The 140,479-nt window shown below is 38.3% G+C and overlaps 13 protein-coding genes and 1 long non-coding RNA gene across 20 annotated transcripts in view; 7 read left to right on the top strand and 7 right to left on the bottom strand.

The window, feature by feature from the left end:
* Window positions 1–12,551: 12,551 nt before the first annotated feature.
* LOC144653928 (uncharacterized) lies at window positions 12,552–23,047 on the bottom strand. Of its 4 annotated transcripts, none has more exons than XR_013570839.1 (8): window positions 22,643–23,047; window positions 17,582–17,724; window positions 15,158–15,273; window positions 14,836–14,983; window positions 13,740–14,469; window positions 13,346–13,434; window positions 12,810–12,919; window positions 12,552–12,684 (listed from the first exon to the last, which is right to left on the bottom strand). It is a non-coding gene; the product is annotated as an uncharacterized LOC144653928 (long non-coding RNA). The 4 variants fall into 4 exon arrangements; XR_013570841.1 differs by lacking the exon at window positions 12,552–12,684 and having other exon boundaries at window positions 12,773–12,919; window positions 13,740–13,816; window positions 14,202–14,469; XR_013570840.1 differs by lacking the exon at window positions 12,810–12,919.
* Window positions 23,048–23,662: 615 nt separating this feature from the next.
* LOC144653861 (major facilitator superfamily domain-containing protein 8-like) lies at window positions 23,663–39,565 on the bottom strand. Of its 2 annotated transcripts, XM_078513978.1 has the most exons (14): window positions 39,410–39,565; window positions 33,916–34,104; window positions 32,869–32,931; window positions 31,285–31,404; window positions 30,765–30,844; window positions 29,629–29,725; window positions 29,356–29,412; window positions 28,352–28,425; window positions 27,668–27,751; window positions 27,456–27,508; window positions 26,370–26,449; window positions 26,070–26,189; window positions 25,724–25,854; window positions 23,663–25,143 (listed from the first exon to the last, which is right to left on the bottom strand). In XM_078513978.1, the coding sequence occupies exons 1-14, from the start codon at window positions 39,483–39,485 to the stop codon at window positions 25,036–25,038; spliced, it is 1,332 nt and encodes a 443-aa protein (XP_078370104.1). In that variant the 5' UTR covers window positions 39,486–39,565; the 3' UTR covers window positions 23,663–25,035. The 2 variants fall into 2 exon arrangements, with proteins under 2 accessions (XP_078370104.1, XP_078370101.1); XM_078513975.1 differs by having other exon boundaries at window positions 29,356–29,725.
* A 125-nt stretch (window positions 39,566–39,690) lies between these two features.
* On the top strand, window positions 39,691–46,252 carry LOC144654898 (uncharacterized). Its single transcript, XM_078515136.1, has 2 exons — window positions 39,691–44,543; window positions 45,838–46,252. The coding sequence occupies exons 1-2, from the start codon at window positions 39,899–39,901 to the stop codon at window positions 45,861–45,863; spliced, it is 4,671 nt and encodes a 1,556-aa protein (XP_078371262.1). The 5' UTR covers window positions 39,691–39,898; the 3' UTR covers window positions 45,864–46,252.
* A 2,290-nt stretch (window positions 46,253–48,542) lies between these two features.
* On the bottom strand, window positions 48,543–54,887 carry LOC144654899 (uncharacterized). Its single transcript, XM_078515137.1, has 7 exons — window positions 54,521–54,887; window positions 53,309–53,453; window positions 52,784–52,867; window positions 51,660–51,781; window positions 51,283–51,329; window positions 49,783–49,888; window positions 48,543–49,667 (listed from the first exon to the last, which is right to left on the bottom strand). The coding sequence occupies exons 1-7, from the start codon at window positions 54,830–54,832 to the stop codon at window positions 49,575–49,577; spliced, it is 909 nt and encodes a 302-aa protein (XP_078371263.1). The 5' UTR covers window positions 54,833–54,887; the 3' UTR covers window positions 48,543–49,574.
* Window positions 54,888–59,912: 5,025 nt separating this feature from the next.
* LOC144654900 (uncharacterized) lies at window positions 59,913–63,637 on the top strand. The gene is made up of 2 exons (XM_078515138.1): window positions 59,913–60,065; window positions 60,188–63,637. Exon 2 carries the CDS (start codon window positions 60,198–60,200, stop codon window positions 60,900–60,902), a length of 705 nt encoding a protein of 234 aa, XP_078371264.1. The 5' UTR covers window positions 59,913–60,065; window positions 60,188–60,197; the 3' UTR covers window positions 60,903–63,637.
* A 2,520-nt stretch (window positions 63,638–66,157) lies between these two features.
* Window positions 66,158–73,419, bottom strand: LOC144654901 (kelch-like protein 5). 2 transcript variants are annotated; one of them, XM_078515139.1, is made up of 4 exons: window positions 72,411–73,419; window positions 71,066–71,405; window positions 68,511–68,710; window positions 66,158–67,721 (listed from the first exon to the last, which is right to left on the bottom strand). In XM_078515139.1, the coding sequence occupies exons 1-4, from the start codon at window positions 73,270–73,272 to the stop codon at window positions 67,378–67,380; spliced, it is 1,746 nt and encodes a 581-aa protein (XP_078371265.1). In that variant the 5' UTR covers window positions 73,273–73,419; the 3' UTR covers window positions 66,158–67,377. The 2 variants fall into 2 exon arrangements, with proteins under 2 accessions (XP_078371265.1, XP_078371266.1); XM_078515140.1 differs by having other exon boundaries at window positions 71,066–71,384; window positions 72,411–73,417.
* A 40-nt stretch (window positions 73,420–73,459) lies between these two features.
* Window positions 73,460–76,641, top strand: LOC144654902 (methylmalonic aciduria type A protein, mitochondrial-like). Its single transcript, XM_078515142.1, has 3 exons — window positions 73,460–74,132; window positions 74,827–75,143; window positions 75,940–76,641. Exons 1-3 carry the CDS (start codon window positions 73,607–73,609, stop codon window positions 76,231–76,233), a joined length of 1,137 nt encoding a protein of 378 aa, XP_078371268.1. The 5' UTR covers window positions 73,460–73,606; the 3' UTR covers window positions 76,234–76,641.
* A 1,966-nt stretch (window positions 76,642–78,607) lies between these two features.
* Window positions 78,608–90,061, top strand: LOC144653871 (scaffold protein ILK-like). Its single transcript, XM_078513991.1, has 13 exons — window positions 78,608–78,864; window positions 79,206–79,371; window positions 80,916–81,011; window positions 81,351–81,447; window positions 83,280–83,327; window positions 83,578–83,607; window positions 84,119–84,207; window positions 84,719–84,828; window positions 85,382–85,503; window positions 85,840–85,961; window positions 86,810–86,909; window positions 87,208–87,338; window positions 88,295–90,061. Exons 1-13 carry the CDS (start codon window positions 78,776–78,778, stop codon window positions 88,439–88,441), a joined length of 1,347 nt encoding a protein of 448 aa, XP_078370117.1. The 5' UTR covers window positions 78,608–78,775; the 3' UTR covers window positions 88,442–90,061.
* A 1,981-nt stretch (window positions 90,062–92,042) lies between these two features.
* Window positions 92,043–99,490, top strand: LOC144653882 (uncharacterized). 2 transcript variants are annotated; one of them, XM_078514008.1, is made up of 6 exons: window positions 92,043–92,146; window positions 95,239–95,324; window positions 96,230–96,305; window positions 97,184–97,278; window positions 97,514–98,458; window positions 99,268–99,490. In XM_078514008.1, exons 4-6 carry the CDS (start codon window positions 97,203–97,205, stop codon window positions 99,411–99,413), a joined length of 1,167 nt encoding a protein of 388 aa, XP_078370134.1. In that variant the 5' UTR covers window positions 92,043–92,146; window positions 95,239–95,324; window positions 96,230–96,305; window positions 97,184–97,202; the 3' UTR covers window positions 99,414–99,490. The 2 variants fall into 2 exon arrangements, with proteins under 2 accessions (XP_078370134.1, XP_078370133.1); XM_078514007.1 differs by lacking the exon at window positions 92,043–92,146 and adding an exon at window positions 93,241–93,331.
* A 795-nt stretch (window positions 99,491–100,285) lies between these two features.
* Window positions 100,286–103,339, top strand: LOC144653908 (uncharacterized). The gene is made up of 3 exons (XM_078514050.1): window positions 100,286–100,680; window positions 101,233–101,346; window positions 102,263–103,339. Exons 1-3 carry the CDS (start codon window positions 100,378–100,380, stop codon window positions 102,368–102,370), a joined length of 525 nt encoding a protein of 174 aa, XP_078370176.1. The 5' UTR covers window positions 100,286–100,377; the 3' UTR covers window positions 102,371–103,339.
* Window positions 103,340–103,456: 117 nt separating this feature from the next.
* On the bottom strand, window positions 103,457–115,225 carry LOC144653877 (DNA-directed RNA polymerase I subunit RPA49-like). The gene is made up of 12 exons (XM_078513997.1): window positions 115,131–115,225; window positions 113,154–113,266; window positions 112,970–113,043; window positions 112,371–112,456; window positions 111,107–111,177; window positions 109,886–110,033; window positions 109,291–109,374; window positions 108,115–108,211; window positions 106,348–106,487; window positions 106,080–106,155; window positions 105,365–105,487; window positions 103,457–103,792 (listed from the first exon to the last, which is right to left on the bottom strand). Exons 1-12 carry the CDS (start codon window positions 115,192–115,194, stop codon window positions 103,636–103,638), a joined length of 1,233 nt encoding a protein of 410 aa, XP_078370123.1. The 5' UTR covers window positions 115,195–115,225; the 3' UTR covers window positions 103,457–103,635.
* A 74-nt stretch (window positions 115,226–115,299) lies between these two features.
* On the top strand, window positions 115,300–121,441 carry LOC144653909 (uncharacterized). Its single transcript, XM_078514051.1, has 7 exons — window positions 115,300–115,574; window positions 115,853–115,879; window positions 117,365–117,561; window positions 118,349–118,433; window positions 119,056–119,121; window positions 119,506–119,651; window positions 120,816–121,441. Exons 1-7 carry the CDS (start codon window positions 115,500–115,502, stop codon window positions 120,913–120,915), a joined length of 696 nt encoding a protein of 231 aa, XP_078370177.1. The 5' UTR covers window positions 115,300–115,499; the 3' UTR covers window positions 120,916–121,441.
* A 4,138-nt stretch (window positions 121,442–125,579) lies between these two features.
* On the bottom strand, window positions 125,580–129,255 carry LOC144653843 (PC3-like endoprotease variant B). The gene is made up of 2 exons (XM_078513950.1): window positions 128,207–129,255; window positions 125,580–126,786 (listed from the first exon to the last, which is right to left on the bottom strand). The coding sequence occupies exons 1-2, from the start codon at window positions 129,192–129,194 to the stop codon at window positions 125,645–125,647; spliced, it is 2,130 nt and encodes a 709-aa protein (XP_078370076.1). The 5' UTR covers window positions 129,195–129,255; the 3' UTR covers window positions 125,580–125,644.
* An 8,975-nt stretch (window positions 129,256–138,230) lies between these two features.
* The window catches only part of LOC144653919 (furin-1-like), a 3,329-nt gene continuing 1,080 nt past the window's right edge, over window positions 138,231–140,479 (bottom strand). The window contains exon 2 of the mRNA XM_078514062.1: window positions 138,231–140,048. Within this exon, the coding sequence (XP_078370188.1) occupies window positions 139,692–140,048 (357 nt within the window). The 3' untranslated portion in view covers window positions 138,231–139,691. The remainder of the gene's footprint in view (window positions 140,049–140,479) is intronic.

The following is a 140,479-nucleotide window of genomic DNA, read 5'->3' on the forward strand; positions in this document are numbered from 1 at the left end:
GTGAAATGGCAGACCCATAATTTTGCTGTTGGTCCGTTGAAGTACGAACTGTGCCGGAGGCGAACGACGAACTTCTTCCTCCATGTGCTTCATTCAGATAAGTCTACGGTTTCTATCTTTCTTTGTGACAGTGTTATTCGTAAAATTACTATGTATATACCTTTAGTTGTTAAAATTTCGCTGGCCTTTCGCTTTTGGCCTTAAAACGGTCTAATACTAACAGTAGCGTCGCGAAGTTTATCCGAGTTGTTCTTCGGCCACGCTACGAAAAACGTTTCAGTTAACAAGTTGTTGAAAATACCTTATTGTTACTTATTTTCGCGGGAACTTAATTTCGCGAAAATGGAACTGGCATATTTCGCGGGACTTAAATTTCGCGATTTGCCCAAAAATATATGTTTAGAGGAACTAAATTTCGCGAAAATTGTCAAAATACTGGTCTGCATTAACAAACAGTAAGTCTCAAAATTGGCACAACTGATTTAAATTTTCCACTAGCAATGGTTTCTAATGACACTGAATAAAACCATATAACAAAACAAAACTTAAAACAGTTTGACATGTTCTTTTGTAACAAAGTAGAGCTAGTTTGACGACTGTTAGTGTACCAAGATAATTATGTAGTAAACTGACGGCGACGTTGACTAATCACAAAGAATTTTATAGTAAGGTATTAAAGTTCGCGTCGTTATTTTTCGCGAGAACCTTCCGGGCCCGCGGAAAAGGAGGGAAGTACAATTACTGAATGAATCTGTTCAGTTGGCCAAGCGCTCTGTTGACGTTTATCCTCTTTCGGTTGATTCGCAATTTGTAGCGTTCCCTTCGGAGCGCTGCCGTGAACATTCAGTGTACATTTCACAAATAGAAACTCCATTCAGTTAACAGTCGTTCTAAAAGAATATTTCACAGGCTGAGAGAGTTATTACGAAAAAGCCGGGCGAGCGAGCACGAATAGAATTTGTTAATTGCAGTTTGCTGATGTTGGTGAATTTTTTGTTGTTTGTTTTTCACAGGGTATGGGGTTTAAAGAAATCAGTGATGTACAGCCATTCTGGTTCTTGGCTTCAGGAGCGACTGATCATTTCTTTGTGGATTTTACGCTGTCAAGTCACAAGTCTCACAACGCCAAAGTCTTCGTGTCAGAAAGACGAGGTTTGTTTGAGAACTTTTTAAGCTTTTGAAGTCCAAAACTAAGTGAGGTTAACAGAACTTTCATCATCTTCTCACATTTGCATAGAACATGTTTGTACTTTAAAGTATACTTTGTACTTTAAATGGAGCAATTGCAGAATACCCCGCATCTCTAGCTACACGGTGCAGCTGGCTACTGGTCTACGCGTCTACACCGTCGAAATTTATTCCAAGTCCTGGAAGTTTACTCGTGAAGTGGCTACGCGTCTACGCGTCTACACCGTCGAAATTTATTCCAAGTCCTGGAAGTTTACTCGTGAAGTGGCTACGCGTCTACGCGTCTACACCATCATAATTTATTCCAAGTCCTGGAAGTTTTGTGGCAAAGTGGCTACGCGTCTACGCGTCTACACCGTCGAAATTTATTCATAACACTCGAAATTCACTCACGAACGTTTGTCTATGCCATCAAGCAAATAAAACTATTTGTGTTTCAAAAGTGTGACGAACAACGAGAAACTACAAAGTTAATAACACAGTGAATCGATAATTGTCAAAATCTTACATCGTCCTGTTTCGTGTAAAATGAATGTTGTTGAACGGCAATAGCTTTCGACCTTCGAACAAACGGCTTTAGTTAGTTTTAGTGTGCTTCCCTTACAAACAAATAAGAGCTAACCGCAAGCAAACCGGAGTGGAACTAACCGCAAGCAAACTGGAGTGGAACTAACCGCAAGCAAACCAGAGTGGAACTAACCGCAAGCAAACCGGAGTGTAACTTAAACCGCAAGCAAACTGGAGTGGAACTAACCGCAAGCAAACCAGAGTGGAACTAACCGCAAGCAAACCGGACTGGAACTAACCGCAAGCAAACAACAGTAGAAATAACCGCAAGCAAACCGAAGTGGAACTAACCGCAAGCAAACTAAAGTGGAACTCACCGCGAAACACACCCGACAAAAATTTAGTCAGCGATTAAAAACACGTTGACGAGTGAGAAAATTATTATTAGCGTTTGATCGGACGGTTCGCGTAGCCATTTTCGGTGGCTACGCGGAACAGCTTTAGTTGCGGGGTATTCTGCAGTTTAGCCCTTTAAATTTTGCTTTTTTTGAGTTAAAAAGTTACTTCAAAATTTCCATCAGTGTTTGCAATTACTGCACTGAAAGATATACATAGTAACTTATGGCGTTTTCTCCGTTTTCTCCAGGCTGAACAGAGACCAGTGCTAAAAAATAGTGCTTGGATTCCTGAGTAATCCGGCGCCGACACGTGTAATCCATCGAAGTCTGGCCTGAGCTCTTCGCCTTTGGCTCCGATTGACTAATGGAAGCATCAGTCTTCTTTAAGATAAGTCCATAATAACTTTCTTGTTTGTTTTTCGCTATGTTGATGCTTAACAGTTTTAGTACTAGAGCGTACAAGGTCGATAAATTGTCGAGTGTCTTTCAATACAGCAAATCATTATTGTCTTGATGTAACACCAACTCAGTTGAATTTGGTGATCAGTGATGGAGGGTAATTATTCGATTCGTTAGCACTGGGCCTAAAAGGTCAACAATTGAATGGGAAAATGATCTGATTGGCAGAGAAATCAGGAGGAAAAGAAATGAAAATAAGATAAAGCAAGTTAACCTTATGGAAACCTGATTACCTAAAAGACTACATCTCTACGAATCTAGATCTAATAGACTATTGTAATTTATAACTGTGTTGAACTAATGAAGGAAACGCAAGTTATATTGACATTTCATCCGTTTATTCCAGGTTAAACAGAGATGTGCGAAAAGAAAGTACATGTGCTCCTGAATGCAATCCGGATTAAGATTTTGGATCGAAGCGTGTAGCTTTTAGACTCTGACGCAAGTTGACAAGTGGAAGCAGCCTTATTTCAGATAAGTATATCATGGTTTTCTTATTTGTTCTTGACATTTAGACTGAAAAGTGAACATAATGTCTCTGTTGTCTATCAATATTAAAAAAGATCAACTATTTTGTCGAAAAAAAAAAAACAATAAGAAAGAAAATATTGACAAAGGAATCAAAAGGCGCGAAAACAACAAAATTTCAAATATGAATTACATTACCCAACTGGTCAGAGCACTGACGTTCGTTCAAGCTATGCAAAACGACGTTTTCAAATCACTGCATTTATAAGGAGCTGTGTCACGGTGCATTAACTCATTTTTCGGATTACTTTCAAATCTAACTGAGAGACCTCAAAATAATAGTTTTGTAATGAAGTGATAAAAACCTGAAAATTGACAAGGATGGTTGCGACTGTTTCGACAGATTACGATCAACAAACTTGAATAAAGTTGCCATTTTTTAAGATGCGTTGTTGTAATTGTGACATACAAATTTCAGTTAGTGAACAAGTTGAATGACAACAAAAGATGGGCTTGTTATTCTTACGTTTCCCTTGTTTACTCCAGGTTGAATATAGATGTATCCAATAAAGTGTATGGTCTCCTGCGTGCAAATATTTTGGATTAAAGTGACGGTCTAGCTATAGATCTTGGACACTGGCGCAAGTTGATAGTTAGAAACATCTTATTTCAGATAAGTATATCATAGTTTTCTAAAATTTACTCTGTTAAGTTACCATTTCAGACTCGAGTTATCAAAATTGAAAGTGCTTCTTTTTAAACAATATTGATAAATTGTCAAATTATTACCAAATTCTACGAACTCAGTCACATTATACCAAATGTAGGCAAGACGGATCAGCAATAGGAATAATAATTATTTTGAGCCTATGGCAGTTAAGGTTAAACTTTAGTTCTTTATTTTCGGAGGTCAAGTAAAACTGTCAAATATCGTTGTATTAAATTGTCAGTGCTAAGTCAGAGTCTTGATCGAAAACGAAAAACTTGTTTGAATAAGTTACGAAAAATAGGTTTTTCAACCAAACAAGAAGTTTAAAAAATGGCATTGATGGTTGTTCAGTGTCCATAAAATTTGGTGAAATTCAATTGAAAGCATAGTTATTACAGATAGTTGCCGTTTTTTGTAAAATGTTAATTTCGATAATTTTTTCTTCGAAGTATTCAGGTGATGCAGTATTTGATAAAGAAATAGAGGATAACATATGGTTGCTTGGAGATATGAAATTTATTTCCTCTTGTTTAAATCGATATCTCACTTCTGAGCGTAGTTTTGTTTATTTTATAAACTTACTAATAACGAGGTTTTTGACGATTTCCGACTATTTTCCGAAGATTTCCGAAGATTTTTTAGGTGGTGTCCGGTCATACGAATGTTTCCGAAGATTGCCGAAGATTGACGCGAAAGATGCGAAGATGCTTCGACTTAATATCGATAAACGTAAGCTCATTCACCTTTGAATTTATGATTTTCTTCAGCGAGAGAGATCCTAGTAATTAACTCTAGAAAATATAATAAAAAAATCTCATAAAAGATAGTCTCGTTGAACTACCAAATTCCCAGAAATAACATTAAAAGGAATGTACAGCAATTAAAAAAATTAACAATTTGAGACTAGATTCGAATACTTAAAATCCAGTTCGAAATATTGAACTAAAGTTTCGACCAAACAAGAATTTAAGAAAGTCGGAGATGGCATGCACGTGCTAGTATTCGTTTTGTTTATATAGGTAATCACATGATTTCGAGTGCAATTAAGGACAAAAAAAAAGCACGAGTAAATTTCCCAAAGGCTTACAAAAAATGGGGAAAGCAATTTTTCTGCGCTAAAATAACTTATTTCTACATCGAATTTACTAAAAACTGCATTTCTCTAAGCCCATCAGATTCAAGATGCGCAGATTCAAAGATGTACTGAAAAAAGGATGCTACCTTTTTGCATACTGTCACAATTTTCCAAAAAACAAGTTCAAGAAAAAACTTCCGACAAAAAAGAGATTATTGTAATTTTATTCAAAACCCTTTTCTGTGGATCTCTTTTGGAGGGGGTTGGGTGCTTTCATCTGGGGCACTTTTTTGTCTGAAGGATTTGCAAGCTTTAAAAGGGATAATGCTTTTACATAACGAAGTCAAACTCAAAACAAAACGTCAACTGAACATCAAAAGATTCTGAAAGTACCTTATGACGGATGCAAACATTTTCCGCGATACAGTGAAAGCACAGATTAAATTTATACTAGGGAGCAATTCAGTACTCAAGTCAGTGTTTTTCTGGAGCTAAATTTGAATAGATGTATGGCCTTTATACATTCGTTGGGAGAGACGAGCAATGGCTGATTATCCTATTCTAATTGTCTTTTATCTGAGGTTTTGGGGACTTAAATTTTCGGGGTAGGGGCAGGGTGTTTAATTTTTGATATATTCTAATTTCTCTTTGAAGGTAAAATTTCTAAGCATTTTCATGCAATTTAACTGCAACAGAAATATCTGAATACCATTTTAAGGCCAAAATGTACTGAATTACAAGGATTTCTTTCACTAAGAACAATCGTGAAACTTTCTTGGAAATCTTCGGCAAATTTTGTCAATCTTCGGATAAGTTCGAAAAAAATGCTCGGGAACTTTTGTATGACCTTCGTACAATATTCGGAAAAAATCTTCGGTCTAGAAATTGCAAAATGTTGTTCGAAAGTTGCTCGAAAGGAAAAAAAGTTGCTCAAAAGATGAAAAGTTTCTTAAAAGTAAGTTGCAGAACATCTTTGGGACAGCCCCAGTTGAAATGCATTTTATCGCAAATTGTCAAATCTGTCATTTACAGTTTGCTAGCTCCACTCAATTGCCTTGCGATTTTTCAAATTAAGACACAAAACATATTTCATCGTTTTCATCATCATATCGATTCATGTTGACACTCATGTTCAAATTACTTGTATATTTCTTTACTTCCAGTTTTCAATCTTACCTCTTTGCATTTGAAATCCAAAACTTTCCGTTTGAGTTTAGTGAAATAAATATTTGTCGAAAGTGATAAGTACATTTATTAAGTGACCAGGCCAAAAAATTTTTTCTGGACTCCCGGTGAATATCTGGTGAAAAATAAGTATTTTTTGCCTTTGTATTTAGTGTTATTTGAAGACCTTCTGAATTCAAACATAGGCCAATTTCGGCACCAACTCTCGAACACAAAATAGTGTTTTTCCTCAACTTTGAAGGTGAAGAGAGATATCTTTCGTTTTCTTGAAAAAATTTTAATTTAAGATTTATTTATCAAGCAAGATAACTGTGTAGTAAAGTTAAACGCTCTCGCTTTTGGATACTACACCTATAGAACGAGATAAGGAATGAAAGTGAATAAATACAACATAGGTCAGTTAACAATGAACCTTTATATTCTCAATATCGGTGACCAACATACAATTTCTCCTCACAATATCAATACATTTTCAAACAGAAAGGTGATGAGAATATTGAAAAATACCAAGTAGGGCACATTGTCGCAATATATCATTCAGATCATTAAATAATGGTAATAGGACTGAGTGAGCAATTTCTAATCATACGAGTGATATGGAGAGCGAGGGGAGCGATTTTTAATCGAGTATAGTAAGACAAAACGACAAAGTCATTAATCAAAACATGACAAAATTTGAGAGACAAACTACCAGTGGAACCCATAAAAACTGAAAAACATACAGTTTACAACAAAATGCACAACAAAGCGCGGATGGCGACGCCAATGGATGACGGTACACTTCCTATGGCCATGGGCGCGATAACCAATCACCGAGGAGATTTGTGATTAGTTCTTTGATTTATCAGAAACATGACAATTAGTAAAAATAATTATGATATCACAGGATTAATACTTAAAAGATACCAAATGACGCTTAGTTATTTTCACTCGTTATTGGCTGAGAAATGAATCCACAAAATAACCAGTAATTGTTTCTTTGTAGTCATGTGGTAAAAGTCGACGAAAGCTGTTTGAGGCATTATTTCACTAGAGAAAATCTGTACAACTTGCTCAACCTGTATCTCAACTCGCGGATGATAGGGGAGGACACCAGAGGTCGCCCAGCAACGGAACAAATGTTTTGTAACACCTGCAAATTTAATGTGAATGCGGTGTTCCTGATAGCGTTAAAAATAACTTGTTTTCAAATTTGTTTGTGGTAGCCTCGTTCATTTCTAAAGTGCCAAAGTGTTCAGTGACCGTGCTGCAGGACCAGATTGTTTTCAAGCAGGTTAACGCTGAAAATTCAAGTTATCTTAGTTTTATTCATCTTGTTTTAAAATGTTTATCGTTGCTAATTTACTTTCCAGTTTTACACTGTTCCAATTAAACAATGTGTTTTTAAAATAATTCAGATAAACAATTAACTGACCGAATTGAATTCAAAGTGAACTAATCCTGGATTAGCTTATCCTGTTTTGTACAACAAGGCCCAATTATGGTGGCAATTCACGAGCACAATCACTGTTGCAATTTGTTGTAGTTTTACAATCACCCAATTAGGCTGAAATCACAACAACACATGAACACTTCTGCCATACTTTATAGTTGTTGTACTATACTTATTAATACTTATACTAATTAAAGCTGATAAAAGTGGTAGGGCTGTAGTTTCTTGAACTATTACTGAATATCAGTAATAACAGTTGACATAAATACTGAGCAGCGATATTAAAGTTATGAGAAAAAGAAGGAAGTGCGAACAAATCCACGAAAAATACAACTTTCACAGCATGTTTGAAGTTTTCGACTAGACTTTGTTTGTAGGTTAAATAAATTTTAAAATGCCTTTGCAATATCAGTAGTGGTGTATCTTTCTCATCTATTTAAAAACTCACTTGGCTTTGGTTAAAAATCTAAACAGAAAAGAATCACGCAGCCACCTGCTAAATTGTCAATAAGAAAATTGAAAAATAATCTGATCAGGTCAAACCGCCAGGACTTCGAGTTTATTTACTGGACAAAATTATACTACAACTATTTACATCGTATTGCAAAATTCTTTGTTATTGTTTCAAATATCTAATAAAAAAATCCAATGAATTCCACTGAATCGTTTAAAAGGCAATAGCTACGCGTGAAATTTTACCTTTAGTTTATATCGCTCTTGTGAACTTTGAAATTCATTTTTTTCAGACTCATAAGAAATTGTTGTTGGTGTTATCACAGATAATTACTCACATCTTTAGCTTTTAAAAGGATAGAAAGTAACAAATTATTCTGGTATTTTTTTGTACTCGATTTTTGTCTAACTTAAACAAATATTACTCGATTTCCTGATGCGTTCCATCTTAATTTGTACGTATCTGTTTATCCCACAGAAATGCACGTAGAAATCACGAGAATCCGTTTGCAAAAAACTGCATAACTTCTTGCCTACAAGAAACGTCGGTCACATGGTAAGTGCTTTATTTTGAAGCAGAATAAAGTACAGCACATTACCGATTAACATGAGATTGTTGGTAACTTTTCGGAAAAATCATTACGTTATTAATTTTTCTTAGGTAGTTAGTCATACACGACCCCACAAGGATGTATTTGCTTATTCAAAAACAGATCGTGTTTAAATTAAGGTTTTGTTATTATTATTACGTTTTACATCTTTGGCCTTATGAATATGCCTTCCAATGTATCGGTTCTCTTTCTGCTTGTTGACAGGTACAAAGCTTGAGACGAGAGGGCAAATGAAAGGATATGAACAGTAAAAGATCGCAACAGTACTTTCAACTTTCAAAAACACATCCAAAAAACATCACGACGTTAGCTCAATTACACTATTAAAAATAAACATTTTCCAACAAGAAAATACTATTATGATATTCAATCTTTAGTATACTAGAATATTGAGATAACACGATTTGTCTTAAAGATAACCCAAAGATACATTTTAAAAACCTACCTTATGTAAAGAAGGTGAAAAGAGCAAAATAAAGGGTTTGTCAATAAAATGCTCTATTAAACCTTCTACTAAAAAATACTTTAGCAACTAAACATAAAAGAAAAAAGTAGCCGCTTAGCCAAAAAGGCTTCGCACGGTAAAAACTTGTGTCCGTGTCACTTACTTTAATATTTAAAACGGACGGGCATAGAAAGAAGAAATGAAAGGGTGACTCCCACTCACCCTTCTCCCCCTCCACTCGGAGAAGGAGAGAGCGAGGGGGAGGTACTCCCACTCACCCTTCTCCCCCTCCACTCGGAGAAGGAGAGAGCGAGGGGGAGGTACTCCCACTCACCCTTCTCCCCCTCCACTCGGAGAAGGAGAGAGCGAGGGGGAGGTACTCCCACTCACCCTTCTCCCCCTCCACTCGGAGAAGGAGAGAGCGAGGGGGAGGTACTCCCACTCACCCTTCTCCCCCTCCACTCGGAGAAGGAGAGAGCGAGGGGGAGGTACTCCCACTCACCCTTCTCCCCCTCCACTCGGAGAAGGAGAGAGCGAGGGGGAGGTACTCCCACTCACCCTTCTCCCCCTCCACTCGGAGAAGGAGAGAGCGAGGGGGAGGTACTCCCACTCACCCTTCTCCCCCTCCACTCGGAGAAGGAGAGAGCGAGGGGGAGGTACTCCCACTCACCCTTCTCCCCCTCCACTCGGAGAAGGAGAGAGCGAGGGGGAGGTACTCCCACTCACCCTTCTCCCCCTCCACTCGGAGAAGGAGAGAGCGAGGGGGAGGTACTCCCACTCACCCTTCTCCCCCCTCCACTCGGAGAAGGAGAGAGCGAGGGGGAGGTACTCCCACTCACCCTTCTCCCCCTCCACTCGGAGAAGGAGAGAGCGAGGGGGAGGTACTCCCACTCACCCTTCTCCCCCCTCCACTCGGAGAAGGAGAGAGCGAGGGGGAGGTACTCCCACTCACCCTTCTCCCCCTCCACTCGGAGAAGGAGAGAGCGGGGGGAGGTACTCCCACTCACCCTTCTCCCCCTCCACTCGGAGAAGGAGAGAGCGAGGGGGAGGTACTCCCACTCACCCTTCTCCCCCCTCCACTCGGAGAAGGAGAGAGCGAGGGGGAGGTACTCCCACTCACCCTTCTCCCCCCTCCACTCGGAGAAGGAGAGAGCGAGGGGGAGGTACTCCCACTCACCCTTCTCCCCCTCCACTCGGAGAAGGAGAGAGCGAGGGGGAGGTACTCCCACTCACCCTTTTCCCCCTCCACTCGGAGAAGGAGAGAGCGAGGGGGAGGTACTCCCACTCACCCTTCTCCCCCTCCACTCGGAGAAGGAGAGAGCGAGGGGGAGGTACTCCCCACTCACCCTTCTCCCCCTCCACTCGGAGAAGGAGAGAGCGAGGGGGAGGTACTCCCACTCACCCTTCTCCCCCTCCACTCGGAGAAGGAGAGAGCGAGGGGGAGGTACTCCCACTCACCCTTCTCCCCCTCCACTCGGAGAAGGAGAGAGCGAGGGGGAGGTACTCCCACTCACCCTTCCTCGGGTTAATTTATTCATATATTCCGGTCTTTTTTTACAGGAATTTTATTGCACAAGAACAGGTGTACCGTTTTATTGATCTCTCTGTAATTGTTTACTTTTCCATATAAATTTGGTTTACCGTCGTATGCAATTCTTCCTTTTCAAATAAAGTCAATTCACATTTTACCCAGTTCCGAGGGAATGGTAACTTTCATCCCAAAATATTAATTTTCTTTGGGGTTTAAGGGGGAGTTTCTGGAGTTTAACTATTCCCAACCTCTAGATAATAATGGTTGGCTTAAATTTAACGCTATTGGACAATCATCTTGCCGTTCTGTAGTGAGGATATTCATCCGTAATCCTCCACTCTCCTACATGAAAGAGTTCAGGGAGTGAGACAGCAGGCCAACCGGAGTACGTAGTATCAAATCGTCCCTTGTTAGCCGGTTCATGACGGTAACGGACAGCACCATTAGAAAAGTGATTGCGGGAGGGACAGATAAATTCATGCAAGGAAAAAGTCCAAGAATTAATTCATGAACCGTATTAGTGTATAGGTTGAAGAAACAATCAGTATAAAATAACAATACATAACATTTGATTTTAGCCATTCGTAATATTTTTTTAAAACAATACAGTGACCCTTTTTGGGAGTGAAGGACTGTGGATGAGAGTTAACATTCTCCAACAATCTCCTCCTCAGAAACTCCCACTCACCCTTGTAGATTGTCGATGGAATTTACACTTTCTCACATAGTCTTCTCTTGTGGGAGAGTGGAGGATTGTCAACGGAGAAAAGGGGGGGGGAGAAAAGTCCCCCTATAAGATACTCACGTTTATAGGGCTGGAGGTCGAGTCTTACAAATGTGCAAGGGAGCGAGGCGTGCAAGGCAAAATTCCTTACTCCAAATAAAAAGGCGAACCGCGTAAGCTACCTTAGCTAACTGTTGCCTAACCGGAGTACAATGAAGGCTAACCGAAGTGCTATTTAGGTTAACTGGAATAGATCGCACGCCTCGCTGCCTTGCACTTTGTGACTATCCGGTGGAAGATTGCGGCTGAGAGTTACTCTAAGAGGTTGGGTGATTATGGTTCAGAGTTATGTTATTTCCCTTTCATAATATTCCGACCTTTTCCCTTATGAAAGACAAGAATTTGAGATAAGAGCACACTTTTCCCCACAATGGCCGTTGATATCACTGGCAATATCCCATTCTTTGGATTAGAAAGATATGTTCATAGGAGTAAACCAAATTTAAGTGGAAAAGTAAAGGACAACCACACAAGTTTCACCGCATTCACTTTTCTAGTGGTGCGGTATATTTTTTATCCTTCTACTCTTAAATCACTAAGTAAAGTTATATTATAAACAGTTTTTAAGAGCATTTGGATCAGGCCTTTATTCTGCTCTTAGCATACTCTTAAAGTCAGTGAAGTGAACTTAACTTAACGTTGATTGCTGATAACATGAAGATTAAGAATGACTCTGTCTCAGTGTACAGCAAAACGTTCTTTTAGTAAGCCACATATATCAGTTGCCTACACGATAACGACCTCTGTTTTGACAGTTTCCTTTACACATTTGAACGAAAAATAAACATCTAAGTGAAATAGCTATTGCAAAGAACAAATTGGCTGACTTTTTTTAACGTTTATTAACGTTTTTTAACTTTTTTTTTTTTGAATTTTTTCTTATTTTTTTTTTTTTTTTATTTTTCTTTTTTTTATTTTTTTGGTTTCCTTATAATAATTTTTTTATAAGTAAGAGTAAACTGAGCAATCCATGTTTAAAACGATTTTTTTCTTTTTACATGTCAAACATTTATAACGTTTGTTTATTTTCAATAAGGCATCCAATAAAATGTTTGTTTCCCTCGCCCGCCGCCCATTTTTTTCGAAAAGTAAAAAAAATAAATAATTTTTTTTTTTTTTTTTTTTAAAATTTTTTTTTTTTTTTTTTAAAAAATTTTAATTTTTTTAAATATTTTAAAAAAAAAAATTTTTTTTTTTTTTTTTTTTTCCCCCTTTTTTTTTTTTTTTTTTTTTTTTTTTTTTTTTTCCCCCCCCCCCCCCACCAAAAGGGGGGGGGAAGGAAAAAAAAACTAAGTATTTGTCATTACTATTGTTGTAACGAAGTGCTGTAAACCGTCTTTATGAATAAAAAAAGTTTGCAAATGTTCTTGGCTTGTCTTTAATTCACCCAGACTCTGTGACTCGTTGCTCATTTTCTTGACTTTTCAATCTTCATGTATCTGTTGAGAGGATCAAAAATGGACAATTTTCAGAATACATAACCATAAAATAAAGTTAGTAGAAATAAATAAAAAGAATCACCGGCGGTACAAAGCAACAAAAATTGATAGGAAAATTAATGGACTTATCTGAAAATAAAAAGGTGTTTCCAAAAGTCAACATGCGTCAGAGTCCAAGAGCTATACACTGCGATCCAAAATAGCTGTACTCCCTTTCAACACACCTGTGTTTAACCTCGAGAAAAAAAGAGAAGACTCAATTAAATTAAGCTATTCTCATGTGTCAAGTCAAATTTCTATGAACAAGTTTAGTTCTTGTATACTAAACATTAATTTGAATGAAAATAATACAATGCAGTATTTGACAGTTTGACGTTGATCAATGAAATGATCTCGATGTAAACCTTTTCAGTCCTTCCATATTTGAAGTATATATTCTCCTAACGGTTTGCCTTAGTTTTCCTTTAAGTCGAGTTGGGAGAAATTGGTTTTATATCAAGACAATTGCCCTTTGATCGACCTTTGAGAACGACTTTCATTATGACATATACTTGACAACGTATCAATATTGTAAGTAACGAGAAATGATTTTGAACATTCTTGGGCTAAAATCAATAAAAAGCGAATGACAGTAAAAAATAAGAAAACTGCATGGAATTACCTGAAATAAGATATTTTCAGTTGTAAACTTGCACCAGAGCCCAAGAGCTCACACTGCGATTCAAAATGGCTGCACGCTCTTGCCTTGACCTACAGAAAAGAGAAACAGCAATTATTTTGATAAAAATTTTTCTTTGTTTAGTCGACTTTTGCTATCAAGTTCGTTTCTGGTTTTCTGATCACTGTCATTTGAGGTTAGGGCGCTTCGGTGAATCAAGTTTTGGCCTGGAAAATTCTGAACATCAGTTTACCAAAGTTCAGCTAAATTCGTCTATTTCTCTCTGTGACTATCAGAAGCTAACGCATTCTCTTTAAAACTAAATTACTTAGAAGTTCCTGATCATGAACAAGCAAAATGCAAAGGCATGCAGGAATTTTTGGAGCCAAAAACTTACCTTTTTGTAGACAAGGCGATCTTGTTTGCGTCAATAGTCGTCGATCGATCGAGTTCCAGATTCTCCAACAAACATTCCTGGAACATTGAAACAAAAACACGCCAGTGAGAATACTGCGTCGTTTTATACTTGTTTTTCAGGCAACATAAGAAAATGAAAATAAATTTTCATCACAAATACAGTGCTGCATCACTGGAATTAAAGAAACTTCTCTGCCTTGAAACAGTGGCCGAGAAAATATACACATAAAAGAAATTTCAAGCAAGATTACTCTCAGGCACATATTCAGCGTATGCTGGACATTTTGGCCTGGCTGTTCAAATTCGATTCAAATCAAAGATTAAAAGTTAATTAAGTTTTTTAACTTCTCGTGTTTAAAACTTCTCTCTCGTTCCCAATGTTTTGTGGTGTTTAATGTTAGTCATAGTTAACAGTGAGGGAAAAAACTGAAACAAAACTCACGCTAGTAATGGCTTTTCCTGGGGACTTTTACTTTGAACAGAACCGGATGCTGTGCAACAGACTTCTCAAACAGTAAAAAAAAGCAAATTATTTAAAAGTAAGCAATAGTGGGGAAAATTTATTTGACTTATCTGTAACTGAAGTTGTTTCCAACATGATGAGGCCGCCGGTCAGGATTGGAATAACAACGTTGCAATAGCTTTAAATGGCACCAAAGCTGAACTTGACTGCTCCAAAATGGCTACACTGAACTTCTTTGGACGAACAACTGTTCGTATCGTGGAAAGGAGAGAGAGAAAAAACAGGTTAAGCATTTTTTTTAAAGTGGCCTTATCATTAGGTTGATAAGTTTGGTAGTCACGTCATAGTTACATAAACCATAGCAATTTGCGAACGTAAAAGAAAGTAGTTTTGTTGACCTCTCTTTAAAGTTTATTCATGCATAACAAACTCCAGCTATGTTCTTGGCTACATTTTGTTTCATAAGTAAAAGTAAACTATTATCAAAAGAACGACGACTAAATAAACGTTTAACAGCAGAAAGTGGTTTGTAATGTAACAGTTGCCACAAATCACGGAAATTTCAGTTCTAATTTTTCATTTTTATATTGTGAGTAGATCAAACAAACTTCACCTGTAGGTCAACCAAACAAGATGTTGTCGGGTGTTGTTGTATTTGTCTTGCTCTTCAGCGTCAACAACAGGAATCTATCATGAAACCAAGCCTTCGTCAGCCAATTGAAACACCTCGCTCGATCTTAGATAAGTCCCTCAACCTGCGAGTTATGGAAATTATTGGTGTTTTGTTAAAATTTTTGAAAGAAGTTAAACAACTAAAATCTCTTCGGCTAACTCTGAATTTGAAAACGGTCTTCCAGGCGAGAGAAAATATACACGGCAGCACTCCGAACATTACAGTTACAAATATACAAAGAAAAAACTGTGTTCAACTGTAGGTCAACCAATTTAATTGTAGAGACTTGTTGTATTTGTCTTGTTCTCCAGCGTCAACAACAGGAATTTATCATGAATCCAGCCAATTGCAACACCTCGCTCGCGTAAGTCCCTCAGCCTGCGAAATAAAGTTTGTAAAAGTTATGGAAATTACTAGTGTTATGTTTAGACTTTTAAGAAGTTAAACAACTATAATCTCTTTAACTCTTTACTGATTGTTGCGCGGTATTTTTGGGAGTCCTGGCTGCTTTCCAAGCGCCCGAAGCTTTGGACGGGATTTCTACTTTACCAAGTATTACATTGTTGACGCTTCGTCCAGATTTCATCCCTCACTCTGCTCTATCTGCTCTCTTTTCTCTGTCTTACACCCTAAACACGCTATATAAACCACGCTCTAGATCCACACTCTCAGTGATGGAACATGAATACGTAAGGAGGACTGAATGTTGGAATGGTACAGGCAACGGGGCGATCTGCGCCCGGCACTTTTGCGTACAACACGAACTAGCAAATAGATCAGCTAATGAAACGGCAACGCGGAACAAATGAGTCCCAAATATCAATCACGGGCCGCGGGTCCCCGACACCTCACAAACACAAAAGGACAGATGAAATTTGTGTGAGCGACATGAAGTGAGGAAGAGCGGGCGGAGAGGGCCGCAGGGCAAATAGTTGTGCAGTTCAAATCGACTGGGGGGGAGTCCGGAGCTCGCTGCTGCAAGCCTGGTTTTGCGAATGTAGAAGCTGTCTAAGATGTTGATCACTCGACGCCTAGAATAAGAATGTAAAGCTAATGATTAAAATGGTGCCAACTGATTTAAAATGGCATTCCAGACGAGAGCGAAAATGTACACGGCATGCAGCACTTCGAACGGCGTTTAACACAGTTATTTTCCCTTTTTCACTATTTTTCCTTTTTCACTTTTTTTTTTAGTATTTCACTTTTTTTTTTTTACTTAGCGCCATAGCCATGGATATGGCGCTATACAAATCTTTTATTATTATTATTATTATTATTATTATTAAAAATTATGAAGTAAAAAGTGTAGTGGTAGCGGGATTAAACATTCTAACCTACATTTCCGTGCTTGCCGCCAAACGGATAAAAGAATGAAGACCAAATTTGTTCGATGAAATCCGTCAGTTCTTCAGAAACTTGACTTGAACAGCGATTTATATTAATGGCCTCACCCGATGAGCACGCTTGACTTTTCACATTCATAGCTTAGGAAACCAGCCGCTAAACGACCATCCATAATTGAAACGGAAACCTAAACGCAACGAAAAGCTTGATTAAGCTACAACAACCAGACGAACAAACAACAAAGACAAGAAAGAAAACGTGGACTTACTGACCCAAAGACGGAGCACATGCATGGAAGAAGACGACGGCTCGCACACAACTGTGACCAACATCAAAAAGATCGGCGTGTCCTTTGAGACTTCTTAATGTACGCGATTAAAATTCATTCCAGCTGCGATAAATGCGCTTTGCTCAATCTGAATATTTCGCGAAGATTTTTGTGCACTGATTAATGAGTATTCGGCGAATGTCGCGAGAAAGAAGTTGAAATACACCGAATTGTTCCTAAAACAATAAACAGCTAATTGTTGTATAAATTTGGGGTACTGAAAAAAATGCGCCTTGACTTGGAACATGACGGTGTATTTCTACTGTCGTGTAATGTTAAGGGCCGATAAAATAAAATAAAAACATCGACGTTTGCGAAAGAATTGCAACGCCAGCCGTCCATGCATTTTCCGGCTGCATCTTTACACTCTTACAAGATTTACGAACTTCAAAAGAACGGTTGGAAATCCACAGTGGGTTGTCGGCGGAATATTATCACTAGGAATGTTGTTGTTTATTATATTATAAAGTGTTTGAGTTACTTCAGCATCAAGTTTATTAATTTTTCGAGCAAAAATGGCGACATAAATAACATTTTTCTTCCTAAAATTTTAATAAAATATGATATAGTTTACGATAACTAATTTTATACTGTTTGTCATAGTACTTATTTTGATCCTTGCTTCAGAAAAACTCTTTAATACATGCACTTTTGACACGGATCAGCCGCAGCTAATATTTCTTCCCCTTGTTTCATAGCCCAGAATAGTCCATTCTCTGAACTCTCTCTTCCGCGCGCCCTTTATAGGGGTTAAACTAAGGCGCGAGATCGGTGCGAGAGAAGAGAGTCCAGGGACGATTCTCGACTCCAGAGCACTTCTCTTTTGCGCATGGGGTCGAGAATGGGACCCTCTCTTCTCGCGCGTGGATTGAACTCCTATAAAGGGTGCGCAGAAGAGAGAGAGTTCAGGGACTGGATTAAGCCTTTAATGCCGTTCGTCCTCGCTCTTTTCGGAATTTCTAGACAGGGTTCCAGCCATACAGCCGTATTTGACAATTCAAGCTACATGATTACCAGCTCAGTATCCTTCGATTCTCCACAAGCATCCCTGTGTTCGTCAAATAACTCCTTTAGTTTTCTTGTATACTCGGAATGCAGTTCAGTTATTTGTTCCTCGCTTGGGTTTTCCACTTTTTCCATCGGGATAGGAGATCCAACTAAAAATAAAAACAGATTTTTAGAAGAATGTAAGGCTGATTTCTAATATTGCAGTACAGTACATCTTTTGATTGCAGTACATCTTGGGTCCGTGTCACCCCTCCCCCTCCCAGGTGGCTGGGGGGAGGGGTACAGTACATCTTTTGATTGCAGTACATCTTGGGTCGGGGTGCTTACCATTTGTAAGAAAAATCCGGTTGGTGCGACCTTTGCATAATGGTAAGCGATTTTCCGAATACAGCGACCAACCGGATAAGATTTCGCTTATCATTATTCTACCAGGCGTTCCTTCCTGCTCACTTGATCTAGCGCCAAATTCCGTGTTGTTTTCTGTCGATATAGCTGAATATTTTGAGGTAGAAAACAAACTTTTTGACGAAGAAGATAGGGTGATACTGTTTACTGCTGTCAGCTGTTCCATGAGACGCGATTTAAATAGAATACAAGGTTAATTTGAGGTAACTGTTCCCACTTTAATACGCACCGAGTGAATTTCGCAGCCGAGTGTCACTTGGCACGTTCGAGCTAGATCCTGTCCCAAGAAAAATATGAACACATGAACAATTCAAACGTAGAATACCAGAGGCAGACAGCTTATTTCTCCTGTCAAACAAGTGCTGGCATTTCTCAATGGTCGAGGTGAACATTCACGTTCTATATTGTAAACACGACTAAAACCGCGCGGAGGTCCCAATCAAAGGCTCTTCGAGCAACCTCATGGTAATTCGATGGATGAAGTGTCGACCTCCGCATTTTTTCTAAATAAGTGTCCAATAAAGTAAAGCAATCTCACTTTGCTTTATTTTTCCACGTGAGTTGCGACATTGATGGCTCGTGCTTTCAGGGGTCGTAGCGCTATTCAGTTTTCACAACCAAAATATTTACCGGTTAGTATATTACCTTTGATCCTTTTAAGCATTAAGTAAATTTGTTTTGTGAATATGTTTACTTTTCTGTCAGCACGTATAGCGTTATTTTTGAGCAGCGAAAAAAAATTGAGAGAAAAGATACGCCCGAGCACTTCGTGTATCTGCTCGAGTCAAAAAGATGAAAAACGGATGACGTGACACGAGGTGACGTGACGCGAAACAAAAACGTGCCGTGGATGTTGTGTTGACTAAAACACGTCACAAGGCGAGCGTAATAATTTTAACAGTTTTTAAGCGTAACTATATGTAGTTCATTGGTGCTATCAGTAATGTCACAATCTCACTTAATTTGCCTTCGAATGTTTTCTTGCGTGAATGGGTCGTTGATAGTTTTTTTCTTCAAATAAGGCCTAGTTCAGACATCGTGCTCCTGCCGTGCCGAACTAAATTCAGGAATTAAGTTCGACAAAAGCACGGCAGAAGCACGGCGTCTGAATCAAACTTTTGAATTGAGTTCGGCAAAGTAATTTAGTTCGACACGGCATGTCGTGCCGCACGACTCTGGCACGGCAGCGGTTCAAACGTCGTGCTTTTGCCGCACCAAACCCATCCTCGGAGACCCAGGGGCAGTTAGTGGGGGCGACGGGCAGCTTATCGGGACAACGGGATTTTCGGGCGAAAGTTTACAACATAGAGCGTAACAGCCCCTGGGCACTTTGTCTTACCGAACCAGTTCCAGAAGCGTTTGAACTCCTTCCCCCTGATTGGCCACAAAAATATTTTTGTGGCCAATCAGCGACGAAGACCGGCCAGGAGACTCTGATGTCTTCTTACACGAAGTTGTTTTCCTCATAGACTCGTCGTGGATGCTCTGCCCATCAATCGGATGCTATTACATGGAGAGTCTCAGAAAAAAATAAGCCTTAGACGACTGCCAGTTCTACACTGTTAGTTGCGCGCTTTTTAATAGTTATTCGAGTAAACAACAATTCTTATTATTTTTCTCGGTCGTTGCCCGACTTCTGGAACTTGCAGGTCTGGGTACTTCACTGCACGGGCCACGCGTTAGCGAGGATATCGCTGTCGTCACCTATTGTTATTTTGTTGCCAGCTTGACAGTTAAAACAAAGGGTTTTTGTTTAATTTGTTGGATATTTAAATAACAAAAACAAAACTTATAAACCAGAGGTGCTCGCCTATATCTTTAAAAACTTTTGGTTTCCTTGCGCTATGCTACATTTAACATATTCCCAGGCCTCGTTGTTTTGTTTTTGTTTTGCTTTTTTAACTGAGACCCACGTAGTATCATCCGATAGACGGGCTTAACAACAACGACGAGTCTATGAGGAAAACAACTTCGTGTAAGAAGACGTCAGAGTCGCTCTTCTGGTCAACCTCGCTGATTGGCCACAAAAATATTTTTGTGGCCAATCAAGAGGAAGGAGTTCAAACGCTTCTGGAACTGGTTCGGTAAGACAAAGTGCCCAGGGGCTGTTACGCTCTATGTTGTAAACTTTCGCCCGAAAATCTCGTTGTCCCGATAAGCTGCCCGTCGCCCCCACTAACTGCCCCTGGGTCTCCGAGGATGCACCAAACCAAATTCATAAATTATATTAATGTATTTTGGCGGAATTACGTTCACGCGAGGAGTTACGAGGAGACCCGAGAATATTTCTCCTATACGGAGTATGCGCACAACCTCGTCCCCGGGATCCTCTCCGCTTTCAGCCGCCATTTTGAAAACGGAAAAGACCCTGGGGACGAGGTTAAGTATGCGCATTGAATTTTTTCTTGCCAGACGGCAAAAAACATGGCGGCCAGCCAAATGAATACAAATGAAATTTTCTCTGCTAAAAAGCACGTCGAGGATGTTTCATTCAACGAAGTAGATGATACTAATGACAGGGAGCAGGGCGAAGAAGAAGCTAGCGGGGCTGAATCTTAAAATAAGCAAGTTTTCGGAAACTAGTCGGGCAAAGAAACAAACATTCGCAGTACTTGCAAAAGGAAAAGTTTTTTCTGATGCTTTTCTTTGCGTCTTGTTCTTGAGTCTTGCAATGATTTCGCCATTTTTGTTGGATTACCGCTGAATAATTGTTACGTAGCTTCAGTACTCCTGAATTTGGTACGACTCTGGCACGACGTCTGAATCAAAGTCGTGCTTCTGCCGTGCTACAGTCGAACCTAATTGCTATTTAGTTCGGCACGGCAGAAGCACGATGTCTGAACTAGGCCTAAGCGTCCAATAATGTAACACAATCTCACTTTATTTCCCTGTGAATTTCCATGGGAATTGCGTCATTGATGGTTCGTGCTCTCAGGCTTCGTAGCGCGAATTCTATTTTATCACAAAAAATATTTAAGTGTAACCTTTGATCCTTTTTAGCATTAAGTAAATTTGTTTTGTGAATATGTTTACTTTTCTGCCAGCACGTATAGCGTTATTTTAAGCAGCCATTAAAATTTGAGAGAAAGATGCGCGTTTCTGCACGACTCAAAAAGATGAAGAACGGATGACGTGACACGAAGATGATGTGACGCGAAAAAAAAAACGTGCATGAATGTTGTGTTTACTAAAACGCGTCTTTGAATGTTTTCTTACGTGAATGGGTAATTGATAGCCTATGCTCTGAGGCTAAATTAATTGCGGTTTGATATCAGAATCGAGTGAGTGAGTGTTCGAGTGAGAAAATGCGGCCCATAACATAACCTCATTACCATTCGGTAAAAAGGGCCTGGAAACGGAAAATTCGTTCAAATGGTAAGCAAATTTCCGACGTTCTGTTTCATCTAGAATCCAAGATGGCGGAACATGCCTGACAAGGCTGAGTTTTCAGCGAAATTTTTTGCAGTAAACAAAGATATTTTTTAATTTTTTAATATTTAAACTCCAAAATCGTGCGTTCAAAGAATAGAAAAGACAAAGAATGTCAAAAAACTACCGAAGGTTATATTTTTAGTTTAGAGTTTAAACTACACTCATGCGGTAGATTGTTTGTTGGGTGAAAATTCCTACGGAGATAACGCTAGCATTGAAGTGGAACAAGCATTCCATTCATTTCAAAAGATCGGCTTTAAAAATAGCCTGCATTGCAGCCGGACTTGTCACCAAATCTACTTTCAGAAGATCGAATGTAATTATATGTAAGATTTAAATCCTCCGGCGCGTTTCCAGGTATGAATTACAAGAATTTCTTGTCTTTTGCCTTAAAAGAAAAAGCAAAAACATGTCAAAAGCGAGTTGGCAAGTAAAGTTTCTTTGATTTGTCAAACATGAAAGCGAATGTTTCCAAATTTATATTTTAAGCAACATGACCTTTTCCCTGCATCAACAATCCGTCACGCAAATTGAACATTTCCTAAGTATTTCCATCTATGAATGAAACTTTTGTTTGAGAGCGGAATATTTCCTCAGAAGAAAGCTTTCAGACCGTCAGACATTATAAGAAGAGTGCCGTGTGAAATCTTCGCAGTGCAAAAAACAATACCTCTGATACTTTCACTGCTGATACCATCTTTTGAAATAACCGGCACGCATACATGCATGCACAGGCGATGACGCTTTACAATGATCCCAGAAATTGCATTTTTCTTATTCATTTTAATTTTTATTTGCCTTGACTACAAAACGAACCTCCAATGCAATACATTACAAACTTACAGTATGATAAGATAAATACATTATCGTCATTTAGCAACAGAAAGGCCCAGGATTGATTTCCACACCTAGTCGATACTGAAGATTGTGTGACACTACCGTATTGAAATGGTCTGAAATGTAATGAAGTCAACACCGCTTACTAGAAATAGGGTAGAAGTTCTTTCTTAATTTCTTAATTCTGGCTTCTCGTACAAATAGGAATACGGATACCGTCACTGTTTTGTTTTTAATGGCTTGAGATAAATACCCGAATAAATATTATCAAAAGCAGTAAAATGAAGATGGCGAGTCGCGAAGGGAAAAGAAAAGAAAATTAACTTAAACTTAAATATTATCGACAACAATGCACGTCAAAGGTTAAGCAAACAAAGATTTCAGATAGCTCACCTTTGCAATCTAATCAAGATACTGCTGCCATCGGTCTCCCTTTTGGAAAGGTTTCAAAAGTTATGACACATAACCGGCCTTCACTCGTCAAATTCAACATCAGTCAAGTTAGTCTGCCATCACGTATGCCGACTTCGGTAGAAAAGTTCTTTAAGCGAGCTCACAATTATCCAGTACATCATTCTCCCTTGAACCCAAAACTCTGTTTAACTGTACGTTAGAAATCAAACGCGTTTTGCCGATGGATGCTCTTAAAGTTGATTCAGTACTCATGACAATCAAAGATGGCGTACCAAAACTGAGTAAACAACAAAGTGCCTAGTTCCCAGTACTACTCGGTTGGAGTAATTGTAACATTGCCCGTCCACGGGCCACAGCATATAGGCGTTGCGTCACCGCCTAAAAAGGAAACATTTACCGCGTTTTTTTTTTTTAAGTGGAAACTGTTGCTTCACTGTGAACTAATGAACGGTTATATAGGTTTGAAGGTTAATCTTAGTTGCTACATATATTTCGGAGTCAAACACTACACTCTCCGATTGGAGCACTCGTTTACAGGTATGCCATGAAACTAATGTTTGCAAAAAAATTACTGCTATGGGTCCAAATGACAACACCATTGCTTCATTAAAATCAAATGTGTATCCCGGGCGTCATAATTTATCACAAGCAAACGAGATTAACTTTGAAAACTGTTCAGTCCAACAATATTTTAATAACCAATATTGCAATCCGTTTCAATCTTCGTCACTTTTGACCATCCGTACCTTCATTTGTATTTGCTGTGTTATTGAAATGTTCCTTCACTGTTTGAAGGTTATTTTTATATTTCACCAACTTTGATGGTCATTTCCGATGCCTAAATTTGGCTAAAATCCACGACACAGTCCCTGTATTAAAGTTCGCCCTGCTAAATTGTTTTACATGTGGGGAACTGATAATCGTGACTGTCATGCAGGCAATAACGAGGAGGATGAAAAGACCAATGATTGATAAACAACATTGAGCGCAAAACCAAGCTTTATATGTTGAGGTGTACAGTATTTTATTGCATGGTTCTTATGATTTCTACATTTTCATCTAAGTATTGGGGTTTTCCGTAGCCTGCGTTGCAGCCGGACGTGTCACAGAATCCTCCATATAGTCCCGGGGTTTAGCTCGTCTGCAAGGCAGGCTAGGTGTTGCGTGGGTTTATTAACCACTGAATATCCTTGTGTTATTATATTTTTACATAAACTATATAGTGAATTAAATATACCATTAATTCGTTTCTTTAACATTGAAAAGTCTATTGAAATACCTCTATCCTTCGCGTTCACATATGTACAGTCAACTCCCGCCTTGCGAACACCTCGATATTACAGACACGTTATTAAGGACAGAAGTTGAAATCCCGGCGAACAAAGAATTACTGAAAATAACTCTCGCTACTACGGACTTTCTCTATTGCGAACACCAAATTGTGGTCCCGAAGGTGTTCGTTATCTGACACGTCCCCAGTCGTCTCTTATACAGTTGACTTTAACGAGTCAGGTCCGTTATAGTGAGAGTTGACTGTACTGAAATTGTAATTCAAGATTGCAACAAGCAAAAACTTGTTGACCTCTCCACAGTTAAAACATCGCTTAGAAAAGTTTCTTCGACGGCTTACTCGCCCGTACTTCCATAAATATACTTATTTGGTAATAACGACAGTTATTTTTACAATTCAGTGATATCATTACCCCTCCAGGGGGCGGGAAGATCAGCCCTTAGCCCATTTTATGGGTGTTGAGAGCATTTTTTACTTCTTTGTATATTTTTTGTAATTTGCAAATTTAAGACAGTTATAAACTTTTATCTAATTTTAATATTAAATTGTAATTGTAGTTTCCCTATAAATTCGTCTCCATCCTGTTGGATTGCGCGGGTTTTTTTTTTTACAAAAACCCCAGGAGACCAAATTCGGTGTATTTGGTCCCCTATCACATATTTTGACACCCCTGGAAAATCTTAACACTGACATAAATTGGAAACAAAATTAACACAGGTGGTCTTAATACGCGAGGGGTCCATACCTAGGCGATATCAGCCGCAATTCAGGAAAGTGTGCTCGTGCTCCCCACCTCGCCGTGGAAGAACGGAGACGCACCCCACCTCCCCGAGGAGAAACGGAGACCGGACTTTAGAGAGCAACAAAATTCGAGCCTAGTCCAAACCGCGTCTGGAGCAGTTTGGTATTCGGAGATAAGATAATTAGAGGATGGAAAGGGGACAGTGGGAGGGGAGGGAAGCACAAGAGACAAGCAATGTGCCGACAATCATCCCCGTTCTTGCGAGCTTGCTAGTCCCATACTGTTCCATTTTAGTCAGCAGACATTGGCTCCGATTCCTTCCTGTTAAACGCAGTAGTTTTATGCCAGTAATGGCTGTCGTTCGTTTTGTGTGCCTATTTCGTCGTACTGGGACGGCATTTGTTTTTGAGGTTCTTTTAGCCGATCAAAGGAGAAGAACATCATTATCTGTAGAAAAAATATTAACACAAAATCAATAGATTGTCATAAAATTGCGAGAGTGCTAGCTCTAATCAGAGGACAGAGGGCAAATCTGGCTGCTGGTCTCTTTGCGTTCTGGCGTTCTCGTAGGGATAAACTTTCCCGCGAGATCTACCACTCCAGAAAGCGCTCAGCTCGCTGATTCTTTTTTTCTATGCCCCACTCACTAAGGAGCCTTTTGGCAGAAACGAAAATAACAAGCTTAGAAAAATTTAAATGAATTGGAAATATTTATTTAATAAGGGAAGGGGTGTTCCACCCGCCTTTTTTTCACACTAATCCCGTTTTTCGTGCTGCTTCCCAACTTTCCGAATGCCTGGAACAGGCTAGTCAGATGATAGTCGATAGTCTATCACGCGTGACTGAAACGTTACGAGAAGCGTGATACAAAACTTCGTAACTGTTATTGCAGCCTGATTTAAAATGTCACGCAACACTCCTCTTCACTCAGTGGCAAGAACCGTTGCGTGACAACCAAAATAATGGCAGCGAAGGAGGGAACTCGAAAAGAGGAACACTGAATAAAACTTTGTCACGCTGTACTCACTGCTAAGATGACTTCAAGCGCTGCCATGACTCCCATCATAAGATAGAGCCTCCGTGTGAGAGCCCCACCCCACAAGGGCCCTAGAATCATAGCCACGCCTGTTACAGACCTCTGAATACCTTGAGCAATACCTGAAAAGAGGGCCAAAATTTAAAATTCTTTAATTTTTTTTTACCAAAATGCATAATAAGTCAATAAATGCATACTGATTTATAAATGCATACATTTTAAATAGACCACAAAATAAACAAAGGAACCAAAACGTGCTTATTATCCAGGGTTCCCCATATACTGTTCCCTATAAACAATTTTTGATCCATGCAACTCTTTGCAAAAATCCTCTTACCTTGAGTTTTCTCGTCAGTAATTTTGGAGTAAAGGGAGATATTTGCTACTGAGAAAAACGGCAAACCAAACACGATAACTAATGTGCCAATAATGATGGTAGGAAGAACGACTTTATCATCTGAAAAAGCAAAACAAAACAAACAATCACAAATTAAAAACGCAATATTTATAGTGACAATCTTTTGAAGCAAAAAAAAAAAAGAGCTAGAGAATTCTCAAGAAACTTTTCCCCACAGTACAATATTAATCAATTCTAAAAAATAATATTAAAAGTTTAAAAAAAAAATTGGTAACTTACATGGCTTTGCATTTGCTAAGAGACAGAGATACCAAATAAGGGCAAATCCCTCAAATGCGATACCAATCACCATTAGCCATCTGCAAGAAAATGCCATGACACAAGTTAAATTTACTGTATGATTTTATAAATTGTATAACCCCAAGACATACAAATTAATTTTACAAAAGAACTTTTTAAATAAATCCCCCTCGTTCAAAAACGACAATTCATTAGTTTCAATCCACTTCTTAAGTTCATCAAACTCTATTTTGCCAACCATTAGGGGGGTGGCCCTTAACTACAAAATGGTTGTTATGGATGGCTTCTAACCGTCATATCTTGGGCTTCCATAGTATCCTGGATTTAGTTTTTGGTCATGTTTGTTCTAATGGAAGTTGTCTTCATTTTCGTTAGTCAAGAATATATTTGGTAAGTCACATGACCAGAACACAAAAATCTTAAAAACTCATACAGCTTACATTTTTTTCGATTGAAATCAACACCACGGATAGAGTTCACTTAGAAGCAAAATCTGTAGCATGGATTTCAAAGGAGAAAAATGTAAGCTGTGTGAGTTTTCAAGGTTTTTGTGTTCTAGCCACGTGACTTACCAAATATGGTCATGGCTACCAAAAGTAAATGAAATCTCCAATAGAACAAACATGACCAAAAACTAAACCCAGATACTAAGGGAGCCCAAGATATGGTGGTTAGAAGCCATCCATTACAACCATTTTGTAGTTAAGTGCCACCCCCTTAAAACACCAACAACACCATGTGGCAGTAAGAACTGCCTAGTAGCTTTTGTTTTTCTTTATGACAGGTCACACACACTAGGGTTTCATTGACAGTTAGGCCAGGACCAAACAACAATAAGAGTTGTCAAGAGTTATGAAAGGTCAATCTCCTATTCTCAATTGAAGACCAACTCTAGATCTCATGCATTCTCATCAACTTTTATGCTCTCTCATTGAATTTAACCCTGCTGAAAATGTCAAGAGAGTTGACAAGAGATGCTGCTTGTTTAAAAGGCAGATAACATCAACTCTCACATAAAACAAACACTGGTATGTGCTGCACACAAGCGTAACAAGAGCATTTTACCTGTCAGCCATCTTATGACTTAGCTTTCTTACAAGAGCAAATACAAGAATGGCCTGAAATGGAAAACACATAATTTTAGACAATTATTTATACATCACAACCTGGAGAAATAATTAAAAGTCTGACAAATTTTCCACTTTTTCTGACAGAAATAAGAAAATAAATGATTTGTCAAGCTTAGCCAAGGGAAAGAGATCACAACAATGTTTTACCTCTAAAGCTATTAGACAGTAGGCAATACTGTTTTCAATTTCATGCCAACCTAGAAGATGCTCTGCCAAAGGGGTGACTATAGCCTATAATAAGAATATGATTGTAAATTGAGTGATTTTAATAGCTAGCACATAAGATTATTATTATGTATTGGGTATAAATGTAGCAGTGACCTATAAAGGACTGAGGGCATAACCCTTAATGTTGACATAAATTTACCATTAGTTGCTGGGTTTTTCCAAAAGTGAGGGCCAAACATGGGAAAAATATGGGGCAATATTTCATTGAATTTAATTAAGGGTACATGTGAAAAGAACAATCAATAAAAAACAAAAAACAAAAAACAAACAGACAAACGCCAACCAAAGTAAAAAGCTTCCAGTAACTGTAAGGCAGGTGTTAGCCAGGTGGCCGTCCAGGAGTCCTATGGACGGCCACTTTTCAGAGAAAATAAATAATATGAATAGCTGTATACAGAGGCTTTTTGAGCAAATTTGAAAATCTTTAGATACCTTTGCACTCATAAGTGCAGGAAAAAACACCTTTCATGCTTCTCAGGCCCTCCTATGGGGACAAATTCAGGCCTAATAAAAGTTTGGACTCCCACTTTTTAAATCCTGGCTAAAAGCCTGCTGTAAGGTGGTTACACCCCTTCTTAAGAGATGTCAGAATCATTGACAAACCTCAAATGCTGTTTCATTGAAGAACATCATAAACTGTGATGCCAAGATAACAACCACTTCCTCTCTGACAAGATCTTAATAAAAGCAATGCAATAAAACCACATTATTATACAAGTGAACAGAACATAAATTAAATAATAAAGTATTATTTCGTTTGTCTCACGACGTAGTCACGTGTGACAAACGAAATAATACTTTATTATTGTACTCTACCACAATGAATAACCACAACATTTTTTATGACAAGAACATAAATTTTCGAATATCAAAGGAACACCAACAAGAGACCACATTACACAGACTTCCTTATATCGGCGATCTCTAAAAGAAGAAATGGCAAGCCATCGAAAGAACAATAAACTATAAAGAAAAGAAAAAACAATAAGCTTGCTCATACATACTGATGAGCATACGCGTATACAGAGTATACGCACATACGCAGACGCACATACGCAGATGCGCAGATGCATATACGCAGATACACATACGGGCGTATGTGCAAAAGCATACGCGTTTTTCGCGTATGTTTTGGGACGCTTATTTCTGAGCGGTACTGTAGGAAATTAACACTTTCTTTAAAAACTTAATGCAACTTACATTAATGTGAATTGGGGGACAAATTCAATAATGGAAATAAATGCAATGGATGTTTACCTACATTAATATTGTGTAAAACTTCATGCATAAGCAAAATCACCTGCCGAATGAATTATCATTTAAAACGTGCAGCTGTATAAATGGGTTTATCTGTTCATTCAACAATTTCAAGTTTTCAAAGTTGATTTATTTCTCTCAGAAATTAAATATTACTGTAATATTTCTACATCTTCTTGCAAAACTTTTAAGAAACAAGTAAAAGGCACCATTTTGTAGACAACAACAAGCCACTGCACACTAATAGTTGATAGTGTACAATAGCTTAGCCAATCAGATTACAGCATTTGCATAAGTAAACTAATAGAATTCTACTGATGAACAATATAATATAAGATTTCTCAAGGTACCTTTAGCCACGTGCCATTTGTCCATTACAGAACCAGTTCTTGAGCGTCTGCGAAAACCTGGTGCATTAACATTTATAAGTTTCTGTTTCTCACTGTCAATAACTTCACTAGTACTTGTTAGATCACCATTTGCATCACTGGAAATGATATAGTCTGAACTTCTTTCCAGCTTGGCGTCATTGATGCTTGTATTACCATGAAGTGCTTTCTTGTCAAATGAGTTTTCTTTGACACTACCATTTACAGTATAATCATAACCGTTTTGTTCCTCACTTTTTTCATCATCGGAAACAGCTTTTACTGCTGGCAGGTCGTAATAAAAAAACAGGATGACTACCTCCAACATCAGCCATACTGCAGCCATAAAGATCTAAAATCAAGAGAAAAACAAAAACTCAAAACTATAAAAAGGCTGAACAACACTGATACTGTGGATTGCATCTGCCCAAGAATACACAAGCTAAAAACATGTTTTCACATGACATCAAATGTCTGCATTTCAGGTGTCAAACTTTGAAGTTTAGCAACCCCTGATTTAAACTATTGCACTCAAAATGCTCACCATAAACACTGAGTATGGGCAAAACTTTACACTAGAAATGATCATTCAAGTGAACCTGTGTATGCATATCAACACAGATCAGCATCAATTTCTTGGAAGAAGTCTCTATATCCAATCTTTTTGCCATTCCAAAACTGGCATGTGTTGAACTTTTGGCATAAAGTTGCCATTACTGTCTGCCAAAGTTCAAATGTTTGATGACCAATCCTGCCACTTTTAATACCCAACTAGATCATGTTTCGGCGAAACATGTTCATGGGTAAATGCAATCAACAGTAAAAGAATACACAAACTTTCATGGTTTTAACGTTACTCTACAATTACAAAAAGGTAAGTATGCCATTCATTAAGGACTTTTCAAGAAAAAACAGGTGCTAACGTAAGGCCCTTGAAGAAAAAGAATATAAAACAACAAAGCCTGGTCTTACAAACAATCAATGTACACAGCTAATTATCAACTTGAAGATGACAAATTTCAAAATCTCTCATTTGGCGGAGCAAAGTGAAGGATTGTGGGTCATTTGGGCTTATATAATAGAGTACAGAGGTCTGCTACTGGAGGAGCATTGGCAAAAAAAAAAACATGAAAACCTGAACCAATGTATATAGTTGTCCTGACTCTCACAAGCAAATACAAGTATTTATATAATGTACTTTTATTTTTACTACTGGCTGATTAGAGTATATAAATGCACAAACTTGCTATCCATAGGTTAAGAGTCTAAAATTGGCTGTTAATGTTCTGCTGTGTGTTTGGGTAAGGTACTTATCAAACTCCACATCAAAAACACAGCAAACTTCATGTACACATTTTAACCTTTTTAATTAACAATGCTATAAAACTTACCCCAGGTGAGGTATAAGCATCAACCTTAAATGGTCCTAATTTCACATTAAATTCCTTCAGAAAAAGGTTTAACCCAGGCCCTGAAATTAAACAAACAAACAATATAATTATGGAAACCCAGGCCTTGATTTTTTTAAAATAATGGATAACTTAAGATATCATTTCTTATATAAAAATAATGACTAGTCAACTTATTTCCTCAATTTTAATTTAAGTTCATGAAAAGTGGTTTTACATTCACAACACTAGCAACAGTTTATCATGAAAAAAAATTTTAAGTTCTCCCAACAGGAATTGAACCTATGACATTCTGCACACCGGTGTGCAGAATGTCATAGGTTCCACTCCTGTTGGGAGAACTCAGAATTTTTTTTCAGAGTAGCTTGTGCAGTTGACTGAACAATATCTTTCTCGTTATCTTTCTCCAAGATTAAAATGTACCATCCTATATTTTCAACAAAATAATTATCAGACAATAATTTCACACCATTTATATTCCATCTTCATGTAGTACACATACCTACTAACAAACCAAACTGCCGCAAGCCCATTGCAATAGAATACATTCCAGTCCTTTCTTTGTCTGTTGTTGTTCTTGCAATTTGTGCAAATATCCCTGCTCCTATACCAGCACCAACACCTAACAGATGCAGGAAAATCATATTAAACGCTTTGCCTCATGCTAAGACCCCTCGCATGGGTCCCAGGGGTGGGGGACTCCCACATGAAAGGGACAGCAATGCTTGTCAGAAAATTTGAATTAAGGTGATTCCACGGAATTGCATTGCGCATCCTGCTGCGCATACGTCGCGTCTTAGCGCGCGCACGAGCGCGCGCGCACACAGAACACTACGAGATTCCCTTCAGCCTACGCTCGGTAGGGAAAGAAATGGTCGTTTTCTCTTAAACGAGCACGGTGACCCCCATTTTTTAATGCATTAGGTATTTAAATGTCATAGGGTTGTCTACAATAACGCGATTTAAGAGAGAAAGTTTAGGAAATTCTACATTGAGATATTTTAATTTTAATGCCGTAAAAAACATTTTTTTAGGTAGTTAGGTAGTGACCCCCATTTTTTATTTTATTTTTTTAATGCTCATAACATAATTGTAACTGACCAAGTTTCAGAAAATTTTTAATACTCCTTCTATTTCAGCTGAATCACCTTAAACCCCTAAAGGAGAGCAATCAGGGTGTGGCTGGAGCATTCTTTGACCCATAAAAGATACTAATGATGCCTGATTGGTCTAAATCCACCAAGGCAGAGTATGATGATGCCTTTATTTCTGCATGATATGTGCAGCCCTAAAAAAGACCTTGACTGAAAAAAAAAATTAGCATTCTGTCTTGAACGCTCTAAGTGAGGCCAAAATCTGCAATTTAAACCCCATTAACAAGATGACAAGCTTGCCTATCCCTTTCATGTGGGAGTCCTCCCCTGGAAGCATAAAGTGTGTCACAGGTTGCATTTCTTTTTATTACAAATCTAAGCTGTGACACACTTTTGAATCACTAGTTAAAATATTTTGTCCCCCAACCACCAAATGAATTTAGTTTACAATAAACCAGAAAATAACTGAGAAAATTATATAACAAATTGCTCAATTATTCAGCAACTTTGACCATTATCACGAGTTTAAGTGAGGCAATTGAATAAGTAATTAATTGACTATAGGAGACCAATCAGGATACTGGAAATCTTCACCCTGGGCATGTTGCTTTGTTGCAATGAAGCTTGCCTGTCTTGTCGCAAGAGCTTAGTCAGCTTGGTTCTCAGCCTGCCAGCAGATTCAACTATGTTGGATTGGTAAAGGGCAAGGGGCTTGACAAAACAGAGTCCCCAGCCCTCCACGTTGGGGTAGAACATGGGGCCTATTAAATCACCCACCACATAAAAACTAACTTGATTACAGAGACCTCTGGGCCTTATGTACTGTGAGCAGGCAACATTGCAAAACCTACAAAATCTACTTATACTTTTCAATATTCTAAATCTATATCCAATGTTGTCCACCTTGGAAAACATTTAATTTCTCAGGAAAAAACTGTTTTCCTTGGAACAAGTCATTAAGTGTTAAATATTAACCCTTTAAAACAGCTCACCTGCAATCAATCGTGCAATAAGCACCCAGTACTTGGACCAAGCAATGAAATATAAGAAATTACCTGAAAGGAAAATCCATAATTATTTTCAAGGCTACCCGGTGTCATGAGATTCACAAAACATAATCGCAAGTGCTGCACTGAAAATAATGATTTTATCACTAATACGAATTTTAAAAAAGTCTTAAACACTTGGTCCATTTTGTGGGGATTTTTTCAGCAATGTCAATTTTAAGAGTTTTTGGGAGAAACATTTTAGGAGACAACACTGCTTAAATGACAGTGCAAAAAAATATGCCTGAAAATATTTTAAATTAGCTGGTTTAGTTTGTTGATCAAGTAATTTAACAGCATCAGGACCTGTCTTCAGTGGTCATGCAAATACCGTATTTATTCGATTAAGCGCCCTGGGCGCTATTAAATTTTTGACTTGAGGGTGGGCGCTATCGGGTGGCGCACGAGGCGGGCGCTATTACATTTTTACCATTTTAAGCAGAGTACGTTTATTTGAGAAAATATTATTACTTAACGTAAGCGACAAAGCTGAATTTAAATATTCATTGAAAGTTCAGAAAAAACTCGGTTTCGGGGTGTCCCGAAGAACTAGTCAATTCAATCCAACTTCAACAATAATCAAATTCTGTGCCCCTTAGAAGGGTGGGGGGGGCGCTCGAGGCTGGGCGCTTTATTCCTGCCTACAGGGTGGGCGCTTATTCGAGGTGGGCGCTATCGAGGTTGGGCGTTTAATCGAATAAATACGGTACCATAGAAGCTCTACTAAAGCAGAGCAATGCTCTAGCAGTCCCGGCCCAGGGTGCCAGGCGACTTACTTTTGTCTCTGGGCAGCTCGTTTAACTTTGCTGCCATGAAAGCTTTTAAGAGCTGGGCACCCAAGATTTCTTACTTTGTGCCCAAGAGTCTTTGGGCACCCTGCAATTTTTCTAAGAGCACAGCTTAGTGAAGCCCCCCTCTCGAAAAGAAATAAGCCCCAAGGAGCGCTTAAACTCATAACTAAGAAAAATAAAGAGTAACAAAGCACCAGCTTACCTCCTATCTCAAAGAGATTTGCAAACAGTATGGCAGATTTGGTTTTGCGTGTGAAGTCAACCCAGAAACCAAAGAATGGACTTGACAACAAATTCGAGAAACAGAATGATGCAAAGACCACTCCAAAAAACCACTGTTCAGCATCAAATCTGTGTTCCAGATATAGCCACAGAGTTGGAAGAATAACGGCTGCAGAGACAAAAAGGAAGACATCATTCAGTAACATTAGTGTAATTTAAAACTCTGGTTATAAGCCCTGGGCTTATAAATGGAGGGGCTTAATAATAACAAGACGCCTAAAGCTTAAAGCTTAAAACCGGGCGGTTAATGTTTAACTACTTGATTAGGCAAGTGCAGCAAAAACTTTTAAAATACCATTTAATTGAGAAACACACAAGTCTGTGGTTAGACTACTCATAAAATTTTGAACAGCTGTTCTCATAAGAAAACCATGAAAAAAAGGTTGCGCGATATAATCAAGCATGGATTTTTATTCAACCCCCCCCCCACCTCCCCCCATTCCCCCTTTTCTTAGTCATTCACCTTCGAATATCTCCCCTCCTACTCCGTCCTCCCCCATCCCCTGCAGCTTTCGACTCTACTCCCTCCCATAACACATTCTACTCTTAACCCTTCTCCCCGCCCTCCTCAGCACTTTTGTGATGGCGCCAGCCGAGCAGTAGTTTAGGGGCGAGTAGCTGTGACACACAAGTTGAATACGTTTTGTGTATTTCTTATCTTGAATAAATGAACTCAAACAGTTGAATAGCATTACAAATGATCTACGGCCAAAACAAACAAACAATTAGAAATAATTCGTTAAAAACTAAGAAGCGTTTAAGGTTTTTTAAAAGAATGTATCACACACAAAAAAGGAATAATAAAAAAATAGAAAGCTTTTTAGCTTTTAAACACGCCAGCTCTTTAAGGCCTAGTTCAGACATCATGCTCCTGCCGTGCCGAACTAAATTGTAATTAGGTTCGACTGTAGCACGGCAAAAGCACGACTCTGATTCAGACGTCGTGCCAGAGTCGTGCCAAATTCAGGAGTACTGAATCTACGTAACATTTAGTCAGCGGTGATCTAACAAAAATGGCGCCGTTTTCCAAATTGCCACAAAAACTCAAAGAAAAGCAACAGAAAAAAAATTTCCTTTAGCGAGTACGGCGAATGCTTGTTTGTTTGCCCGACTAGTTTTCGAAAACTTGCTTATTTCGGATTCAGACCCGCTAGCTTCTTCTTCGCCCTGCTCCCTGTCATTAGTGTGATCTACTTTGTTGAATGAAACATCCTCGACGTGCTTTTTAGCAGAAAAATATTCATTGTATTCCTTTGGCTGGCCGCCATGGTTTTTGCCGTCTGGCAAGAATAAAATTCAATTTGCATACTTTTAAGTATGCAACTGGTGACGATGTTAAAACATCGTCACCAGGGTCTTCTCCGTTTTCAAAATGGCGGCTAAAACGGAGAAGACCCTGGGAACGAGGTTGTGCGCATACTCCGTAATAGAGAATTATTCTCGAGTCTCCTCGTAACTCCTCGCGGGAACGTAATCCCGCCAAAATACATTAATATAATTTATGAATTTGGTTTGGTGCGGCAAAAGCACGACGTTTGAACCGCTGCCGTGCCAGAGTCGTGCGGCACGACATGCCGTGTCGAACTAAATTGCTTTGCCGAACTCAATTCAAAAGTTTGATTCAGACGCCGTGCTTCTGCCGTACTTTTGTCGAACTTAATTCCTGAATTTAGTTCGGCACGGCAGGAGCTCGATGTCTGAACTAGGCCTAAGTCAATCTGATTCTTCGATCGAAAAACCTGCCTATATGCTGCATTTTGGGAAGCAGTCACGCAAACGCCAGTTCTTTGCGTGATACATAACAGGTAATTTCTCCATCGCCGTTCGGTTCCGAGTGAAATTAAAAACCGTCGAATGAAAAACCAAAAAATATATTTATTTCTCGCAAAAATGAGTGGAGTAACCAGAAAATTACAGTATTGGCTCTTGCTCTAATAAAACGAGTCACATAAATACAATTAGATAAAAATAAAACGAGTTACATAAATATCAAGAATAACAGAAAAACTTCAAAACAAAATTACAAACGAAAATAAAAAGACTAAAAAAGGGCATGCATTAGATCACGCGTACAAGATAACATATGCTGTTAAAAATCCCAACTAAATGTGAAAAAAGAAAAAAAAAAGATTCAAGATGAGGCCAAGAAACATTTGAATGGCATTCAAAATTTGAATACTTTAAATTAAAGCCGTAAAATTAGCCAAAGCGCAAGTTTTTATTTTTGCCGTCTATTATTTTACTCGATGGCTTTACCGGTCCGAATTCCATTCTAGTTTGTAGAAATTATTATATTACTAACTTACATTTCCATTTTGTTATCTGAGCTGAGCAAGAACCAAAACAAGGTTTATATTTTGTTGTGTAAACATTCAATCCGTCTGTGACACACGACTTTGTCGGCCCACTGTACACGGATGAAAATGGACAAAATGGACACAATTCTTGCTAAACAGAAAACATCTTCAAAGTAGAGTCTGGCCCAAAAATGCTTTAGCTGCCAGCCGTTTTTAAAAGCAGAAGCTTGCTGCAAAAACATTGCGTGACTGACGTAAAAAAAGCTTAGTCAAAACAATCACCGGTTTCGCGCTCTTGTTCTCGCTTCAGTCGAACACTTGAAAATAAACACAAAAATATCCATTTCACGCTTTAATAACAGAAATCAGGGTATTAGACAAAATTTTAAATAGGAGAGTAATCTTAGCTCCTGCTGAGTAAATATCAAGAGTGCGGGATTTGAATCCTGGCCAAGAAAGCGGCCGAGCGAACTACTACGACAAACAAGGTAATCAAAAACATCACACGGTGCCTCAATCTATAAATAGATCTTGTTCATTTCAAAAGCCTAAAAACCCAACTAAAACTTGAACAAATGAAAGAAACATGAAAAAAAGTTTCAAATGAATTTTTATTCAAGATGGGGTCAAGAAACATTTTGAAAGGCTTAAAGATTTAGAAAATTTCAAAACCGTGAAATTTTGCATGCCGTGGTAGAATTTAATTACAATTAATGAAATTACCCGCACCAAGATTTCATTTTGTAGACCATTTGTTTTACTTGCTCGCTTCCCATCATACTTCGTAGAAAAACTATACATTACCATTTTGTTTTCTGAAGTCTTGGGAAGTGTGTAAGTAAACACTGAAGTAAAGCTTTTTCATCAAGAATCAAAATAGAATTAAAGATTATTTTGCTGTGCAAACATTCAATCGTCTCTGATACGCGACTTTGCCGGCTCAGCTGTGCACGGTGAAAATGGACATGATTAATTCGGAAAGTATCTTCAAAGAATTATTCTGGCTCAAAAATGCTCTAGCTACCAGCCTTTTTTTTAAGCAGTTTAATATGCGTAAAGCTTGCTTCAAAAACATTGCGTGACTGACATAGCGGTTTGGACCTGTCAAAACAATCACCGGTTTCGCAACCCAGTACTCTCTTGAGTAAAACGCTTGAATAACATTAACACATATATTTCACGCTTAACAGAAATCAGGGTTTTAGATAAAATTTTAAATAGAAGATTGATTTAATAGCTCCTGCCGAGTAAATATCAAAAGTGCGTGTTTTGAATCCTGGCCAAGGAAGCGGCCGAGCGGGTCTGGAACGATTTACCGACACGACTACTACGAAAAAATTCCGGGCGATTTATGAACCGGGCCGGCCCAGTCTCCGCCCGGTTAATAATAATTTAAAGCTTATTCGGTGCAAATTAACACATGGATATGATCAAATGCGCCTTACATGAAATTAACTAAAAACCTGGCTTATATCCAGGAGGGCTTATAAGTGAAATAAAAAAAGTGTTCTGAAACAAGCCACAGCAGTGTTGATCAAAATACATTTTCAAGTTAAAAAGTCATAATAAAGCAGTACAGCAGAGGGGGGCTTATATCCGGGTGTGGGGGGGAGGGGTGCTTATAACCGGATGTATTTTTGGGTCTATAACCAGTGGGGATTATGAGTGGGGGCTTATAACCAGAATTTTACAGCATATCAAATCAGAAAATAGTGTTTTTGTGAACTATGATTGCTCTGCCCTCCCATAATTCAGTGCTGAAAGTATTGCTAGCACAGCACAAAATTGGTTTGTCGATACACAAATTGTTTTATCACGTTCAAACCATATTTACAATCCGTAAAATGAAGGTAAAGATTTGCAAAAAAATGCTAAGAAAACGAAGACCGTGGGTACCCATAGAGTAACCTGCGATCAGGCCGGCAAGATTTCCACACAGTGATAGTATGAAATAGTTGCATACATAATTAATGTATGGGGCTGTGCGGAAATCTTTCCATCAGGCCTTTAGGGAGGGAGGGAGGGCATGACTTCAGGTTACCCACAGAGAGGCTCCATTTTCCCAGCTGTTATTGTGTTAATGTTAAAGCAGAGGGTACTGTCGATTGCATCTACCTGTGAACGCACGCGCTGAAAACATGTTTTCAAATGACGTCAAACGTCAGCGTTTCAGGTGTCAAACTGTGAAGTTTAGCCGACCGAAACGCGAACTTTTGCACTCAAAATACTCACCATAATCACTGAGTACGGGCGAAACTTTACACTAGAAATGATTCAAGTGAACCTGTGTATGCATATCGACACAGATCAGCATCAGTTTCTCAGAAGAAGTTTCTATATCTAATCTTTCCGCCATTTCGAAACCGGAATGTGTTGAATTTTCGGCGCGAAAGTTGCCGTTACGAACTCCTAAACTTCAAAGTTTGACACCTGAAACGCTGACGTTTGACATCATTTGAAAACTTGTTTTCAGCGCGTGCGTTCACAGGTAGATGCAATCGACAGTAAGTTTCATATTTTCTTTGCATGTTTCAGCTAATATATTTTTCGTTTAGCTTATGACATATTTGTTATATTTTACTCTAGGTTTGGAAGGCAATCTTTGATAACGGTGAAATAAACTGACGGCTAGTCACACTATGTTGAAGTGACTAGCCATGCAGAAAGCTTTACGTCAAATTGTTTACGAAATTTCGTATGGGAATTTATTCCATCTAGCAACCGTTCTCGGAATAAAAATAATTACTTACAATGAAACAACATTCTGTTCAATTCTTACACAATATTTGCTCAATAAAAATAGGTTGGGGACGCATGTCAAATCTGCTTATGAAAATACACCTGAAAATTCACGTGACATTTACACAACAGCATGCAGTGCTAAACTTTGCGTGGAACTTCACTCAACTCTCAATGCACTCTCATGCAGGCGAAACGAACAATACAAGGAGACAATGCTAACTGCTACTATCGTTTACCAAACTCAAACAAACGAATATCATGATAAATATAACTGTCTCGATCGAACAAACAAGCATTTCCTAATGAAGGTAGGCCTTCAAACTGCGTGAAAAGTTTTGTTAGCATGTCAAATCAACTTTTCAAGTCATTTCTTACCATATTCGATTCCACCAAGCAAGAAGAACAAACCAACACACACTCTTGTGGAACGTTTCTTGGTCTTTAGGTTCATTTCCGTGGATATAGAGCAAAATTCACAGCCAAACTAGAAGTGCGCCGCGATTTGTAAGATTTGCACAACTTTTCCTCAAATGGTCGATCACGAGCGCGGCGCGCCGACAGCAAATTTTCTTACGAGTAATTTGATTGGTCAATAACACAATAGCTGCTGTATTTGGAATTCAAAATGGCGACGATTAGGGTGGAGGATTCTGGGGGAAAACACGTGGCTGTAGTCATGAAACTCGAGCAAAACATCTGCGAATTGCTTGACTTTTGCAGCATATTTTCCACAAAATGTGCCATAATTCGGTTCAAGAGCAAGTTCAATACCTAATTTAGCTGCTGAGAGGTCGATCAGTTGGGTATCAAGTGCCAATCGAACAGGGCGCGGGCTTAGCAGCCGGAAGCATCGCGTGCAAAATTATGGGGAGCAAATCAAAGTCGAAGGCTACGACATCTAGCCCTGTAACTAAAGCCTTGAACGCCAATTTGACGAATTCCACGTTTGGATTTCCCTCAGCGGCTGGATGGAAAGGTAAATCGCCTGCTAGCGCTTCTAAAAGCGTTGATTTACAGCCCGATTTGGATCTACTCAGTGGCTTTGCTTTCTTGTCATTCGCGTCGCTCGATGAGCTCGAAACTCACATCGAACACAACGAAGCAACGTCTGCGGCTATCAGCGTAAATGTTGGTCAAAAAAGGAAAGCAGAAGGTTCCGGCAAACGTCATGGAGATAATTCTGGTCTGTCTGCGCCGCCAAGCAAGAAGAAAGCGGCAACAACTTCGAAGAAAAAGCCGCCGAAGCAACTGACTTCTACCTTGGCAACCGCCGCGGCGGCAAAACCAAAGCAAGGTTCGCTCACAGATGGTTCGCCCAAGTCCAAGACCGATCAAGTTTCATCGGTAGGTACGATTTTAGATGTCGATGAGCTTTCCCAGTCAGCTCCAATCGACATTTCTGATAACGGGAGTGAAATAAATGAGCAATCTTTGCCGAACGTCTTCTCAGAAATTTCGCTCCTATGTTCAGAAACTGTAGATTTAGGAGATGACGAAGACTTACCTCAAGAAGTTTACAAAAGGCCTGAGAAAGCCGTTGCCGACAGTACTAGCAGGGATGTAGGGGGCGGTGGGCCAGACATGTCGACTGCTCAAGTTAACCAGAGTGAGGGTGCGGTAGAGGGGACTGCCACATCCACTAATCCAATACCAAAGAAAAAGAAGAAGAAAAAACGGAAAAATGAACATTGCGATCAAACAAGCCAAACAAAATTTAGGATAAAGAAAAAGAAGAAGTCAGAATCAAAAGTTCAAGTTTCAGCGGGAACATCCAATGTGTTATTAGATGATTCGAAAAATGATGCATTTCCAGATCTTTTGTTACAAGATGTTGAAAATTCGCATGGTAGTTGTGGTTATGGGAAAGATGGCAATAAAAGTCAGGTAAAATACTTGTTTGTAAGGCCTAAGACGGAAAATATCACATGTGCCCGCACTACAATTTACCAAGGATATTCCAAGGGCAATAGTTTCAAAAGTAAACTTAATGCATTAGAGTTGTCAAGTGGAGATCGTTTAATAAGCTCGACATGTGAGACTTCTTCAGAGTTGAGTCAAGCTAAAACAGTAGAAAATATTTCCTTGGATGATGGCGCTCCCAACAGGCGAGACCGAGAAACTGATGCGGGCGATGAATCAACAACTGCCAGTGTTCTTTCTGATTTAAGTGATCATTCCTCGGATTTAGAAATGTTTATCGATCGCTGTGGTTGTTTTCTTTTGAACAATAAGATTGAAAAAGTCGAGAAGGAGAAACTGGAGATAGGAGAAGAAGTTGTGGATGTTGATATCGAATCAGTCGGGAAAGAAACGACAAAAAACTTTCTTGTGGTTAGCGGCATTGAGGCAGGGCACTTTAGCTATCACCCTGGCGTGACGAAGGATGGGACCATTGATACATCAATTCAAGCCTTGCCAAATGAGATTGATATTTTCTTGCAATGCGCCAGGATGCAAGAAGGAGAAATGATAAAGATCATAAATCCAGATGATTCTGATGAATTGCATTCTCATTTCACACACAACAATGGTCGCAATCCAGATACTGTCAAAGCGGTGAGAAGCGCCACAGAAAGGAAACGTCGTCACCACTTGGGCGATTTGTTTAATGATATGAAGTTGGAGGTTTTCACTGACCTTGTGGATGCCGACTTATACTTCAGCAAACAGGCTATACTAAGCAAAGGAATCAGTACCATTGAGGAATTACAAAAGGAGGCCAAGGAATTGAACAATACTAAGAAAAAATTGATGAAGACAAACAAAATGCTAAACGAAAAGAGGAATATGTTGATGTTTGGCAAAGAATCAGTTGATGCTGATTCTGCAAAAGTTGAAGCCGTATTTCAGCATCTTAACATTGAAGTGGACAATGAAGAAAGCTTAAAAACGGAAGAAAATTTGAACAGTCAAGATGTAGCTGTAGATGCAGCAAGTGAATCCAAAGTAGCAGTTGAACCTTGTGTCAAGGGTCGCCCGAGAGCAAAGAAAACATTACTGTCCCCATGGGTTGCTGTTAACAAACCAATATTGACAAGCAAGGATGGTCTGAGTACAACTGCTACAAATTTGCCTCAGAAAGTAGCTGCACAGATCCCACTGGAAGCACCCAAAGAGATCGTAGCTAAGGCTGCTTCATCATCTCAAACTTTACCATCCTTAAATGTTTCCAATGTGTCGTGTGGTGTTCAAACCCAGGAAGATAGCAAAGATTCCCCAAAACCATCCATATCAGGAAATCCTCCCCTTACACAGAGTTTGCCATCAGAGAGTGGCACAGCAAAAAGCAAACCAATCAACGAATCAACAAGCCAAGAAGGTCCCAAACCAAGCTTGGTGAAGATCTTACCCAAGCCAACCATTCTTCAGTTGAATCCCACACAGCAGAAAGTTATCATGGATACTCTTGGCCAAGTGAAGCAGCCGTCAAGTGATAAGATTATATGTAATCTATCAAGATTAAGTACCATGCAGAATCCAAGCAGTTCTTCTAGCATTTGCTTCATCAGGAGTGGACAGCTCATGACAAGCCTTGACAGCAAGAATGTTACGCATATCAAGATTACAAATGACGAGCCGAAAAATGTGGACAGGGCGAGTTGTAGTACTAGTACGGCATCTGCGTCAATGTCAAGACAGCAAGTATCAAGTACAACAACAACAAATGTGCCAGGTTTTCTTACATTGGGTGTTGCTAAAATGCCTGAACCACCTGGTACCACAAGTGTACAGCCTTCGCAAAAACAACCTGAAAAAACTCTGTTGGTTTCGCAGCTTCCACTGAAATCTACAACCACACAAGTATCAAGTACACCAGCCGCAACAAACATGCCAGGTTTTCTTACATTTGGTGTTGCTAAGATGCCCCAAGCAACTGCGACCTCAAGTGTACAGACTTCACAAAAATGTCCTGAAAACACCATGTTGGTTTCACCAATTCCTCTAAAGTCTGCAACCACACAACTTTCAACCACGACAACAACAACAACTAGTGTGCCAGGTTTTCTTACGTTGGGTGTCCCAAAAATGCCTGAAGCACCTGGAATCTCAAGTGTACAGTCTTCACAAAAATGCCCTGAAAAAACCCTGTTGGTTTCACAGAATCCCCTAAAATCTACAACCACGCAAGTATCAAGTATGGCGGCAACAGCAAACAAGCCAGGGTTTCTTTCATTGGGTCTTGCTAAGATGCCCGAAGCCCCTGGGACCTCAAGTGTACAGACTTCACAAAAGCATTCCGAAAACACCTTGTTGGTTTCGCCAATTTCTCTTAAAACTGCAACCACGCAAGTATCAAGAATGACCACAGCAACAAATCTGCCAGGTTTTCTTACATTCAGTGTTGCTAAAATGCCCACAGCACCTGGGACCTCAAGTGTACAGACTTCACAAAGGCGTCCCATAAACACCCTGTTGGTTTCACAGATTCCCCCAAAATCTACAACCACACCCACTGTAATCTTTGCTGGAAAACCACTTGGAATGTTAACCACCAGCACGGGACCATTGCAAAGTCCAGGACAGACAAGTTCAGAGATGACAATGAGAGCACTTGCTTCACTTAGCCAGTTACAAGCTAATAGGCCTCCATTAGTAGGGACAGGAGCAAAGCCATTAGCCCTTAATGAAAGTCCTGTGGCAGGGATTCTAAGTGGGTTAAAAAATGTTGTCATGAAAGTGGTTCCTAGACAACCAGAGGTTCAATCTACAGGATCTGCTCCACCAACACTTCCCACGGCTACTAGAACAACAGCAGCGAGCAGCCAAGTGTGTGTGACTTCTTCACAAGGAAAGCAACCCACCACATCAAGAACAATCTCTGTGATTCCCATCATATCTGTCCCTACTTCTTCTTCCCTTAACAGCAGCTTCACTACATCAGCTCTTAATCAGCCCTTACCTTCTTCTGACGTCAGGGCTAAAGTCAGCTTCACTACATCACCTCTTAATCAGCCCTTACCTTCTTCTGACGTCAGTGCTAAAGTCAATGTCGATACAAGTCCACCACTCATTAAACCATGTGTGGACCCCTTCAATCTGGTGCCCAAACAACCAGCGGCTTCTGATCCACCCATCATATTAGAACCAGATCTTCCTTCCACAAGTTTAGATTTGGAAACTGAAAGCGAGAAAGAGTTGGATAATTCACCAAGCTCTGAGAGTCCTTCCCCGATTCCTGATGATATATTTAACGATGAACCATCGACTTCAACAGTTTTGACTCAGGAGATGTTAAAAATACCAGGCATGGCTGATGTTCCTTTGCCAAAACTGCCAGATGTTTTTGAAAATCTGGATGACTTAGACAAGACCATTGATGCAAAAACACCAGAGACTTTGTGTGATACTGAAGAAAGAAAGACTGAGGGATCTGATACTTGTAATGTTTCCAGCTCATCACACAGCTCAGAAGTACAAACTGACGTGCCTTCACTTTCATTGCCGAGCTCTATTGCTGCCAAGATATCCACCAGCCCACTTAAAGTGGAAATCAAAGACTTCAGAAAAGGTAAGACTTTCGATCCTGATGTGGAGTGATCAGTATGTTATTTCTCCTCACAATTTCAATATAATAATCAAGCTTAGAAGTTATAAGAATTGAACAAATGATCAATGTTCACTGTCTTGATGCTTAAACTTTTTTTTAACTAGTGTTATAAGAAATGTGTGAAAACTTGTAAGGAGAGTCTGTATGTTGATCCTGGGACTGAATCAACTATTTTAAAAATTCTGAGTCTATTAACTCTTTTGTGAAATTCATCTTGTGACTATGGTTTGAGTACAGTATGTGATCTTAATTATTAGCATAGATTGTAACGGTGTTATTACTGTTTTAACATCAGTTTTAATTTTGATTGAGAAGACATATCAAACATGAGAGAGTGTGTTTCATCACATTTCCAAACACCTTGAAGTTCATCAAATACTCAGCTGCACAATAGTATTTTCAACTCTCTTCTCAGTGTCATTTAAGATGTGGTTATTGTTCATGGTGGTGTAGGATAGAAAGATAAACATTTGTCTGTCTCGCAATAGAATTGCCTTGAGGTGTGGATAGCAGCATTTCAATCACAATACAGCTAGTCTTCATCAGCTGAAATGATTGCAGTCGAAGTGATGCGGTCCACACCTCAAACCAATTCCATGGCAAGACAAGAGAAGAAGAAGAAGAAGAAGAAGAAGAAGAAATATCGTTTATTAAAAAACTTTTACACTTGGCAGTCCTTAGACTGCTTGTATTTGTTTTTTTTTTTTTTTTTTTAGTCCTTAGACTGAATTATGTGTAAACGTATAAAAACTATATATATTACAAGATTTAAAAAATATTAAAAGCTATTTACATTAAAATATATTAAAAACTATTAAAAACGATCTATACAAAACGAATAATTGTTCATCTTTCCTCTCTTCTCAATGTTTGGAAATGTGATGACACACTCTCTCATGTTTGATATACTAATTCAAATGTATTCACTATGGAATACCAATTTCTCGAACATCAAAAGGAAACAAAAATTTGTTCGAGAAATTGGGGGTGGAGGGGGTATATTAACTATTGGACTGAGCAAAGCAATTGCAAGGGAAATGGCTTTCAGTATGAGTACTCAGAAGTGTCAAGAAATTGAGAGTTCATTAGACCAGATTCCAATGTATTGAAACGTATAATTATTCCAGTGTTGTTCCCCAGAGGGAAATTAAGAACCCCTTGTTTTTGCTTGACAAGGTCTTGTAAGTTATTCCTTTTCTGTTTTGACCCCTTTGTCTTTTGATTTTTTTTTAAATGGTCATATAATTTTTTGCAGGTAAAGCTCCAGTTAAGAATGATTAATGGAAAAAGCGCCCTTACAGAATAAGATTGAAACTGACAAGACAAATTGCCGAGTGATTCCAATCCTAGTGTGGATTAAGTACTCTTGCTATATGTTTGACCATATTAAGACATTTCCTTGTGCTATCTCAACAGCGTTTATGGACATGAGCAACAGTGAAATGTTCTAAATAAGTTTACTTGACACTTACTGTGGTCTTATTCAAATGTGTGAATCTTATTGGTTCTCTGGGCTTTGACTTTTTAAAAATAAGACTGCTTGTTCTCGGTTACTATCTGTTGATAGTTGGTGAGGGGCGAAGCTACTGAATCAAAGTCAAAAGCAACTGAGGGTAAGCAGTCTGTTATTGTCTTAGCATAACCCAGTGGCTGTTCTATTAAACATAGAATATCAAAATTCGCTCCGTTTTCCCGTTACGCGTGCCCGTTAATCAGATTATTTTATTGATCACTTTTAAAATACTTTTGGCCTCAATTCCAGCCACAAGCTGCACATGCTTAAAGAACCTTTTATCCATAGTAGGTGCTTGTGTAGCAAATCTGATTGCGATGTCACCTATAGTTGATCAAGTCGCTCTCTTGGTTATGCTTATTGCTATTAGTAGACCGTAATCATGCCCATTGCTCTTCCAAGGGCAATGGGCAAGATCAGCTAATATTTTTGATCAACAATATTTTTGGCTTAAAATATAACCTGATTTGTAGGATTTTAATCCTTTAATAGTTCTTTCAAAACAATATGACTACTTGCCCTCTGTTAGCAAGATTCAACTCAATTTTTTTTTATGCTAATTTTTTGTGTGTATTTTTTCCTTAAGTTTCTATGATTCTCTTATTTAAATTGTTGTCATAAAAAATTGTATTGGGTCTATTTCACCCTTAATGTTTTCTCTCATTCCGCCACCAAATTAGTGTTCTGTAAGACGGTTTGTTAAGTGGGAGAGTAAATAATTACATCGTTTGATGTTTGAATAATCTGCAATAATTCAAGAGCTCTGAAGTACTTTTAGGTTTAATATTTGAAGTTGGTTGGGTAAGAACTTATTTTTAGTGAGCTTACTATTCTTGCTGCTCAAAAAACAAAGGCCTGCAAAATTATATAGCCATATTGTATCACTGTTATTACTGCAGGCATCAGCATATAATACAATACCGCTGACATACAAGTTCACAGATTACAGTGTGACCACTTTAACCAGACCACCTGGAAAGTCAAAATGTTAACTGAAAACAATGCATAGCGATCTTTTATGTGAACAGACCAATGACATGAAAGCATACAGATAACAGTTCTTTAACAAAGTTTAAGAGCATTATTACTTTTTTTTATTTTTTTCCACTTGAAAAATTTTGCTTGAAACCTCACATTTTTGTGACTGCCAAACAAAAACCATTCAAAACTAACCAATCAAAAAATTACAAATTTTCCCAAGAGGTTTACATCTTTCACATCTTTGTTAGGTTTCAAGTTTTTGTAGAACAATTGATTGAACGTAATTGGTTCATTAATAAAAGTCCCCATCCTTTGTTCTTTATCAACATTTTGATTGATTAATTTTGTTCCAAGTGGCCCTGTTTGAGTCTTTGCACTGTAAATGTGAATGAGGTAGTCAAGCCACATGCAATAACAGTGAGATTTTTTGAGGTTAAAAAAATTCGGTTCTTGGAAATTATATTATTCACTAGTTAGTAAATGTAAATAAAGTATTGTCCCATATTTTGTATCTTTGTACATTACAATGCAGTTGGAGAATAAAAAGCTGTCAACATCGCGCATCGTGTACAAATTTTCTTGTGCAAGCTGTAATGCTTGTTATGTTGGCGAAACAAGCAGACATTTCTCCACGCGCGTGCACGAGCACTTGTCATCAGACAGAACCTCTCACGTTTATAAGCATTTGCAGGCTTCAGAGTCATGCCGTACCTCTTGTAACTTTGACTGCTTCAAGATCTTAGACTCTGCGCCTACTAAGTACCAGGTTAAGCTTAAGGAGTCTATGTACATCAAGTGGGAAAAGCCAGACCTTAATGAATAGGTCAAACACATCAATTTGACGCTTTCCCTATAGCTGCACGCGCGCGCTTCTTTTTAATTCCGTTAACTTCGAAATTTATCTAGCGTATTGCTTTTCAACGCAATGTAACGTATGATTTGTAACAGGCACGTTTTAAATCACTGTAAACTTTCATAACCGTCACACTGACGATGACGGATGTACCGTCGAAACATGTTTGTGAAAATTAAAAAAGTCGTATTATTTTTGAAAATTTCTACTTGTGTTATGTAAATAAGACAGGGAAGCCTCAAGCCATAAGGCCCATACTGCCTGAGATTATCCCCAGCATTATGTCGCCCGTACCCATTTATAAATACACCTGGGTGGAGAGAGGCGCTATGAGAGTTTATAGTTCAGCACTAAATTTTTCCAATTCTGATTGGTTTAAATTGATGAACGTGGGCCACTCAATCCGGAGTCTGGCACACTAACCATTAGGCCACCGCACTTCCCTGACAACCAAGACAATAATTTTGAACTTTAGAGTGTGGTGTAAAAATTACCTATAATAAATTATTTATTTTTGTAGCTGGAATATTATGTTTTTTGCTTGAAGTGGGCATTCAACTCAAGGAAACTTGACAGATAAAACTGGTACCGTGTATTAAATAATAAATAAATTTTATTTCTTCATAACAAACTGACTTTTATAACATTTTTATGATTTTTTTTTTTAAAAATTTACAGTAATAAACTTATTACACTTCAAAACAAGATATTTAACAGTTTTCATAATTATATGTTAAATAACAAATTCAATAATATTATTATATATATTAAAATATCTCCCAAAATTTAAGATCATTTTTATTCTTTTGCCTAACAGACTGCATTGCTTGACCTCCAACACCAAAGTGAGATTGATGAGAAAGCCTGCCAGGGCCAAATTTGCAAAAAAAAAAAAAAATGTTTTCAACAAACAAAAACCTCGGTGTTTCAATGCAAGTTGCCTTACTGTGGCCACCCAACAAACTTTTTTACAAGTGTGCTCTCGTAATATTATTATTTGTTTGACGAACACGTCTCCTTACAAAGTTGAAAACGATCAAGTAGATTTTTGTCACATCGTATTTATCAACAATACGCAGTGAAAACGTTAAATACTACAAGATGACACTTTTAAAAAAGTTTGTTAGGTGGCCACGGTAAGGCGTGTCGCACTGTAACTTATTCTTAAAACAGTTGTAGATAACTTGTCGCTACCGTAAAATCCTGGTTATAAGCCGTGGGCTTATACAACTTCGTAAGGGGTTTTGGGTGTGCTTGTAAACAGAGGGGCTTTTATCTGGGGGGGGGGGGGGGAGAGGCTTATAAGTGGAATATAAAAACGTTTTTTGAAACAAGCCATGGCAGTGTCGATCGAAAAGGAAAAAAAGTCATAATAATATATCCAGGGAGAAGCGGTGGGGCTTATAACCAGAGGTATTTTTTGTTCTCAGTTAAAAAAGCTTAAAATTGGAATTTTACGGTATGTTATTTCTGGGTTAATATGACCATTAAACTATTCACGCTGCCAAATGCATTGGTCTTTGCTTCCCAAGCAAGTGGATATATTTATGGAAATTATAATATCAAGAGTGAAATTTATGGAAAAGTTTAATTGAGTGGTAGCAACATGGTGTTTTTCACTGTATTCCAGTAATCATTTTCTGCCTTATTTGTGAAGTAGTTTTTCCCAAACCTCACTTGGAGGTGCAGTTGCCTTTGTACAAGAATTGACTATCTCAGCTAGGAGGGTAGCAGAATCCTGCAAGAATAGACAAAGGTAAAAAGTTAAGATCTGTTTTTAAAAATTCTCCAGTCACTAGCAAGCCAGAGGGCTTTTCCTTGGTTTTCAGTGTCATAAACCACAAGGTACTTACCTTTTGATACATGTGTATCTGAAGCCTCTCTTCAAATTCAGCTCTTTTTGCTATCTCTAACTTTCTTTTTAAGAACATGTTGTTGGCAATGCTAGATTTCATTTTCCTGAAAAGAAATGACATTATGATAGAACTACTCATTCCAAAAAAGGAATTAATACAAGCACAGGGATATTAAGCTCAAAACTGTTGACAATTTATAGCGGTTTTCACTTGAGTGTCGAAAGTAATTTGCGTTTGTTTTGGTTTTGCTTTACTAAGCTAAGTGATTTGTTTAAAAATCTCGCACCACTTTCTTAGCCAATCAAAACTAAAACTAAAACCAATTGTGACTCGCACGAGCACATTTTCCCGCTCTTTGTGCCGGCAACATGTACAATTTTCTTCAAGTTTTGATTGGCTCACTGGATTGTCTGTGTACTTTGTGATTGGCTATGGCGATTAATTTTGGTTTCACAACACTCATTGAAAATTGCTCTATGTACACATACACAACACACTTATTCTGAGGGGGTCCACGGGGTGGGGGATTGGGAGGCTCCACCCAAAGGGATTGACAAAAATCTCGATGATTTGGTAAGTGCAGAATGCAATATGGAACAATTGAAAGTATATGTTTTATATATGTTCGTGTTTATTTGCTTTATTTTACTTTCGGAAAAACTGTTCACAGTCTACTTGTATTCTTTCCCAGGTGTTCCTTATGCTAATCTTTGCAAACGTAACACAACATTTTGTTCGTTTGTAACAAAATACTTTTGTCTTCCTTGAAAATGCGATAAATGCTTTTGTTTTTTTTTTTTTACGGCGGCATCGATGACATTTGTTTAATTTAATTAAGTTACGTTTAGACTGCACGAAAGACGATTCTCAAAAACTAAAGAAACAAATCTAATCAAAAAACATATTTTGCGACAGGTTTTTTAAAACGCAGAACAGCTAGGATATTTGTTTCCTGGTTATCAGGTGTTCACGCCGAAAATCCCGGTGCAAGTTTTTGCATACCTAATTACGAAAGCGCTGTGAAAGTCTCAAAATCTAATTTAATTAATTTGCGGTTTTTACTTGGCGCCAAGAAGTCTGCAGGAAGCCTACCGCAAACACGCAATACAATACAGCCCCAACAAACCATCACAATAGTGCATTCTGCACTAAAAAGGGTAGGTATTTCATGAGTTAGAGCATAGAAAAACATAGGGAAAACTGTCTTTTAGGCTTTTAAAAGGGCCTTTCAAGCTACCATTTACAGACCCACCATTGACCAAACAGTTGATTCATTTGAGTATTTTTAGGGGTTGTTCTAGTGAAAAGTATAAAAATTAGATGTAGTATCCCTACTGTTGGTATGTAAAAGGGGTACCACAAGCGTACCCTTTTCTGTCTAAAATGCTTTATATAAGGGTAAGGGTTTGGATCTTGGTGTGGCGCCTCCCCGTATAAAATATTTTAGTAGCACTTCCCCCTCTTGGCGCTGATTCCAGTGTGTAATGCAGTGATTACCTGCAGTCAGTGCAATGTCTTGGATTGTAGAAGTCCTGTTCTTTTAACTGTTAAATATAAGCAGGGAATGGAAATTGAATGAGTACATGTGCAAGACAAAGGGAACAGATTTTTAAAAAGCATGTAAAGGATTGGGATCTGCAACCTACCACTAACCAGTACTCCCTATTTATAAGTTTATTACACTAGTTTTGCACTCTGTGTTTTGTTACATTAGCCAGTAACATGTGCAGTGTGTATGAATGCCAGTCATACAAAAACAACTTTCTTTAATTTCCTAGCATTTGTGTGTGATGATAGTTATAGTATTACCTGGTTTGCACTAGTTAGCAAATTGTTACTAAATGTTTGTTAAATCCCATCAATATAACACTAACCTTATCTGCCTTCTTCATCAAGTTTTCAATCCTTAAACTTTCAATCTTTCTTTTATTCCCATCAATGTATTGATCCTGTAAATGTGGTTGCCCTCCAGTAGTTGGTACTATTGTCTCACCTGCTTGCAACAAGAATTCTAATATTAATTTTTACTTTTAAAAACAATGTGCGAGGCAGCAAGGCATGCGAGGGAGGCAAGGCAACGAGGCATGCGAGGGGAGGCAGCGAGGCATGCGAGGCCAAAATCCCTACTGCAAAGCTAACAGGCTAACCGGAGTGCCATTTAGGCTAACCACAGTGCTATTTAGGCTAACTGGAATGGATCGCATGCCTTGCTGCCTCGCACTTTGTGACGAGCCCAAGAGGTTAGTCAGGCCACTAAGAGCTTTTATTTCAGAACTTAATGCCCAGTACTTGAGTTTGAAGTTCTAAAACCAGCTAGTAAATAAAAGCATATCAGCAAATTTTTATTATAAATTAAAGAAAAGATAACAGTATCAGACTCTTTTCAGTATACACTGTAGCCTACAACTAACAAGTAATTAACACTGAAATTTGTTGCAAAACTCACTGAGAACTAATATAACCCAACAACAAAAATGTAATAAATTAAAATAATAATAAATTAAATCTTGTGGTACAAATCTTAAAAGAGAATAATTTCTTTTGTTTTTATGTTATAAGGCTGCTTTTACTTATTCATCCTTATATTAGTATTTTATTCATTTCCTTATTTTAAATTAAAAATGTCAGCTGTTCAAATACTATCTTGCATGACACAAAGTAATTACATACAGTCAATCAATGTTGTAGTCCACCACAAAATTATAGGCCATTTCCGAGTTATTACCCTTTGCCTCCTTTTCAAAACGAGTCTGCATGCGAAACCATTCATATGAAAATGAGTTTCACCTACTCCTCCATTTTCATGCAAATCAAACTCATTTTCATATGAATGGCTTCACACATCTATAGACTCGTTTTTAAACAGAGGCAAAGGGTAACACGGAAATTGCCTATTATACAAGTTGTGGACTTTATCTGTTGCCTTGAACATGAAAAAAGTCTGTCAAAACTTGAAGAGACTGGTACACTTATTTTGAAATAACTTAATGTCTCTTACCATGTTCACTATCAGCCACTTCTTGTTTCCTCAATTCCATTATTTTTAATTTTCTTGAACAAAAGTTATTCACTTCCTGGTGTTCTAAAATCAAGAGGGGGAAGATATTTTGTCCACTTAGATGATTGACAGCAGATTGACAGCAGCGAAAAACATAATCATTGACTTGAGAATAGTTTGTGTGTAATTTAAAAGTGCAATAACAGGTGTTTCAATAAAGTCTGATTTGTGTCAATGCTCAGTTTAGGACTTAGCCTTAATTTTCAAAACTCCTTTTAAAACATTTATTCACTTCTCAAAGTTTCTTGTATTGGTTTCAATTGAATACACTCACACTTTTGTGGACTGCACATTGGCATTTTATTGCAGTCAGGCTGAAAATTGGAAAGAAATTGCTAAATATTGGTGAGCAGAAATTCAAATAAAGGGATCTTAATTTATATTTGGTATTCTCCCTTTCCCATCAAATCGTCAATTTCACCCAACTGTTTCTATATAACACAAGAGCAAGAGAGTGACACCCACCTTCTGTTGTTTTGTCCTGATCTCTCCTTTCACGATAATTACTTTGTTTTTTAGAACTGGAATGTCTTGATGAAAGTACCGCTAGCTTCTTCCTAACAAAGTTCTCTTGTTCTTCTTGCTCATTAGTTCCAGAGATGGTTTCATCCTGGATCAAAATGATATGGCAGGATGTCAAAATTATTTCAGGATGTCATATTTTTCCTGCTGTTCCCTGCACTCCTCTAGTTTTCATTTTTTGCTTTTTCTTAGACTTTTCTCCTCCACTGATGGAGCCTATGCAGAGGAGAGAGGCATTTCACTGTTCTTTTAGAGTGGACCTCCTTTCTGACAACTTTCGTAACATGTAAGTATGGCCAAAGCAAATAGGTTGAAAGACGACTTGGTGGTGAAATGAGAAAGATGCAATGTTCATCAAGTCCTCAACGGGAATCAAACCCATAACCACCCAAACACCAGATTGCACTCTTTACACTGAGCTACGAAGGGCATGTACTAAAACCCGAAACGAAATAAAACAAAACGAGCCAACCATTGAAACGGCCCAAATGAGTGAAACAAACCAAAATCACAGAAACAAGCAAAACCCATTACAATTATTGAGAGCTAATCATAAACAGGCTAACTTGAGTGCTATTCAGGCTAACCGGACTGCACCTTCCACTCCGGTTAGTATAGCCTGAATAGTACTTCGGTTAGCCTGAATAATACTCCGGTTAGCCTGTTTACGGTAAGCTCTCAATAATTGTAATGGGTTTTGCTTGATTTTGTTTCAGCCATTTTGGACGTTTCGGCAGTTTTGTTTTCATTGTTACATTTCGGTGGTTTCATTTCGTTGTTTTGGGTTTTAATGCATGCCACTACGGAGTGGGGGAGGTAACGCCATTTACTAGGTTCATACCGGTATATGACATGGGTCCTGCATTCTGCTAGGATCAGCAATGTCCATAGCACAAATTAATTAATGTTAGACAGACCTGGGCAATGTATAAAACTGAATCTGAAATTGAAGCTTAATCACAGATAATTCAAACAAAAAATTATATTTAAAAGCCTACGTACTGCTTAATATGCAATGTAGAGATCCTTGCCTGTGATTGGTTATGTTGTTGTTCAGTTTTTGAAATTTTCTGTGAAGTAACAACTAGTCCAAGAGTCCAAAGGGATTCTTTGGAGTAAAATCTCATGCAGATACGATAACACATAAACATTTACCTTTATAGACAATTCCCCTTCGCTACCTAAGGTCTCAAATTGATCAGAATAGTCTTGTTCTTCTGTTATTGTACTCGCCGACTGTACGCTTGGAGTTCTTTCATTACTTCCACTGACAGTTTCCCCGAAAACTTGAGTGTCCTCCGCAGATGAAGTAGAATTCGAAGATTCCGCAAGAAATACACTTTCACGCCTGGACCAAACGATTGGAGAACTTCTATGATCAGCTAGTATTGACTCTTCTGCAGTTTCAAAGCTGTCGTCCTCGTAAGAACATTCAATTTCTTCGGCAGGATCTGAAGCAGAAGACATTTTTCAAATCACGCATACCGCCATCTATCTCCCGCCATATTGGACAGGAGCATAACATTTCGCCGGGGAGGGGAGGGAAGGTAGCCTGCGAACGGCGGTTGGCTTTCCTCACGTGGAAATTTCTCTTGTCCAACATTTTCACGATTTTGTGCAAGCACACGTAGCTACACGTGCGGAGCGGTTAACTCGATCAAACACGTGAATCTTTCTGCTGCATAACTAATTATTATAATGATAATATAGATTTTGAGCGCATATAACGATGCTCAATGGGCTTTAAACCTCAAAGAGTTAAAAAATAACAAAAAAATGATAAAATGGTTTAAGTATAAAAATCGATGCGCACCTATATTTTTAATTAAAAAATGAAAAAAATAACCAAAACTAGTTATGGAAAAAAAAAATACCGGAATCTGCCAGGTTTTCGAGTATTAATTGGAAAAAATTAAGTACAATATACATCTAATTGCAAACTTCTTTGTTACCGTTTCAAATATCTTATCAAAAGAAATCATTTCTAACAATTATTACCAAACATCGAAAACAAATTTCGAAGTTCCACTCTTATTGACCTCTTATTGGCCACATGCTTCTGGATAGGTACACGTGAGATTTTACCCCCAGGGGGGTACTCGCGATTTCAAGTGACTGGGATGGTCGAAGGATTTTTTGGGTTTGAAGTTCTCGATTCCGGGATTTTTTGGGGCACGAAAATTTGGCAAGTGTTTTTTGGGGGGTGGCTTGATTTGAATAGGGATTGTTTTAAGGACAATCTAAAGATTCGTGGCAGTGCCTTAACTTGGCCGCATAGTTCTGCGAATAAAATACAGACACTGAACGTGTTTGTAATGTTTTTCTTTGTGTTATATCTTCAGATCATTCCCCCTTTCCGAAAAATTTAATGGGTCAGAAATTCGACATGGGATTTTATGGGGGGTCGATGTTTGGTCCAGGGATTTTTTGGGGTCTTGATTTTTGGCATGTACTAAAACCCGAAACAACGAAACGAAACCACCGAAACGAAACGACCGAAACGAGTGAAACCACCGAAACGACCGAAACGAAACCGCCGAAACAACCGAAACGGCCGAAACGAGCGAAACGAAACGAAATCACCGAAACAAGCAAAACCCATTACAATTATTGAGAGCTAACCGTAAACAGGCTAACCGCAGTGCATAGTAGGCTAACCTAAGTGAAAAGTAGGCTAACCGGAGTGTGTAGTAGGCTAACAAGAGTGTATAGTAAGCTAACCGGGGTGTATAGTAGCAGGGTTGGAAATTAGCGCTCGCCCGCTCGCCCACTCCGTAAAAACTAAAATCTTACACTAAGATTTAAGTCGTCTTAAGTAAGATAAAGTCCCTCTAAAGATAAGATGAGTTCCATCTTATTATAAGACTTTGCTCTTTTGCAGTAAGACAAATCCATCTAAAATTAAATTGAAGCCATTCTGTTCCTCTTAATTTAAGACTGACAAAGTCTTACCAAATTGTAAGAAGTAAAAACGTCTTGCTTCAAGATGGTGTACACGTCTTAGAGCAAGACGTAGTCATCTTACTTAAGATTTTGTCCTTCTTACCTAAGACACTCCTGTCTTAATTTGAGAAATAGAATATTATTTTAAGATGATGTTTAAACTTAAACGTATTTTTAAGACACTTGGAACCTTTTAAGTTGGTAGCATCTTATTTAAGACGTACAGCTTCTTACAATCCACAACGATACGATTTCGCCACCGAGAGGACACTGGGGACGAGGTTGGCGAAAAGACCAACGCGTTTCAACAGTTTCATGACTTTACGTACGAACTTTCAAGCTGCGAACATGGAATGGAGCTACACGTATATAAACTTCTTAAAAATGCGTTGACTTCGACTCGAAACTTGACAAAGAATACCCTGAAGGTTTCTTTAATTGCATTTTAACAACTGGGAGAAGTGGCTTTTTTCATTAGCAACGAAACTCATGGAAACTGAACGGCGCGGCTAAAGATGGCTAACTGTGAGGACTACGAGTATAGTAAAAGACACCTGCAGAATATCACTGTGAAGGAATTTGGGCAGCAAGAAAATGTCTGGAGTTGAATTGAATAGATGACTGCATGAAGAATTCAAGCTGACTGAGCTGAAGAAGCGGTGCATTCAATGAAATCATTGACTCCGTAACACAACGTTGGATCCGCCGATAACAGCTAAGACTTACAAGCTTATAATTTATAAATTCTTATGTGAATTCTTTTCATTTATCCTTGTTTGTATGTTTTTTAATGACTGAATTAAATTAAGTGTTTTTGCTTTACATTTGTAGTGTTCTCGTTTCTCTTGGGCTGTAAAATAAGGTAAACTTCAATTCAAGTATATTCTCCGAACGCGCTTGCGAATACAAGTGACGGTTATATTTTTGAAAAAGTCTTATTTAAAAAAATAACCGTCGTTTGCGTGTTAAGAAGGATCCACCTTAATATTAGAGACAAAAACATCTTATAAAAGATGGTTTAAATCTTAATTTAAGACGAAAATGTATCTTACCTCAGAACTCTTCATTTAAGGGATACTCATCTTACATTGAGACGATTTTGTCTTATATTAAGATGATTTTAAAACTTACATTAAGATAAAAGAAACCTCTTACCTCAGAACTACTTAATTTAAGATTTTAGTTTTTACGGAGCAGGCGAGTGTGAAAACTGTCGGGCGAGTACAAATCACGGAACACTCGCCCGGTTTGGCGAGTACGATTGTAATATCCAGAATATATTATTCAGAATAAGCGAAACTTTTACTTCCCACTTTAAAATAATCTACACTGTCCACAAGCCAATAGCTTACCAACATTTTGAAATCTCAAACAAAGCTGTGTTCGCGTTCGTAAACAGACAAAAATGGCTTCCGTTTGGGGCATGTTACATGACGGACGTACTTGTACAAAGTAATACCTCTCGTCAAAAATTCACTGACTCATCCACCGAGCCGCGAAAGGCAGCAAGATGGCCATTTCTCGCCTCTTTTCCTGTGCAATTTCGCTTGCAAATAACAAGAATTTGGAGATACGTATCAAATAAAACTGCGTTTCAACTTTTGAAGTAAGTGTGCTCGTGTTTCTATTGTGGAGTAAGGTCTATATTTGGCAATTTTTCATTGAAGAAATAGATTGCAGTCTGTTTTGCGATCGACCACCAAAGTGGCACAGTGAGTATCAAAACGTGATTAAAAATTGAAGTTGTATATTTTATTATTCGTAGAGGGAGAGGGCCTAAATTTTTCTTTTTTAATGGAAGAAGACTGGGCGAGTGAAAATTGATCTGGGCGAGTGCAATTTGAAGGTCACTCGCCCGGATGGCGAGTGCTCCGAAATTTTAGTTTCCAACCCTGTAGTAGGCTAACCGGAATGTATAGTAGGCTAAACTGAGTGTATAGTACGGTAAGTGGTGAAAATCTTTAAGTTTTGCTTGTTTCGGTGATTTTGTTTCGTTTCGCTCGTTTCGGCCGTTTCGGTTGTTTCGGCGGTTTCGTTTCGCTCGTTTCGGCCGTTTCGGTCGTTTCGTTTCGGTTGTTTCGTTTCGTTGTTTCGGGTTTTAGTACATGCCTTGATTTTTACCCCCATTCGATCATCCCCCGTCACTTGAAATGAGTAGTCACTTGAGTGTAAGTAAATGGGATTTTACTTACACTCATATGGCTCGTGTGAACTTTGAAATTCATTTTCTCAGGCTCTGATGGCGTTATCACGGAAAACTACTTACATCCTTAGCTTTAAGAAAAGGTACAAAATAACGGAATAGGTTTTTAACTATCCTGGTACTCGATTTTGTCCAGCTAAAGTTGATACATAGTTAGTAGAGGTCTCCTCTACTAACTATGGTTGATATTACTCGTTTTCCTGATGGATTCCGTCTTAAAAGTTTGTGACGCTATCGCGATATCGGTGAACTAGAGATGGGAGCTTGAGCTCACGTGTAGCCTGCGATCAGGCGTTCTTTCTTAATTCCCACCGCGAAAAAAAGAACGTCTGATCGCAGGTTAGCTCACGTGTAGCCTCCCACGCAGTCGTTCTTAGGGGCGATCGCAAGAACGACTGCGGGGGAGACTAGCTCACGTGTGGATCGGCAGAGCGACAGACTAATCATGCGACACCGCGCGATTAGTTGCTTTGTAAAAATGCTGGAATATTTCACGTGAGATTTCTTTGTTTTACTCACGAGGCACATCCACATGATGATCGAACATGATGAGGCCTCAGGACGACCTTGATCTGTGGTATATCGAGCTATAACTACTGTTCAAAAAGTTAGCGGATTCTACTTCGCTTATTCTAGAAATACGCTGCGATTGTAAATACGTCCTGCCGGAGATTTCGGACATGTTTGTTGAGGGCAGGACGTTCCAGTGTCTTTTTCTTTTACCCGTGTTACGCAATGCACGAAATTCGAATGCAATATGGCACAGCTGTCTACGAAAAGGATGGGAAAAATAATCCTTAAAGACAGCTTGCTTCATTTTAAAATAATTGCAAAACGAAAACAAGGGTTTCAATTTTTCGATTTCAAAGCCAAAGGAAATTGAAATACACTCTCTTTTCATATAAGAGCGTGTAAAATTCGGCAGAGCCTGAGAATGTTGTTATTTAGGATTTTTAGCCTATGCATTTTCATAAATTTTGGGGCAAATCTCAGTCTCAAAATAAATGGTTTTCATAACCATAAAAAAAAGAGTGTACGAAATACAAAAACCCGAGCATAAAACACACAGACACAAAAACTTAGTCATTTTATCCGGCCCAAAATCCTGTGAACAGATGTTGTTTAACGCTAAATCCCAGCTTGCAAAGCAACGGCAGGAAATCCTTACCCAAGAAACGTTTCTTGCTTGTTGCCGAGTTTGAGATCGCGTGACGAAGCAATTCACATGCAGAAGGCTCATGAACGTTTCACGGGGTGTGCGAGAAAAACGTGACTGAGTCACCTTATAATGACTCGGACAAGTGACTTGCGTGAGAATAAACAAAGTCTGCACGTGAAGTGAATCGATTGTCTTCAGCGGTGGACCAATCACGAGTGAGGATTGGTCTCCAATGTTTTCACGAGGATGCCGCTAGAAAACTTTTACCGGCACGTGAAATAAACAAGACCTTGCGAAAAGCATTCCGAGGTTACAGCTTGTTGAAGCAACTTTGTCGATTGATCGAGCTGAATGTAGAGATTAGCTGCGGCTGGAAAACGAGCCTCTCGGTTCAGGTTGGTATTTTTTTGTGTCAAATGTGTAGTTGCAATACATTTTGATGTCGGTAACTCTAGTTTTACACCAGCCAAATTCAACACAGAGGTTCGATGAATTTGCCTTAATATTTTCTTCTCAGATCGATCGCAATGAATTCCAACTTTTTAAAGGATTATATGGACCTTGATGAGTTCCTAGCTGTCAAAGATCTATGTACTGGCCTTTCTCGAACCGAAAGTGACTATTCCGAGGACGAAATCGATCAAGACATCGCGAATATTGTGGGCGTTGAGGACGTGCCTACCATCTACGGATTGCCTTCGTCTTCCCAGTTTAACACTCCACAACTATCCCCCAGTTGCTTCGGCAGTGACACGGACGAAGGTAGAGGGGAAAGTGTGAGCTCTGAAAATCCAGCTTCCATAAGCTCCAGTGAGTCTCTCAATTCAAATGAAAACGACAGGGCTGCATTGCCGCGGAAGAAAAAGCGAAAATCTACAACAAATGACACTCAGAAAGCAGCGCCGAGGAGAAGAAGGAGAAAGGCGGACAGCGCCGAAAAGAAAAATACGAGCGTAGCTTCGTCAGCAAGCGAAGGGGAACAATACAAACCCGGTGGAATTGACCCCAGAAGTGCCCGGCAATCAGTGGATGAGGAATCTAAAGATGACAAATACTGGGAAAGGCGGCGAAAAAACAATGAAGCAGCAAAAAAATCTCGCGATCTTAAGAGACAGAAAGAAATAAGCGTTGCGGAAAGAGCTGCATCACTGGAAGAGGAAAACAGACAGTTAAAAGAAGAAGTTAAAAAACTCAAAGAGTACCTCAAAACTCTGGATGACAAAAATGAATGAAAAAAAGTTTCCGCAGAAGATAAGTAATGATAAGTTTTTGCATAAAATGCTGTAAATATTTACCCCAACCCCCTCCCCTGAAGCAAAGGTTGGTACTGTTCGGGCACCGGTCAAAAAGTAACACTTGTTTGCAATTATTATTTTTTATTTGCTGTCTGTATTCATTTGGAGAAAGAAAAACTTGGGCAATGAATTTCTCTGTACCATTTTTACTTATCATTTGCATTTTGACTTAAACTTCCACAAAAAATATACAGTGATGCTTTACTACACACTAAATAGCTATACCGTTGGGCACCATATAAATCTGTTTAGGGCTGTAGGCAGGATCTTGCATGGGTAAGTGCAAGAGCCAGAGGCGTGAGAATCTTGGGTGGGTCTGGGGGTATTTTCCCCTGGGAAATTTTGAAAAAATCAGGTTGTTCAAGTCTACGTTTCGTGCATTTTGAGAGTCATTTTAGCCCTCAATCCACGATTAGGCGGACCTTTGTGGCCCATGGGTGTGGACACACCCATCGCACCGCTCTCCATTGCCTTAAAGCTCATGATCAAGATCACGATAATTATTCACAACTTAATCAGACTGTTGTACATTTTATATGCTTTTCTGAGATTGAATTGAAAGGACGCTCATCATAGGGGGGTCACTCCCATAGGGGGTTCCTTTCATTGAGGTGTGGTACTGTCCAGTTTTTGAACCCTATCCCTATGTCAGATTGAAACTTATTTATTATTTCCCATACCATTTCTAGACTAGCCTGCAGGCGCATGTCATAGAGGGAATCCGGCATTGGCATTATACTGTCTTACCGTATTTTATATATTCGGCTATAAGCCGACCCCGGCTATAAGCCGAGACCCTAAACTTTCGGTTTTCAGAACCAGTTAGACTCTTACAAAAAATAAACACAAAACACTCGGCTATAAGCCGAGACCCAATTTTTCCTTCAAACTATAAAACAATCCACATGCAGCGAATCAACATATTTGTTAAAACACAACTACATGTATGCAATTGAAAAAAAAAACAAAAACAAAAGAAATCACTGATAAAAGATTAATTTATTAGAACCGTACATACGTGTTACAAAAAATTCACCTGAGTTAATTTTCTTTGTTGATGATCGCTCGGCTTATAGATGAATATTTCATTCAAATTCAACTCTTTTCTAGTACCATTGATTTTTTTTAGCAGAAATACTCGGCTATAAGCCGAACCCTCGATTTTGTTGACTTTTGACCAGTTTTCAGTAAGATTTTGTGAAAAAATCGCTCGGCTTATAGCCGAATAAATACGGTAGGTAAAAAAAAAAGACAATAGTGATATATATACTTTCTTAGCCAGCACATACGTGTATGACTTATATAAGAGTAACCCACCTCCACCAAGCTTAAGAGAGGTGAGCCTCTCTATGGGTACCTGTAGGCTTCCTGTTTTGTCACATTTTTTTTGCAAATCTTTGATTTTTTTAAGCAGATCTTAGTTTTATGGACTGAAACTGTACTGTGACAATGTATTCAGTGTAATTTATAGTCCAATAAATATCTCACCTCAGCAACAAATTGCATAAATAATTGTATGAATTTATGAAAAGCAAACAGTTGCTAAAACAAAAACAAGGAAAATTAATGGAACAATTATTGTTGGGATTTATTGCCAATGTTGTTTTAAAATGTTGTATATGTTATTTAATAACATTTATTGTCTTTTTGAGTTTACTTTTATATGACCCCTAAGTTCAAAACTTAATCTTTACTTCAATTATGAGATCTTTGTATTTTTTCGCGGTATTTAATTGTTGCATCTTCGATTTCTTCAGAAATACCCATAGAGGGGCTCGGAGATCAGTCACTGTTTGAGGTGGTAATATTTGGTGGATTTAAATGTAAAAACTATCAGATTTTAATACTTTATATATATTTCTGTTTTATTCAAGAACATATTATGATTCCAAGAATTTTTAAGAAAAAGGAGGTTTTGAGTTTGAAAACATGTTTTGACATTGTGTGGTTCTGGAAAATGTCCATACTCCCCCTACTGAAGGGATAGGAAATTTCTGGGGGTGGGAGGGGTCTCAAAGACCAAAAACATTAAGGAAATGTATGAAGATTAACTGGAATTTCCAGAGGGGCAGGGGGGGGGGGGTGTTACTTCCAAAAAATCCTTTTTCTTGAAATTATTGGAAGGCGTCTGTTATTGATTCCAAGAATCTGTAGCAGTAATAAATTGTTGTGATATATTCTTGTACTTCTTTGGTACATAAATTATGACAGCTTGGACCTTAAAATGAATTAAATTATAAAAAACATGCAACATTGCGACACAGCTACCCCCCTTGTAAGGCCTCATAATATGCACCTTTGTGCAAACCATTTTCTTGGTAGCTGTATTTGATTGTTCTTTTTTAGGGTGGTAAAAGGTTTTTTTTTCATGAACTGTGATTTGACTTTTGAAAAGTGACTCTTGAAGTGGTCTCCTTTATAGCTCTAAGCTGCGATTTACTGCATAGGGGCACATTTTATTTTTTTATGAATTAAATGTGAACTAGAGACCCTTTACCACCCTGACTTTCAAAACGTTCTTATAACTTAATTTGTGATGATGACCTGCTACATAATTTTAATGAAAATCATATTTGTACTCTTCTTTTCTTTTGGCAAATATGGTTGCAGAAGATCTACTGTTCAGGCACCCATCAAGAATACTGTAAATAAAAGATTAATATTTATTTGCATTTTGCATTTTACTGTTTATGCCGATAGTGCAAGATATTGCATAATTTTTTATATACAGTCCTGAAAATATGGTTAGGTAAATAAAATATTGACCTGAATTTGACCCCTCCCCCCAAAAAAACTCAATATTCCATCCTGACATACCTCAGGGGGAGGCAAAGGGGGTCTGAACCTCCCACTTCCCGTATCTTCTCCTCCCGCCTTCCGTACCTTTTACTCCCGCTTCCCGCCCCTTTCAGTAGTGGTTTTCTCTTTTTTGTTCCGTTTGTATTGTAAAATATAACGAAACGAACTTTTTCTCAATATAACAAAATTTTTCTCAATATTTCTCCCGGTTCCCACCACATTGAAACTCGCGCTTCCTGCCCTCTTTTCTCCTGCCTCCCGCCCTTTTTCACTTGGGTTTCCGCCCTTGTCTCCCCACCCACTGCCTTAACAAAGGTTCTTGTAGTGTCTCAAATTGGCACAATGTACCAATGGGATATACTGTACAAATCTTAAACAGCAGTCACATGCACTTTATTACCATGGGTGTTGATGAGCTATTTCATCAGTATGGAATGTCAATTCTCCTGGGGGAGGGGGCCGAGTTCACCATTGCAAAAACAGAGTCTGCTGTGAAAAGAGATCAGTTATGAGGTGACAGGAATCTACCGGTAAGAACATTGTAGCTAGAGATTTGGGAAGGTCACCTTAAATTAACCAATCTTCTGTCTGGAAAATTTTTCTAACGACCATTCTAACGCTTCTAACGATTTTCTAAGTCGTTCTAAAAGTAATCTAATGACTTACAAATGATTTAAGTCGTTAAACGAAAAAGCGTTAGTGTACGTTTTCCTGTGGAAGGTCACAAATGTGCATTCTTCAGAGATCGGTAGACACAAAGCGCAGGAAATCGTGAGTGAGTTATAATTGATTACGGTTTCACAGTTCTGACTGGTTGAGGAACTGGTGCGACAGTTTTTACCAATCTAGGCCACTTACTTTCGACACACCATCAAAGCACCCTATCAGAGTTTTCTTGTTCATTACCTAAAGATTGTAGCAGTTGTTTTGCATTTCAGGGTTAAAGGGTTAAACCAAGCAGTATACCAGGGCCATAACTAGCAAGAGGCAAGACGACGCACTTGCCCTCATCTAGTTTTTAACCCAAAATATATATAAAAAAACGTTAAGTTGGAAAAATAAGTCTCAGCTGAACAAGATAGATATTTTTTCTCAAGAAATGACTTATGAAAAATGTTAAAAAACGCATTTCAGAGCTTCTAGAAAAAATTTTCTGGAGGTATGCCCCAACCCCCCAGGCAAGATCTTGTCTTGTCTATGCTAAAAGTCTGGCTTTGGCCCTGAGTATACGTTATATGAGCCTAAAATGTTTCAGATTCTTAGTTGCTCAGGGGGTTGTTTAGTCCCCAGACCGCCATGTTTTTTCTTCCTTGAGACCACCAATTTCTTTATTTTATTCTGAAGACAGAGACCGTCATAAATTTCTTGACTGTAGACTGCCAGAAAATAAAGAATGTGCCGCAGCCCAATGCTGAGAATCGGCTTAAACTGCCAGAGTATAATAGACCCTCAGCTAACACAACCCCATCATGGACGGCAGAGCCAGGGGGGGGGCTTTAGCCCCCCCCAGAATTTCCAAAAAATAAAGACTTACTAAGAGAAGAGTCTTTTAAGCCCCCCCACTTGAAGTCACTAGTCAGCCCCCCCCCCCCCCCCCACTTGGAAAAATGCTCCGCCGTCCCTGCCCATTCACTCCTACAAATTTAACAATTTAGAATGCAGTGACTAATTTTGTTATGGACAGCCTTTTAATTCATAAATCACATTTAATCTACTAAATTACCTATAACAATAATTAATACAATCTTATTACGGCAATCAACACCAGTATTCATCATTGAGGTTTCCACTCAATCAACATATCTTTTATCATCTCTACCATATAATCATATAAATATCCCCATACTTTACAATGAACCATATTTTAAATATTTTACTTAAGCATAATTTGTAATCAATCCTTTAAAGTGATACATAAATCAATTCTTTCGATTTTGAAGTTTCTTCCTCAAAACGTAAATGTCACAAAACGTGTAGTAAACATGCCAAGGAAAAAGGTATAATTTAAAATTTGTTTTTATTTTATTCATTATAACTCTATTTCTTCTATGTACAGCTCCTTAGTTCAAGTTTCAGAATACCCAAAAAATGTTTGTGAAAAGTTCTTTCTTCTGTTTGCTTTTGAAAATCATCTGCTTTAATCACATTTGGCTGTTTTCACTCCTGTTAACATCCATAAATTCTTTACATAAATATCTATAAAACAAAACACAAAACGTTTTGTGCAATAAAACAATCTGTTAAATATTTCACAAGTTTTTTGAGAAAGACAAACAGGCCATTAAAAACTTTCTCTAAATAGTCACAGCTTTAATTTAACGAAAGAAAATCAAGTTTAAACGAATGGTTTGGAAACTAACCGATGGGTACACTGAATATTTCTGTCTCATAAGTATTGTTGTCTGTTTTATGAAATAATACTGTTTTCTTTAAAATACTTGTTATAAAGTGTATATAATTTATGTGAAAATGCAGTAATAAATCCGTTTGATAGTGCTAGTTTAACAAAATCATGAAAAAGTGCACCTAAAATGTTGTGCATATCCACTCTGGTTTATTTTGCTTGTGTTTCTTGTAATTATCCCTCTGCATTGTGACGATGCTGTTACCTAATCAGCAGTGACAGGCATGGATTCAGACTGGTTTCGACTGTTTCATGGAAATCGGTCAAGATCTTGTCCGAGTGCCTTAAAGCAACTGGGAATGACACTTATATAGCAGTGGCTGATCCACACCTTGAACTAAGGAGGGGGCAATTTTTTATGTGTGTCCACTTTTTAGCAGGGGGAGTCATTAAAAAATGTCTTAAACGAAAAAAAGAGGGGTCCTGCTCCTGCCCCTCCCCTAGTTGTACTAGGCCTTTCTCGATTATTGTTTTTTTTTTTTTTTTTTTTTTTTTTTTTTTTTTTTTTTTTTTTTTTTTTTTTTTTTTTTTTTTTTTTTTTTTTTTTTTTTTTTTTTTTTTTTTTTTTTATCTGTCACTGCTTAGGTAGTCAACACCTATACATTTCCAGAGGGAGCGTGCCCCGGGTCTCCCGATAGACGGACATGAGTGACTTACCACTTGAGTGCTGTTTGACAAATGTGCATACAGTAAACACCAAGTATGTTAAGTAATAAATACTGTACAAATATTTAAGAAATGTGTTTGCAACCAGATGCCACAAAACCAGAAAACTGCTTCCATTCCAAGGATGCCTGATTTGTGTCATGACAATCTGCAGGCCAGCCATCCATGCAAGCCTTGAGCCATTTGTAATGTAGTGCAAACAGTTAGTCTGAATAGCACTCTGGTTAACTCAATTAGCACTTTACTGTTGGTCTAATGAGCAATTTGTTTGGCCGATTAGAATTCTAGTCAGCTTGATTAGCATGATTTTCACTCCAGTTAGTCTGAGAATGGCTAGCTTTCATTCTGTACAAGGGTAAAATTTAAGTGTTACTTTACATTGTATACACGCATATTAATTGCCTACTGGCTCGCTGGCTTGCATTGTGTCACTTCTCTCTGATTTTGGGCAGATTTGTTGCGTAACACTTCTTGCTAGTTTATATTGTAATTTGCATTTTGCAATTCTTTGTAAATGAACCCTTTTGGCTTTTCAACAAAGTGTTAACTTGTAACTGGATTGCTTGGCACAGAAACAACACAAGCCGCAGCTCGGGCAGCGTTCAGAGAGGCAACTTCCTCCCACTTGTTTTTCTCAGGATCATACGATTCCACCGCACTTAAATACTTGGATCCATTATACCCCCCAATCGCATACAGTCTGTCGCCAAGACAGGCTGCCCCCACAGCATCACGGCAGTTGATCATAGGTGCAACCATAGTCCACTGGTCTGTGTTCGGGTTGTATCTCTCGACAGAATCAAATTGACGAGAACAGTCTTGGCTTGCTGGTGCATCATGTCCACCCAGGGCATACAGGAAATTATCAAGAACAGCCACGCCCACACCTGTCGTGGAAAATTAATATTATTAAAATGATAACATACTGGCAATCCAGCAGATATGTCCAAGACTGAACACCAACATAATGCATGCTTTTTATGATAGACATCCTAAAGTATCGTTTAGTTATCAACAAACATCAAGTGAACTCACTTGAACAGGTGTTATGGGTAACAGCCCTTAAGAGAGCTCCAATCAAGTGAAACAATTTCTCAAAAAATCATGTTTTCACACAAAAAGTCTTGTTTGATGTCTGTACAGGGTGCGCCAGACTCTGGATCAAGCAGACCAGGTTCAAGCCCTGGCCAGGGTCATTGTGTTGTGTTCTTGGGCAAGACACTTTACTCTCACAGTGCTTTTCTCCACCCATTTGTTTTGAATTGGTACCAGCCAATTCACGCAGTGGAGGGGGGGGGGGGGACTCTGCAATGGACTATCAGCCCATGCAGGGGGAGGAGACATACTTCTAGTCACTAAATGCTACAGAAATGGGGAGTTAAGCTCGCGCTGTATATGGGCCACTTGGCTTGCTGCAGACTCTACCTACAAGCCTACGTGAACAGGCCAGCACTGAAATTGTTACAGTATTATAGGGGTGTCGAAGGTAATGCGAGACTGCGAGACGATATCTTTCTGCGGCCTGAGCCCAGCCGAAATAATCGAGACCGAGAAGCGCAAAGAAAAATCGAGACGATGAGACCCCTGAATTTGGCTAAAATTTTGCGAGACACGCACTTTTTGAAGGACCATTCACCACCCCTTATTATTAATTTTTTTTCAGTATTAAATGTTACCTCCTCTCCTTTTCAACATAGGGCATCTGACTGACCACTTGTTAGTGTGGGGATCAAAACACTCCACTGAATTAAGGCATGCAGCTCCATCTCTACCCCCAACAGCATACAGTCTGCCATTAAGTACGGCAACTCCAACAGTACTTCGAGCTGTCGTCATGGCTGCAATAAAACTCCACTGTTTGGTCTCTGGATCAAACCTACAGGAAGAATGTGTGACATCATAAGATCCACAATATCGCAGTACATGAAAAACAGCGGAAAATAATTTTCAATTAATAATTGTATTCTATAACATTTTCTCTTACACAATATTTAATTTTTTGCCAATTTTTTTTACCCTTTCCCTCCTCTAAGAATGCATTTAGTTTTGTAAAATGTTAACTATGAACCCCAAGACCAAATATAATATGTCATTTGAGAGGGTTTTGTGTGGGAAATTTCAATAATCCAACTAAAAAAAATAGAGGAATCACAGATTACATAAAAAAGTCAAAAACTTTAAAATTAATCTCTAGTCACCAACAGGCAATAGTTTGGCCATTAGTGGGGTTAGACTATGAGTAACCCCTGATTTTTCCCGGATTAGTTAAATGATCAAGCAAAAAATTACTTTGCATGGGGAGACGTGAGAATGTGAAGGCAAGAAAAACTGAGTGACTGTAAAGACAAAAATAATAATAAGCTGCTGTGTAGCACTTTTTTCATGTACTTTGAAATGTTTTTTTTTGTTAAAAAAGTGCTAAAATGTTTTCTCGTTTCCCGAAACGTTTCAAACGAGAAAACAGTTTAGCACTTTTTTAACAAAAAAAAAATTTCAAATTGACTGTAAAGACAGCCTGTTGGCCATTCATATAGAGATAAAATGACTGACTTTTGGCCAATCAAAGATTGACTTGCATGCAATTGTGTCGACTTGCGATGACTTGTGTTCACTTTGGTTGAGATCAAATTTGCAAGCAAGTCAATGCAAGTTTTTCCATTTGGCCAACCAATGCAAGTCCATGCAAGTCTTGCTGTTTACTTCAAGTACAGTGGAACCTCGATTTAACGAACCTCTATATAACGAAGTCCTCGGTTTAACGAACGATTTTCTTCAGCCCGTCCAAAGTTACAGAAATGTATGGAACGGGACCTCGATATAACGTACCTCAATATAACGAAATCCTCGTTATAACGAACACAATCCCGAGACCCAAACGTAAAATGTACCCGCAAAGAAAAATGTCAACACGCGAAAAAGATGAATGCGAACAGACCACAAAGATGAAAATCTTAAATCCTGTAACAGAGAACAAGTTCAAGTACAGTATGCTCTACATGTGCAATGACATAGTATAATTCAGAGGTGATATAATTGAAGTCTAGGAGAAGCCGCATGAGGCATTCACCCGCGCGAGGTGATAGTTTGAAGGTGACAGCCACGCACTGACATCCAGGCAAGACATGGCCGCGATTCTTTGATTGAACCAGTCCAAGTCGAATTTTAAACATTGGTATTTTATACTACCAAGGTGGACCGTTTCAGGACTCTCAAGGAAGTGCAGCGAGCCAGTCAGACGAGAGCAACATTATTTAGTCTTCTCCACCGGAGACTCATGAGAGGACGCACACGAGAAGTACAAAACAAGTCTCTATCTTCTCGTGTGTATTTTTGTTCCGTTTTATTGCTTTATAAACTAAATAAATTCTGATTGCCACATGATAATGGACACCGATCAGCGAAACTTGTGTTTGCTGTTTTTTTGTTTGCTATCGTTATTTTTTAGTGATGATCACCTCTAAAAATAACTAAACATACGCCCAGCAGTGATGTTGAATATCCCCTGACTCGTCTCGGGATATCAACATTCACTCGCTCGCGAATAATTGTTAATTATAATGTTATTTTCAGAAATCGTCAAATCCGGAAATGCTGGGTTCGAGTGCAGCGTAAAATTGTTAAAAATTATTACTATACCCGATTCGAACTTTTGGTTGTTTCCCAATTCGTTATATCGAGGTCGATACGAGCCCCGAATAACGAACAATTTCCCCAGTCCCTTGGCACTTCGTTAAATCGAGGTTCCACTGTACTGAATTGCAGCACACACAGTAGCACAGAGATGGCCTTTTTTGACAACTTGTGTGCACTTGCAAATAAACTTGTGAGTCATTTGGCCACCCGAACCAAGTCTGTGTGCAAGTTCAACTTGTGACTGCTAGCAGCATCCTCTTTCATTAAATTACTGTTTGGCCCCCAGTGTATTAGCTCCTAACTTCTCTGGGAGAATGGGCCAAAAGCAATATGATGGTGTTATGAATAAAATGGCTGCGATTCACGTTCACGTAAGGATCTTGAGAGACTGGTATATTATACAAAAAAACACTGTATAAAAGTAGTACAAAACTGCAGTTTATAGAAGTATTGTATAGTAAGTAATGTAGTATAAGTATTGCTTTGTAAGTAGTATTGTAACTAGTGTATGTTTTTGTTTTGTAAGTAGTGTTCTTTGTGTTGCAATAAAAAAATAAAAGATAAAAAATATATATTATATACCAAAAATGTTTCTTACCTCTCAACAGTGCTCAAGTAAGACCAACCATCATGGCCACCAACAGCATACAGAGGGCCATTCAGAGTTGCCACACCCAATCCATGACGATGGGTGCTCATGGATGGCACCGGACTCCACTGTTTTGTTCTAGGGTTGTAACATTCCACTGTATTCAGCGTCTTCAGTCCATCTCTGCCTCCAACAACATACAGACTGCCGTCCACCACAGCCACATCAAACTGCAGTCTTCTGGTAACCATTGGCGACACTACGGACCACTGGTTTTTGCGAGGGTCATAATGCTCAATTTGGATTGCTCCCTTGGACGAATCCATTCCTAGATTTGGGAGGAAAGAGCCTTTTGTTCCTTTATAGCAAATTCTTTACACGGACAAATACAATGTTAATTTCCCAATACAACTGTCACCCATGTTCATTTTCTTTGAGAGGGGGGTGAATAGGTTCCAGATTGATGGTTTTTACCTTATAAAACCAAACAAGCAATGGAACAAAACTTTTTTAAAAATTGGCATAAAATTTAAAGATCTACTGGTCTGTTCAGTGAAACTATCCCACACAAAGTTTTCAAGCAAAGCAGATCCGGATTTGAACAAAAATATTTGCAGACTGACAGATTTGGCCGAAAAATTTAACAGATTGGCTGATTTGCACACCCCTATTCATTCCTCTCCTTTGAATTCCCATGATCTGTTTCCTTTATCATATTCTGATATGAGAAATTAAATTCTGATAACTCTTATATACTAAGAGTATATTTTAATGACAGTTTACGTTCTGGTAGACACAGACCACCAGATAGATACCAAAATTCCACATAATTTACAACTAAGATTGGGGGGGGGGGGGGCTTATATTTCTTTTTGCTGGGGGAGAGAGCAAGAAAGAAGATGTGATATTTTGAGCTGAAAACAGCAGTGACAGAAGTTTACACAGCTGAAGTTTTGAAGAATCCAATAAATGTTGTAATCACCCCACACCCAGCAAAAACCACTTAAAATGCTTTTATACACGCAAAGGGGAAACAAAGGGCTTTTATTTTGACAAGAGAAAGGTTATCAACCAACCGCACTTCCTGAAAAGATCATGATCAGAATATAGCATTGTTCTAAACTTTGAAAAACACGAGTTTTATCTAGAGCCATCTTCAAACTATGTACGATTTTTATTACGCAGGAAACAAAGTTATAACTTTTTACCACAACGTAGTTTTGGAAGCGATTTACGTCATATGCCACTTGACACCAACATTTTAATTTGGATTTTAACATTTTTGAGAACAAAAGAGTCAAACGAGTTTCCGAAAACCCATACTTGATTATATTTAGTTCTGCTTTTTACTTACCCCCAACGACATAAAGTTTTCCCACTGTTGATTTCCTTGGAGTTGTCCTCGAGTTTTGAAGTTGAAATCGTCGTTTCGGTAAAAGTTGATATTTCATTGCTTCCATAATGAGCTCTCTGCAGGGGCTCATATCGCGAAAAAGTGATGACATCTCAACTTTATCAACAAGAAATTCTGGCGCGAGCAGCGGTAAACGAACTAGTGAAAGCAACCTCGGCAAACATTTTCTCCTGCTTTCTTCGTCGTTCTCTACCCAGGCGCAAAGAGCATCAAAAATTTGCGATTCTGAACTTACATTCAAGTCATCGCTTGAAAGAAGCTGTGCGATGCATTCAGGACTCAAAAGAACGAATTCTTGGTTTTTGACAACTTCAACAAAGCGTTCTTTTGTGAAAGCATCGGCAATTTTGAAAAGTTCCGTACAGCCGTGTCCGTCCGCAAAGGCACGGATACCCAAACAGTTTGTCGGATGAAGTTGATGCTTCATAAATTCCGAGCACGCCTCTTTCACTTCATCAATCTGTAAAATACAAGACACTGAGAGAAGGCTTTCGACGTTATCCACTCGGATTTCGATGTGAGAAGTGTAGGCATACTGAATGAGGGCTTCAACGGCTTGCGGATCCATGTCGCTCAAATGTACGACACTTTGGCCGTTTTCGGCAAGGTCCCCAGTGAACATGGCGCTAAAATAATCACTAAAAGCGGCAAGAACGAGTCGATGAGCCTTTATCCTTTTCTCCCCGACCACCAAAACAATGTCACATAGTTTGGAATTTTTCCGAAAGCCTTCCATTTTCTTGAGAGTCTTTATAAGATGGTCGTTGCAAGTGAAAATAATCGCGTCCCCGTCTTGTTCCATTTCACAGGCAAAATTTCTCAAAAAAAATCTCCTGGCGCTTATTCATACTGTAGATACTTCAAATCAGCTTTGCATCTGCGTCTTTGTGAATACATACCGTTTATATCCCATGCCCCAACCAATAACAACAAAACAATTCATTTGTCATACCACTGGCACGAACGTGAAGGACTGCCGGATAATCGCCCCGGCCTCCCACGCAACATTTTTTTTGTCTCGTCACGTAATGTGAAAGATTGCGTGACGAGACGTGACTCTCCCCACGCCTTTGCGACTCTCAAAGCTATTTTTAGCATCGACAAATCCAATATGGCGGAATCGTAAAAGGTCTGAAATGACTTGGCGTTTGGTTTTGCGCGGTTTTACGCGCATTTCAACGTGTAATCGTCCGTTAGGAGTCAGAACCGCACAAAGGAATTTTACTACAAAATCTGAAACTAAATCTGCGGTTGAAAGCCATCTAATTCAGCGCTTATTTCAGGGAATTATTCGTGGGGAACGTGGAAGTTTGGCGCAAGCCATTACATTGGTGGAAACGCTTCATCCAAGAAAATATCATCAAGCACAGCAACTGCTAGCAAGAGTTGTGAAATATTCAAAGCATGCCCCTCCCTTCTCAAATGGCAGGGACTGTTCTTTTAGGATCGGTTTATCAGGGCCTCCTGGAGGGGGAAAATCCACATTCATTGAGACATTTGGGACTTTCCTGACCAATAGGAAGCATAGAGTTGCTGTGTTGGCTGTGGACCCGTCATCTTCCACTACAGGGGGATCTCTGTTGGGTGACAAGACACGCATGACGGAGTTGTCAAGAAATCCTAGTGCTTACATCAGACCCTCACCCTCGTCTGGAACCCTGGGTAATTATTTTTAATTCTCAAAACATTTTGTTTCTGAAAGTTGACTTTTCTTGCCAAACAAGACTCTTCCAAAGTTATTCGCTGGATTGCTACAAAATCATCAACATCGATCATCATCATCATTGTCATCATCATGGCCTGCAATGCAGGTGTATTTTGGCAAGCGAACCCATTTTGATCAGGCTAGCGCCATCTTGGATTTGAACTTGGGAGGGGCTTGGGGAGAGAAGAAAAACATGTCCCAGGGATTAGGAGTAAGCCTGCCCTTATCCAACATGGCTGCGAATCTACTTGTTCACGAGCTAATACTGATAACTCTTGCGCCCACAGAAAACACCTGCACTGCAGGCTATCATGATCATTACCATCATCATCGTCAGCTTCTCTCTATGTAGGGGGACGGCAGAGCCGGGGGGGGGGGGGGGTTTCCCCCCCCCCCCCCTTTTTTTAAATAATATTACTTCTCTCCCCCCCCCCTCCTCCCCCCCCCCCCCCCCCCCCCCCCGGTAATAGGGCAAGGTTGTCACCTTATACTGCTTTCTCACCAAGGGAGGGAAGGGAGATTGAGCTAGGGTAGGGTGAGGTCACAAGTGTTGCAAATAATTTCCCACTATGTTCAGATGGAAGAAATTGCTAGGGATGTCGAGTCATGGGCAGTAAAATCCTGTTTTGATAACAATTTTGTTCTTGTTAGGTGGTGTAAACCGCAGCACAAATGAAGCCATCCTCATGTGTGAAGCCGCTGGTTATGACACTGTTCTGGTAGAAACAGTTGGTGTTGGCCAATCAGAAATTGCTGTGGCGCACATGGTTGACATGTTTGTGTTGCTTATTCCACCAGCTGGAGGTGATGAACTGCAAGGAATTAAGAAAGGTATCGTGGAGATGGCTGATCTTGTGTTGGTTAATAAAGCAGATGGAGAACTATTGATTCCAGCACAGAGAATTCAGACAGAGTACATCAGCGCGTTGAAACTGTTAAGGAAAAAGTCACCTCAGTGGAATCCTTCGGTATGTGATTGACACTTTTCTTGCAAGACAATTTTCTGAGTGTTTGTTTCTCCTTATGCTATGCAATTACCTGAGGGTGGGATGGGTGGAGTTGTTTAACTTTTATCCTATTTTAGACCGGGCCCAAAATTCGATACCCTATATTTCAGACCCTATCCTTCCCCCCAGGGGGTATATATATTAGGGATTAAAAGTGATGGGAATGATCGAATGGGGGCAAAAATCCAGACCCAAAAAAATCCATAGGGCTTCCAACAAAACCCAAAAAATCCCTAGACCAAAAACTAACCCCCAAAAAATCAACAGCAAAACATGTTTGTTTGTACTTTATCTCGCAAGACTACGTAGCCAAGCCACTACCACAAATCTTTAGATTTTTTTAAATACTCCAAAAAGTCCCTACTTAAAAAAAAAATACTTGCCAAATTTTCCCACCCAAAAAAATCCTTGAATCTTAGATTTTAAACCTCAATAAAATCCTTTGATCATCATCCCCGTCACTAGAAATCCCGAGCCGAGGAACCCCCCTGGGACTTTCGCTACCCAGAAACTTCTTTGGTTTGAATAAAAACATTTTATTGATCATATTAATAGAAATAAGTTCTTTTCAAAAGCATACCCAGTTCTATCCTGACTGTTCAAACCGTACCATATTTTAGACCAAAAGGGCTCAAAAACCATACCCCTTCGTATATATCTTTTTAGCTTACATAAGGGAGTGCCCCTTTGTGGGACTCCATACAACTTTTAACTGAACAATATCGTCATTGGCTTTTATTAAATTCTGTCCTTTTAGGTTCTGCGTGTTTCCTCCCAAACTGGGGAAGGAATTGAGAAAGCTTGGGACAATATGGAACAATTTTACAACATTATGCTGGAAAATGGAGAACTTGAACAAAGACGCTGCAAACAGCATGTGATCTGGATGTGGAATCACATCAAAGAACAAATTATGGGAAGATTTAAATCAAATCCCGATGTCAAACAAGAAATTCGGTCCTTTGAGAAGTTAGTGGCTGATGGAGAAGTTACTCCTGGCATGGCTGCTGACGAGCTTCTGAAAATATTCACTCATTCATCTAGTGCTTAAGTGGCACCTTTGTCAAAGATTGCACAATGACCTGCAAAGGCTAAGAGTTGTCTGAGGCTAATGTTTGACATAGATAGACATAAAACTTCAACCATCTTACGGAGGAAAAAAATAACTGAACTTTATCAAAAGCTAGGGGTAAACATAATACGACTGAGAAAATGGACCTTTTTTATGCATAATTTGTCAGTGTGGACAGTAAGAAACAATGTAGAACTGGTTCTGGCCCGAAAGGTTGATAGTTTGTCTATTCAAAAGTCCAATACTTGATTGGATTATTTTGTTCCATCATTCTGCTGCAAAAAAGGATTGAAAACATGTCCAAACTATCAACCACAAGAACAAGCTAGGTTAGTCTAGATGTTTTTATTCAGACAAATTAAATTAAGCAACAAGATGATGATTTTGGTTTTGTTGGAGTTATATATTAGAGTGTTTGGGAGGTATTTAGCATTGCTGCTAATTGGGAACAAAGAAAATTAAAGTTCCTCAACGAGAGTCTATTATAGGGGGTCATTCAGTCTGTAAACCTCCATATTTTTTCATCCTAGTCTGCAAATTTCTTTTATTTTCTTCTGAAGACCGTAAATTTCCAGATAATAAAGCATTCTCCTGCAGACCGACGCTCAAAATTGGCTTAGTCTGCCAGACCACCAGGGTATAATAAACCCTCTTCAAACATGCGATGTCTCAGACTTGACAATTTTATACGTTACCAAAGAAAAAATTAGCAGCCTTTTGTTATTTAGACTTCAAGCAGTCCCTATTTTTTCACAGTCTGTCGAGCTGTAGTGAAAAAATAAAATGACCATCGTGCGTGAAGCAAAAAAATTAATGACTGCGCGAAAAATGGTCATTTATTTTTTCGCTTCATGCTTGACGGACTCTATTTGTTATTACTACGTTTGAAGGGATGCAAATTTCTAGAGAACTCCTCCTTTTGGGATTTGCTAACAATCGTTATATTTTATTGCTACCTTTCGGGAGGTCCTTTGCTATACTTTAGTGAGATCATTATTTTCAGATTGGATAGTAACCTGTTACATAAGTTTTGAGAGGCACAAATTACCGGTATGGTCAAACAGTCACTGCATTGAAACAGTGGCATAGCCAGGGGAGGGTTCCAGGGGTTCCGGAACCCCCCTTCGGGATATCACAATAGCTAATTCAAGAGAAAAAATATTATTAGAACCCCCTTTAATTCCGCCAGATAGAAAAATGAAATTTTTGAGAAAATAAAATGAAATCTATAAAGTATCACCTTGTGTTTACAATTAGAAATTTGTGTATACAAGCCTGCGTTGTACGTGTAGTGCGGATCAAGACCTACCAAACAGTGCAGTTCAGGCCTTGGCAGAAGTGACAGCGATTTTTATCCAAATGTGCACAAGTTGCTGCGCATCTTGTGTACGTTGCCAATCACTTCTGCAGAATGTGAGCGATCGTTCAGCACATTGCGCAGACTAAAGACATACCTGCGGGCTACAATGACCAGCGAGCGATAGTCAGGACTTGCTCTTATGAACATACATTACAACAGACAAATTGATATTAGTGCAACAGTCGACATTTTTGCACGGAAGCATCCACGGCGCCTACTTCTGGCTGATATACTAGCTGACTAGTGAGTGACGGTACGCCGGAAAAATTACCTGGTACGCGGGATTTTGAGCTTCCCTTCTAAGAAATGCTAGCTTCAATTGACGCTAAAATTGCTAAAAATTTATGCTTAGAATCAAGGAGATGCCATTTCTGGGGACCGCAAATTTCAAAATTTCCCGGGGGAGCATGCCCCCGGACCCCCGTAGAGGAGGACGCCTCCGGCGCTCAGTTTTACCTTCACAATTACAATTCACATTTGGAACCCCCCTATACAAAAATCCTGGCTACGCCCCTGTGAAATGTGGTTTATCTGGATGGTCCAGGTCTTAAATACCTACTATGGGAACATAAGAGGGTACCCCAATCAGAATGTTACAGTGGGAGAAAAATACCGGGTCCTGGCCTGCACTGGCAAATTTTACATAAGGAATTAATATTTAAAAAATTCTTACACAGGAATGCAGAAAGTACCCACAGTAAGAAACAAAATTTTAGTTCTTTTGAATGAATTATTTAAATTTTACCTAGGGATTCGGGAGAGAAGGGCACCAAAAGCCTGGAGGGAGAAAAGAATATGAAACCCACCCCATCTCTGAGTGGTAGACAACTAGACTTGCTTACAAGTCGAGCTCTACTACCACCAAACCGGAAAGGAGAAGCGGACGACTTTTAGAAAGTCTAGTAGACAACATAATGTACCCCTCCCTACACCCCCGCCAAAACAAAATTTTCTTGTTTACGCCTTTGTCTGCTAGCTCAGCGGCTTCCCGCCAAAACGTACAATATTTGCCATTCCTGAAGTGATTACATCTCACCGCCCAAAGAAATTTCTGCCTTTTCACTAAGCCCTTGTGTGCTAATCATGCGTATTGCCGAGTGCTTCCGTTCTGTTAGCTAGTTAAGCTCGTAAATTTGTACACATCGGGGCGATTTCCGAGCGATGGAGGACATATTTTCGGCTTCGAGGGACGGTAATCTTCGATTTGTGAAGACATGGCTGGAAAACACTTCGAACGACCTGAATCAGGGGTGAGCAGATATAGTGTCAACAATTTTAGAAAGTGAAAAAGCTGTCAGTTTTGTTTGAGTAAAAAATGACAAGTCGTAAAGAAGTCGCACTTTCTAAATAATCGTTTATCATTCGGTAGTTTTCTTGATTTCGGCACTAACAGCTCACTAACCTATTAGCTTGGCTTGCAAGCTGCGAATCCAGACAGCATTGTGAGATGTATATTGTACTACCAGATGTTTATATTTATTTTTAAAGTTCAGCAGCATGGATCATTTGCTTTTGAAGGTCGGAGTTTGCTGAAACCATGTATTTTCTAGCCCTGTAGTGACAAATCGACCATATTATTGATTTGTTATAGGGACGATCATGGGTTCACTCCGTTGCTTTGGTCGGCGAGAGAAGGCCAAACGGCTGTGTTTGATTTGCTTTTAACGAGAGGCGCAAGGATTACTGCTTTGAACGATGGTGGCGATAATGGACTGCATTTGGCAGCGAGTAAAGGAAATAAGGAAATTATTCAACGGGTGAGTATATCGACCCCTCGCTACATCATGTAAACATTAACAGTTTAGCACAATCATTTACGTTTTAATTCGAGAACTGCTAAAGTAAACAACAGATTTGATCAAAGAGGAGTGTTTTATGACGTTAACTTGGATATGGTTAACAAATTAAGCTGTTCTTTTTGTCTTGTAAATAAACTGGCCCAGTGTACAAATTTGTACAATACAAAATATAAATTCAATAAAATATATTAAACCTTTATTTCAATTGTAAAATTTATATTCAGCTTAGTGCATGCTGATATAATAATTTCTGACAGCGTTTGCTGATAATTTAAACTGCTGCCGCTAATGTTGAAATCTAGATTGTTTTGGTGATAAATGATTTGTTCAGAATTTCTTTCCAATATTACAAGATGTACATTTACATCAAGACTGCTTTCAACACAGATTTAAATAACATTTTTTTCCTACTTTTTTGTGTCTGATATAATTTTGGAAAATATGGAATGCTTGTATTGAATGGGAGTGCCCTTCAGTTAGGAAATCATTCTAAATGCCTTAACCTGACCCAAACCTGGTCCTCCTAATCTGGAGTAAAAGAGTCTGCATCGGGCCATACTGTTGGCGCTTATACCCGTTTCCATAGCATGAAGTGACTAAGAGTATTTCTACTCCCCCGAGTTGGGATGCTAGTCCATTGCAGGGTTACCCCCCAGCATTAAATCCACCAGTACCCATTTTCTACACCTGAGAGGAGAGAGGCACTATAAGAGTAGAGTGTCTTGCCCAAGAGCACAAAAGAACAACCCTGGTCAGGGTTCTAACATGAACCACTCAATCCAGAGTCCAGTGCACAAACCATTAGGCAACCACGCCTCCAAACTGGGGTGCAGCACACTTAATAGCTACCATATCACCGTTGTGTGAGATGCAATAGCCTTTTGTTTAGTGTGCGAGGCTCTGAATCGGGCAGTTTATGTTCAAGCCCTGGCCAGGGTCATTGCATTATGTTCTAACTTTAACTTTACCTTAGTTGATAAAGATAGACCATAAGGGGGAGGGGGACATTGGGGGGTGCTGAACACCGCATTACCGCAAAAAAAATTCAGGAAATATTGCAATACCGCAAAAAATTTGGAAAAGACCACAACTTGCATAGTTGGCAGAATTGTTAACATAAGGGAAAAAAGCGAGGAAAAAACGAGCAGTGGTACGGCACTGTGGAAACAATGACGCAACTTTAAACTGATTGTTAAAACAGTCAAATTCTTAATAAAAAATATTTGACAAAACTGGGTTGTTTCAGCTTGCTTCCGAAACAACCAGAAACAGCTAAAAATGGTCGGAAAAATGCAAAGGATAGGTTTTTATACGGACTGTCATTGACCATCCTGCAGCTTTGGAGAATACTGCAATACCGCAATTCAAGATTAAAATTACCAAAATACCGCATGAAAAATTGGCCAATACCGCAAACCCCAATGTCCTCCTCCTTTAGTTGTTAAGTTCAAGCCTCTTGTTGGACTTCATGAACTTTATTCACTCGGCTGTTTTCTTCACAGCTGTTAAAAAACAAGTGTCCTGTAAATGGAACCAACAACCATGGAAACACCCCACTTCATTACGCATGTTTCTGGAATTCCGAAGAGTGTGCAGAGGTAAGACTCACAATAATTTCATATTGTCATGGCGTATTAAATATAGCCGAACCTCTTCTTTGCATCACCTTCCGAACAGGAACAGGTAGTTGTGGTCCTAGCCACTCACAAACACTTAAATTTGTCTTCTTGAGAGATTTGAGAGAGGGACACCCAATACTTCATTGCTGTTGGGGGGGGTTAAAGGGAACTCACAAAATAAATACCACATATGAATCCCTTAGCAAATGGGACACCTCTCACTGTCGCACATAAGGCGATACTTTGATAGTCCTTAAGGTGTCCTCTTATAAGGGATGAGGTTGAAGTTAACTTTTGTTATGTTATATTAATTTATAGGAACTTGTCAAAAGAGGTGCATTGGTATCACAGTGCAATAAATACGGAGAGACTCCACTTGATAAATGCAAACCTGAACTGGCTGAAATTTTGAGAGGTGAGGAAACTGCTTTGGGGATTAAGTGATTATGAACCAAAGTTTCTCTTAACATGGCAGAACTTAACTTCAGTCTCAGTAGAATTGAATGACTAGGAGTACAACATTACCTCCCAGTACCAAATAGGCAGATCTTTTAGAAAAGCAGATGATTTGGGTTTTGGATGACCCATTTGACTGGGTTAACCCCATCCTTACTAGGAGGGTCTGGGGGCATTCTTCCCTGGGATTTTTTTGATGAATGCCAGAAAACACATTTCCTGGGATTTGTGGCCCTAAAACTTTGATGATACAGCTGACTTAAACTTTGCGTTGTCTTGAGCTGACATCTGCAGTAGCCGGCAAAACCTTGCGGAGTAAGGGGCGAAGTTCCCCCACTGCTGGCTCTTATATACAACCCTGCAGCATTTTGTCAAAAATCCGTCAAAAATTAGCATGAATTAGGTTGTTGCTAAGTTGTAAATTTTGCATGCAAGTTACAACCACTGTAAAGCTATTATGGAACAATTCTAAGATGTTCTCTTTTGAGGGTGATATGAGCATGCAGGGTTGTCAGTGGGTTTTTGCGCAGCAGATTCCATCCAAAAAGTAGGGGGCTACGAAACACTCAGAACTTTATGACACACACTCAGAACTGACATACTAATATTCCCAGTAGCTGGTGCAGTAATTCGGAATAGCTGGTAAAATTCGCCGGTTGCCGGCTTATTTTGACAACCCTGAGCATACTTTGGCCTTATAACCTCTATTTCTGCTTCTAGTGATGGCCAGAATATAACTTAAGGTCGCGGGGGACACCTTAGGCTCATCATTATGCATTTATTTAAAGCGTATGCACGAAGTACAACGACTGACATCGACAACTTTACGAGATATTTATGACTGGATAAAAATATGGGCGCGTGCGCGTGATTTGTAAAAAATTCCTGTTTCTTTGATATTTTAACCAATTTAAACAACACCTAGCGATATACGTTCATATAGATTGTAGGAAGTCTTTGAGCTTATTTTCATTTAAATTTGAATATTTCTGCAACTCAGAGTAATCACAAAAATATTCGGCATAAACAATCGTGTCCTATTAAAAAACGCATTGTTCTCGCCGTAAAAGCGTGAAATATAATTACCATAATTACATCTCTCCTTGGCAAAATGATCGTATTTAGGTCGGGACACCTTCGGAAATCTCAAAGTTTTGACTTTTCCGACAATTTTGTGGCAGAGAATACAGCACGGATACAGAACTTCATGACTTGCCACTGCAGATAGGTAAACTATGAATACTGTAGTGTGTCATAACAGAAGCGGAATTTTAAAAGAGCGCTTTTAGAAAGAGGTAGAAGACATTAAATTCAAATTTGCGCACTTAAACCGCCGTAATTTGCTGGCAAACTTTAAATTTAAAAATCCGCTTCTGTTATGACACTCTTGACGTATTGACTGATTAGTTTTTGACAAGATCCCAGTGTGCTGTCTTCTACTCGTTCCGCAAACTCTGCCACAAAATCATGTTTTTCCCAATTTGGCACTCACGAGGCTATAACATCGACGTTTAATGCAATCTACCAGATTAAAGACGACATTCACAATCTTTTATCAATTCTTTATGTCTCTGTAAAATTTGAGCTAAATCGCACCCATAACAGCTGAGAAATAAGCGTTTTAAAAGATGCAGGTCAAGCAAAATTTCCCTTCATGAATTTATTCATGCTGTAGGTATCCCCCGCGACCTTAAGGATAACGTAACAAGTGACAAGCAGAAAACTTGTTTGAAATGTCAACCATTAGAAACATACAGAACAATGATGTGCTAACGATGTTTTGCTTCACAGATCTGGCAGCTCAACTTGGACAAGATCTCAAAAGAATACCTTTTAAAGGTGACTGTTATATTCTTTATTTTATAATCTGTAAACTATCTCACTTACAAAATCTCTCAAAAATCGCTGAGAATTTAATTTACTTGATCATGGTGACTAGATTAGTTGCTAATGTAGCTTTTTTTGCTACCCTGCTACTAGATTAGAATGATATTGTCAAACAGACCCTTTGGAAACTTTATATTTAGACTGGTGAACAATATGTATAATATACAGTAACTTCAAAAATCTTTTCTTCTTTATGCTATAGACCATCGTTCAAAGATGGGCAGGAAAGATGGTAGGTTGTTTTTTGATGTTTTTGCATTTTTCCTGTACTTACAAGTTATGCTTGTCATTTGTCTCTAGAAGTCTTTGCATTTCAATCAAGCCTCTAATGAATTAAGCCAAAGAAACTTCTACGCTGTTAATGCAGTGATCCGAGTCACAGCCTCAATAGCAACTAGAGTACAAGTACCCGTACTTGATCTCATACACCTAAAAAGTCTCCGTCGAGCCTACTGGCCCATGCAGGCCAGAGCCGTTTTTCCTGTTTCTGTAGCATAAATGACTAGGAGTATTTCTACTCCCTCCTGGTTGGGATGCAAATCCATCACATACTCGTACTGATATATAAAGGTCGCTTAGTGATTGATTAGTAACTTACTGTTTCTTTCATAAAACAATAGCAAATCAATCAATCAATTTATTAATGTCATGGCACAGGATGAGGTTGCCCTCTAAGAATTAAAAGGTGTGATGTGGCATCATTCAAACAATGTTTACATATTTTTCCATCATAATTTGTACAGATTTACGGGACATTAAATCAAGACTTTCATGGATTCAGCCAAGTGAGATTGATTTGACAAACAAGATAGGCAAGACTGTTACAGGAGAGGTATGAAATTAATTTTATGTTACTTTAATTTGTAACTTGGGATCCTTTGTAAGCATGGATGGACTTATTGCAGCCTTAACACATTCCCTAACTTTAGTCTCATGGGAAACTTCTTAACTTCAGAAAAAGTTGTTGTAATTTTGAGATCACTGCAGTAGTAAAGGTTAAATCTGTGTTCCAGCAGCCCATCAGGCCAGAGCTTATCCCAGTTTCCATAGCATGAAGTGACTGGGAGTATTTCTACTTCCCCCCTGGATGGGATGCTAGTCCGTCGCAGGGCTACCCCCAGCATTAAATTTGCTGGTACTGCCCATTTATTCACCTTGGTGGAGAGAGGCACTGTAAGCTAGTCTTGCCCAAAAACACAACACAATAACCCCTGCCAGAGCTTGAACCCAGACCGCTCAATCCAGAGTCCAGCGCATCTAACAATATGGCGATTATGCCTCTTGCAGTAGTAAACTTGTTTGTTGTATTAATTTTCTGGTATGTGTGGCTTGTAATGTTTCAGGTTTGGAAAGGGAAGTGGAATGATCTTAATATTATCGGGAAGAAACTTGCAATAAAAATTGTCAACAAAAGAATATCCAGAGATTTCAGTGAGGAATACTCAAAGTTAAGGTAACACTCTGTCATAAACAACATCATTAAATAATCATTACTAAATTAAATGGTGTGTTATAGAGAAGGAGTATACTTGACCAGAATCTAATGCCGTTTCTATAAAAAAGTGGTGTCAAACTGAACAATGTGACTAGTAAAAATTAATATGGTGGTGTGTTGGCAGAGTTTCAAAATAGAAATGGTAGAAATGTAGGCCTCAACAAATATTTCTATGGTCAATTTGTTGTTATCTGGCAACAAAAACAGTTACTTAAATTTAAGTTCTATAGATCAGTATCAAATTTCTTGTTGCTACCTCTAACTCGTTTTCAATAACTCACCTAAAGAGAATTTGGTGATATGTCAACTGAAAATCTTTTGCTTGAAGTGACAATGTGTCTAATTTATATCATATTATGGTATGTCTGCTTGAAATTAGTAGATAAAAATGTACTGAAAGGGAACTTTAAAACTCTTCACTTCTTGGGTCAAATGTGTAAACACTTAAATTCCTCAGTGACATTGTTCTGGTGATAAAAAATATTAAGTATTTAACTTGTTTTATTTTCAGAATCTTTTCCCATCCAAATGTTCTGCCTGTGATTGGTGCAGTTAATGACTCCAAGGACTTGATAGTTCTTTCACAGTACCTCCCATTTGGCTCACTTTACAATGTCTTACATGAAGGAACGGGTGAGTGTAAATCATGTTTTGTTCACTTTATTAAAACTTTGAGAATTAACCAAGCATAAGCTAGTGTAAGTAACGTACATTTCCCTTTGGGTGCTTAAAATATTTCCCTTTTTGATAGAAAATTGAGATTTGATCAGAAAAATACCATCCTGATGATGAAGCTCTACTAGGATCTGTGTATTGTCTCTTATTAATTTGTTGCAAGGTTTTGAATTCTAAATAAAACTTCAAGGACCCTGTCTAGGCCCATGATCCCTCGATCCAGCGTCTTACACAATAACCGTTAGGTGCTGCTCCTCCCAAACCCAGTATCGAAATAAAAATCGATTTTGGCAGGTATTATTGTGGATCACGAGCAAGGCATGAAGTTTGCATTAGACATTGCCAAAGGAATGGAATACCTGCATTCTTTGGACCAGCTTATTCCAAGACTGTATCTGAAAAGTACACATGTCATGGTATGTATAAACCAACATTGTGAGTTCTGTTAGGTAATTTGCCCATAATTATATTTTGTCCATGCAGCGTGAAAAAATCACAATCACATGGCAAAATTTTGGGTTTCTGTAGCAAGAAGTGACCAGGAGTTTTACTACAACTTCCTGGATGGGATGATAGTCTATCAGAAGGTTACCCCCACAATTTAATCCACTAGTACCCATTTATACTCCCGGGTGGAGAGGGACACTATGAGAGTTAACTGTCTTGCCTAAGAACACAATTCAGTGATCCCAGCCAGGTCTCAAACCTGGACTGCTCAATCCAAAGTCCAGCACACCAAGCATTAGCTCATAACTTCTCCCATCACAATGAAAACAGTGTATACCGTAGAATTCCGGTTATAAGCCCTGGGCTTATACAACTTCGTAAGGGTTTTTGGGTGGGCTTATAAGCGGAGGGGCTTATATTCGGGAGGGCTTATAAGCGGAAGGAAAAAAACGTTTCGAAAAGAGCCTCAGGAGTGTTGATCGAAATACGCTTTTAAGTTAAAACGCACAAAAAAGCAACATTTAGCCCTGTCATCCGGTAGAGGGGGGCTTATATCGGGGGGGGGGCTTATAACTGGATGTATTTTTTTGTTTCCAAGTTGATGGGCCTATAACTGGGGAGGGGGGCTTATAAGCGGGGGGGCTTATAACCGGAATTTTACGGTATCCCTAACGTAAAATAGCAACTGGCAATTTTTGTTACTGGATTGTTCTGAATGAGTGCAGGAGTGTGCTATCGACTACAACCAAGTCTGCTTTGCAACTTAGGCTCATGTAGCGGATTATAAACAATACTTGTTTCACCACTTGCCTTTTAGATTGATGATGATCTAACAGCAAGAATCAGCATGGCTGATTATAGATTTTCCTTCATGAATCTTAGCAAGATCGAAAGTCCTAACTGGATGGCTCCAGAAGGTGAAATGCTGTTTATTCTTGAGTTATAATCATGACATTTTGTCAAGTTAACCAGGTTCACAAAATCACTCACTCACTCATCCTCTTCGCTCCTCTAACTGGAGCATAAGGCTACCCAGAAATGTCCTCCATCCTTCACGGTCTTTTGCTCGCTGTTCCACCTCATTCCAGCTAGGCCAGCCCAGAGGTTCACAAAATAATTGATAATTATAATAGATTTTCCCTTTATTCTGAATGTAATTTTTTACCAAGATTTGTTTCTCTCTGACAAGTGTTTGACTTGTTGTGGTTTTTTTAGTCTTGCAGAAAAGCCCTGAGGAAGTTGATCAGCGCTCGGCCGACATGTGGAGTTACTCCATGATCCTTTGGGAGCTTGTCACAAGAGAGGTGCCTTTTGGACATTTGTCACCAATGGAAGTCGGCATGAAGGTGATTAATGTTTACTTCCTGTTAAGATATCAATACTGAGACAAAGGTTCAGAACAATGCAATAAATGACCTGATTGCTTCACTTGTTAGTGAGGCCTTCCAAGGGGGGTAGCCGTGCCGCAATGTTGCATGTTTCTGGGAACCAATGTCGCCTGGCCAACAACTGTAAATTTCGCTGTCATTTTTCCCGCTATTTTGTTGCTGTTGCACTGTGTGGCTATCGCATTTCAGTGCCATAGTGATGTCGCTTGCCACTGTTAAAATGTTCCTGTGTCGCCAGAATTCAGGGTCATGTCGCCTGTTGCTTTTACCCCTTGGAAGGCCTTTTAAATCTGACCAATTTGGTGGTAGATAAAAACAGTAATTCCAGGTTGATGGTCTTAAAGGTAAAGATAAAAGTCCATGTTCTAGCCTAGTTACATTGTACCCATACAGCCAGCTCTGAAGTGACCAGGAGTATTTTTTTAACCCCCCACTGGATGGGATGCTAGTCTCTCACAGAGTTACTCCCAGCATTTAATTTGCTGGTGTTCGTATATGCACCTAGGTGGAGAAAGGCACTGTGAGAGTAAAATGTCTTGCCCAAGAACACAACACAATGGCCTTGGCCAGGGCTCATACCCAGACCACTCAATCCAGAGTCCAGTGCACTAACTACAAGGCAGCCACGCCTTCCACAACCTTGTATGGTCTTGTTGTCAACTCAACTGTCAAAGCATTTTTTTAGTGCATTATTTTTAGAGTTATTTATGTTTTTGTATTATGCAAATGAGGAGAGTGATGACGTCACAAATCGTTCCACAAAAAGATAAAACACTGAATCAAGAGTTTCTCAAGAAATATTAGAGCGATGTTCTTCAAACTTGGCACCATGTGCACTTAAAGGTTTAATTTTCCAGCAAATGAATGAAAATTTGTTCCAACTAACTTTATTCTCTCTTTTCTTTTCATTTTAGGTCGCCTTAGAAGGTTTAAGACCATCTGTACCTCCCGGTGTGTCTACGCAAATGGCGAAACTAATTTCTATCTGTTGGAATAATGATCCAACTAAAAGACCACGGTTTGATCAGATACTTCCAATTCTAGGCAAGATGGCACAATAAAATTAACTAACATAGATCAATATAATAGTTGTTCCTAAGTAGTTGAATAAATGCTGTACCAGGTATCTGCTGTACTAAAGGGGAATGGTCTCACAACTTTTTAGCAATTCTTGCACTTTTATTTTCTTTATTTATGAGAAATACAGTTGATCTTTTACTAACTGCCATTTCTCTGCAGCCACTTGGATTTTTCATCCTGACTTAAAAGTTAACTCATATTAAAACCACCCTATAATAGCCCCCTTTTTTATGACGGTCAGTTAACTCTGTCACAGGGTGGCCTTTGAAGAGAAGTTCGACTGCATTAGGTATTTGCTATACAGTCTGCTATAAACCTTATTGTTACTTATTTTCACTGGAACTTAATTTAGCGGAAATCGAACGGGCATATTTTGTGGAACTTAAATTTCACGATTTGGCCAAAAAAATGTTTAGAGGAACTAAATTTCGCAAAAAAAAATTAAAAAAATTAGTCTGCATAGTCTGCGTTAGGCCCTTAGGGCCTGTTTACATGATTCCGGAATGACTTTCATTCTGGAACGAAACTCATTCCTGAATGAAGTTCGTTCTGCATTTACATGGCAGAGTCGACCGGTTCAACCAAAGGCATTTTCACGTGCGTGGTTTTCGCGCGTGATCAAAACAAGGTGGCGCATGTTTCGCGCAAACATGTTTTTGTGCCCATTAATGGCCGCATCTGAAATTTTAAAGAGCAATTTTAACATAGAGCTGCTTCTTTGGGCTAAACAGTAAATGCTATTACGTTTTTCGTTCTGATTTCAAACTGTGGAGTCCGTATGCGGTTTCATGAGTTGCGGTTTCATCTCGGAACGAAATTCGTTCTGTGTTTACATGATACCAGAATGAAATGTCATTCCAGAACGAAACTTTCATTCCGGAATGAAAACCGGAATGAACTCATTCCGGAATGACTTGACTTTCGTCTCGGTATCATGTAAACAGATACAGAGAAATGTATGGGGATGGAATGAACTCGTTCCGGAATGAAAGTCATTCCGGAATCATGTAAACAGGCCCTAGTCTTCTTTTATTTTCCATATCAATAGTTTTCAATGACATTGAACAAAACTATATTACAAATCAAAATTGTCGTATTATTTTTGAAAATTTCTACATTTTTGCTGTCTCGACTATTTAAAACTGAAAACAGTTTGACATGTTTTTTTGTAACAATGCAGAGATAGTTTGACGACTGTACCAAAACATTTATTATGTAGTAAACAGTATTTCTGTTGTATCGTTTATTGTTTCAGGCTTTTTTATGTGAGTTTTTGAGGATTACGATAGTTTGTATATGGCAGAAATTCCTTGTAAAAATAGCGTGACCAGCGTGACAGAATTGCTTAAACTTGCGTGATCTAATCCCTTGAAGTATGGCATTGTTTATTATATAATGATAGTTTTGTGAACTATTTTTATCAGACATTTTTGTGATAAGTTATTTTTATATACTGGTATTTTGTTATCCAAAGGCAATTAATGTAGTCTTTGCTGTAATTTTGTATAAACAGAAAAAAATAATTAATGCTGTAAACAGAAAAGCTAACATCAGAAAGCGTCAAAATCACAAAAAGACTCACAGGGATTTCTGTAAACCCCCATGCATTGAAATTTAACTGCCTTTCAAAAATAATAATCTGCTTGCGAAACAGAGATTTTCTTTGCACAATTATTTTAAATTGTATAAAGATTTTGCAAAGTAATCGTTGGGTAGAAGGCAGTAATTTCCTTAATCCATAAATGGACCAAGAGTAACCAAAATAGAATTTCTCCCCACCTAGGGAGGACAGGTTGTCATTGTATCATAAGAAATGCATGAAAACTTGTAATGGGAATCTATGCTTACATCAAGGTTCAAAAGATTAAGAATTATAAGTGGTAAGCAGAAGTTAAAAATGCGGCAAATGTTTAGCTCTAAGCCGCAAATACAACCTGATTTAGGAGGCTTTTATTTACTTACAGATTTCACAAGTTGAAACAATGTAGTACATAAGTCATTTTGTGTGTGGGTGTTGTAGATTTCGTTAGGCATATTCTGTTAAAAAAAGGTTCAGCAATTTTTTACCGCAGTAAAACTAGACTTTAAATGTGTACAAAACCGAAAAAACATTTGTACCTCTATTCTGTTTTGTGTGATAGAGCTTTCAATAGTTTTTTTTTCTCTGTAAACAAAGACATATTAATAAAGGTTTATATAATTAACAAACTATTGTTAACAAATCTAATTACCGGTATTCTGACTATCAGTTGTACAACGTGAAGTTTTCCCAGAAATAAATCAATATTTTTTAAAATATGTGAGCAAGTGGTTTATGGGCTGAGTTAATTGTTATGTTGTAGCGTAAAACGAATTTCAGGTCAAAGTTGATTTCAAAATAGTTAAAGGTCGGGACACTAGGCGACAAGTCACTGCAACATGTTGCCTCGTGTGACATGGTGCATTTTTGCGACATTCTTTTTCGCTGCGACAGAATTTTCCGTGCTGCGTTCAAACCATTTCAATTCGTGCGACTGATCGCAGCGACAAATGGGCGAAAGCAACGTTGTCGCAGCGTGTGCACACTTCTGCGACAAAATATAAATTAACCAATGACAGAGCGTCATGTATTTTTGCCATATTGAATTGGAAAACTAGTCACATTCCCACTCTTCAAAATTCGCTGTGTGTGCAACGAACAAGCGCCTTATCGCAGCAACTTGTTTTAAAGTAGTACACACGAAGCGACTTGTCGCAGAGACCTGTCGCTGCGACTTGTCGCCAAGTGTGTCCCGACCTTTTAACTCCGGATTTATTATCATAATCCTCACACAAAGAAAAAGGCGAATCAAACTAGTTTGAAATCATTTTGACCTGAATTTTATTTTAAACTACAACGGATATAAATCTGGAATGGAATAAACTAAAAGCTGGGGTCATGCGTGACGCGTGATATGAGCAAAAATTAGTGCGTGGCACGTGAAAACAACTCAAAACTGGCCGTTATCCGTGAATTGCCAGTGTAGTATGGTGCGTGATCTGGTCATTTTGAGGAGCGTGATTCGTGATGCAGGCTGAAAACGTTCGTGAAAACCGTAAATTGACAAACTACACGAATTATGAAGTCAAAGATTGACCTTGTGTGGAGGAGGCGTTCACTCGGCCAGAATTATGCGTTTGTAAGACTTGTCTCAGACTGTAGCCTACTTGCACAGGTCTTGCTACTAGTTTTGCGCAAATTGACTAATCAGACAGTTAAAGTTTATTTTCTTGTTGAAAAAAATGAACTTCCAGGCGGGGCTTTTAGGGAGGGGGGCTTAACAGAGCTTTAACGGTTCTACTATTTCGTGGTGGTGGTAGTGGTTGTTACGGAATGTCAAGCCGATTTGTCCCTCCCGAGATTTGTAATTGCAGGCGTCGTTCTTTTTAGTGGCGAAAAGGAAAATACATGATTTTTTTTTTCAGGCTAAAAAATGCAGATGCAAAAGTGCAAACACGCTGTAGGGGTCATTTCATTATTTCATTAAGGCTTATTGACTGTTTCCGCATTCCTGAAACCACACACAGTCGATGTGAAATATAATGGCCTCTAAAAACGACTGCGTGGGAGGCTATAAGCCACGGGACTTGATTAATTCTATTCCGTTTATTTCAGGTAGCTGGTGTGTGGTGACAAACTCAATTCATTATCCTCAAGGAGCTTAGAGGTAAGTTTATTTTACTCTCAGTTCCTCCGTTTCCTCTGTTTAGCTTTCTTTCTGTACAACTCAAAGATTAAATTTTGTCGGTTAGCCATATATCTTGCCATGTTGTGCTAACGTTTGACTTCTGAATTCAGTGCGTCTTCGCTAGTTTGGGTTTATGATTATCACAAAATTAGTCTAACCTCGTACGACTGTTAATCGACAATGATACTTGGTTTACAATTGGTTTGAGCTTTTGAAATATTCTTTACGGCTATACCGGGTAATTCAACCATCCTGATGCTAATTATTTCTCTATTGTCATTTCCTGGTGGCCAAAAATAAATGTAAAAGCATGGTTTATTGCACGCATGCTAAGTCAATCCTGTATGGTCACGTGACGGTAAATCACTCTATTTATACTTAACAAATAGATTTCATTTTGCCGTGCGTCTGTTCAGTAATAGATCACAGATGACGTCAAAATGTGGTATGAACAGAGAAGTGGCCCACGAGGCGCTAGCCGAGTGGGTCACTGATGTTCATACCACATTTTGACGTCTTCTGTGATCTATTACTGAACAGACCCACGGCAAAATGAAATCTATTTGTTAAGTATAAATAGAGTGATTTACCGTCACGTGACCATACAGGATAATTATTTCTAAAAAACTAACCTTTATTCCGATTTGGAAAGTTGTTCAAATCTGTAAGCATTAACCGAAGCGTTCAACCGCAATTTCGTTTGTTTCCCGTGGCGTCGTCCAACTGTACAACACCGGTCAAACTTTCATACAGATTTCGGATAATTTCTCGAATAATTCACTGTCTTCTTCAAGCTTGTTTCGCCCAGTTAAATGCTTCGAAAGGTGAACGATGCTTAGCGTATTGTTTCTCACTAAAGATTTGTAATTAAGCTGATTTTTTTTTTTTGCTTTGTTGTGGCCCCGCAAGTTTGAAAAACTTTGCCGACAACTCTGATTTGGACTACGAACTCTGATCACGCGCGCGAGTCACACCACCGCGTGACGTCAACCATGTGTCTGTACTCGACTCTGATAGATCATAAGTAAGAACCAATCAAAACGCGCGTAGAATTCAGGTTATTAAATAAATGTTTATAGATTGATTGATATTTGAATCGGGAAGACGCACTGAGCAACAGCCCACAAGAAGACTTTCTCCCTTTGCGAATTGATTCTTAGCAAGGTAGGAGTAATTCTGTGAAAAAAAGTTGGTCAATGTTATAATTTTCTCAAAAAAAAGAAGGAGATGGAGGCTTCTTTAAGCCGGCCAATTATAATATAATGACATTGCGTCGTTGTGATCGCTACCCGCGTAACCTGCGATCAGGCTTTCTTTTTTTCGCGGCGGAGGGAAGGCGAAAAAAAGGAAAAAAACTCTTGAGAGATTTTCTAAAAGCTAGAAGAACTCGCTTTCTACTTCATTCCGCTCAACACCCGCCATGATAACAATCATCTGCGCGCGATATTTTTGGACCGGAAATTAGACTTAAACACAATTAGCCAATCAGGATAGAGTTCTAATGTTGCCTTTTGTTTCCTGACCAATAAGAAAAAAGTCCAGATTCTGGACTTTTTGCAGACGACTCGACAAGTAATTGTATCAGGTGTTCGTTCATTTTTCCGTTGACCCCTCCGCCGCGAGAAAAATAACGCCTGATCGCAGGTTAACCTTGCTAAGAATCAATTCGCAAAGGGAGAAAGTCTTCTTGTGGACTGTTGCTCAGTGCGTCTTTCCGATTCAAATATCAATCAATCTATAAACATTTATATAATAACCTGAATTCTACGCGCGTTTTGATTGGTTCTTACTTATGATCTATCAGAGTACAGACACATGGTTGACGTCACGCGGTGGTGTGACTCGCGCGCGTGATCAGAGTTCATAGTCCAAATCAGAGTTGTCGGCAAAGTTTTTCCGTTGACCCCTCCGCCGCGAGAAAAATAACGCCTGATCGCAGGTTACTACCCGGGTTACTACCCGCGAGGGCGATTGAGTATATACACAGCTGAAAGATTATCGACAAGCTTTCGTTTACATGTGATTGTTTGTGATTTTCTAAGAGCCAGTTTGTCACTTTCGATAGTTTGTTATTGGACAATGTCGTTTTCCGACATTATCAGGGCTCTAATTAGGGAAGTTTCAGTGACGCGGGGAAAATTTAAAAATTAAAGCTTGCACGCAGCTGGCGTGCCGCCCACCTTATAAGAATTTTTGCGATACTTTTAATATAAATTAACGACCCGTCCGCCTTGTGTTTCACGCCTCAATATACAAAAATATTTTAGAACTACGCCAGTATAAATCTGGCACTTGTTGCGAACGCTTTCTTGCTAACCACGATAATAAATTAGCGATTTTTTACTATTTATTTTCATTTTTCGGAAAAGTTGTATATCGGCACGACTTCATGCTCTAGGGCTACATATACGCGGAAACTAAGGTCGCGATGGCGCAACATAATATGCTTACTAAGCACAGGTAACACGGGATTGTTTCATCGTCATTCTCTAGAATTTTCATGAACTATTGAAGGGTTTTCTTATCGTAAATACAACTTAAGGAGAAAATTAATTAACGGTTGTTTTTTTGGTATGCGTTTCGTTTTTGCGTGGCTTGCATGGAGTTTCTAAACAATTATTAATCGACACAAACAAGTCTGGCATATGTCTAAAAATTTCAAGAGCCTTTTCCGGCATTTAAAACATGTGTTATTTTTCCCTTGAATAAAAACTGAGGCCTGGCTATCGCTCGCAGACTGATTATTTTTGCGGAAAATTGTTTAACCATGCATTTTATTTGATGCCCTTGTGTAGTTTTATTTTATTTTAAATTAAATATGTTGATTATGCGTCGAACAAAAAAACAAACTTCCCTTCATTGGCTGAATTTAAAATATGACCCCATCTCAGATAACCCAGAACAAGAAAACATAATTGCGGAAAAAAGGGATCATATGGCTTCCTTGAATTTATTTCGTCCAAACATGTATTTCTTTGTCGCAAAATTTATAATTCTGTATTCATTTAAATGAATTCTACTGTGATAAAATTGATTTGTTCATGTTAAACAAACGTTTTCTTGATTTACAGCCACGTACAGTCACGTGACAGAGACAACACGCGAGATCTGAAAAGGGACGAAGCTTCGAGAAGCTAAAATAGTCTCCGATTGAGAGGTAAGCGTTAGAACAGACACCCGATAAGACTTGCTCCAAGTCGCTCTTATTTTCCTTGTATCGATGCGGTTATTTGAATAGATCGCTTTCAAAAAAGTAACATAAAATGGGCATAAAATCGCGTGATGAAGACCGCGTGGAATCTATTTCACTATTTGTCCGTGCGTGTTAGCGCGCGACGCGAATTTCGAGCGCGCGCCGTCTGTATTCTACTGTCTTCAGTCTTCTGCAGTCTGAAATTCAGAATAAATATTCGTTCTTGCTGCTCTGAATTTGGTTCGACGGTCGGTTCGACGAATTATTTTCGACGATTGACCCAACGGTCGAGCTTTACCTGTTTGGGTTGACCAAAACTGTAATTTGGTTCGTCTCATGTGAAGTTGGCCGTTTTGCCTGGGCCTTACAGCTTTTCAGTATAGGCAACCCGTTAATCTTGCCCCGAAAAAAGTTTGAGTCACGTTTGTCTTCTTCCCTGGCTGGACTGAACTAATGAATGTTTCGTTTAATTGAAACTTTATAATTAGCATCGGGAAATGGAAAGCCACTTAGCTTCTTACTTTGACACGGAGTTTTGTTATTTTATCTGTTTTGTTTTGGCGTTTAGTACATTCACGAAGGAGATTATAAAATAAGGGACTGATGTATACCACGAGGTCCCTAGTACTGAGGAACAGTTGTCAATCATGACAAATAAATGTCAATTTCATTGTGATAAGGTGATTTGACTTTATTTGCTGTAAAAGCAACTTCAAAAGTCCGCCTGCTTTCCATCAACCGAATACGGAAAAGAAAAGTAACCCTTGACTGCTTACCAGAAATTTGAAACGTCTTTGCATTCTGTCGCCGATTTCCTTAGAAGGGCACCTACCTATTTATTTTCCTTTTCCATATTTATTTTTTTATAGAATCACTTGACGTTTAACCGTAACGCAAAGGAGCAAAACGAAAAGGCTAGTTTGATCAAGTGGAGCCAAGTTCCTGGTGAGTATCCTTTACATGCAATTTTCCTTAAAGGGTCCATGTCACGGATTTTAGCCAAATTCAGTAATAGGAAATGCCCATCAAAATCGGTGAAATATAAAAATAACCGCTAAAACAAATACATTTGTACAAGAGAAGGTACGGATGGGCAAAAGTGACGAAGATTGAAATGGATTGCGACATGGGTTTTTGAAATTTTGTTGGGCTGAACAGTTTTCAAAGTTAGTCTCGTTTCCTTAAAAACTTAAATTTTAAAGATGAATTACAGTCCGTACTGCGCAATCTCGGCTGCAATGTTTATGTGAGCCTCACAAACAAAGCAAAACTAAAAATTACGTGACAAACTTACCTGTTTCTTCATTATTAACGCCAGATATCCTTGCAGAACAAATAATAACAAGTAGAAGAACCTTGACGCTATTTCAAACCGACGTTTCAGCTCATCGGAAGTTCTTGAACGAAGCGAACTGTAATGGCGGACTAAAAAACTTCATGTATGCTGTCACCGAAGTGTAACGTTTCAACGAATTCAAAACAAAAACGTAAACAAACCCCGAGTCTGCGCAGTACGGACTGGAAATCAGCTTTAAAGCCCCGGAGACACATTTGGTTGAAATGAAGCCATGGTTTTGTCATTTATATCCATAGAATTAATTTATTTGCAAACATTAAGTTTCATAGCAAGTATTTGGCAAAACGTAATAAATTAGACTCTGTAGACTTAACTCAGCCGTGACACAGTCCCTTTAAGCTTCCTCGATCTCGTTGAAATGAAACATTTACGTTCAGCATTTGTCTTCAGTTGTCAATGCAAAATTTTAAAATGTATGAAAACCATTCACAGTTTCTAAATCGGAATGATTGATATTTTATTACAGTTCTGTTAGACCTGTTACCATGGCCGAAAACTATCACGTGATCATGCTGAACGTGGGTCTCCCGCTAGTATTCATCTGTTTAGTAACAGTTTCAGGTAAGGATATATTTGATGATTTATAAAACAAGTTTCTGTGTGCGTTTCACTGGGCCGTTCTATGTTATATTGTCAGCTATAAAATCTTGATACAAAGTAACAAGCCAGAGGCCCAATAATAATTCAGTATTAAAGCAACTAATCGCTCGGAGGAAATCAAACAAGGGATTATTTAAATTCTTGACCATTGCGATACGAAACTATAGATAAACTTCATAACATTTCTTTTTCCTAGATGTCAGCGCCCAGGCTGTGCCATGTAAAGTCGACAGCATAACAGTTAAGGATCCCGTGACTGGGTTAGTCCAATGCCAGGATTGCCTCAAGTGTCCTGCTGGCGAGGGGCTCTCCGTGAACTGTGGTGACGTCATAACCCCCAAGACGCCCCTAGCATGTAAGCCATGTGTGCTGGGTGAGACATATTCCTCAGCATACGAAGCTGGAGCGTGTAAAGATTGCGAGAACTGCGGCCAGTATCGCGAGACCACGAAACCCTGTACACTGACTTCCAAGGCGGAGTGCGGGAAGTGCGAGTCTGGGGCTTACGCAGAACCGATGCTGGGGATGTGCAGGCCGTGTTCTCCGTGCTGTAATGACGGCAATGATATAGTCGTGCCCGAGTGCCAAGTGCCCGGTGTACCAACAAATACGCAATGCAGTTATGCACGATCAGTAAAATGCAGCAAAATGTTGGCTAAAGCGATTATCAGCACAGCCACCCCATCTGTGCAGACAAATCATTCAAAAGTACCATCAAAAGTTTCCTCTACAGCAACAAGTGCCATGGTAAACTCGCGCCCAACAGAACAACTCGCTAAGCTACCTCATGGCGCTTCACCACCTCGGGAAATCATTGTTGGTTCGGTTATTGGCGGCGTATTACTTGTCTTCATCCCTCCATTAGTCATTTTCTGCTATTGTATAGTCAAGCGCAGGATAGCCCGTAAGAAGGCAAATGATTTAGCTCGTGTGGAGGCTGATGTCGGCCAAAGACACAAAGATGAACAAGGCAACGATCAGGCTAACGATGACAACCAGAATGGAGCTGATGAGCCGAACCCAGCTGTAGCTTCCCCGGAAGAGACCTCAGTACCAATTCAGGAAAGTGGTGACAAAGGTGGTCAAGAGCAAACAGGGCCGACACAGGAAACCCAGCCTCCAGATCGCCATGGTAACTCAGGTAAGCCTAGGCGTTGTCATGACATTTTTTGTATTTTCATTTTTTATTTAAAAACTACATATGTTATTTATATTACCGTATTTATTCGATTAAGCGCCCAACCTCGAATAAGCGCCCACCTCGAATAAGCGCCCACCCTGTAGGCAGGAAAAGTTAATAAGCGCCCAGCCTCGAATAAGCGCCCACCCCCACCCTCCTAAAAAGAGGGCACAAAAGGAATTTTGATTATTGCTGAAGTTGAGATTGAAATTGACTAAGTTCTTCGAAGAGACCACCCCGAAAACCGAGTTTTTTTTACTGAAACTTTCAATGAATATTTAAAATTCAGCTTTAGTACAGCTTTACGTTAAGTTATTATACATTATTTTCTTGCAAAATAAACGTACTACTTGCTAAAAATGGTAAAAATGTAATAAGCGCCCAGCCTCGAATAAGCGCCCACCTCGAATAAGCGCCCACCCTCAAGGTCAAAAAATTTAATAAGCGCCCAGGGCGCTTAATCGAATAAATACCTTACGGTATGCAAGTTACGAACTAATGTAAAATTAATACTTTGCACTAATTGCTGATTACGAAATAAAAACAGTACTGATTGCAAGATAATAGCGCTTGTAATCTGTTTGACGAAAAATGCATTTCAAAAGCAAAGCAAATTTATTAAAACAAGTAGTATTATAACTCGGCATGCAGAGTTAGCAGCAAGATTTTCCCTGAGTGTAGTTTGTCTAGTTGAAAGTTATTAACTTCTACAGTTTGCCGTTTTGGCAACTTCTTCTTAAAACAACTCTCCTTTGTTCCTTTTGCTGTAGATGTCAAGCCTTCCAGCTTCGTTCTAGAGCCGCGCCCAGATCAAGGACCAACCTCTGAAATCCACAGTCCTGCCAAGGTTACTGTTCAGCTCAGGGTAGAGGCTAACGTGGATACGACTTCCGGTGATAAACCCGTCATGGTCTGACAGTGGCTTTCTTCTATAATGGACATGAAATAAGACAAATGACTTTACTGAAAGTTTTTTTTAGTTTTTGTTTAATATAGACCCAATGCAAGCTGTGTTTTTATTGAAAGTATTTTGAAAATTAAAATTGTGATAAAATGTGTAGCTGAATTGTTATAACGGTCATAATTCCTCTTGCAGAACGACAGTATCTAGTGATCTGGGTGTGACTTCGTATTATCCAAACGAGGAATGTCTTACTGAACACGACTGTAGGACGAGCCCACTTTGGCAGTTCGAACACTTACCGGTATAAAGGCGCCTTTACACGACAGAGAAAACTGGGTACGGACGCGTCAAAAAATTGGTCCGGACCTGACCACTTTTGTAGAGAAACAGTCAAAATCAAAACGGGGCATGGCGCCTTCAAATTTCCTGCGGGTAAATTAAAGCGCAGTGATACTGTGACTTGCGAACTGGAACATTATATTGATTACTCTCCTCTTATTAAGACCTATAAAACCAGCTTCTTGTGGGCAGCCTTAACTCTTCATCCTTACTGCTTCAAACGCAAAAAGCAACCGAGACCATAAGATCTCAACTAGAGCACGCGATTCATTGATAGTAGCCTCCTCCCTCCCTCCCCGGGCCTGTATTCGCAAAAAAAGAAATAATACGGCAATGAGGATAAATAGCCTCAGAGCGAAAATCGTCTAGTCCCAGTCATGCGGTTGAGAATGACTGGATAACTTGTTTTTACATTTCACGAAGGATTAACCACGATTGAATGCTTAAGGTCAGCGCGCCTCAAAGCAACAGTACATCAAAGTGCAGCAAGGAACCATTTTCTTCCAGTACTTACAGCTGCAGTAGGGAGTTGAACGTAGTAAATAACAGGAAAATCCTGTTTTCGCAGCTCGCGCCAATCCCTCTCTTTGCTGTTACAAGTCCCAGAAGTCTAAGCGCTATTCACTCGAGTTCAAAAATGGCGTCCGCACGGAACTCAGCTAAGAAACACTCTAGATCATCGAGTTCTACAAGTACAGCGGAACAAAATCCAGGCCCTTCAATCGCGATGAACACATTTGCCAACGACGGCAGCTTTCTAGAACTTTTCAAAAAGCGGATGGAAGCGGAATCCCAAAAATTACAACAACAAAAACCCGAAAGTACGGTCGAGAAAACTGATCGAGAAGAGAAAGTTGAAAAGAAAGAGGACGAAGGATCATGTCAAGAGAAACTTACCGACGGAAAGAGTCCTGGAACTTCGATTTCATTAACACAGCAGGTCTGGTTTAGTGAAGAAAGAATTCTAGGGTTTTATCCTTTGGGGGAAAGATCAAAGTTGGTAGCTTAAATGACGAGCAAAATATTTTGATCGAATTTGAAATTACATGTAAGCTGTCGATCTAACATCTAACAATAGGTTATTCTTCAAAAGAATAAAAAGGTATCTTTGCTTGTTTCAATTGAAAAAAAGATTTTCAGTGAGACGTCCCGGATTATTTGTAGATCTAAGCTCATAGTTCTTTCTACTCGTCATAACAGCAGGGTTGCAAAAGTGTATTTTGAAATATTTCCATAAAAGGGCAGTCCTTATTTTTATTATTTCAGATGGAATGGAATGTGATCGAATTGAGACACACACTTATTTTTGTGATCAAAAAAACTAGAATAATTTTCTAAATCAAAAATCAATGTCTTTTTTTGAAATCATCAAAATCTGCCACTCACTGCATTAGTGTGTTTACAATCAGCCATCAAGTGAGGAAAGAGTCATTTACCAGCTGAATGGGCTTGATGTTATCTTACGGTGTTAGTATTAATCTAATAAATCTAGGGAAAGAGGACATTTGCTGTTGGAAAGATGGGTGGTGCTGCACGGCAAATTCATGCAAAGAAAAAGAAGAAAGAGAAAGAAGCCGCTGAGGCAGCAAAAAAAGCAGAGGAAGAGGTAAAATTGTGCTATCTGTCATCCTGCTTTACTTTGACCTTAATTTGTTCATACATCTTAAAATAGAAAGGTGATGAGAATGATGAAAGTGAATATCTGATCAACAAGGTAATAACAGTCGCTGAACAATAAAACATAAGATTGGGCTTTATGTGGTCCGACATACCGTATTTATTTGATTAAATGCCGCCCTCTAATAAACGCCACATTTTAGAGAAGAAATATTAATAAACGCCGCCCTCGAATAAATGCCGCATCATGATGCGGCGTTTATTCAAATAATAGACCCAAAAAGCAAATGCAGTAGTTATCAAATTTGAGCAAGCCTAAAATAATTATATTCCTTGATTGTAACAATGTTTTAAGATATTGAATATGACTTGAGATAAGCACTACAACATGTTCATGTTTTCTTAAGCTCAAATGTTCGGTTGCCATGCTATTGTTTGCAAGAAATAAATTGAATTTTAAATAAGCGCTGCCCTCTAATAAACGCCACACTTGAATCACGAAAAAAATTAATAAATATTCGAATAAATATGGTAATCCTTGTCTAGCACAGTTTTTACAGCCATTCTGACATGTCTGGTAGTCTGTAAGCCAGGAGAATTTTCAAAATGTGTTCAATAACGATGCAATCAAACGATGTTAATTGTGGCGATTGCAAAGTATCATGCAATGTTGCCCCAAAAATTCCCATTTTCCTGCAATTCATGAATCCCATTTTCCCCTTAATATATCTTTTCTCACTTCCCATAGACTTCCCACCTCCTCTACTACTGGATTTCTGCTTTCTTACCCCCCCCCCCCAACACCCCTCCCCCCACTAACAGTTCTTTTTGTACATTGTAACTTATATGTTATCAAATAATAATATTGACATAATTGTCTGTTTACTTGCTTTTTTCCCTGAAAGGCTGAGGGCAAGTCATCAGCATGGAAAGCTTACATGGAAGAAGTCCAAAGATACAAAGAAATGACTTGTTCAGATGACGGTGACAGAACATGTCCTCTTGTGAAATGACCAGCAATGGCAGTTTAAGGAAAATCAAATTTAGACTTAAAAAATATTATTAACTGTAAAACATTCAATATCGTTCACATTTCCTCTTTCCTCCCTAAGGATCATCAAAATGCTTACTTGGCTACTCCCTCCCCCTAATACTGTGTATTTATTTGCATGCTATTGTGAAGAGGTAATGTATCGATCCAAAGTGAAAATTTTAAACATGTAAATTTTGCATAATACTCAGCCTCTTTGTTTACAATTGAGTGAAAAGTGAATGAACATACAAGTTCTCCTTACTAGTCTCTATAAATTTCTAAGAACTACATGGGAGAATTTGTCATGTATCTACACTTATTAATGGCCAGTTCCCTGGGTGGCTTACTTAATTGATATTTGAAGAGGAAATTAGACAGGGATCAATGTTGAGCTAAAAGAATCTAAGTTTACAGGATTGCCTTTTCGATATTCCAAGGAATTAGTGGGAAACTGTCTTGATCTTAGATTCTTTTTGAAGACTGCATGTTCATAGAATTGAGCAAGTGAGCTGACAGGACAAGCTGAAAATTCAGCCACTTCTCATTCCCCGCGACTTCTACGTTTGTACATAGTAGCGGGAGCGACGAGAGGCAGCTGTATTCACAGGCTAACATGACACCTATAACTTTCACCCTTTCGACCCCCATCTCAAGAAATCAATTCTCCCATGTTATAGCAGCCATACATTTCTTTTCATCTTAGGTCTTAGAGTATCTCCTTGAGGACAATTTTCTTTGTTCTTCTGCTAGGCAGCATAGTGATAAATGTAAAAAAAAAAAGATTTTTTGTGGTGGAATTCATGGTACCATAAACTTTATTGTAACAGTCAGGTGGTCATAGTCAACAAAAAATATTGTTGTAACTTTCTGTAAAATTTGAAAATGTCAATTTGCCATTTTACTCAGTATCCTTATTTTTTGTAAATAAACTAGCTTATTGTTATTGTAACATGGTGTGTTGCTTTATTTCTAAAGCTATGTTTCAGTTCAGTTAACTTTCTGTCCTCCACCACTGTCATTCTAGGAGAGGGAATTCACCGAGTCTTTGTGGCTGAGAAGGTCTTGCACAAAAAAGAGAACAGTAATTTCTATCAATTAATTTTATAATAAACCCATGGTTCAAAGTAAAACCCATAATCTTAAAAATAGAAACTTCCAACACTACTGCACTATTCAGAATCCAGATTTATTTAAACACAATTATTATTTTTTTTTTCATTAACAAAATTTAGCATTCATTGGCATTCATGTACTAGGAAAACTACTATTTTGGAAGTTAGGAGGTAGTGGGACTTTGAGAACTGCAGTTTTTGAAGGAACGCTGCCGTCTTCAAGTTTTCGTTTGCCCGGTACTTTTGATGACTTTATAACACAGCCAACTGCTCTCAGATGATTTGATAACCTGTGAAATAGAAAATGGCATCTTCAGCTGCTATACACCTGGTGCTCATTTAAAAAAAAATGATAAATTACCTTTATTTATACATGGTTGTATTTAAAGCTAGAAGCTTGTGGGGCCATGTATTCCCGATTAAATTGAAATTTGTGTTGGAGTTAGTATTAGTTTTTGTGGACGGAGGCAAACTGGAGAACCCAGAGAAAAAGCCTTGGACCAAAGACAAGAACCACCAACAATCTCAACCCACATGACACTGGGGTTGGTAGCTACCCAGGTCACCTTTGCTCCCCCTTTTATAACTGGAGAGTTTATTTGGTAAAATAGCACTTCCATCGTCAACAATTTGGTTTGATAAAGTTATTGCATGATATATAGGAATCTCCAACTTCCTGTGAACATTTCATCAGATTAAATTTCTTTTTTCTTGGACTGAAGAAGTATGTTCATCATTAGATTAATTATTTTGGGAAGTTCCATAAATTTGTAGTGATACCCATGTGTTATGGCAGACGTGCTCACCTCACCACTTCACACAATAAATGTGATAGTACAAGGCTAAAAAAAGTGCTGATTGGTTGTCTGGGGCAAGCAGATTTTCCTGCTGGGCAAGTAAGTTTTCATGCTCCCTTGCCCAACCAACTAGGGACAAGCATACCACTGCCCTTCAAAGCGGTCAAACACAGAAATTCCGGTTTTCCGTCCGGTTTTCACCGCCTCAAACTTTTCTAAGAATTTGACTCGAAAGTGTGCAAACTTTTTTAAGTAATTGTTATAGAAACAGTATGGTGAAAGAAAATTTCAAGCTGGAAAACTCAGTGGAGATCAATTATTAAATTTCCCATCCATAAGCTGCGTAAAAGCCTTAACTTTCCAGGGACGGGGTTAACTTTTGGCTTTAAGCAAAAGTTTATGGAAAATTTAAGACTTTGTATGGAGAATTTTCGCAGGAATTGCGCACACGTGTGGCGTTTGACCGCTGTGTGCAACTGCCCTGCCTAGGGAAGAAAAAATTTGGGGTCAGTGGTCTGCTTGTCTGAAGGGCAAGCTTGAATTCAGTTTTTTTTTCAAGCCCTGTAGTCACTAGAGGTACCGTAATGATTCGATTTAGCGCCCGGGGCGCTTATTTACTTTTGGCACCTTAAGGGTGGGCGCTTATTCGAGACAGGGCGCTTATTTAATTTTTTTGCGAAACAACCAAAATTATGTTCAAAACAAAACTTTAATTTATATTAAAATAACTAACAATAACATACATGTAAACTGTAACAGTAACAAATTGTTGAAAGTTCAGTTACTTTTACAAGAATTGTTCATTTTAGCAGTAATATATACATGTACGGTACGGTGAATGTTCATGAATTTATTGTTTCGACGTGGATGACTCAGTTCAGTAGGGGCAGTTAGCGCTTTTTAGAATAGGGGCGCGTATAAGAATGGGGGCGCTTATTAGAATAGGGGCGCTTATTAACAAAAACACATTCGAAGGGGGGCGCTTATTCGGAAGGGGGCGCTTATTGGAAGGAGGGCGCTAAATCGAATCATTACGGTATTATTTAGTAACCAACTTTTACATACCTTGACAGAGACATTTTAAGATCTTTCATTATAACCATACAATCCAGCGTAAATTCATCAATCATCAAAGCCAGCACTAATATGTATGACACAAGTTTATCCTTTAGTCTCTTGGGAACTGCCCTGCAGAAAACAGATAAATAGCCCAATTTCGATATATTAAAATTCAGCCCAAAACAATAGACCTCAGGACGAGGCTCCGGGGACTAAACTATAGAGTTTGCGGGGTTTATTCCCCGGAGCCTCGTTGTGATGTCTATTGTTTTAGGCTGAATTTTAAAATATCGAAATTGGGCTATTCCCATCAGTGATCAAAAGCAAATTTCTATTAACATGCCATTGCCGTCACAACAAGAGTGATACCTCTGCTTCTGTAAGATGTAAGAAGTGAAATCGAAACAGCATATTACGAAAGTATAGAGATATTAATTTTTTTTTCTGGACACATGGAATATCATTGCGTTTCTTTAAAGTTATCAAAACGAATCGCAACGTTTATGAAACGTGAGACAGACCGGCACAATCAATATCGACTTCTGTGAGTGATGTGCGCCTGATTGCTGTTTCAATTGTCCCGGATAATACTCTACTGCGCAGGCTTTGAGTCTTACATCCAAGAAAATTTTGGATTTTTTGCCCTACTGAAAAGAATACTGTGTTGTCTCATTAACGCTCACCAGCAATTAATAGGATTCATATTTCGAGAACCGCTTACCTCGCCTTTCCTTTTTCCAAAGAAAATGTGGACAGTAATCTTTCCTTTATTACCTCTGGAATTCCAGGCAAAGGGTCTGAAAAGCACAACAAAGCAAAACAGTAATGGCCTGCAAACTATGGAATGCATTGCCTCTGGTAGTAAGAGAATCACAAGAATTTTATTTCTCCCTGACCATTTCACAATGATTCTCTAATAGAATAATTGGGTCTGCTGTCTTTTAGGTTTTACTAGCTGTTTTAAATTCAATTACTGCTTGCTTATTTACCTGTCTTTCTTAGGTCCTTAAAATTAAGACTGTACAATGTCATCATGTAAGATAAGTACAACAGGCAGCAGGACTGGTGAAGTCGCTGCGACGGGTTCAGCGACATGCCATCTAAGTGCTGTAACACATATTCTGGAAACCTGAGAAAGGGCATAAAAATAAATTAAAATTATAAGCATTGTCAGGGTTGGAAATTAGCGCTCGCCCACTCGCCCAGGCGAGTGTGAAAACTGTCGGGCGAGTACAAATCACGGATCACTCGCCCAGTTTGGCGAGTACGATTTTCATATCCAGATTATAGTTTTCAAAATAAGCGTCCACTGATCCACGAAACTCTGCAAGATTGCTTTTCCTGCCTCTTTTTCTGTACAATTTCGACACTTTGCTTGCAACATACAGGAATTTGGGAAGATGTATCAAATTGAAAACTGCGTATCAACTTTTGAAGTAAGCATGCTCATGGTTAAATTGTAAAGTAAGGTCTTTTTTGGCGATTTTTCATTCAAGAATTAGATTGCAGTCTGTATCATGATCGACCACCACTCTGTGGCACAATGAGTATTGAACGTGATTAAAATTGTTAGAGACTGGGCGAGAGAAAATTTATCTGGGCGAGCACAATTTTAAGGTCACTCGCCCAGATGGCGAGTGCTCCGAAATTTTAGTTTCCAACCCTGATTGTGAATATGAAACACTTTTTTCAGTTGAATTCAATATAAAACTACTGCACTTTAAAAAGAAATGAAGCATAAAAATAAAATGTTCAAATTGATTGCAGTATCCCAATTTCTCAAACCCTTAATTTCTCGAACCTCCTGCTAACTCAAAATGAAAGTCGTTCCCCTTCCCTCAGATGAACACTGTAAAATTCCCCAATTTTCATTGACCCTGACCTCCTTGAAAGGTCTAAGGAGTTGACTTAATTCTCACCATCCCCACTCCCCGGTCATAAGTTATGACTATTTACCTGCCACACCCTGGGGGTAGGAGGGGATTAACTCCCTATATTGTACTATATTGGGAGATGGGCGGCTCTGCCCAAATTGTGTACCATTTTCAGGTTGGAAGGAAAGTATATCAAACGGTAGGGACTTCTTCACAAGTTGAAGCATAGGATAGCGTAGGGGGCACCATTTATTAAAGAAATAAAAAATGCACCCGAGTGCATTGTTGAGTTATATAAGCACACAGGAATTTTTAGGAAAGACTTTTTTAAAATTCCCAAGTGCTTACGTAACTCAACAATGCATGAGGAGAAAGTTTTTTTTTTCCTTTTATATTTAATGTTAAAGAAATTAAGCGCTCAAACTCGTGACCTAAGCTGCGTGCACTATAACTCACTGAAGCATGCATGTGACATAAGCCACATGCTTTATGGAGCTATAATGAAGTCAAATTGACCACTCATAGTGCACAATTCCTCAAACATTTTATAAAGGTATTTATTTAAGTATGTTAATAGGTAATTTAATTGAAAAGTTTAGAAAAGAGATGCAGTATTTCTACTGAAGGTAGGTGGAAGGTGAAAGGTATTTGAAAGGGTAAGGTTTTCTGTCAAAAATAGTTCACAAAAGGGTAAGGGCTTGGGCCACTGGGCAGATCTTGCCCATACAAAGACAAACAGCAAATCAGGAAATTCAAAGGACTCTAAACAAATAACTGTATGTAAGTACAGTGTCAAATATTACTGATAGAAATTTAAAAGGACCTACCAGTACAAATGTTACAGTTTCATTAATAATATATTGATTCACTTGTTAACTATACCTCTTCCGCTCTCTCCATTCATTTATCTTCTCTTTATTTGCACTCGTGATTTCCAAAGATGTTCTTTTCAAAGCTTCATATTCCAAAGGAGTGATGACTTTACAGAGTCAAAGCAAATTCCAGCACATATACCGTTGCTGCATCTAAGCATGAACACGTGCTACTGAAACATGATCTTATTGCTTGTTAAACAAGGTATAATAAGTGTTCAATAAGTGTTCTTGGAGTGCAAAATAGTTTTTTTAAAACAGACGTTTCGGGGAAACCCCTTCATCAGTGTATATGTGATGTCTTAAAAGGAACGCTTGATCGTACGTTAAATGTCTTGCGTGCGCGTCGTTTAAAAATAAACAGAGCGCGAGATTGCGCGCGCGCTCAGCGCACATGACAAAAATTTAAATGAACATCAGAATATTAGTTTTAAAAAAACTATTTTGCACTCCAAGAACACTTATTGAACACTTATTGTAACAATTGAGTGCTACGCAGCAAAACTCTTTTTATTAAACAAGGTATGCTTGTCATCAAACGTTTAAAGTTTGGCAGACCGTAGCAGCAACTTTTGTGCTGAAAGTTCAACACATTCCGGTTTCGAAATGGCAGAAAGATTGGATATAGACTGAGCCTTCTTTTGAAAAATTGATCCTGATCTGTGTCGACAGGCATTTGCAGGTTCATTTGAATCACTTTTAGTGTAAAGTTTTAATTGAACTCAGTGTTTATGGTGAGCATTTTGAGTGCGAAAGTTTGCATTACCGTCTGCTAAACTTCAAATGTTTGACAACCAATCATATGCCACATTCAATGTCCAATTAGATCATGTTTCGGCAGCATATGTTCATGCTTAGATACAAGTGATGGTACAAAATTGTAGTATTTAGTAGTCCTTTGTTTGCAAGATCTTGTGTATTGTCCTAATAGTCCCAACATGTAACAATCCACAAGGATCTTGCAAAATCTTGGAAAGAATTTATTTTACGATGGAAGATTCTTCCTTAAATCCCTAAGGATCGTGAATAATCCCTTTATACATTTATATGCAACTTAGTTCAACGTAAGCTTTTTCGCTTTATGTGTAGTACCATCCTGTTTTTCCAGGCAAATAATTTGCTTACCAGACAGATAACTAAACTCTGACAAAATGAATCATAAAAACCATTCATTCCAAAAGGATACTATCATCTAGTTTGTAAACATCAGCAGCTGTCTCAGCATTAATGTTGAATGGTGGGATAGATGAATGCTCTTCCTCTCTACCATCTGCAATCATAAAACAATATCACAAATATGTTGTGATCAACATTGTCAAGGCATTTTATGACAAGCAATTGAACTGATAGGCACATTAAAGTTTAAGTTATTTATTTTTTTTTTTTTTTTTTTTTTTTTTTTTTTTTTTTTTTTTTTTTTTTTTTTTTTTTTTTTTTGGGAAAAAAAAAAAAAAAACCAAAAAAAAAAAAAAAAAAAAAAAAAATGCAGACTTGAGTGACACTTTTCCAACTTTATAAGACATGTGCCCACTAAGCTTTGATTTAACTGGATGGTGCATTTCCACACGATTGGTCAATTTTGACTTTTGAAATGCTGTCAGTGTCATGTGTACAAACAAATATAATTGAGCATTTTTTTTAGTTGTGAAGTGGATTGTGGGCTGGTTTTGTTTTGTGGTCAGTTCTTTTTGGCCATTCTTAAGGTTGTCAGTTTTTCAAATATACTTGAATTTGTTTGCACAAAAATGAAACTTTGGGTTTAAACAACACATTTAACAGACCTGTTGTATCCAATGGTTCTTTGGCTAGTGTCTCCAAAAAATCGGAAACTGTTTCATTCAACTCGTCTTTGTCCACTTTATTTCGTTGTCGAGAAACCATGTTTCGCTTCTTCTTATTGCTGCCAAAAGCTTCTGTAAGAAGGTCACTCTGAAAGCAAATCAAACAGTGATAAAAGTTTTTATGTATGAGTGTAGTGGCATAACAACACTTAGCACAATGTCATGGGTGTTATTTATGCTGCAGTTTGAGGTTTAAGAACTTTAATAAATTCAATTTCACCAACTAGTAGTAATCAAAGATTAGAGGACTGCATTCAATCTACGAAGAACACCACCATGATAAGAAATAAAGGCAGAAAAGACAACAGAAAAAAATTGAAACAAAGCCGAAGGAGATAGCTTATACAAAAGAAACTATCACAATTGACTCACACGTTTTCCTCAAGCGGTCACTCTTTTTGCAATGTTAATTCACTGACTTAAAAATACTTCTTCCCTGGATGAAAACCCAGTAATGCTTTCCATGTCATTTTCACTATCATTTTAACTTTAGGCACACGTTTTGAGCCATTTATTGTAGCAAAACTGTTTCCCATTAATTATCCCACTATATTATATGCAACACTATTTTCTTCTGCATGTAATTAAATTATATTTAGCATTGATCACCAAGATTACATCAGCCCCAAGAAACTTGGTGGGGACCAAATTGCTGTCCATCTATCCATAGATTTCAAAATAACATAACTTTTAATTGCACCAGTACAGTTTCTTCCACAAGCACAGCAGTACCATCTTGTTGAGGTATCACTGTTCTTTTTTCTTGCTTTCACCATAAAGAACGAAAAATCACTATCAAAACCCAACTCTTGGGTCCTTAAGCTGCCATTTTTGATATCCAGGCTCTTACATTGCAGTTACAGCAGAAAATAATGGAACGGTTTTGCTCCCATTTTCTGTGCTTTCAGCTAAATGCTGTGCACATCACAAACATTCCTGACCAAGGGAGATCTACATCACCTTTTATCAATACCTCATCAAGAGAAAAGGTTATTGGAATCAATTAAATGATCCCCAAAGGCAAATTGCTTTGATCTTTAAAAATTCTACCAACTAATATTATAATTAAATGTATGGAGATCAGACAGGAGAATTTGTATATGGATATGTTTAGTAGCCTGTAGTTTCACTGGTTCAAACAGGATTACATGTATCCATTACCTTTTCCAGGAAAGAAAGATCCAGTTTACTATCCTGATCATCATCTTCTTGGTTGGTTTCAGCAGTACCTGCTGTAGATAAATATTAATTACGGTATTAGTATATGTTGTGTTTAATTTTTTTGTTTAAAATTTTCAACCAGTTTATTTTTAGTTTTCATTGTCTTAAATTCATTATCATAATCTTAAACAAAGGGAAATAAAAATAAAACTGGTTTGAAAATTTTAAACCAAGGAAAAATTGAACCACAACATATATACCAAAACAGTGGATAGCGTTTTTGGCGCGATGCCTGAGGAGGATAATGAAGATTAAATGGCAAGATAAGATAGTAAAGAGAGCACTGGAAAGGGCACGGGAGAGGTGAGGAAGAGGTAAGAAGAAGGAGAGGCGACAGGACACATCCCAGACAACAACCTGACAATGACGTACAGCCCTGACATGGACCCCAGAGGGAAGGAGAAAGAGAGGCAGGCCAACACCTGGAGGCGCACAGTAGAAAAGGAGAGGTCAAAGCAGGGTGGCAGTCCTGGAGAGAGGGCGCACGAGCGCAAGAAGGATTGATGGAGAGACATGTGGAGGCCCCCAGCGCACTGGCGCCAGGGGAAAGGAAGTGAAGTGAAGTGATTGGCTACTCAAAATCCAAATAGCCTTTGCTATTCACCTCCGAGCAACACACGCAACAAAATTGTAATCTTTAAGAGCAATAAACTAGTCAAAAATCATCCTTTCGGGCTATATTATATCACTGCTTTAGTATATACTAAAACAACTATTCACTTCAGTGTCAGTGGCTAGTGGTGGATATTTACCTCGCCACTTCGCAGCTCTGTGAATATCCACCAGTAGCAACTTCCTTTGGTGAATACCGAGTTGTTAAATATTGTTTAAAAGTTTACTTCAAATGTTCAGTTTGACCTCAGTCTATATCCCAGCCTGGGGAGTAAGTAAAACTCTTGTGTGGCAGTTGCTATTGTTTTTGGGCTGGGGGCATTGTTCCTGCTGTTTGCTCTGTTGTTCTCTCAAAGGATAGGGAGCGATTCATGTGAGAACTTGCGACAGCTGCTACATAACAGACCCATTATAACAGGGGTACCCACTTGTGGAAGGTACATACTTATGAGAGGTGTCTGCTTATTAGGTGTCTGCTTATCAGAGACAGCCACTTTAAGGAAGTGTCTGTCCATTAACAAAATATAAACACAGATTTCATTCAGTGTGGATTGCTAAAGAATTGAATGTAAGGAGCTTATTAATTCATTACCAAGGATTTGTGGCTGAAGAGTGATCATCTCTGTATCATACATCTTCATCACCTCTGTTCTTTTATTGTAAACACCAACAACATACCTGAAACACATACCGGTAATTAGTTACTTCTGTTACCTTGAGCATTGTATCAAATTTAACATTGATGTGACCAGTGTTATCATGCACGGGGTATAAACTACTCATAAGAAATTTTAGAAAACACCCCTAAAAGGTACCCAAATCCATTTGTAGAGAGTGTGACCCAAGTTTATTTTTACCACTTAGGAGTACCTACCAATCTAGACCATTATTGATCAATGATAAGTAATACTGGCAGCCAAGAGCCACAACCCAAACAAAAATCATTTTTTGAAAACTGGTTCCTGTTTATTTACAACTCATTTTGATTGCATTCGAAATTCAGCACCCCAAGCAGCGATAAAAGGAACAGCAATTGATGAGCATCCCTGTCAGTGTAAATATATATAGTCCCTCCTCTGATGTGTAACATGCGTACAAATTGAATGTTACTGATCCTAATTCCTGAACAATAACTGTTCTGTTAGTTCATAGTTTATTAAAAATGAACAGGTTACAAAAATTAACACTCACTTGCACAAACCATTAGATCTGGAAAATTGTCCAAAGTTTTGACCACTATACTCCATGTCTTCTGTTTCTGCAATCTAAAGGAAATGCCAATGCTGCGATGGAAAGCTCATATAGCTTATTATAAATAAACAGCGAAATGGATTCTGATTTCTTGAACCCTCACTTTAAATTTTTTAAAGCCTACCAGAGTTCTTCTTTGCTTCTTCCTTTGATCTGCTCTGTCTGCCCACTGGTAACAACCAAATCTGATTTTTCCATCCCCTTTGTTTTGTTTTAAGGTGGCATTGGTGAAATGAACTACAAAGAAACATAAAATTATTGGCAATAATGTAACAAAGTATATTACCGTAATGATTCGATTTAGTGCCCGGGACGCTTATTTACTTTTGGCACCTCAAGGGAGGGCGCTTATTCGGGACAGGGCGCTTATTTAATTTTTTGAGAAACAACCAAAGGTAAGTAACAATATCAGGAACTGTAACAGTTAGAAATTGTTAAAAGTTCATTTACTTTTAGAATTATAATTGTTTATTTTAGTAGTAAATATATACATGACCTGTACGGTGAACAGTCAGGAGTTTATCTAGTTGACGTCAACGACTTCAGTAGGGGCAGTTATCCACAATAGGGGGCACTTATTAGAATAGGGGCACTTATAGGAATGGGGACGCTAATAAGAATGGGGGCACTTATTGGAATAGGGGCGCTTATTAACAAAAACACATTCGAAGGGGGGCGCTTATTCCGAAGGGGCGCTTATCAATTGGAAGGAGGGCGCTAAATCGAATCATTACGGTAATATGTTTCTCCACTCTTTTTTTTATTTTTTTTTTTTTATTGATTGCACAATTATAAATTACAAACAACATAAAAAAAAATTTGGTTATACAATACAAAAATAAATAAATAGATAAATAAATGAATAAGTCACATTCAACTGAATTACATAATATTACATTCGAATACAATAACGATAACTAAAATCAAATTAACCTAATCTACATAAACTACATTACAAGTTTGTGCCATACAAAACAAACAACAAAGAGTGGTCTCTACGCTACTTATACAGGAAGCTTTTATAAAGGAAAGATAAGGGGTTTAAATATCTCACAAAATAGATACTAGATTAGACCATTTCTTAAAATGACACGCAAGCTTATCTCGTTTCCTGGCAATATTTCTTTCAATTTTTTCATAAAAGTTGAGTTCATTTATGAAACGTTGTACACTTGGCATTTGGCCACCAGATCTAGACTTATATATTAAGAGTTTGAATACTGTAAGAATAAGGTTTATTAGTAGAAACTCAGCTGTGTTCAATGGCCGCGATGCGCCACGACCGCCACGCGCCGCTCAGCGACATGATAGGCATGAGGGACCCGAGCACAAAGACACGGCGCACTCGGCGCGCCCGTGACAGCAGACTGGGAGTCTAATTGTTAATTATAGCGCTGTTTTTTAGAGTCTATACCTAATATAATATTTGAGATATTCAATTCTGGCAAAACAATTCCGGCAGATTTAGTCCAGATTCTTATTCCACTCGTGGTGCTTTGAAAAATTTGAGTGGGCTTTCAGAGCACAAAACATCGAAAAATGATGTCATATTCTACATGGCTGTAAAGAATACCTAATTAAGCTTATAATTTTTTTTTTCTTGGCAGAAAGAAGCAAAACTTTCAACAAAATTTGTTCCATTATTGGGCTCATGTCACTTTCTTAGCTGCTTTTACAGAACAAAGCAAGGTTTATGAAGACATTTTTAATTGACTCTAACATTACATGGTAATTCCAAAACTGATCAAAATGTAATTTCTCCTCACAGATTACAATACTATCAAGAAGACAGGTAGTGAGAAAACCAACAACTAGTAATTGTAGCGGAAAAATGTACACTGAAATGCATAGAACAGCTCGAAATTAGTAGCGCTATTGATTTGCTGCGCACTTGGTGGAATATTCAAGAAAAAAGGACAGCTTTAAGTCGCTAAATGCTCTCAGTTCGCCAGCAAAACAACTTTGTTGTGATGAAACTTGGCCATATTTGCGGTTGCATGACGTTCAAATGTTAAAACCAAAATAATGAAAGTCGTCATTTATCTTCTCAACAGTTGAAAGTCACTCGAAGTTTACAAAAGAACAATTCAAAAAGACTAACCCACAAAAGGCTTCGCATTCGAAGAAGACTCCATCGGTTCATATTCCAGCTTTGCAGTCGCCATCTTTGATTCTTCTTCCACGTGCTATTTCATGTAAGCGATTTGATTGGTCCTTGTGATTTTTTCAGCCAATCAGAGTTCACTTTGCATCCATTGTTTCGCGGGCGACTTTCAAGCCGGGAAATCTGTCAAATTGTGTTTACTGTGGTCGTTGTGTTTATATTCCCGGTAAATTTACCAATGCACAGGTTTTTCTCTTGAAAGATCCCAGATGAATTATTAATAATCTGGATACAGACACCTTAGCTTACATCGATTTTTCGCAAATATTGAAAACAGACTCGAAACATGGCAAGATTCAACGAAATATGTCTATAGAGATCTCAGAGATAGCGGGAACGGCATTCGAGGAGGATTTTCAGGAATTGAAAAATCGACTGGAGGTGAGATTTGCAGTTAAGAACCCGTCAAATGTACATTCATCGTTATTTTTAGTATAACGCATTTATGCCTGTCGCGTTTTTGGATGGATCTAGTATAGAAAACCGTTCAGTTATCTAAAATTCTGTAAGGTTGAATCTCAGTTCAGGCAATTAGGAAAAGGAGCTTATCTTGTCAAATTTTTGTGGGATTTCTCTTGATAACCTAGAAACGGCATTGAGCTGTCTTTAATACAACACGTATGTTTACAGCTTACATGGATTTTTATGTTGCATTTTAGCCGCTCTTCAATGCAGAACCTCTGAAGGTAGGTATTTTAGTTATTTTCCTTTTACATTTCCAAAGTTAATTTAAATATATAAGCTTATTGTTAAGTTTTCAATTCACTTTTGCAGTAAGATAAATATTGTGACGCCTTCAGATGTAAGCAACTTAAATATACTTTCCTGTTGTAATTAAAGTTCATTTGCATCTGAAAAGTTTTGAAAGGCCTACATCTTACGGTGTTAACTTGTCATAAATACAATAGTGATAAGCTTACATTAAAAGACTCGATTCATTCTAAGTTGTGAAGCCTGCGGGCCAGAAATTTCAGCAGAAGTAAGCTAAATTGTTTTAAAATTTCATTAAATTCTGGTACTTAGGAATTACGTTTAAATGAAAGTAACATTTAAAAGCAAACAGACATGACGTCATTGGTAAGCTAATTGTGGCTTAATATGGCTTGGTTCTCTGTCATAATTTTTCAAATTAGTAATTTGTCAAGTCAGTTGAACAAATACTGCATTTCTTTGGTTTTTCCAGAACAAAAACCTGAGAGATATAAGATGAAAACAAAAAAGCTTGTTAATCACAGACCAAAAGGTGCACGGTTTCCTAAACTTTTGGAAGTGACTGGCAATAGGGCCCCACTGAAAACCACCTTTTTGTGACGTGGGCTCCCTGCTAAAATATCTTTATTATTATTATTATTATAGGCCCGTGCACGATCGTATTCTATCAACAAATTTCTGTTGTTCCAGAAAATATCCATATAGCCTGCGAACAGGCTCCCGAGTGAGGTTTCCGCAAGCGAAGCGAGCGGAAGAGCGGGGCCTGAGGGCGCGCCCTCGTACTCCCCCTCAAGCCCCGCTCTTCCCCCGCTCGGGAGCCTGTTCGCAGGCATATCCATATGGCCTTCCCATGGAAGGTTTTGGGAGTCCTCCCACCCTTCTGGAATTGCAGTTAATCCCACCCCCATTCTTTCCTTTAATGTTAAACATTTTGGATTTAGAGACCCCACACCCGGGGGGTACCCCCCAAAATACCCGTACGGCTATGTCCCGCCCAACGGGGTCATGATTTTGGGCCCCCAATCTACAACAGGGTATCCATTTTAGAGACAATTTCCAGAATGAAGTTTGATATTTTGAAAGGATGAAAGTTTCAAATTATCAGCAGCCAAAACTGGGTGCTAAAAATTTGAAGGGTTTCTAGAATGGGGTATCATTTTGGATGTAAATTCTTTCTAAAACACGGTGCTACTTTCGAGACCCGGCGGCACATTCCCACCCAAAACATATCTGAGTACCCCTCCTCCCTCGGGCCCCACACCCCCTTGGAATTTCCAATGACCTTCCATGGGATGGGTTATGGATATTTTCCGGAACTGCAAAATTTTGATAATTGACTTAGGGCTTCACCCTAATCAACAATGGCCTGAGTGGGTGCTGTGATAAAATATTTCTTTGTTTGATATGATTATAAAAAATAATCGTTTGATAGTGTGTGGTATTTTTGTGTTTTAATTCAGGCTCAAACAGATTCTTGCTTGAGGCGATTTCTGAGAGCTTTTGAAGATGTTGATGAAGCATATACTGCGTTGATTAAGTACATAAACTGGAGAGAGGAATATGGCGTGAACTGTTTAAGCAGGGGGGATGATGACATTGAAGAGCAGATAGCTTTGGACAAAGCTGACGTTCTGGACTTTCCTGACCACAAAGGAAGGTCAGTTCTCCATGATGCTCAACAATTTATAATAATAATAATGAAAGTGATAAATGATCATCGCAGTGAATTTCATTTTAAGATTGTTTTTTTTTTTTTTTTTTTTTTTTTTTTTTTTTTTTTTTTTTTTTTTTTTTTTTTTATAATGTGGTGATGATGACAAATATTTTATGTGGAAGTCTGACAATCACTCAAAGGTGGTTTTCAGGAAGGTCCTCTAAAATAAAATCTAATAAATGCTTGTTTTTGACTGGTTTTTGGCGGGCAGGTTGTGATGGTCAAATGGTTAGCATGTTAGAGGCCCTACCAGGGGTCCCGGAGGCTGTCTGTTTAAATGCTGGTGTCACTCTCTGCCGCAGGCCGGGAGAAAGAAGGCACTTCCTTCATGTGCTACGCACTTGGGCCATGCGCTTGTCGGATTTACCCTGGCAGGGCCTTATGTTACTCTCAGGGATTGTTTATAAGAGTAACATCAATGCTGTTAGAGGTACTGTATTGACATTAGTGATTACTAACAAATATATTTCATCTAGTGCGATTGAAGAGGCGAGGGTAGTCCTGAAAAGGACTATTTGCTGTTGGTGAGTGACATTTCGACAATTTTGAGAACTTGAGTCATCGTCAGAGAGCCTTTTGACTTTGATGGTGACTTCTGCTCAGGTTATCAGATTGTCAGTCACCCACAACAATTGTTTTCAGGACATAACCTTGCATGGACAACAACTTCTGGGCTCAGAAAGCACTTATTATGTTACTAATGTGATTGTATTTTTTTATTAATCTCTAGACCAATTATTCTGGTGACTGTAAGAAATCATGATGCAAGAAGCAGAGATCTAAACGTCATCACTAAGTTTATAATTTACATCTTGGTAAGTGAGTGCATGCTATCCTGTTTTGTGTGATGCCCTCCCAGGGGGGTATTCGGAATTTCAAGTGAGGGGGATGATCGAATGGAGGCAAAAATCAAGACCCCAAAAAAATCCCTAGGGCTTCCAACAAAACCCCCAAAAATCCCTGGACTTAAAATCAACCCCCCAAAAAATCCCATGCCAAATTTCTGAACCATTAAATTAAGATATAATGCAAAGAAAAACATTACAAACACGTTCAGTGTTTGTACTTTATTTGCAGAACTATGCAGCCAAGGCACTACCATGAATCTTTAGATTGATTTTAATACCCAAAAATATCCCTACCTAAATCCAGCCACCCCAAAAAATACTTGCCGAATTTTCCTACCCAAAAAACCCAGAATCGGAAATTTCAAACCCAAAAAAATCCTTTGATCATCCCCGTTACTTGAAATCCTGAGTACCCCCCTGGGGATGCCCTACACCCCTGCCAAAATAACAGTAATATTTAAGTGGAAAATTCTCTTGTTCTACAAAACTTACAAATTATTTAAATATTTTATTTTCGTACCTTTTTTTCTACATAAATGAAAGAAATTTACATATAAAGTATAAAATAATTAAAATTGTTTTGCTTTAGGAGGAAGCAACTAGAAAATGTGATGAAGATGTGATTGACAACCTTTGCATTACTTTTGATTTGAAGGTAGGCAGACCTTCTGTTCATGAACAATTGAGTTTAATTTGTAATGATTGGCATGCACATTATCTGAAATTTGCCTTATGTACTGTATCACATGGGTTTATTTGCAAAAATCAAAGTGCCAAAATTGGCCACAAAAAGGAAAATAAATAATGTAAATTTTTATATTACTTGCTTGCCATAATATAATATAATTATAAGGTGGTAACAAAATTGACGACAGCGGATAAAGATTTGCTTTAATTTTATTATACATAATTTCTTTATTCCCACATTATATTTGGCAAATAAAGCTTTTTATTATTTTTTACATAAAAGCTCTGTATTTTTTCTCTGTTTGTATTTTTAAATAATTATAATTTAAATCTCCACTTGTCTGGTCCTCAGGGCTTCTCATTTAGCAACATGGACTATGGCTTTGTGAAGCAACTTATCTGGCTTCTGTCCAGACGGTACCCTGAGAGACTTGGAAAGTGCCTGATTGTCAATTCACCATTTATTTTCACTGGATGTTGGGCTCTTATTAGATTATGGTTAGTTTTGACAAATTTTTTATGGTTTTGTAAAATAATAATAAATTAACATTAAATAATTATGTTAAAATAATAATTAGAGCGGTTTTCACTTGAGTGTCGAAGTGATTGCGTTTGGTTTGGTGCTACTCGCTTGGTGATTGGCAAAATGTTGCCCACCCAGCCAGACACCACCATCGTGACCGCCCGCACATCCGACTTCGTGCCAGCTTCATGTTTTGATTCGAGTTTTGATTGGTCACTGGATTGTCTGTGTCGTGATTGGTAGAGTATTATTTGGTTTTGGTTTACGACACCAATTGAAAACTGCTCTTAGTGAGGCATGGTGGCCTAATGGTTAGTGCACTTGACTCCAGATTGAGATGGTTTGAAGCCCTACTTTAAATTTGTGTTCTTAGCAAGATACTTGACTCTCTTGGTGCCTCTCGCTTTACAACCAGGTGTAGAAATGGATACCAACAAATTTAATGCTGGGGGTAAATCTGTGACTGACCTGCATCCGATCAAGGGGGGGGGAGTAGAAGTGCTTCTAGATGCTTAATACTACAGGACCCAGGATAGCTCTGGCAAAATGGGACACTTAAGCCTGATGACCTACTTAATTAATAATAGGTTCTTGCTAATGCATTAAATCATAATTATTTTGATGTTTTCACAAATGAATGTATGTTCTTATGGGGGTTTGAACCTTGGGTTCACCACTGGAGTAAATGGAGGGCGACGAGACCCAGGCCGGCATGCGGAGAGTCCCAGGAGAACAGCGCGGCTGCCACTCCACGTGAATAGGCTGGCGATGTGTACAGGCGGCCAAAGCGTGGAGAGTGTGGTGACCATGCATTCAGATGGTTTATTATTGAATACAATGTTGTTTAATAAAGCTAAATGTCTATAAAAAATATTTTTAAATTTATAAATTAAGTCCATTGTGTATTTAAAATAAAATTTGCCATTTAGCGGGAAGAAAAAAATACTTTCAGAAAGTTCATTGCAAAATCACATACTTAAGAGATACAAGGACAAAAAGTTGGTATCTGTCCTTGAGAACATTTTGCATAATTTTCATTGTCTGTATCTTGTTTCTCTTTCTCTCACTTACGCAATTGTATAATAAAAAAATTTTATCCACCAGTTTCAAACTCTGTTCATTTTGCTTTTCATTTTCAGGTTACACGAGGTGACAGCAAGCAAGATCGTTTTTATCAAGGACAAGGAACACTTGGCCGAGTTTATACCACTTGACGTTTTGCCAAAATCACTTTTGTAAACAGTCTTACTAGTATTTTAATTAAAAGCATTCAAAATTTTTAGCCAGTCTTTTAGCAGTGCCTGTTTTAATTTTTTGCATAAACAAGTATCAATTTTGTCAATACTTTAGTTATATTCAGTGATTCAACATTTTAGCGGTAGGGTGTATCTAAAAAAAACAGTTGATATATCAAGTGTTGGTTTAAATGTATAAGATTAAAAGATGAAAGAGGTTTGCAGTTAGTTGAGATGATCTGGAAAAATAGTAACTTGTGTGGCAGTTGCTTTTGATTAAATTATTTTGAATTGTGTTCGCCAGTAGAATTATTAAATTGTACAATAATTTTAATTTCTTTTATTGACATTGGGACAAGCCTTAATTCTTTTACTTTACAGAAGATAGGATTTTTAAGGGACAAAGGGCAACTATTTATTAATAAGAAAATTTGGATCAGTATTTATATTATTTTATTGAATTTGAAAGGAAGTGAGGGATTTCAAATTTTGGCAGTAATAATTTATTATTTAAGAATTGTCTGAATTGTATAAAAGAATGAAGACCTAGTCTGCAGAAAAAAATAGTGCTCACCTTACCTTGATTTAAAAGGAAATCACTACTTGCTGAAAATCTAGTGCTGCACAGAAATATAAAGCGCTGCAATGGAAGCATTATTATTTTATTTCCTTGCACATTTTTATTCTTCTTAATGTAATGTAATGTACATGTCTTATGTTTTGACATAATGTTATTTATGAAGAACTTGCATAATATTTGTTTCTTCTAAGAAGAACATAGTGTTAGATCCAGATGAAATAAATTAATTAAGTAGACAGGAGTAGCGATGAGTATTTGACAGATATCACTTGTAATTTTTTTATCAACTTTTTAACACTTCTTTAAAGAAGTTTGATTTACTGTAATGTTATTTTGTTTTTATTGTTTCTTTTATCGTAAATTTTTTCAAAAATATACATACCTTTTGAACCTTACTCTCTTTAACTCTGTTATCTTGAACTCCCTGCTATCAAACGAACTTAGTATGTTTCCCTTTATTCACTTTTTAATTGTTTACCACTCACTTTAATTTCCTGAACTATTTTTGTTTCCGTTGAGAGTTCTTATATGCAACCTTAAGCTTATATGTCACTATAGTCATAAAAGAGAGGGACTAGAAACTTCAGAGCTTGAAATAGCAGAAATATTAAGAATCTGTGCTATTAAGTTCCCTTCAGTTCTAAGAGTTTATCTTTAAATTTATTGTACTTAAGCTGTCAAGTAGAAAATGGGGCACAATTTGTGTTTAATGTGAATAGACATCAATAAAACTAGTTGTTTTCACAAAATGACATAAATGTCATGCTGTAAAATATTTTATATGGTTGAGTCTAGTCGGTGGCAAATGGTCCTTCAAATAATATGCATCTCACAGAATTTTAGCTTCATTCGAAGCTAAGTGCATGACCACTATAAAAAACTTTTTTTTTTTTTTTTTTTTTTTTTTTTTTTTGGGGTCTCATCATCTTCAATTTTTTGCTTTCTTGAAGACTTGATTTCTTTTGTAAGGCTAAAAAAGTCTGGGGCTTGCAGAAAAGATGCAAGTTTCCTATGAAGCAGTCTCAAGATAGGTGTTTTTACAGTTGACATCTAATGAGAGCGTCAACTTGTATGAGTTGTCCACTTAAAGGATGCATACTGCATGTGCAGGTGAATGGGAGGCGCTGTGGCCTAATGGTTAGTGTGCGGGACTCTGGTTTGAGCGGTCTAGGTTTGGGCCCTGGTTGGGGTCACTGTGTTGCGTCCTTAGGCAACACTTTTAATTACAGGTACTCTTGTAGTGCCTCTCTCCATTCAGGTGTAAAGATGGGTATTGGCAAATTTACTGCTGGGGGTAACTCTGTGATGGACTAGCATCCCATCTAGGGGGAGTAGAAATACAGAAACTGGATAAGCTCCGGGCTGATGGAGCCACTTGGTTCGACAGCAGGCTTTACCTTTACCTATCACAGCAGGTAAACACAAATGTGAGGCATTTATTTTAACAGTTCTTCTTATGGAACTGGAAGGTCTTGTGTGCCTCCACTTGCGATATACAGTGAACTCTCTGTAAGGCATACACTCTTGGGACCAACTCAAACAAGTGTAATTTAGCAAGGCCCTGCCAACTAACATAGTCTGCCTCAGAGTGGTGTCTACCTCAGTGGCCTCCATTTTAGAGTTTACTGTATATCCACTCAAAGAAGGTTTGGACAAAGGAATGAAAACAACACAGGAATAAAGTGATCTGATTTAAGTTTATTGCTACCATTCCAGACACTCAGAGGCAGTACTTCACTTTCTAATACCTTGAAAAAGGTTTCAATATGATAGCAGTCAATTGGAGAAATGAAAAGAGTGACACAAAATAAAACTTTCATTAGGTGCAGAAGAATGCTACATTAATTTGTCAATATTACTCTGTATTTTACACCCCTTAATACCCTTATTGTGACACATGAATGCAGAACTAATGAATTTATTTACTTAATAATTTACTTGCTGACTGCCAGGTGTCACTGTCAATTTGAAAATGAAAATACCTGCATTATTTTCTTCCTGCCCCCCAATAAGGATGTCATATATAATATTAAATAACTTTAATTTTATATGTATTCGAATGACATCACAAAGGGAGTACAGGTAAACATGTTTAGCTGAAGTCATGCAGGTCTCCCAAGCAAATGTAAGTTTTTCCTGATGCAATAATTATATACCAGTATTAGTTCATAAAAATATTGTGGCATTTGTGTTATTATGATACACTACTTGAAGCTGCAATAACTCATTTAAATCTGACATAAACCCATAACTTATTATTGTTAGGTTATAAGTTACTTTGTACCATCCAAGAACGAAGTCTATTTACATGTTGACTCATAATGTGACGATACTATAGAATTTGATGAGAATATTTGAGCAGTGCCTGTGTATTTGTGTTATTGATAATATACTCATTTTAATATTATTACATCTCGTGTTAAATTAATTTTATTTTGTCACATGAAACATTTATTTACAGCCTACCATTAGGTATCTCCCATTTCTTTAGCCTTTTCCAAGTCCACAGATTGTGCAGAAATTATGTGCAAAATATTCCCTGTTAACCCTAATCCCCGTTTTTCCATTCTCGTCTGTATAGTAATTATCTGTGGTCCTGGAAAAGGCTACAGTTCTGAAGAGAAACACCTTGACATTTAATTTAATAATTATTGTGCAATAGACCATTTGAATGTATGCAGGCCACATTTTGAATGAACTTTGGAATGTAGGAACTAACAGAGAACATGATTGATTATTATCACGACTTAGTTACTCTAATATTCTATGTCTATTCCCCTCCCCCCCCCCAAAAAAAATTATACAACACTGTGATTAACCACAACCACACTTTTGCACTGACAAAACTATTCAATTTATTTTTACATGATTGTATCTTAAAGAAACACTGTCAACTTTATATTTTATGCATATATTTAAGAAGCTCTATTAAAAAGGATTAATGTATGAATCAAAGGAGATTCGACAATGGTTTTATTCTGCAGAAAAGCATTTAACAAATGACATGGTTAGGAAGTAAGGATTTCAATGATGAAAAAGGATCATAATGCATTACCTAATGGCTAACTTTAACAGCAATGTTAATAAGCACTCGCCCACTCAAGTATAAATCCTAATACAAATTGAAGAGTTTTGGTGCAGTCCTAAAAATCACTTGACGGCGAGTGTTGTCAAAATAAAATTCCCAACCGTGGATTAAGCTTGGCTTTAATTCTTTTGAAAATTCAGCTAAAACATGAATTCCTGTTGCCAGCAACAGCAACAAAACAGATTTTTTTAATTTAATTTATATTTTCATTCAAATAACTGAAGTTTTATTCCATAATATATTGCCAGAACTTTCCTTTAGTGCAACAGTGTTTCTTTAAGTCTAAATGCTTGTTGTGTCTGTATTTGAAAAAAAAATATATCCAACATAATTAAATTAAGGCCCTTTGTTCCTCAAGAAGAATGGGCCATCAACATAAATTTCAAAGTAATTTCCAAGTATCAAAATAAAGACTATTTTGTAACTTATAATAAAATGAACTTTTTTTCAAAAAATAAAAGGCCTTCTTTACAAAGAACAATACATATTCTACCTTAATCCCCAATTTTAAGCAACACATAGTGCTGCTTTAAAGAAATAATTTACACTACACCCACAAACACTCAAAATTGTAAGCATTTAACTATGTTAAATGGTGTCAAAGATTTGGTCTGGTGTGAAAATTTATTTCCGGGTCTAGTTATTGAAATAACTGACAACTCCTATTTAAAAGTACCTTTCATGTGCGATTCTTTTAACCTGAAACTGCAGCATTTTTGCCCACATAAAGCACTAAACAAGGATAAAAAACATTGCACCTTCTTCAAAATTCTTTCATAAGAAGTCTCATAAGATGGCTTAGAATTAAGAGGGCTTAATTTGCACTATACTGGTACTTGAAATGCATTTTCTCAAGTTTGGTTTTCTAATCTTTGATTACTACGAAACAAGTCAATGAGCATATTGTAAGAAAAACTCACACCAGACCAAACTATGGCACGGAAATTATAATAACCATATGAAGGCTAATATTTTATATTAATTACGGTATTAAAGTTGATAAAATAAAACATTTTGTACAACAGAAATTTTTTTCTTATTTTACTGCATGTATATCATTTTAAATTATTCTTCACCAGTTCCATAAAGTGTCAACACCCATTTGGTTACCGTGCCTGCGTAGTCTCCTGCCAAATCAGAGCCTTCATCATTTTCTAATAAACCATCCAGATCACCCTCGTCTTGTGAGACTGGGAAAACTTGATCACGCATGTAGTCTTCTCCAAAGCGGCCGTGATGAATTTCATCATGATAATTGCTGTAATCGTCCACGATTTCATCTCGGCGGGCTTTCAACAAGTCATGCTGTATCAGAACTTTTTCTCGCTCTTCGATGTCTGGCTTCTTCTTGGGTATTTCTGTGGATAACTTGTTGTGGTGGAAGCGGAGTTTCCATTTTCCCTCCGGTGACTCACTCCATAAATGCACGGTCATAAAATCCCAGTCAGTTAGTCCATTTGTGTCTTTGTCAAGGTGGCGAACTGACAGCAATTGACTTGTCGTTCCTCCTGGGGATTCGATATCTATGCTAATGTCCCCACGAAATGCCTTGGATAATCTGAAGCTGACAGTTACTTGCACATGTTCAAGCTTCTTGACGTATCTTTTGGTTCCCTTACAAGCATCAGTGTCAACCTCTAGTTCAACAGTGCCACCTAGAGGAATGCGTCCATCACTTATGGGGCCCTTCACTGAACAGTTATGCTGTTCCCCAACTGACGTCCAGTTCAATGCCGCCGTCACCAGTCTGTTAGCGCTCAGACGACCAAAGCCAAACTTGTGATTAAACTTCAAACCAGCGGCATTAGTGACCCAGCCATCATCTTGTGGACTCGTCTTCACTGCCGTATGAACAACCAGGTGCTGAAGATCACGCCAGGTGAGACCACTGTTGGCTTCTAGAACCAAAGCAAAGATACCAGAAGCTAACGGAGCTGCCGAGGAGGTCCCACGAAACCTTGTGGTACATTTGTGCTTAAGATCAGTAGTGACCAAGTCAGCTTCACTGGAGCCTCCGCGATGAGTGTCCCCTGTGTATGTCACTGCCATGGTCGACGAGCACTGTTCATCATAGTATGTGGAAAGACCATATCGACTGACTGCTCCAATGGATATTGTGTAGATACTTGAAGTGTAACCATCGCAATTGCAGTCGTCGTCAGCTAGACCCCCGTTTCCAGTTGCCCACACATATATTGATCCTTTTCCTGCAGAGCAAACAAAATTAAACAAATAAAGCTTTTCAGTTACTTATAAGTTCTTGATTAATGTTTGACATCCCTTTGACAACTTTCTAATGGCTTTCAAATGACCAATCAAAATCTCACAGATGGGGAGTTACCATGGCAACTGTTGACATTTTCATGTCAACATGTAGTCGTATCCATAGTCAATCATAGTTCTCAGATTTAGATTAATCAAATCTTGTTCTTTGCATTTCTTTCCTGAAACAATTATATTAATAAAGGAGTAAAGGCTCCATTTCAAAGTCTTTAGAATCTGATTAGAATCATAGAATGTCATTTTTGCTCACCCTTAAGTGGGTGATATACCATCTGGAGCGCATAAAAGCATAAGGACACAAAAGCAGAGCTTTTATTCAGTCTATTAAAAACCTTCAACTTCTGTCACAAATTTGCAAACATAGTTATATTGTATTCCTTCTTAACATAACCTCTAAGAGGTCAAAATGTAGAATGTTTCTTTCCATAGAATCTCTGGTTGAACATCGCATTTTATTTCCAACTTATATAATTTTTCAGGAAGTTTTGGTTTCAATGAAAGCACCCCTGGTGAAATTTTTTAATGGAATATTTTTTATGAGAATATTTACACCATGTCATTATTCAAGAGGCTTCAGCTGCTCTGTAAAACAATTAGTTTGAGTTTCAAACATCCTTGCATAAATTTTAAGGAACAAATCAGTAAAGGATAAGCTTAAATTTCAAGGAAGCCGTTTAGAGTTAGATCGGATCACACAATTTAATTTCCTCTTCCGCATATCGGCCAAAAATACAGTAATACGAGCTAAGAATTTTTGCCATAATTAAATAATCCGTCTTCAATTTCACTTAAATTAAATTTTCCAAGATGGTCATGGCGTTGAGTATTTTATTTGTTACTCTTGTCGAACGAAACTCTTGTCCCATTTATTAAAAAAAATTGCGAACGGCATTGAAAACGAGTGGGAGAAAACCTACGAAATAAAATACGTCAAGAAAATATTGTACACCTACGCAATATAATCCTAATGTATAAATTAAATTTCCGTGTACAATATTTATTCACCAAAAATACAAATTCACACACATTTTCTTTTTTTTCTTAGGAAATTAAAGGTTTTTTTTACCAAGATATGCCAGAAACCTTTTTCCACTTCAATAAGATAATTTTATGTGGTAGTCAGAGCTGAACAGATTTTGGGGTCAAAAAATAAATAATTAATGACGATCAAGACCACAGCTTCCGAATACTAAGACAAAATATTTTACTATTTCTAGAAAACAGACTTGATCATTTCACTATTAAACTTAAACACATCGTTTTTCCCTTCGAGCGATATTAACGAGAAAAGATTTATCATTATGATACAAGAAAAGTAGGCATTACGAAAATCGTTAAGCTTACCTCCCCGTCCGAATTTTGCGCCATGTTCGAAAGCTCTCCTTCCCATAGGCCCTGGTCTTCCGAAGGTCTTCCCGTCATCTTTGGGTCCCCAGCAATTGCTGTAAATGTCTATGTAGTCAGATCTAAAGCCCAGGGCGTTAGCTTCTAGCTTGTCAGTCGCCGTTCCATCCAACATTCGTACGCCGCCAAGTTTGACGTTAAACGCTACTCCAACTCCGCATATTTCGTTATCTTCTTGAGCGCCAACTTCACCAGCACATTTTGTGCCGTGAGCGTTGTACGAATCGCTGTCGTCTGGGAAAGGATCATCATCGTTGTCGTTCAAATCAGTGCTGGCGTGAGGATCGTAGTTTCTCTTCAAATCTGGATGTGTGTGATCTAAACCGTCGTCGAGTATACTGACAACAACGCCTTTGCCCGTGAACCCTCGACGCCAAACATCTAGCACTTCGATGTCAGCGCCGACCAAGTGCTCGTCGTTTTGTCCCCAGTTTACAAGGTACCACTGTCTTTCCCACCCTGGGTCGTTGAATATTCTCTTGTAGCGTTCCTCGCGAACTTTTCTTTCTAATTCTCTTTCTCTGAGGTACCGTTCTGACAAGAAATCTCGTTTGTTTCGCTCCAACACCAGTTGTTGTTCGGCCCATTTAATCCTCGGATGATCGTTTAGTTGTCGAGTTCTTTCCAACGCTCGGCGTTTCACACGGGCGTTCGTTCCTTCGTGTACAAACTCGAAAACTCGCGGCATGTTCCCAATTCTACCATTGTGTTTTAGATCAAAATTTCTCGCTATTTCATCGGCAAGGTTGTCGTCGTCCTCATCAAGTTCGATCGCCCAAATATTTGTGTACACGGGCTTGCCATCTTCTAGAAGTTCCCCAAGGTGATGGCTTCGGTATTCATCGTCTTCCATTTCATACTGATGAACGGGGATAGTTAAAACTGCTACAGAAAGTAGCGAAGCGAAAAGTAGTCTTCTGAGAATCATTTGAAAGAATTCTACACCGGAGGAGATCCTCCGTTCCTAACTATCGAGAAGGCGACGGCTATTTTGAAATCCGACCTTTTATATAAATACGGTGACCGAAAGGTATTGTTATGCCGAACGGCTGTTGGTTTTCACAACACCCTCACGCAAAGACAATAAAGGAAACGACCCCGGGTGGGACAGTAATGACTTTCTCAGATTGCAACAGAAATGTGATATTTTGCGACGACGATTAAGAAATAAGCTTTCTGAATGAGTTTTATACTCAAACTTACGTCCAGGAAATGCATTGAAAGTTTTAAATTTATCTCACTGATGAACAATTTCTGTGCTGTTCTCAGTGATAAATTGCTTTCACCCCTCCCATCGTTAAACCAAATGTTTTCGTACTGTCGTTTCATTGGCTCGCTTGAAACATGGTGGGTGCTCAAAATTGAAAGAGCCGGAAAATTTAGCGACAAAATGCAAATAGAGGAAGCCAGGATTGCTAATCAACGGAGAAGCTTTTATTTTAAGCCTGATGAAGAGACGACACATAAAGTAAATAACTTTGCAATCATGGATTTTAAGTCCTTTTCGGAAAATAAATACTCGGGTAGACCGGCCGGCAATTTCACATCTACACTTTTCGCTACCCGACTTCAATGGATTTATATATATTTTTTTTATTAACAGGAAAGTAATATTATTTTTCATTATTCTTCTAAATTACAAATGCTCATGTTCGTAAAATTGGGTTGTTTTACCGTAAAAAGTTTGGTTTAAATTTTGAGACAAAATTTCTACTAAATTAATTCGTTCGATTTAATACTATTTTTCAAACAGAAGAACGTTGTTAGCCTTCGAGTAAAAATTTGCCTGCTTTTCCATTTTTACTCAGTAAAATATAAATTGAAATTTGAATTCAAATAAAACAATTGATAGAGTTAGAAGCAGCTGTTCCGAGCGTAATTGTCAAGTGCGTCAATAAACCCAACGTCAGAGGAAGCAGAAAAAGTAAACTCTAATGTCTCTAATGCGACGAAAACAAATATGGCAACCTATTAAAAACGTAGACGAAAGGTAACGCTTTCATTGCCTACACAGGGAAATAAGAAAGCTATTGAAGGTCATTGAAAAATTTAAAATGCAAGAAAGCGACTCCCGCCCTCTTAGGAAGGAACTTTGAAAAAATTCAGTTATCTCTGTTTTACGATCCGCATCACGTCCAGTTAATTTTAAAAAGTACAATGGTTTTCTTTCTCATGTAAAATAAAGGGCTGATATGATGCAATTTTATAGTGAGCTGTCCCACTCCTTTTTAAATAAAGACATTTTTACCCCCTTTCTGTACCTGCTCACTCTAGAAGCGTCTCATGTCCGGCTTTGATAAGGTAAGGTAAGGTACATGAAAAACAGTTGTAAACTAATTTTATTTTAGTAAACAATTTACAATTTGTTGCGGGTAGACTGAAAGTTTTTAGATCTGTGAGCGTCGAGTTTGAAAGCTGGGTTAATTGTGATAAACTAACACAAATCTGTAGTGAAGTTTTTATTAAGTTTTTCATTACTAGCTCTGAATAAAATAATACTTTAGCCAACAAATGAGCAAACTAAATTGTGATAAGCCACTCGGTTGATAACTGTAGACGTTGTTTCTAGCTTTTTCTGCGAGTGAAAAAAAAACGGTGTCGGTCATATCGAAGACTAAAGCTACATCGAGCTTTTTGGTGAACAAAAGTCACAAAGAGTTGCTACCACTGAATTGAAATGTTTTTACTTTTTCGAGTATCTGTATTTCTCTGAGGAAACGAATAAATCTGCTTTATTGGGGGTGACCAAAAAATAATTTCCGAGTGAGTTAGATAGAATTTCGATTATCATGATTCTAGTATTTCTCTTAAATGTTCCGTTTCAGCTGGTAAGCAAAAGAAAGTGTGATAGATTTTAGAGAACCACATGTGCAAATACAATTTGCCAACACTCTTGAGACACTTCACATTTAGAAAATACTATTCAAGTGTCAACCTTTCAAAACCATCGCCCCCTCACATTATTTCAATGTTAAAGAGAAACGACTGCAATTTTTTTTATTTAATAAATATTAAAAACAATTTTAAGGGAGAAGGGTTAGAAGTGTAACCCTTATTCGCTAGCAATGTAACGTGAACTAAACCGGCGGAACTGCTTTGATTTGTCGTGTAACTATAAGCCGAGTAAGTATATGCTACAGCCGAAATTTTCAAAATTTGCTGACCGAAAATTTCCTGAAAAGTTCGACAGTACAGTTCACTAAACTACTTGGCGACGCTTTTTTACTGACTCTTCCTTATTTCTCAGTGATAAGGCCTTAACACAGCGAGAATGGAGTTGTGCAAACGGTTTTTACGGATTTGATATCGTCTAAACGTTTTACTTTGTTTAATTCATTTACCATTAAGTCCAAAACTCAATGCCGAAAATGGAGGACTGTGCTAAATATGTTAAAATAACAAGCCATAACTAGGGAAAAAATAATAAATATACAAAATGTGAACTAACAATTCATAGAGATAGCTTCCTTGAAAGCCTCACGCGATTTTACCAATGCTACTTGTCTAAGTAATCTGTTCCATTCCTGTCAAAGGATCTTGGAAAGAAGGAAAACGTAATAATGGGTAACTTAAAAGCATGCGCGTGTAGAAGAATAGAAGTTTATAAGTAAAAAAACCTCTCTCGATGTTAAATTCAGAGTGATTCTCAGTCATACAACTGGTTTTAGGAAGAGAAATTGTCTTTTGTTCGGCTCCGTAAACTAGCTAGGCGTTTGTATAGTGTTTGTGTTCAGGGAAAAAAGCGAAGCCAAGAATTTTGGCTATTAATTGCCTCATGTCCTTGTGGAGGTCTCATTCGATAAGATCTCGCTAATTTCAAGTCACAGTGAAGAAGAAATATTTCAGCAGCTGGCTAAACAAGAGCTACTTGAGTATAATTTGAGTTTAGCAGCTGATACGCATCCACAAAACTATTTGACATACCCAGCATTTTCGGAATTTCATAATTCTTTTCAATTGGTGGTCACTGACGTCTTCCAAGGCCAGCTGAGAGCGTATCTGTGCACAGATAACTTTTTTAACCGCAAGCTGTAGCGTCGAAATAGCGTGTGCACTTTCTGTTAATTATTTATTTTTTTTATTTTGAACACGAAGCTTTTCACTTGTGTTAATGTGGCTTTGTCACGGATTTCACCGAATTTTTTTTAACAGCTCAAATATATATTTTTGTCGCTGGAAACCTAAAACTAATTGACTATTTTTTTTATTAAAAATTGCTATATTTGAGCACTGAAATTGTTAACGAGTGTCTTTGGCTGCGGATGACTCGGATGGAAATGAAATGCTACTTGAAAAATTAAGGCTTAACCTTTCAAGTTTTTTCCGGTCGTGTTCAAAAACTCGATATTTATAGCCGTAACTTGATTTCTGTCGGCAAATTAAGGTTTTATCTTCCTTTAGATTTTCAAAGATAATGTTTTTCATGGGTTAAGTTGCCCGCCACTAATTTCAGAACAGTTTAGACCAAAAATCTACGAAATTCCCGTTTCATAGCTCCTTAAACTACAACTGATCGCGGTGATGAGCCTTTGGGCGTTGTTCATTTTTTTGAACATCCACCCAAAATACTGAAAATAGACAACAATCCTTAGATTCAGAGCATATTGTGACTATTTCGAAAAAATTAAAATTAAGATGCATTCTTTCAAAGCAGGAATATACAGACTTATTACAGATGTCTTCTTCGGTTTCACGAGTTTATTGTTTATTTGTTGAGCCACAGGTAAAACCGTAAAAAAGAAAAAAAGAACCAGCAAAAGGAAAGAAATAGGGAGGCAAGCGTGTCCGAGTGGTTTAGGGCGCTTGTGCTGTAATCCGGAGGGATCATGACTAATACACCACACGAGTACTACGAGTACCATACGAGTAACACACGGAACACACGGGTACATACGGCTACATACAGGTAACATACGAGTAGCACACGGATACATACGAGTAACATACGAATACATACGGGTGCATACCAGTTCCTATTTCATTTCACTTTATTTTATCTTATTTTTCATTTTTATTTTATGCTCCCCCGTCTCCCGTCCTCCCCAAGCCGACTTAAGTGAAAATATAAAAAAGTTACAGACCAAACACGGCCCCCGGAATTATTGATCTGTTTTTACTTTATCATGGCGTGACGGTGAAAACCAGCAATGCTCTTTGTCCTTTGGGCTCGCCACGCAAGCATTTTTTGGCGGGGAGAGCGATGGAGAAACGCGTTACATCATGACCATTATTTGATTTTTTCGATTATAGATTTGTTACTCGTATGCTACCTGTATGTACTCGTAAGTACTCATATGTTTTGTTTGGTTTACTTATGTTGCACAAAAAAAAAATGAAAAATAAAATAGGGTGAAGTGAAATTGGAACTGGTATGCACCCGTATGTGTCCTTATGTTACTCGTATGTTACGGGTAAGATTGTAAAGATGAGCTATTGATCTTATAACATTTCAAATTCTTGACTTTTTTACTAGTAAATGGTTTTGTGTCGTACTTTTTCGTTGCGTGACAGTGAAATCCAGCAATACGTCTTGTCCTTAGGGCTCGTCGCGCAACCTTGTTGAGGGAAAGGGGGTGGGGGAGCATAAAATAAAAATCTCGATGATTTGGTAAGTGCAGAATGCAATATGGAACAATTGAAAGTATGTTGTTTTATATATGTTCGTGTTTATTTGCTTTATTTTACTTTCGGAAAAACTGTTCACAGGCTACTTGTATTCTTTCCCAGGTGTTCCTTACGCTAATCTTTGCAAACGTAACACGACACTTTTGTTCGTTTGTAACAAAATACTTTTGTCTTCCTTGAAAATGCGATAACATGAAACTTTTGTTTTTTGTTTGTTTTACGGCGGCATCGATGACATTTGTTTAATTTAATTAAGTTACGGTTTAGACTGCACGAAAGACGATTCTCAAAAACTAAAGAAACAAATCTAATCAAAAAACATATTTTTCGACAGGTTTTTTAAAACGCAGTACAGCTAGGATATTTGTTTCCTGGTTATCAGGTGTTCACGCCGAAAATCCCGGTGCAAGTTTTTGCATACCTAATTACGAAAGCGCCGTGAAAGTCTCAAAATCTAATTTAATTAATTTGCGGTTTTTACTTGGCGCCAAGAAGTCTGCAGGAAGCCTACCGCAAACACGCAATACAAGCGATGTTCATGATAGTTCCAGAAAACAACGTAGACTAATCTGCGCATGCGTTTGGTGTAAATTACGTTGAGTAGTACCACAAGGAGAGCAAAGGGTTTTCTGAAACAAATATATACGTTTGAGATCTTCATATGAAAGTAACGTAGATGTGCTCCAGGTTTTACCTAGGGGTACGGTCAGGTGCTCCCCACCCCCACCCCCTCCACAAGGAATAATTAATTAATTGATATTAATTAATTAATTGGTGATTAAAAGTTTACACCATAGTGCTTTAGCGCCTGAGGGGTTTAGCAAACGCCAACCCACCAAACCATCACAATAGTGCATTCTGCACTAACAACCCACCAAACCATCACAATAGTGCATTCTGCACTAAAAATGAATAATACGATAAAATAAAGTGAAATGAAATAGGAACTGGTATGCACCCTTATGTATCCGTATGTTATTTGTATGTATCCGTATGTTACTCGTATGTATGGATTTTTAACCTTGTTATGTTCATTTAAAATATTTGTTTCCTCTGTTTCAGTGGCATGCCTGTAAACTAGCTATCTCGAAGAGATATGAAGCTAAGTGCATGACCACTATAAACAACATTTACATTTTTTTTACACAGTCATATGACTGTCAAGCGTCGAATTGCGCCGTAATTTTCACTAGCCGGTAACATAAAGCTATAATGTCGACCAAAACTAACTTGGGGTGTTGTTCCACGGAAAAAGAAAGAATATTTAAATTTTTTAAAATTTAGTCCAGTTCTTGAGCATTACAAAAATGCAATAAAAATGAGGGTCATAGTGCTCATTTTTGTGTAATATGTCTAACATGGATGGACATTACAGAAAGTATACACCCGCGAGGTTGCTATTAGTAACCCTAGAAATCCGAATGGAGAACTATCATTTCTAGAAAAAAAATCATTCCCTTCAATTCATTTATAACTAAATTATTTGAGGAATTTAACAAAATGGACTTTGATCTTACACATTTTCTTGACTTACATTAAAAACCCTCAAACCCGACCAGAAGTGTGTACCCCTAGTTCTCACACTTAGACAAAATCACGGATTGTTGGCGGACTCTTTGGTGGAACATTTGGATTTCTGCCAAGCGCACGGAAAGACACAAAGAAAGACACAGTCAAGAAGCACTTATTGGGTGCCGCATGCCAAGTAGGTTCTTACCGATGGTGCTAGCACTTTTTTTGGCTTTATTTGGCTTCGTAGGCATTTTTTTTTACACTTTATCCCAAAAAGCACTGCTAGCATTATTTTGGATTTTCGACTGATTATTTGTATAATTTTGTGTTAAAAAGCACAATCTGACTTTGTTTGTGGCGTCCAAAGATGCATTTTGCCCTCATTTTAGTCAAAGGAGCCGAGGAGGCCTGGGGAATAGGTTTGATAGGTCAGCGGTTGCCTTCTAGAAACTCAGTCCATCACACTCGTTCCAAGATGACGTCATCCACGTTGTCATCAAGGAACAATGGAAGTCAGCCAGCCAAGGCAGAGATAGCTCGAGAGCGTCCTCTGACATCAAACATTGATCGTTACATTTTGTTGTTGAAAAATGTTACTGAAAATCTGAAAAATGTAATATTCTCAGATAAAAAAATCGGAAAAAAGTGAGCATTTTTATGTAACCCACGAGCACTTTTTTAAAAAATTAGCATTTTTTGGCAAAAAAACTAGCACTGCTTTAAGCATTTAATGTTTTTTTTAATGAGCACTATCGGTAAGAGCCTAAATTGCCAAGTCTCATCATTTTATCTTGTGGCAAGGCCCTCAACCCCGACCAGAGGTAAGTGTGTACCCCTACTGTACACAGCCTTATTATAGGAAATTAACGCTTCATGAAATTAACGCGAATTTCAAAAATTCGCGTTAATTTAAGTCGCGTTAATTTTTGTTAACGTTAATTTCCACGCCGTTAATTAAGTGGAGCGTTAATTTCCGCGACCTTAATTTCCATTTTTTTCCCCCAATTTCTCGATACAGTCCAGACGTTCTTATTTTCTAGGAAAAAGCATTATTATATCAGGGTAGACGCTCGAAGGGGTCAGATTCCTTCGCATAACCCATACGTTTAGGTTTAGCGTCAGTAGTATCGGATTATACGCGCCTAGTGTTGAAATAAACGTGTTCCTTTTGCACTTTTCCAAGCACTTTTCCAAGTGCTTTTCCAAGTGCTTTTCTTTATGTACGTCGCGTTAATTTCCTTCATTTTAAAATGTTACCCTCTCTTTCGCGTTAATTTCCTTTTTTGGGAAGTAATTTTTCCTTCGATTCGCGTTAATTTAAGTCGCGTTAATTTCAAATACCTTAATTTACACAAGCGTTAATTTCCTATAATAAGGTAGGCAAAATCCCGTTTTTTGGCGGACTTTTTGGTGAAACATTTTGATTTCTGCCAAACGCATGGAAAGACCAAAAGAAACGCTCACAAGCAGCACTCACCGATTTGCCAAGTTTCAAACTTTATTGCGTTGGCAAGGCCGACCAGAAGTAAGTATGTACCCCTAGTTTTCACACTTAGGCAAAATCCCGGCTTTCTGGCGTACTTTTTTTGTGGAACATTTTGATTTCTGCCAAGTAAATTTCTATGAGCAGCCGCATGCCAAGTTTCATCACTTTGTCTTGTCCGCAAGGTCCTCAAACAAGACCAGTAGTAAGTGTGTACGCCTAGTGTACAACCGTAGGCAAAATCCCGGGTTTTTAGTTATGCAACTCTGTTAAGGCCAATAATTAACCTTGCGTCGCTGGAAAACCAGGCTTAAAAGTACTTACTTTAGTTTTTTTTATTATTCGTGTAGTTTATTGTTGCCCAAAACACCATGATTTTCCGCTCAAAACGAAGTCACCGACTCAGTTAAACTTCATGACTCGATTTCCCTGAAACTTTCGCATTTTACTCGAAATATATCGAAGATTAATACGCACGTCAATATGTCGATGTAATGATTGCGAGTTTTGCGAGATGTTACTTTTATTGAACACATCTATTTGGATAAAACTGCTATTTACAGAAAACTGAGCGCTAAGATTTCGTTTAAACTATTGCAATTATCTCATTATAACATCTTATTTTGACTTTCTAAGTTTCCGAAAAATCGTCGAAACAGAAACCTCGATGCAATTTGATCATCAAAATATTAATCTCGGGCAAACTTCGAGGCTGGGAACGCTCCAGCACTTCCACATTTCGCCCAAAAGTACCATAACCGAAGACAAAGAAAGTTCAATGCATCAGTTTTGTCAGCTGCAAATCACATTCGGCTATTTGCAACGATGAAAAAGTTTGAGGAAATATTATAAACTCACCATTTGCGTCAAAATGTAGGAAGGTAAGGTCGCCAAATTCAAACTAATCAGAATGTATTTATTTGGTTCTCAATATATTGGGCAAAAATAGAAAAAAATAGAAAAATTCCATTGTGTACAGAGGCACTACCTTATGGAATACCGTAAACTACCGGTTATAAGCCCGGGGCTTATACAACTTCGTAAGGGGTTTTGGGTGGGCTAATAAACGGAGGGGTTTATATCCGGGGGGGGGGGGGTATAAGCGGACTAAAAAAAACGTTTCGAAACGAGCCACGGCAATGTTGATCGAAATAAGTTAAAAAGTCACAATAAAGCAACATTTAGCCCTGTTCAGTACTGTCATCCAGCAGAGGGGGGCTTATAACCGGAATTTTATGGTATTCTTTCACGAAAACACAAGACACTTTTTAACTCCAACACGAGTAATGCTAAGACGTTCTCAAAACTCTTGACGTTCTCTAAAAGATTTATCAAGAACAAATACTGAGGAATAAACTTTTATTTCCTGTTTTGACGTAACGCAAGAACGTTGCAAAGGCCACTGATTGGTTTAATTTACATCTTTTTCTTTAGAAGACATACTTTTGACATTTCTACTTACAACCATTAATAAAAGACTTAGGGCGCTTTCCATTTGTTAGAACCGGCCGGCCAGGTCGGTGGTCTTGAATGTGAAATGGACCTTTTCCACGAGATTTTCCCACAAATCCACCATAACAACGTATAATATTTATTTGTTGACTGATTTGACCGGACAAATCTGACTAACAACGGAATTCTGTTGTCGAATAAACCGGTCTGGCCGGCTAGTTCTGTCACATGGAAAGCGCCCTAGAGCCGGTAGCTCACAAAAAAATTGTAAATTCTAAAATAGCATCAATTCTTTCAGTGAATATTTATATCTGTCAAAACTTATGTTCGTGATTTAACACCACTTTTTGCGTGGATGGAGCCAGAAATTTATTCAGTTCAAATGATTCAAATTCAATTCAAATTCAGTTCGAATTTGAACTGAAAAAATAAATGATTTTCACTAACACATTTTTAACAACTTGGAAATAGCTTCTGCTTAAGTTTATAGAGGATAATTCTGCCCCCTTAATTCATCAGGTTTTAAAACTAACTAAGCCCATTTGTACGATAAATACTAGCTTGCAATTAAATGTTACATTTATTAAACCAGGAGCCATAATCCCCGTTTATGGCTCCTGATTAAACCCAATAATTTCTACCATTTGAAACATTCAATTTATAATAACCAACACGCTACTGAAGTTTTATTCGCACCTTTTCGCACAATACGAACTATACAGCCTTAAATTTCCAATAGTTGACTAATATAAACACAAGAAATGCAAACAAGCCTGACTGGTTTGACCGGTATGACCGGACAGACGAGCTTGGAAAGTAAAGAATGATTATTGTCAGATTAGACTGAGAACAAGAACTCCGATGTCAGTTTTTGCAAGGGAACAAGAAATTGAAAAATCTTATAGTTGTCCGCTCGTCACGCAATACTAACTAGTAACGTACTCGCAAGTTTTCGGCGCCGCCCGCGGCAATGTAACGTTGCGCAAACGTAACGCAATCTCTTTTAAATACCATCAGAATTCATATGAGAATACTCGTAAAATAGACGGGGATTGTGAATGAAACCATGATTTAACACCCCTCAAAAAAACCAATACGATAAATTAATTGCCCCAAAATAACCCAGATAACTCAAACGTTTTGTAAATTTAATTCAAATAAAATACCCCATTTTGTCACGCAACGATTTTAACGACTGTGAAAGCAACTAGAAATCGTTACAAATAGTGCGTGACAACCCGAATTATTAAAGTTTTAATCTCCAGGGTACTTTCTCCTTTAACATCGCCTTCCCGATTGAAGGAAAAAGCGCCCTGGAGGCTAGCTTGCACTAGTTTTCTAATGTGGATCAATTTAGGCTGTACCATACATGACAAGAGAAAATTCTGTCACGCAAGCAGCCACTGGTCCTTGTAGATCCCCTGACGGTGTGCACCAGTCCGACTCGTCACTAGCCACATTGCTGGGCTGTTGTGGCGCATCCGCTAACTTCATGTAATCATCCTTGAAGCGTCCGTGAGAAAGCTCGCGCATGAAACTAGGTTCATCCTCTCGTTGTGGGAATTTCTTGACTGATCTCTTCGTCAACTTCATGTAGTCTTCCTTGAAGCGACCGTGAGAAAGGTCATTAGCGATGTTGGGTGCATCTCTCTGTGGCGACTCCCCTTCGTCAAACAAAATGCCACCGCGTGGAGAATACTCATTTTCAGACTGAAAGTAGTTAAAGAAGCTTCTATCACTCTTAACTCGTTAACAAAACATTAACATTTTCTAAGTGCCGTGGGGTTGCACTATCTAAAACTCCTTATCGTTGAAATCTTTTCTAGCTAAAATTAATCGTGGTGTGTGGGTTTTCTGGGTTCACTTTTTTTGCTCTTTGGGTGTATACAACATTGCCTTTATTTGGGCGGGGGTTACGTTTGAGTGACCGAGTTTTGAAAGGTTTATTTTCGTATTAAAACTACGTCTCTGTATAAACGTTTCTAAATTGTACTTTTTTTTATAAACGCAGTATTTATCATTTCACGTCTTACTGTTTTGCAGAGAACATATATAGATGAACCGAGATGTCTAAAACACGAGTAGAGCCATTTGCACTGCTCAAAAAACCTTTTGTTCAGCGACGCTCCTCTTACCCTCGC

This window comes from Oculina patagonica, chromosome 5, assembly GCF_052425735.1.
Source record: "Oculina patagonica isolate OP01 chromosome 5, crgOcupat, whole genome shotgun sequence".
In the NCBI taxonomy this organism is placed as follows: domain Eukaryota; kingdom Metazoa; phylum Cnidaria; class Anthozoa; order Scleractinia; family Oculinidae; genus Oculina; species Oculina patagonica.

Bases quoted from the DNA above. Each gene is read 5' to 3' on its own strand.
- LOC144654902 (XM_078515142.1), top strand. From the start codon at position 73,607: ATGACTTGGCGTTTGGTTTTGCGCGGTTTTACGCGCATTTCAACGTGT. The intron at 74,133-74,826 runs GTAATTATTTTT...TGTTCTTGTTAG, and splicing joins ACCCTCGTCTGGAACCCTGG to GTGGTGTAAACCGCAGCACA. The intron at 75,144-75,939 runs GTATGTGATTGA...CTGTCCTTTTAG, and splicing joins CACCTCAGTGGAATCCTTCG to GTTCTGCGTGTTTCCTCCCA.
- LOC144653908 (XM_078514050.1), top strand. From the start codon at position 100,378: ATGGCGTCCGCACGGAACTCAGCTAAGAAACACTCTAGATCATCGAGT. The intron at 100,681-101,232 runs GTCTGGTTTAGT...TAATAAATCTAG, and splicing joins CGATTTCATTAACACAGCAG to GGAAAGAGGACATTTGCTGT. The intron at 101,347-102,262 runs GTAAAATTGTGC...TTTCCCTGAAAG, and splicing joins CAAAAAAAGCAGAGGAAGAG to GCTGAGGGCAAGTCATCAGC.
- LOC144653882 (XM_078514008.1), top strand. From the start codon at position 97,203: ATGGCCGAAAACTATCACGTGATCATGCTGAACGTGGGTCTCCCGCTA. The intron at 97,279-97,513 runs GTAAGGATATAT...TCTTTTTCCTAG, and splicing joins CTGTTTAGTAACAGTTTCAG to ATGTCAGCGCCCAGGCTGTG. The intron at 98,459-99,267 runs GTAAGCCTAGGC...CTTTTGCTGTAG, and splicing joins AGATCGCCATGGTAACTCAG to ATGTCAAGCCTTCCAGCTTC.
- LOC144654898 (XM_078515136.1), top strand. From the start codon at position 39,899: ATGGGGAGCAAATCAAAGTCGAAGGCTACGACATCTAGCCCTGTAACT. The intron at 44,544-45,837 runs GTAAGACTTTCG...AATTTTTTGCAG, and splicing joins AATCAAAGACTTCAGAAAAG to GTAAAGCTCCAGTTAAGAAT.
- LOC144654900 (XM_078515138.1), top strand. From the start codon at position 60,198: ATGAATTCCAACTTTTTAAAGGATTATATGGACCTTGATGAGTTCCTA.
- LOC144653871 (XM_078513991.1), top strand. From the start codon at position 78,776: ATGGAGGACATATTTTCGGCTTCGAGGGACGGTAATCTTCGATTTGTG. The intron at 81,012-81,350 runs GTAAGACTCACA...ATTAATTTATAG, and splicing joins ATTCCGAAGAGTGTGCAGAG to GAACTTGTCAAAAGAGGTGC. The intron at 86,910-87,207 runs GTGAAATGCTGT...TGGTTTTTTTAG, and splicing joins TAACTGGATGGCTCCAGAAG to TCTTGCAGAAAAGCCCTGAG.
- LOC144654901 (XM_078515139.1), bottom strand. From the start codon at position 73,272: ATGGAACAAGACGGGGACGCGATTATTTTCACTTGCAACGACCATCTT. The intron at 71,406-72,410 runs GTAAGTAAAAAG...AAGGAACAAAAG, and splicing joins AAAACTTTATGTCGTTGGGG to GCTCTTTCCTCCCAAATCTA. The intron at 67,722-68,510 runs GTAACATTTAAT...TTTCCACGACAG, and splicing joins TATGTTGAAAAGGAGAGGAG to GTGTGGGCGTGGCTGTTCTT.
- LOC144653861 (XM_078513975.1), bottom strand. From the start codon at position 39,485: ATGAACCTAAAGACCAAGAAACGTTCCACAAGAGTGTGTGTTGGTTTG. The intron at 32,932-33,915 runs GTAAGCTGGTGC...TTTTCCTTTCAG, and splicing joins AAATCTCTTTGAGATAGGAG to GTAATTTCTTATATTTCATT. The intron at 31,405-32,868 runs GTGAGCTGTTTT...TGCATCTGTTAG, and splicing joins TATTGCACGATTGATTGCAG to GTGTTGGTGCTGGTATAGGA.
- LOC144653909 (XM_078514051.1), top strand. From the start codon at position 115,500: ATGTCTATAGAGATCTCAGAGATAGCGGGAACGGCATTCGAGGAGGAT. The intron at 117,562-118,348 runs GTCAGTTCTCCA...ATTAATCTCTAG, and splicing joins TTTCCTGACCACAAAGGAAG to ACCAATTATTCTGGTGACTG. The intron at 119,652-120,815 runs GTTAGTTTTGAC...TTTCATTTTCAG, and splicing joins TGGGCTCTTATTAGATTATG to GTTACACGAGGTGACAGCAA.
- LOC144653843 (XM_078513950.1), bottom strand. From the start codon at position 129,194: ATGATTCTCAGAAGACTACTTTTCGCTTCGCTACTTTCTGTAGCAGTT. The intron at 126,787-128,206 runs GTAAGCTTAACG...TTTGCTCTGCAG, and splicing joins CGCAAAATTCGGACGGGGAG to GAAAAGGATCAATATATGTG.
- LOC144653877 (XM_078513997.1), bottom strand. From the start codon at position 115,194: ATGGCGACTGCAAAGCTGGAATATGAACCGATGGAGTCTTCTTCGAAT. The intron at 111,178-112,370 runs GTAATGAATTAA...ATTTATCTACAG, and splicing joins TCTTCAGCCACAAATCCTTG to CAGGTACTGCTGAAACCAAC. The intron at 106,156-106,347 runs GTAAATAAGCAA...TGTGCTTTTCAG, and splicing joins TAAGGACCTAAGAAAGACAG to ACCCTTTGCCTGGAATTCCA.
- LOC144654899 (XM_078515137.1), bottom strand. From the start codon at position 54,832: ATGTCTTCTGCTTCAGATCCTGCCGAAGAAATTGAATGTTCTTACGAG. The intron at 53,454-54,520 runs GTAAATGTTTAT...ATTTTGATCCAG, and splicing joins AAGGGGAATTGTCTATAAAG to GATGAAACCATCTCTGGAAC. The intron at 51,782-52,783 runs GTAAGAGACATT...TCTTGTTGCAAG, and splicing joins AGTGGCTGATAGTGAACATG to CAGGTGAGACAATAGTACCA.